The sequence below is a fragment of the Ostrinia furnacalis genome, unplaced genomic scaffold (assembly GCF_004193835.3).
Source record: "Ostrinia furnacalis isolate ACB-3 unplaced genomic scaffold, ASM419383v2 OfSCF3002, whole genome shotgun sequence".
Classification (NCBI taxonomy): domain Eukaryota; kingdom Metazoa; phylum Arthropoda; class Insecta; order Lepidoptera; family Crambidae; genus Ostrinia; species Ostrinia furnacalis.
In genome coordinates this window covers 23,258-153,741 of record NW_021133241.1, presented here as the reverse complement: position 1 = coordinate 153,741, position 130,484 = coordinate 23,258, and the positions used below count along the sequence as shown (strand labels likewise).

Here is a 130,484-nt window from a genome sequence, read left to right as displayed (position 1 = left end):
TTAATGTATTAAAAAAAATAGAAAAGAATTATGATGGGTTAATGTTTTTGGGCGGTTTTTTAGGCGGTTTCTGACAATGTCCTTTGGTGTAGGTACACTCTCTACGCTGGCCAGACGGGTTGGTGAGGCTTGATGTTCGCGTATTTGTCTCGATGCCCGTTTTCACCATCAATCCCTAATTTTTAAGTGACCCCTATAGCTATGGTAACACATAACAGGCATTTTATTTCCATAGGGGTCACTTATTAATTAGGGATTGATGGTGAAGACGGGCTTTAGTCACCTTCACATCTACGGGAAGAATGGGGGTGGTTCTATTCTACTCTACGTTTACTGAGGTTCAGTTGGAAGAAAGTAGTGCCCGTTTTCACCATCAAACTCTAATTTTTAAGTGACTCCTATGGTTACATATAACAGGAATTTTGTTCACTTAAAAATAGGGATTGATGGTGAAAACGGGCGTAAGACTTCTACAGAGATTCTGGGTTTGTTTTTCAAATTGGGACCATAAAGTGTTGAAACTCTTTGTGAAGTTTTTCGTGATACAGAAAAATATGTAGTATGTTGTAGGTGAGAACCTGCTATTTAAATGTTTAGTTGTATATCGTTCATTTTATGGAAATCAATATAACTGACACTTATCTGTTTTATTGGACTGGGCGTGGTTACTCTAATGAATTATTTGTTTAACTGGATCCATACATTCGGCTGTCAATTTACAAATATCTTCGCCGCCGGCGCATGGTTAGTGGCAAAAAAAGATTTTGTAGCACATCAAGCTGTACATTTAGTTGGAAAATAGCCCTTATCACAACTACATAAGAAACCACAGTGTCAAGCTTGATGTGCTATATCTGTACAACAATGATTAATGTTAACATAAGGGAAAATTAATTGGTTGGAATGCTACGTTGTGCAGTTAAAGGTTTTTTTAATAATACAAATTGACGTTTAGTTGGGTATGACCGTATATGGATAAGTTGGGGAATGTGAAGTATTTGTTCTTAAAAGTAAATGTAGTGATTGAGCGAAATAAAGTTTTATTCAGTTGTGGATTTAATGTAACATGTTAACTGGTAAGTTTTTTGTTATACCTACTTACAATGTAAAAGCAAAAGTAACTATGAAATTGTCTGTGTGCTTTTTAACGCTCTAAATCGCTGAACTACCATATTTCAACAAATTATTATGAATCCGTGCCGTGACCGTGTGGTGACGGCAGAGTAGAATACATTTTTCACCAACCCCTACTCTTCCCGCGGGTGTCGTAAGAGGCGACTTAGGGACTACACATCAAACAGAGAACGGGCAGCAGCGCTCTCTGAAAAACATCAATCTTTTAAACTGCGATCTCCAACCCGCCTGCCAAGCGTGGAGATTATGGCAAAACCCTCCACTATAGTGGAGTAAGGCTCATAGTCCAGCAGTGGACTGTAAAGGGCTGATGATGATGATGATGATGATTATGAATCATATGAAATTATTATGGGGTTAAAAGTTGACTAAAACCAAAGTTACATTATGCATGTATGTATTACTATGCAAAAGTTACAAAAGGTTACTGTGAGTTGCCAAGTGTAGGTGCGTGAATTTAGAGCTGGAACAAAAAGGATTTTTTTTAATGTGACGTCGCAGGCTAAAGCTAGTTACATAATCAATGCTAGAGTTCAAAACTAAATAAAAACTAAAATAAGGATGTTTCCTGGGTAAAAAAGCAAAAGTTTTAATTATATTTTATATATTTTTCAATTTTTAAAAGTAATGAAAATGTAAAGAGATAAAGCGTGCCAAAGTTCTCCCAAACGACATCAACGCGTTAGCTACTACGAGTAGTAGTACCATTTATTTTTTTTGTTGTTTGAATCTTTTACATTATGTAATTCTCTCAATTCTTGTATAGGTAGATGGAAAGTGTCCTTCGCGGATTATTGCGTATACATTTTCATTCATTTCCCGACGTAAAAATGGTACAGTCAGGAGCAATTAACCCACTTGTTACGGAATTCACTTTTTCTATCACTTACATTAAAATCAGTCATGATAAATGTATCTCAAAACAATCGCTCCAAAACTTTATAGTTATTTACGTCAGTGTACTTATAAGACTTGGACAGTACTGCGACACACCTCATCTTTCAAATGTTGCATATGAAAATTGTTTAAACTACCCACATTAGTAAAAATATTTATGTAAAAACTAGCGTTCTTTTAAAAGAACGCTAGTAACAAGTGGGTACGTACTAAAAAGTACAATTTTCCCCAATCAGTTTTCACTTTTTTATCTTTGGATAAAGGTTCCAAATTAATATGATATTCCATATATTTTAGTAGGTTGATTTAGACTACAAATTTCACCAGTGACCTTGATTCACTGGAATTTGATCAGCGTGATCAATCACCGCAAGATAGCGCGCGCGCAATTAATATTGTGTTTCTGATAATTTTGTTTACCAACATCCATTATAACTTCCGCGCAAACCTGTTTCAACGAGCGTGTTTGTTTTAAATTGTTTAATGTTGGTTTTATTAATTTAAATGTGCGTGTTAGTACTTTATACTGAGGAATTGTTGAGAGTTAAGAAAAAAGAACTACTAAGGCTGAGTTGCACTATCTAACTTTTACCGTAACTATAACGATAACCGTTGTTTTTTGTATGGAGTTTGACAGATTTTTGACGTTTGTCAAAGTTAAAGTAAGATGGTGCTACTACATTAAATTTTATTCAAACTTAAATTAACATCTAAGAAGTAAAACTTGTATATGACTTATTTTGGAGGTACACATTATCTTGCAATTATGGGATGAAATTCCTTAACTCAATTTGTTGTTTCTCGGTCTCTACATCTTCAAACAAACAACTGAAATTCCAGTTTAAAAAGTACTCCAAATAAATAAATATTAAGCACTGTCAATATTTTCTTGCAACATTATCATTCCATAAAAATGACAGTAATTCGCTCTCAAACAATTTGAGACTCGTTCTTTTTGTTATATTTTTGGCATACCCTTTGATTGAAAAATAACGTCAAGCGTGAATCGGACTCGTCTACTTCAGATCCGTATTAGTCATGGTTACTCATCTTTGTATAATTAAAAATGTCAATGACAGTTGTGCACTCTTTGCATATTATACAAGTTTTGTATTGAAAAAATCCAGATTGTCTCTACAAATTAATGAATTACTTACCTATATTCTATTAAATGCTTAATCTTTTAAATTGTATTCTCTTTTAACCACTTATGTGTATCAAAACCTGACAATAGAAACTATATTTTACTCACTATCATCATCATCATCTCAGGCATAGGACGTCCACTGCTGAACATAGGCCTCCCCCAATGATTTCCATGTTGCCCGGTTGGTAGCAGCCTGCGTCCAGCGCCTTCCTACACTACTACATTATTTTATGATATGACGGGTCACGACGTGTTTTCCGGTACGCGGCCTCCACTCCAGAACCTTGCTGCCCCATTGGCCGTCAGTTCTGCGTACTATGTGCCCTGCCCATTGCCACTTCAGCTTGCTAATCCGTCGGGCTATGTGTAATATTTATGTGTGTTAAAAAATCAAAAACTGTCGGTAAAGACTAAACTCGATGTATTTGGTACCCTTCGTGCAAAAACCTTAAAATGTATAACGAGCACGTGAATGGGCAATAAAAATAATTGGTCGGCTTTGACGCGGAACCCTCTTTAATCCGCCTCGAAAAGGCGTTTTTATTCGAAGAATCGCATACTTAAATGTCATCGCAATTGTCATATAATTTTACGATTAAATTGAACTTTAAATGGCGACTTTCCCCGATTACATTATTGTATGTAATGAGGCGAACAGATTAACAAGACAGTAAAAAGTCGAACTGAGCAATTGCGGTTTTTTATTGTTTTTAATGTTTGAATAATGGTGATTTTTAATTTAAGAGTACTTGCCATTCTAGGTGTTTAAACCGTGTCTGCAAAAGTTTCAGTCTCTTGAAGTTTGTGATAATATAGGTATTTGTATCATCAATGACATGATGATATTAGAAAAAAATTCAAATAGTAGTATCTCAAAAAATCTCGTACCATAGCAAATATATTTTTTTTTTATTTTTTTTATGCATAACAAGGCAGATATTTGACCACAATCGCACCTGATGTTAAGTGGGATGCGGTCTAGGATGGTACATATCTGCCCTGTAAGTGCCTATTCACTCTCGCCTTGAAAAGGCCCGGATTATAGTTTTCGGGAAAGACAGCAGCAGGCAACGAATTCCAGTCCCTAGCTGTTCGCATTATAAAAGAGTCATCGAAACGCTTAGTGCGAGCTGGTGGAATGTCATCAATGTCAATTATGGCAATTAAGCTATTTTTACGCCATTTTGTACTTCATGCCAAACTTGTCTTTCATTTTTTACATTAACTCTACCTGTGTACTTTAAACATATCACTTCGTTATTAGTCTTTACATTCATTATTACCAATCAAGTATATTGAACTAAATGTGAATGTAAACAGTACGTTTATGAATGCTGTTTTAAATTCTTCGAAGCAACGACATTAACATGTCCAGAAGCTAGTTTTAGCATAACTATCAGATCTAGCACCCATAATTGACAAGCGATTTATTATAGTTTTTTTCTTTAAAACCAGTCACCTATGTGTGAGGTCTACTGCGAAAACTAATGTCGGCTGTATCTGTCTCTCTCTTTGAATTATTTTGATTTAGAAATTGGACTATTACTACTTTTTATTCCTGTTATTGCAACTCCTGTGTGGCCAAGCACTTTAGTATAGTTAACCATAATAATTTGGTCGCAGTTGCTGGGAAAAGCAAGAGAAGAAAGAAGTTTTTTCATAACATAACCATTGCCCATATTTGTATGTATAGTAGCAGAAATAGACCTTACGTTGGATTGATATTTTTTTTACCAAGATTCTAGCTAATAACTGGAAACATTTGGAGGAGTCATTTACCCGATCTCTGGTTTACGATAGCTACAAAAAAGAAAAAAAATAAGCTTGTCCCCTTCATGTTGGAGAGAGTCACAAATAGATCGAAACCGTTTTCAGAGTAGACCCCTTAACCTCAGATGGCTGCTAGTGATGTACCCAAAGATATACTTAAATATACAAGCCCAATCCAAAAAAGGCAGTTTCCACGTGCCAAATAAGTGTTATAGCGAACGAGAAGCAGTTACTTATCTGATTTCGAATACTCGTTCCGCATCTTCAAATTGAATTAGCTTTAAAAGGTAATACGCTTTTTACACGATCCTAATGGGTTAATAAATAAGAGTTAACAAATATACAAATCGAAGTTACTTTTATTTAAAAATACAGAAATCTTATAAAATCTGCCATGGCCATTTACATAACTATCTACTTGCAATTTGTATATTAGATTTCTATACAATTTATTTCAGCGCAAGATGGGGAAATACATAGTTTCTTCAATGTAACTTACTTGTGAGATGTGGATATACATACATACATATATAAAATCTTATACATATTTTGGCTTAGATAGAAGATAAAATAATATATTAAGATTAGCTGGAATCTTTCTGAATCTGAATAAGCTGGAATCTGAATCAGATCGAAATCTATCCGGGCAAAACCGCAGAACAGTAGCTAGCTAGTCTATGCATAAATGATTATATTTAGCCATTCAATCTCATGTCCAGGTGGACATAATAATAATATGAATATGTAAATAAAAGCAGGAAATAAAAAACATTCAATTCAAATCATTAATTAGTTTTATAATGCCCATTACAACTGTGAACTGCTCTGCTATTTTATTGATAATCCTGACATAATCAACGTGATTACGTGTAAACACAGAACTGGTTCGGTCTTAATTAGTCGTAAAGATTAATACAAATACTATACAGTGACAGACAGACAGATAGGCCGGTGTGCAAAAAATATTGTTATTACACTCATTACGAGGTCTTGCGAAAATATCATACGAATGCAAATCCAGTTATTTTTAAAAGATAATTAAAGTAAAATATTTAATGAGGTGCCCTTAATTTGTTTATACAGAGAAATACGACAGCCTGATTTAACGCGTTCGTTCAGATACATGGTTCTTTGCAAGTATAAAAAATAATTGTTCTTTACATATACGTCATGATAAGTGTTATAAAACCATTCCAAATAAAATAAAATAAAATAAAAACCTAGTGGGAGGCCTGCCCACAGACGTCTTTCGGCTGAAACGAACGAAAATAAAAACACTTAATTACTTGATTTATGCCCCAGTTTATACAATGACAGACGATTTGTTTCTATTAAAAATGTTAGTTCTTTTACTAATCCGCCCGGGGAAGACAATTAAAATAGTAGGCTATAATTAGTACTCTTAAACTAAAATTTGCAACAAATTCACAAACTTAAATAGAAACAGAATATTTCTTTACTTCAGCTTGTCAGTATGATCTAATGTAGAGACTTGGGGTAGATTACGAAATAGGTAAATACGAACTGTACAAACTTAAATGCGTCGGAAATTAACTGACGAATTTTCTTCCTGACTGTACCAAAACGATCTTGCGCCTCAAGCGACAATTTATTTCGATTTATTTGTGAAACTCGACGCGTTTTGAATTTTATTGCTACTTTATTAATTCATTCGCTTTTAGTTTAAAAACAGTTAATCAGGGGTTCTTTGAAGTTCTGTCAATTAGGTTACCAGTCATTGCCGAAAAATGTCATTGCCTTTAACTTTTATGTTTTGCAAGTTGGCGGGGTAATAAGAGGTACTCCAGTTTATTGCCTGATGCAAAAGCCAATTAAAAGATAAGTGTAATTGGTACTCGTGAGTGAAAAGTTTAAGTTCAGAATCATTTTAGCGTATTAAATACGACGCGACAGACCCTTGACCAATGGATCAGCAAAAATAATTTAGTTGATGTGGTTTTCTTTTCTGCAAATAGGCTTTAAAAAAGCACTTTTACACGTCCCAGTTTAATACTGGGACGTGTAAAAGTCCCTACCACTGTATCAGGACAATAAATGGGCCAATGCTGAGAAGAAGCAGCGCCAGAAACTCAAGTCACTATTATTTCAATTTATATTTATGCATATAGGCTGGCGTAGAGCGTAGGGCCTTCTAGGGTAGAGCATACATAAATGAGTCTAATGTCCATACGACATAGGGTTCAAAATGGGCTGTACAGGGTTCCTGAAAAATTTCTAAACGTAAAAGAAATTAATTCACACTATGAGTAAATATACTGTCGAATACATCGTCTGTGTTATGTAGTTTTTCAGTACTATTTAGAAAAGTAAAACAAATCTCAATAGCTACAGTTACTTGATAAAAGCTCGTGCATAAACTACTCGTGTATTTTTTGTTTCATGAATTATATCTAAAGAAATTGATTTAAACGTGTATTTTGCCGAATGGTTATTTAATAACCGTGTCTTTCGGGCAATAACAATAAAAGTCGGTTTAATATAATGAACGATAACGCCATAAAAACTTTATGACGTCTAAATTATGGTAATAATAACTTTGGACTGGTGTCCGCCTTCACACTAACAACTTGTTTTTGGAGATCATTGGAGTGGAAAGAAACCCAAATAAGTATTTTGTACAATAACAGCACACCACATTCACAAGATCTGTTATTCATAGCATGACTTGCAGTCTGTAAGTGCATTAAAAACAAGTACAGCATAAAATTTTGTCACAAATGTACCTAATTAAATCGTCAACAATGTCCTTAAAAAATGTTTATAATTATGTATGTAGAATTAAAAAATAAGCCTAATTAAATATTGACAGTATGACGCCATACATTTTTAACAGAACAGTTAGATATTTTCTAGGCTGACTCTGTCTTGTATAAGATCGTAATATCAAATTATTGATTTTACCATCTTACTAAAAATAAAAGAATAAGTAGAGCAAAAAATTAATGACACATTTCACATTAAATTAACATTGAAGTGTGTTAAATTCGAATTTTGTCGAATACGCAAACGATTCGAAGACGAAAGTTGTTCATGCTAGAGGTACAGGTGGGTAACATGCATTATATTCGTTAAAAGCACCTAATTAAAATTCGATTCGCACTTGACATGTTTTGATACATAATAATTTAATAATAGATTCTCATTGTATAGATAATTAGTTTGAATGCTTAGTTATTAATTAGCAGTTAATTTTCGTTCTAAATAGAATGTGACAGGCTTCGTTATACATTTGATGTGTTTATTGGCTGAGAACGAGACCTGACAAGCGGTGAAAGATGTGGATATAGTCAACTACAAAATACAACGTACAATTATCTCAAAAAGTTAGTTAGAATGCTATTTGAACTTTTTTGTACGGTTTATAATGTGAGTAGTGAAAAAAATCTACTACAATTGACATAAGGTAGGTACTTAGCTTGATTTGAAGATCTATCTGGACGAAAGTGTCTATTATGAATGCAGTATTACTTGAGTTACCTCTATGACTCTACATAAAGTTCGATTGTACAATAATAGCAAATCATTGTTGTTACTATTTACTAATTTAATGATGAACAAGGAAGGAAAACAGTACAAATAAAGCCGAAATAGAAATAAATGATTTTCTAGAAAACTATCTAACGTTGAATCGCCAATAAAAGCTCGGCGTGTGTCCAATCCATCTCAATTAGTGTTAACGCGATGGCCACACGTTGGTTATTGCCACCAATGGGTGTTGGAGCCAATACACCAATGTCTCAGTCACCGATGCCTTGTCAAAACAAGGGTGGATTTTAAGTCAATTATGAAACTGACTTTTGCCAGTTGCAAAGAGGGCTATCGTTTAGCGCTCACTAGATGGCGCCACTGTAGAGTAAGGTCATTGTCGAAGACAGTGGCGCCAACTACTTAGTTAGCGCTAAAGCAGTAAGAGGACTATCGCATTTGCACTCAACAGTAGGCCTAAGATGCGCACCGTGATAACTTTTATCGACGTCGATTTGTATGGGCAAAATCGATAAAATGGCGTGATAACCGCCTATCACGGCGCGCATCTTAGGCCTACAGGATGGCGCCACTGTAGACTAGAGTCATGTTAATCCCCATTAGCCAGTGTTTCCAACTGTTAAGTATAAAAACAATAGCCCTCGATTTCCCTTGGGAGTATCAGGCTCCAAATCCTGTTTGGTTATCACCCTCTGTATGCTTAGATCTCCAGAACTACGCAACGGATTTTGATGCGGTTTTTTTAAATACATAGAGTGACACAAGAGGAAGGTTTTAGGTATAAAACATGCATATAGAAGAGAAAAGCCGGGAAATTCCATTGCAACCATGCGAAGCCGGGGCGGGCCGCTAGTAGAGCTATAAAGTTGTCATGTACTTGGGTTCATCATTGGCTAGTGGGTCCAAGCTTGGAACCAAAGTTAATCAAACGTATGGTCACGACGTTGGGTAATTAGTGTTACTTAACCGGCGCGAGTTGAACGATTAACATTCTTACATTAACCGCTCGAGCAGATGTTTATTCATTGCTGCTTAGCTTTACTTGGAACATCGAGATTTAGTAGAAGAGAAATCGCAAAAATCTCAGTGTAAGATGATGTAAGTTATGCTTTTCAAATTTTTAAGCTTTTTCCAGATAATTTTTGAGTTATTTTTTTGTACAATGCTTTCAAATAAATACTTTGACTTTGACTAAAAGAAGATAATATCGCATATGTATATTATTTTAGGCATCAAAATGGATTTTCAATTATTGTCCAGTCAATGTAGGCTTCTTATTATTAGTACATGAGATTGCGTCTATTAGAAGTCTACATTGATTCTTTAGCGTAAATTTTTATTTATGATAAAAATCGGAATAAAATTTGCCAGACAGGATTAAAATTCTAAACATAGATTACACGTAAGCATGTAGTCAATCGAGGGAATAAAATAAAAACGACGTAACTTCCAATTCCCCATCATTGGTAATTTTCTTAATTCCACGAAAATAATATAATACACAATATTAATAACTACTTACCTACAGCACCAAGTTAAATGGAAATAGAACAGCCTTCCAATAAATTCGTTAGTAAGTATGTTTGTGGGTACCATATTATTTATCTCCGCTCTACGTCTGATATGATTGTGCTAATAAATATATGATTGCGTTATAATATTCGCAGCTGTTTAACTAACACGTGATGTGACCTAAATACGGCTTGTAATTTGAATATAACTGCCATAATGTTTTGCTGCAATACTGCATAGCAGTGCAGTGCCGTATCGAGGGACACATATGGAACAGGCTACCTACTCAAAATATAAATTCATTTTAAGTCTTTTAACCTTAATTAAAATAAACTACTATGCATACATTACATAACAGCAACGGTTAAAAGCATTTTAGGTCGATTTCGTCGAATATTTTTAAAACCTGATTTGTAAGAGCAAGGGTTGTATTGAGACATTTTGTTTCTTTTTGTTTTCCCTAATGCAAATTTAAGTTGAAGTGTTAATTATTATTGAAATATTAAGCATTAGTTATTTTAGTAACCTTTCTGTCAAATAAAAGTAGTTATTCTATTCTATTCAGTAAAACAGTGATCTCCCGGTTTTTAGGATAAGTAAAACTAACGTAAATAGGGGACACAGGCGTTTTTTATTTTATGAGGTTTCTCTTTTACGAGCTTTAACAAGTTTAACTGAAATAAGGAAACTTAAATCTGCAATAATTAGCTGGAAGTGGCTTAATTAATGGAATATTGTGGGCATTCTCTGAGCTCGGCTAATTGAGCCTAAACGCTCGGCGTATGTGGGATATTTCCCATATGTTTTTGTGAGCATTCTAGTTTTCCAGTTTGTTATGCTTTCTAAAATTGTGAAATATTTAATTTGTAAAACATTAAATTGTTTTTATAAAGAGAGACAATCAATAATTTAGTCTTCTTCAGATTATTACGGTTCTTAGATTAGGTAAGTATAACCAAAGGAAAGAAAAGTAGGTAGATAATAATTGGTCGATTTTATTACATGGGTTGAGTGAATGATATTCACAAAATCTGTGGTATAATCAGAAATCAAATTTGAATACAAATCTGCACAAATTGTATGGAACTGGTAATACGATTTGTGTGATTCAGTATGCAAATCAATATGATGGTCCAAAAAGTTCAAAATTACTAAACTACTTACTACATATAAATTCACAGGCCTAACCCAAAACTGCGAATTCGAAAGAGAACCCAATAGGTTTGCAAAATGTACTAAGTACCTATTTATTATTTCATGCTTTTACTTTTTAAACATCATGATAATATATGAGAAATATTCATTCCTGCACCAACGAATAAACAGCACTGGGATTGAATTCACGTAGGTACTCAGGTAAGAGTTCTCACACTTCGGTAAATTGGTCGTCAATACATTAAGTACATACCTAGGCACGAGTATAATGTAAAATCGACAAGGACCGTCATAACATAAAATTTATTCTACACATGATTAGAATCTAGGTTTAGGTACTAGCAACAAGATAAAATCTCCTCATACTTTACAACAGCTCTGAAGCAATACACCAATTTAACACCCAACATTGTATTCTAATTTACGCGCTTGTATAGACAAACTCTCCTTACAGAGCCGAATACAAATGTTTTATTAAGGAGACAAAGGCACTGTCAGGGGCTTAAATATGTATGTTTCCAAGTTGGGAAAACGTGAATTAGCACTTTAGTTTAACTAGTTGTTAAGGTACTAGAAACAAATTTAACTAAAGGATTTTACTCGTAAGATGCAATTCTCCTAAAGATTTTTGTTGAGCAATCCTCATCAGGTCATTTAGTCTCAACTGCAAAAGGACAACCCTAGATAATTTTAGTACTGTGATAATTTAGTACTCTAGATAATTTAGTAAATGCAACTGTAGGAACTGGCTACACTTACCCCGCTGGCCAGACGGGTTGGCGTGATGATCCCTTTTCACCTCTTCAGATAGTCATGAGAGGCAGGTGTTTCTATTCTATTCTATTGTACCTACAGCTATACTTACCTATAATGTTCCTATAGCTTGTAGCAGGGCCGTATTTAGAAAATACGCACCTAAAGATCTGGGGAATATCAAAAATATCTTTAATTTATGAGATGTTTCGATCAGTGTGCTCACCACCATGAGTTTACGTTAGGTGTGCTCGCTAGCGACTGCGTAAAAAAATGACATTTAAATGTATGACATATTGTGCAGCGCCTCTGGCGGCTACTTTCAATAAATAGAATTTTCATAGATTTTTTGACGTACTCGCTAGCGAACACACCTAACGTAAACTCATGGTAAGCACACAGGTTGCATCGTGAACGTTTTAAAGTAATAATTAATTACTTACCTACCTTCGTTGTAGATTTCCCTTCGCCTACTTTACTCTTAAACGTACACGACAATTTAGTAACGATTGTCACATTATTTAGAGCCGTTACTTTTAGGAGTGTTGAAAGCGTTATAATTAATTAGTTTCAATTAAGCAGAATGCAATTAATAAACCGATCAACGCCATGGGTGGGCGACCACCTCGTGAGTCGACGCATGGCAATGAGGTGAAAATTTACGAGGTTTTTAATTGCACAACCATTGATTTTTCTATGAGAAGGCATTGATGTTTAATCTTGTTGTGAAGCTAAATATTATAAATCGATAAATAAAATACAGTAGCGAGTAGCGACTACGAATCTACTATCATCATCATCATTTGCTTCAAGAACTTTCATGCCTTGAATTAAGGTTAAGTTCTTTTTAGTGTATTTCCCGAGAATTTTACACCACCTTAAAGATTTTTCTATACTATGTAACTAGTTTTTTCTCTTTCAGACCTAGTCTTTCTTATTATTCTTTCGTATGAGACTGGAAACATAAAAACAAGATAGTTACGTTTGAATTTTGTCACACAAAATACCTATAAGTTATACAACAGGAAAGTAGCTTTATTATACGATTCACAAAACAATTCAGTTGTTCTACGAAACGTCATTTAAGAAGACAAAAAGTTTTTAAAATAAACATTAACGTTAACGACTGCCATCGATTGCTAAAATTGGCAGAGGCAGTTCGTGAATTTACATAAAAAATAAGTTGCTTCATTAATGTGTAGTTGACAGCACATAAAACTGTACAATTTTGTTAAAAAATAGTTCCTATTACGACTATATAAGATGTCATAGTGTTTAACATGATGTCCCGTCGTCTGTGCATCAGAATATCGACTCCTGCGCATGATTGACAAGACAACACGTAATTTGACTGATACCAACATTACCAACATGGGACTCGACGTAAACAATTTAAGCAAGGTCTTATTATTTGTAAGGCTCATTAAAACAATTATATAGTTGGTTATAGTTTATATTTATTCGAGAATAAATTTTATAATAATACATTAACTTAAAATGACTTAAAAACTAAAATTTAAAAATTACTAATTATAAAAACTATTTACAAAATAAAAAATACTTCACCCCCAGCGCCGCAGTCAGGAATGGTGCCCAAAAGGCTGGCAGCATTGCCACGTTGAATGGCCAGGCTAATTCTCTGACCAAAATAGCTGCCAGCCTTTTGATCACCGGTCACCTCGGTGAGCCTCTTTGCTAGTTCCTTATAAAAGGAACGAGCGCTTGGACCCCATGGTCCCATAGTCTCAACCCCAAACGGCTAATTACTTATTTACAACTACCTTCAGACAGCGGCTACTTAAAAGAACTTATTTAGTAGACTTTATTTTAAATCATAGTTAACATTATTGCAACTGCTACTAATGATTAAATATTAACAAAATGTAAAGTAATAGTTTAAAAAAAATCTAAAAGTCAAGCTAACCATTGTTCGGAAAACATTTTTTTGTGATAATTAACCACTTGTCATTTGACATCTGTCAAATTTGACTATTGGTTATTTTAACTACGAATCAAAAAACTGGGCCTTACTCTAAATTGTAGACAATTTTTTTCATTGAAACTCGCTGCCTGCTGATATCTATCCCAAACTCTATGATCTGGGCTTCCTCAGGGCAAGAGTAGAGGCACTTTCAAACACCTATTTTGTCAAATAAATTGAACATTGATGTATTAAATTCAATTTATAAACATTTATTTAAATAAACATCTATTTAGTGCATGCTGCTAACGCAGGTGTGGTCGCGTACAGTCCGCGTGAGTTACAGCCTCCGGCTGAAAACTTACAACGGCGTTTTCTGAGAACTACTTATGTCTCTATATTATGCTAGAACATGTTAATTATTGCGCCATAAACAAGCAACGCGACAGAGAACTCGGTACAGTCAGTCGAGAAAATATGTACCTACTTGAAAGTTTAAATATTTTTACAATATTCGGTCGCTTTCATGATTACTCGTGAACATTCTAACATTGCATTAGGTAGGTATATGCTTTCTATCCCCCTTACTAATAAAACTTACATGCTCGTTGAACAGTGTTTTAAAGTGACGTTTTGTATGGATATGACATTTTAAAACAGTGTTCAACAACTGTGTAACTTTTTATTAGTAAGGGGGTATGTAATTTGCCTCTAACAGCTCTCATTCAATAGATACTCGTAGGTCATCCGCTAACAGCAGTACAAACTAGAATCGATGCGATGAGTGAACTAAACGTGCCTATAAATTATTTTCATTTAACTTTTATCTTTTCCCGCGACCTTTACGAGATCGTCGGTCCACCTAGTAGGAGGCCTGCCCACGCTACGTCTTCCAGCCCGTGGTCGCCACTCGAGAACTTTTCTGCCCCAACGGCCAACGGGCAGCGCAGGACCGTGCATTGTGGAAAACCTTGGAGGAGGCCTTTGTCCAGCAGTGGACGTCATTTGGCTGAAACGAACGAACGAACGAACTTTTATCTTTACTACTGTATGAAGGTTTTCTAATCAGCTTATACACAAAACAAATTCTTTACAAATCACACAAAAGCCTAATTAGAATTGTAATTTATTCCATAGTGGACGCTAACCAAGTTACCCATTGAGCGAAACAAAACACTGTCAACAGACTAATGCTGGTTTAAGTGTGAACGATTTCCAAATGCGGGCTACGAAAATGACGTCGTCGCACTGTCGTAGTGTGACGCCGCCGTTATCTCGCGCGTCGTCGACCGAGCTCGTCGGCTGTCAAACTCCCGTCTCTCCTGACGTGTCGAGACGCGCGCTGTCTCCCGATGTCTCGCGACGCGCGTTGTCCCCTGACGTCATCGACTTCGCGCGCCACCGGACTCTGTCTCCCGTCGACCGCTACCGACCTCTTTCTCCTGACCTTGCGAGACGGTCGCGCTCTCCTGGGAGACCTCGGTCGCTGATGGAATCGCTGCTGGTTGCCAAAATGGAAGCTCTAAGCACGGGGAAGCTGGTCAGGACCGACTCTATGGATAGCTGCAGCAGTTTCGGGTCGATGTCTTCGCTGCCAAGTGATGTGTGCCGCTGTGACGACTGTCTGCTTGGCATCGTGGACTTTTATATGCCAAGTCCTGATTCTAGTAAAGGATTGAAAAAGGTACGTTCATATGATATTAATTTGCAGCTGAATTTCTAAAAATATTTTTTGGATTTTTAGGTAATATTTTATTTTTTTATGCATAGGTTCATGTAATTAATAAGAAAATATTTAAAAATGGCCATAAATTTTTCTACACTGTACCTACTACTCACAACAATCATCTTAGTACCTAAACAAAGAGTCAGCTGATTCTACGCTCGTCATATTAATTTGTAAATGTAGAGTCACTTCAGAATATTTATTATCTTTTATGAATATTGTTATCATTTCTAATGACATACTTTTGTATGAGTTATGCACAAAATCTTCCTACTCAGATAAGGCAATTCCATTGTTTGTATTTTCATTTACGTAGCTTTAGGAAAATCTATTCTATAGTAGCGCCATCTAGAGACACAACTGGGAACTTTGTGTTAGCGTTCGGTCTGAAAGATCTATGAATCATAAGGCTTGAAGGCTTCGCGATGAAACTTAATTCGATGAGTGGCAAACAGATGGCGCTTGCGTCAATGTTATAAAATTGAACTATAGAAAATATAATGTGTATAAAACGCAAATATTTTAATCCAATGAATTTATTAGACGTTGTTTGATATGATGAACACGAGTATCTTTTTTTAAGAGCAAATTAATTTTTATTTAAAAATTACTAATAGTCCCGTTAGCCCCTAGTATTCAGCTAAATATGCTTGTGTCACGAGTGGGCTCACCACTATAGTCGAGCGACGGCGGGATTCGAACCCGTTCCCCGGGATCACGAGTCGCGACGGTCGACAAGTCCGACCCCTTCACCGTTCGGCTATCGAGGCTTCAAATCCTCATTTTGGAGATATGGACGTTTGTGTTTATGTATGTACCATGTACCTATGTATTACTTATATTATATTTTAAGTCAGAGCTCTTTTTTACCTACTTTGGTAGGTTAGTCATTATAGAAAATGAAAAATAGGTACCACTTTAAATTCCCGACCAATCTTTTTTATTTAACTACTAAATACTTATGTTTTATGTTCACATAGCAACAAACTTTTTGTTAATTCCCATGGGGCAAATGACAATGATTTATTGCTGTGACGTCAAACGTGCAAAACGAATTTAGTTTGTCCAAACTGAACGCGATAAATTACATGAAACTATTGTATGTAGATTTTCACGGAACGTACAGGGTGTCCTAAATTAAGTTTAGTAGAAATATAGACATTTATGGAGTCTTCTTCTATTTTGTAAGTAAATAAAAACAACGAGGTCACAGTTCTGGTGTCAGTCCGTGTCAGACTCTATTTGAAGAGCCGCTATAGGTTTCTGTCATAATAAACTTGACTGACAGGGCATCATTGGATTAATTAATCAAACTTGCAATACTCGTAATCTAACTACACTTTGAGTAATAGTTAAGTAACACTCCAGAAAAAAAAATGTTTTATAACATTAACTTAATAGAAAAATCTGAAAACAATTAGATATTAGCTTTTTAGAAAAGGTTTATTTAACTTGAAACCTTAATAGTTTTTACCTATTATGAAAATAGCTTTAAAATTAAATAATTGAACAAGTTTTCCTTCTACCCATTTTGTGAACATTAGTCTAAGACATCCTGTATACAAAATTCGTTTGGATTTTAAGAATTCCGAGTCAATGCGGGCTAATTATAATTCTAAATGTACGTAAAATAAATTATGTTGCATTGTGAGGTAGCCGGCATCCGCTCGTGACGTCAATCCGAGCAGGATGCGCACGCGCTGCCTACTCCAAATCTAATTACAACTATGGATCATAAAATAAAATTGGATAGATGGTCGTTATTACCTAGTAAAACTGTATAGAAAACGTAGGATATTGTCGTTATAGTATTGATAGAAAGTATTTTTTTTCGCTTCAGTGCAAACATTTTTGCAACAATAATAGTGAGAAAGCTATTCACAATGACAATGGACAACATACGCAATGTTTGTACCCATGTTTTAAGAATTTTAGTATAATATAATCAGATCGACCTCCTTATAACGATCTACCTACCATCAGTTCGATCGATCTTACTATTATTTCTGTTTACAAGGTAAATCATTAAGCTATTTTAAAAAATCAAGCATGAATCACATCATTCTTTTTTCTTTGGGATCTTTCCTAAATCATAGTTTGACCAAAATACCAAGAAAAATGCTATCAATCGGACACCGTAACAGTTTAAGTCATTTTATGAGTCCAACAGTTACAAAACTATGACTCTACCACAATTTGAATGTAAATGTGTCTCTAGATAGACCGATTGCATTCATTTACGTAATGGGAACTTTTATTAAGTTGTTAAAATGCGTTTCCTATAACTTAGGGCTGCCACATCTTGTCATACTTGTGTTATAACGTTTTGTATCTTGGGATTGTTTTGTGTCTTTTATATCTTTCTAAGTTTCTAATAAAGGGCCAAGAGACTTTTTATTTAATATGACTACGTTTTTTGATAATGAACTTGCAATAAAAGAAGAATGATTGAAGCCGTGGTGTGACGGCAGAAAAGAATACATTTGTCACTCTTCCCGCGGGTGTAGTAAAAGGCGACTTAGGGACTACATATCAAACAGAGAACGGGCAGCAGCGCTCTCTGAAAAACATTAATCTTTTAAACTGCGATCTCCAACCCGCCTGCCAAGCGTGGGGATTATGGCAAAACCCTCCACTATAGTAGAGGAGGCTCATAGTCCAGCAGTGGACTGTAAAGGGCTGTTGATGATGATGATTGAAACAGTAAAAGTGAGGGTTTAGGTTTTTTGAGTGAGAAATAGGGTTGCCAACTCTTGAAAGGACCAACCCGGGAGAATTGTGGGGGGGGGGGGGGCTTGCTCCATAGTTGCTCCATCACGCTGAATGGAAAGAACAAACGTGACCATTTTTTTTTTATCCAGGACAGGGATTTCTGTTTTTCGATTTCGTANGGGGGGGGGGGGGCTTGCTCCATAGTTGCTCCATCACGCTGAATGGAAAGAACAAACGTGACCATTTTTTTTTTATCCAGGACAGGGATTTCTGTTTTTCGATTTCGTAAAGAAGTCAACCCAGCGTAAACCCACTCGACTTTCTTCAATAAGATGTGGTTGCACCTCACACAAAAGTCCAACCTCATCGTACAATTTGTCACTATCTATGTCAATATTTAATAATTCCTGGAGTTTAGTAATGCTGGTCCATGTGATTGGTTCTTTTAAAGATAAAATTTATAAACAAGTACGAGCAGCAATGGATGCATTTAATTTTTAGAAATACCGGAGAAAATATTGCTCTCCGGGAGGTCGGGAGGTTAACCATTATTTCCGGAGTCTCCCGGGCAATCCGGGAGGGTTGGGAACCCTAGTGAGAAACCATATTACCCGACGATTTTGCATAATTACCCTCTTTGCCAGAGGCAAATAGACAATTTGGGCTAAACTCTACGCTGATCAGACGGGTTGGAGAGAGATTTATGAATATTCACTAAGCCCATTTTTTACTTACCACTGTGATGAATATTCGAAGCAAATAAATTCAATGAAAATATTTTTTTGACATGAATGAAAATTCATAAGGTATTACTTAACTTATTCTGAAAAGAGCAACTTATCAGCAAAATTAAATTTTATCTTGTTCGAAATTTTTTGCTAGTTAGATCACTAGCCCTAGACGATATGGTTCGGTGATCTGACGCATTGACGTCACATAGATCCAACGGAGCCCACCTATTCCCCTAACCCATGCAAAAGTCGCCCTTTATACTCATCCACAAGGACCACATTGCTTTGGTGTGGCTCAAAACTGTCGCAGACGACCGCAGTGACGTCAGATCGCTGGAGCGGCGCGCGAGTGCGTCATTGGATGATACGTAATGCATTTCCTTTTAGGCCTTTCTCGCGCCATTTTTGGGATTCTTCAGTTTTGGCGTGATGTATCTGGATGTTATGGATTTAAAGTTTGTTGAACTTGCTGTGCGTGTTTGTTCTGCAAGGTCGATGTAGAGACGTCAATATAATATTTTACTTTGGTCTGTTGGATTTAGTTTTTTGGTTCTTCTTCTTGGTTTTTGTGTTCAATATTTTGAAATGACTTAAAAATCCCCTGTTGATTTCTTAGAAGCATAGAGATAAACTCAAGCTTCTAGATTTTTAAATTGTTATGATCTATGTATTTCATTCATGAGAAACTGACTAGTTAACAAGTCCCTTTTATTAGTTTTCCCACTTTTGGTGTACTTTAATGGTGTGTGACCTTTATGAAGTTGTTGAAGATTTCCATGAAGGAAAACCATAGTAAGAGTAACGTGGAAACCACTGCCCGATGGAAAAACTAAGTACATTGGATTGTAACATTCTGTAATATGTTATAGAACTTTGATACGGAACCTTTTTAACCTTCAAAGAACATGCTTCTCTAAACTTATACTCAAAATGTATGAAAGTCAATGTTTTGCCCACTTTGCATAATCGTCATGGATATCTGTTTCGTCTGAATGTTGATTTTTGTGCGGAGAAATGATATAAGAAGTCGTAGATAGAGTTTATCTTTGGGGTGTTCAAGCAAACTGATAGGAATTGTGAGAGTAAGCACATAGTTACTGTGATAATATTATTATGTACTTGTAGTAGAATATTTATGACTAGCGGCCGCCCGCGACTTCGTACGCGTGGATCCCGTTTTACCCCCTACATTTATCTTATGCGGTTTAGATTTTTCATACAAAAGGATTTTCCCGGTAATTCCCGTGCCCGTGGGAATTTCGGGAATTCCTTTCTTAATGCAAATCTACGGTACCTAAGCTACGTCCCTTCCAAATTTCAAGTGCCTACGTTTAGCCGTTTAGGCTGTGTGTTGATATGTCAGTGAGTCAGTCATACAAAAGGATTTTCCCGCTAATTCCAGTTCCCGTGGGAATTTTGCAATATCCTGTTGTAACTAAGTTTTAAGTTTACTAAGGTACCTGCATGCCAAATTTCAAGCGTCTAACTTACGCGGTTTAGATTTTTTCATACAAATGTTTTTTCCCGCTTACTCCCGTTCCCGTGAGAATTTTACAATATCCTGTTGTAACTAAGCTTTAAATTTACTAAGCTACCTGCATGCCAAATTTCAAGCGTCTATCTTACTTGGCTAAGATTTTTCCATACAAATGTTTTTTCCCGCTAACTCCCTTTCCAGTAGAAATTTTGCAATTTCTTGTTATAACTAAGCTTTAAGTTTACTAAGGTACCTGCATGCTAAATTTCAAGCGTCTAACTTAAGCGGTTTAGATTTTTCATACAAAAGGATTTTCCCTCTTATTCCCGTTTCCGTGGGAATTTCGGGAATTCCTTGTTTTAACTAAGCTCTAAGTTTACTAAGGTACCTACATGCCAAATTTCAAGCGTCTAACTTAAGCGGTTTAGATTTTTCATACAAAAGGATTTTCCCGCTAATTCCCGTTACCGTGGGAATTCCTAAGTATCCTATAACCTGCCCAGGAGTATGAAGAATAATTGTACCAAGTTTCGTTAAAATCCGTCGAGTAGTTTTTGTTTCTATAAGGAACATACAGACAGACAGACAGACAGACAGACAGACAGACAGACAGACAGACAGAGTTACTTTCGCATTTATAATATTAGTTGGGATAGATAACCTTGTAGAGGGTGAAATTTGAATCATTGGCCTCATATTTTGGGAACGTATCATTCATGAGTAGTAGTCTTATATTAAAACGATGCTAAAGTTTTTAAAGACCTTGTATCGTGGCGTATTTCTATCAGAATTCTTGTTAAGTAATTCAGAGTTCTAGATTTCTTTATAAACATTTGGAGCACAATAAGTTAGCGTAGTCATGGTACTAGTAGGTACATACAATAGTGCTATGGGAAATGATTACTTCTTTCTTCTGTGCACATCTTTTTTTAAACCTGTATTCAGCGTTTATCTGCGATGGTATAGGAATGAATACTTATATCTTTAACGATCCTCAAATACTTTAACATTGTTACGTTGATTTAAAGATAAAATTATCTCCAATTAGGCATTCAGCAATTCGTGATTTCTCGTATCCTGCGGTCGCAAAGGGCGCGGTAATAAGTGAAAATTGGCGCCTGTCTTTAAACTGGCGATGAAATGCCAATAAAATTCCAACCAAAAAAGAACTAAAGTCTCAAATTATAGTTCGTCGGTTTGTTATCCGTTTATGTTGGTTCATTCGACACTTTTGAGACACGGGAAGTCGAAACTTAACTTTGAACTCCTCCTATGTTCTTTTATTAATTTCTTTGCGGGTAAAATGACAGTTTCACTTTCCCTTGGGACAAACTTGACCTTCACTGGTTGGGTTTTTATTGGCGGTCAAGCTGTAGATCCTGGCTACACAGGAGTTGTAGAGGTGGGAACGAGAGGTGGGAATAGTCCCGTTTTGAGACACGTGGGTAGCGCTTATTTGTTAAAAAAAGAGAGTTAAAAAATCATAAGACTTAAAGCATGATTTGGATAAAACTACAGCCTAAGATGATGCTATTAATCAATTTGTTTAAGAAACTAATTGAGAAATAAATAGGTAACTAACACTTATTTATACTTATTCAGATATTAGAGGCAATAATATGTAGTTGACGCATGAGTTAGTTTGCGTGAAGTTCAAAAACCTTCATTTCATTAACCTCCCCAGTAGTTTTTGCGTGAAAGAGTAACATACCTACTACCAGCGGCAACCACAGCCATCCATGCACGTCCGTGTTCAATTATGATACTGAATATCTCATTAGTAACTTACATAAGTATTATTATGTTGGTAAAACGTCATCAGCTGTCATGGGTATTATGAGTAGAGTTATTTTATTTAGACATAAGTTTTTTAGGTACCTAAGTATAAAAATATTACAGTCTCTTGTTTATTTTTCTAACCAATGAGTTGATATTGTCATGTGACCGCTCTACTGTAATCGGGAGCATACCCGACTGCGCCAGAAGGAGGGTTAATGGTTTTAGCTATGTACTTATAGAAATTCATCATCATCATTATCATTTCAGCCATAGGACGTCCACTGCTGAACATAGGCCTCCCCTAATGCTTTCCACGTTGATCGATTGGTAGCGGCCTGCGTCCAGCGCTTCCGCGCGCTTATAGAAATTAAATTAGTCGAATTAATAAAGGAGCATCGAATACACCTACCATACCGAGAGTTGAGAAATAGTAGGGAATTTAGTGCAATGATTTGTATGGAGACCCCTCCACTTTGGTATAGAAGGCTCATTTTTGCAACAGTGGTTCTTTGGGTGCTCCTGAGTGGATTTCCGTCGGTAGACATCGGGAGCCCCCCCTGTGGTAGCAGGGGGAGGGGGGGCAAGTTTCCTTCCGCCGCGCTTCACTTTAAGGCCCATATCTTCAAAACTATGGGTATTATGGCAAGTGTGGTATCATTTTCGGATAATTAAAGGATGGCGAATTCATTTCTAGAACAAACTTTTTGCCTTTTCATACAAAAAAATAGAAATATTGAGTAAAATTCACAAAAACCAAAAAGTATTTTTTTAAATAAACGTCGTTTACTTTTAAACCACTGGAGATAATCTAATAAAAAAAATATGACCTAAAAGCTACATTTATCAGGATTATAAAAATATAACATTGTATGGTACTTTTTTCGCAAAAAGTGGGTGAAAAAAATTTTTTCTTCAGGATACAGCGGGCGAATTTTATTGCGCATCGAAAAAAAATATTTATTTTATCCATGAATTCATACTATTTGGTTCATAAGCAAGCAAGGATTATTATTTTAGAATTTATTTAGAGTTGCTGGCAAGCCTCGGCAGCTACGGGCAAACCGGTCCATGTAGGCTCCATCTTGCTATCGACTCTGGTCCACCCCCAAACAGTCGGGTAAAGGGAAGACTAGAGTCGGTTGCTTGCACCTGACCCTATACGCGAATCCCTTGATATACTGTCAGTAGCCAAGGCTGATACAAAGCTGCTGCTGCTGTCTGGGTTATCTTATGTAGGGCCTAAGCTAAGCTAAGCTAAGCTAGGTCTAAGCGTAGTCCACAGCGACCCATTAGGATCCATATGCTCCATTTTTTTATTCCCTATCATCCAAAAAAATCCTATCCATTAGGTGAATTAAGCGTCTGAGTGAAAGCCTTCTGATGCCGGTTATGCTGCCCCAAGCAGACCCATCCTTACAGTATTGATTAATGGTCCCCACATGTATTCCACATGCTCGAGAGCTGTCTTCTGTTGTTAGGCCCATTTTGTGGGACATGAGTGGTTCGTTCCATAATGCCCAGTTTGCGTACCAGTAATTGCTTGGGCTTAGGTACCTTTTATTTCCGCTTAATGAGTTTTCTCCATGACCCTGTGTTTCCCTTTAGAAATGATTTGGAAAGGCTTATCTTATATCGTTGGAGATTTCCCATTCAGCACTGTGCTTCTTGGAATATGGCCATGAGGTATGTCGTTAGATAAAGGTAAGTATCAGTTCTGACCCAATAGGTATCGCATCTGACCCTAGTTTCGCTAGACTGTCGGCTCTCCCATTGCATTTGATCCGTGTATGTCCAGGTATCCCACATCAGGGACACTTTTATGCCTTCCGAGTTTGTTCATCTTTAAGATTGCATCTAGACTAATTCTAGACTCAACCTTCACCTTGGCGATGGCTTTTTGTTTGAGTGCTGCCTGGCTGTGGATCAGGATGTAAATGTTGCGTTTTTTACACCCCTGTTCTTTAGTGCACACATATTATAGCGTAGAATTCAGCTTGAAACACTGTAGCAAACCTCTTTAAGCGTTCACTATGTTCGAAGTGTTTACAGTAGACGCCCGTTCCCGTTCCCAAGGCCATCTTTGCAGTGGCGGTGTAAGTCCTAAGGCACCCCCTGGTAACCCCCACGATTTTGGGGTTACCTACCGATTCCAAGATTGAAAGACAATGACATAGACCGCAGACTTGCTATGCAGATGCGCCAGTGAGTACTAATCTGTGCGACATGTGTCACCCTCTGATGCTTGGCACCCGGGGCGGCCCGCCCCCCCCTACGCCGCTACTGCATCTTTAAGCTGTCAGTAAACCAGATTAGGCTGTTCTGTTGGGATTTTGGTCCTCTTTTCTAGTTGTCCCTTGTTCAAGATCTATCCACTTACTTATTAGATCAATCCAAGGGGTTCGCGTATAGGATTAGTTGCAAGCAACCGACTCAGTCTTCCCTTTACCCGACTGGTTGGGGGTGGACCAGAGCCGATAGCAAGATGGAGCCTACATGGACCGGTTTGCCCGTAGCTGCCGAGGCTTGCCTGGAAATGGTGAGATGTAAGTGCAAGAAGTAGTGCAGAAGCTGGTGCTGTCTGAAAAAAACAACTAAAACGGTCACAGCCGTAACCTTTGTGCTAAAAATATCTCCCGTACTATGATTGTGAAACCTCATTTTCCTCACACTTACCTTTCCGTTAAATCACTGGTACAATAGTATGTAGAAATAAAAGTGTTAATTAAAATAATAATAATCATTAAGACGTTTAGACAAATTAAAGTTCTTTATTTAGTGCTTTCTTCTTATGATATTTTCAATATTAAAATGTATTTAAGCTATTTTCAACCTTATGTCTCACACATAGAGTTCAAAATCAATTGACGAAAAAATACAAATTATGGTAGATTGATGTGCCAGCAACTCTAAATAAATTCTAAAATAATAATCCTTGCTTGCTTATGAACCAAATAGTATGAATTCATGGATAAAATAAATATTTTTTTCCGATGCGCAATAAAATTCGCCCGCTGTGTCCTGAAGAAAAAATTTTTTTCACCTACTTTTTGCGAAAAAAGTACCATACAATGTTATATTTTTATAATCCTGATAAATGTAGCTTTCAGGTCATATTTTTTTTATTAGATTATCTCCAGTGGTTTAAAAGTAAACGACGTTTATTTAAAAAAATACTTTTTGGTTTTTGTGAATTTTACTCAATATTTCTATTTTTTTGTATGAAAAGGCAAAAAGTTTGTTCTAGAAATGAATTCGCCATCCTTTAATTATCCGAAAATGATACCACACTTGCCCTAATACCCATAGTTTTGAAGATATGGGCCTTAAAGTGAAGCGCGGCGGAAGGAAACTTGCCCCCCCTCCCCCTGCTACCACAGGGGGGGCTCCCGATGTCTACCGACGGAAATCCACTCAGGAGCACCCAAAGAACCACTGTTGCAAAAATGAGCCTTCTATACCAAAGTGGAGGGGTTCTTGCACTAAATTCCCTACTAAAATAGCAAACAATCCGCCAGCGGCTTTTCATCGGGCGAGAGATAATTTAGCGCGAATTAAGCGAAGACTCGCTATTATCGGCCAATCTCGGAAATTACACTAAATTACAGCTATATTACTCGTATAAATTACTGTGACATCTTTGATCACGGATTTTGTAAATAATCACGGTATTTAACCTATCTGTGAAGTTTGGACTGCGCCTGTCAAGGGGTTAAATTAATTAATTATAATTCTAAGGTATTAATTAGATTGAAGTCCAAACAGTCCAATATTGATTTGAGTAAATATTGCTGTAAGAAATATGTCGAGTCATGCTGTTTACAGATCACTGGATTATTATTTCATCATCATAATTATCATTTTAGCCACAGGACGTCCACTGCTGAACATAGGCCTCCCCCAACGACTTCCACATCGCACGGTTGGTAGCAGCCTGCATCCATCGCCTTCCTGTTACCTTTATCAGGTCGTCAGTCAATTATTACTTCATCATCATCATCATCATCATCATTTCAGCCATAGGACTTTATTACTTATTCGTAATATTTAGACAGAAGCTCAGAAATTAGAACACATCGCAAACCTACCAGTTTACACATCTTTGCGTTGTTTGCGTCTATTGCTCACACGAGTTTAACTAAAACAATTTACACGAGTTTGTCATTCTACAGTTCGCGTTAATAAAAAGTGTAAATATCCAACTTTGGACAAATTACTAACTAAATTGTTTTTTCTTCATCAGCATCATACAAGTCTATCTATGGCATATTGTTGTTATTCTTGAAGCTTTTTTATATTATTTGTCTTTTTTTAGTCATGGGTCCATCGTACAAATAAGTTTTGTGTCCTATATTACGTTGTTCTCAATTACATCCTCTAGGTTATCTGGAAGATATCGCTCATATCGATAAGACCGCCTAAATTGTGCTGTTTCTTTTGTGTATTACTGTCTTTTTTATTCTTATCTTGGATAGCGTACAATAAAGTGTTTTATCTATTTATCTACGTTTGGGGAGACGTGGTCTCCATCTCCATTCAAGAAACTTAGAACTCTACTTTTCATCGGTTCTGCGTTAGGTTCCTTCTGCTCGTTTCCTTGATCTTGCTACGTTTTTTGGACTGTGTCCATTACTTTGGTCTTCGGCCAAATAATTATAATAATTCAACATTTTCCCCTTTCACTTGCTGGAAAATTTTGTGCTTAACTTTTTGTGTCTTAACTATTATTTGAAAGAAAATGAAGTATAATCATTTGGAAGAAGGAAGTCAATAACCAAAACAGTACCCACATACTAAGTAACAACGAATTGTTTTTCCTAATTTAATGATTTATTGATAGCAAGATACCTACATAAAATAAGTAATTTGCGAACGGGCCGTGCGTCATTCGTTTCACTTAGCACAGCGTCGCTGCGTCTTTCCGTTCTATACATGGCCAGAACGCACCCATAGGAAACTGCTCGTGTATATTTCGGAGTGCCTGTTTGTAAATCTGTGACTCCAAACTATACACGAATTTTGCGTACTGATCGTGTATAGTTTGGAGGAGCTTAGTAAAAAAAGTCATCTCCAAACTATACTCGATTAGTTTCTACTACACCACTTACACTTGACTAGAGTGTGTTTAGTTGATATTGATTTAGTAAAATTCAGTAAAATATGGAACTATATTTAAAATTACATTTATTTGATATTATTACATAAAATATTATTATTTTACTGAATCTATAATAAATCTAGATTTTTAAAACTATTGTAAGTGGTTTTTGAAATTAAATTGATTAGGTAGATTTCAAATTAAGGCCGGGTAACAGAGAAAATGGCGAAAATGAGGTTTTCATTTTTCATTTTTGAGGTACTAAACAGTAAAATAAAAGGCTAAGATTTTTTTTGGGCATAGTTGAGGATATTTTCTAGGGCTATTAACGGATGGAAACACGATTTGATGAAGTTGACTCGATAGAATAAATTCCCAAAGTTACCTCTATTCGTTTTCTAATAATGGTTTTATTTTTAAAATAAGCGATTTGAGATTCTGAATCTTTTACTAAACTAAAGTTCAGAAATAACTTGAGGGCTTTTAACGGATGAAATTTTTATATTGCGTCTTATTTAGTTACTATGTTAAAAAATGTGGAAAAAATCGCCCATGACGGCTTGGACAATCTCAATCAGTCGCGCGGTGGCGCTTACGGAGGACGGACGCGTGCCAGTTTTTTGGCCGTGACAGTTCTCGATATGTCAATATTTTTGACAATGATGACTTTGATGAGTCACAGTATAATAATACCAGTGTTACTGGAGAAAGCTAAAATTTTTGATAATTAAGAATTCTGAATTTTGTCTACCTATTGAAATTTAAATCGTTGGCATCCTTTTAAACTAAGACTCTACTCATGATACATTCCTCAAATATGAGACAAAACCAATGAGTTAAAATTACATTTTAATAGTACCTACATACAATCGTCTTCACTCTTTAGAAGAGCACACTGACACAAATAAATAAGAGCGAAGCCGCGGGCGGAAAGCTAGTATGTAATAGAAAGAGAGGTCAATAAGTCAAAATGACTAGCATGCAACTACTCGCGTATAAATTGTAATCACGCACTTATTACAATACATAGGTACATGATTAGTCCGTATGCGTACTGGCGATGTATATTTTGGAGGAAGATAATTGACCTAAGTCACTACAAAGTATACGCGAGCAGTACGCAGCGTATGCGTACTGGTCGTGTATAGTTTGGAGGAGCTTAGTAAAAAAAGTCATATCCAAACTATACTCGATTAGTTTCACACCCTTGCGTTCTGGCTATGTATAGAATGGAAAGACGCAGCGTCGCTAAGCAGGCAAAAAATGAAAACAGACTCGATATACGTTTGAGCATGTTCTTATGCTGACGGACCTTGAAACCGATTGGCTTCAGGTTTTGTACTTCTGAACGGACGAATGACACAACTGTGTTAGATAAAATAGATAGAGAAAGACAAGTAAGTATACCTACTTACTTGGCTGATCTCCGCTGGGGCAGAAAAGTTCTCGAGTGGCGACCACGAGCCGGAAAACGTAGTGTGGGCAAGGCTCCTATTAGGTGGACCGACGATCTGGTGAAGGTCGAGAGAGGCCTGGATACGGGCGGCGCAGGACCGGTCTTTATGGAAAACCTTGGGGGAGGCCTTGGTCTAGCAGTGGACGTCTTTCGGCTGAAACCAATGAACGAACGATTTAAGTGCTCTAGAAAAACCAAGAATGTTTAGGATGTCCCATGAGGGGGGTGAAACGATATTACGTATCCTCGCAGACTGTGGACCTATGAAGCGCAAGCGTAGCTTAAACGTAAGCAAACATATCCTAAGCCCTCAGGATACAACATATCGCTCCCAAAAGATACTGCACTACCTAATAGATGCAGGGCTCGGATTCGAACTGTGCTATAGTGGCGATCACAACAAAATGAACTAAAATAGCCGCTCAGCAAAAAAACGTACACTAAGGGTTAGTTGCACCATCTTACTTTAACTTTGACAAACGTCAAAAATCTGTCAAACCATACAAAAAGCACCGGTCAGTGTAATTGTAACGGTTAAAATAAGGTGGTGCAACTCAGCCTTAGAGGAATACGTGAGACGTTTTCATTTCATAGGTTACCAAATAATGATCAGACAATTTAATTAAAGATCGACATGATGGCATTTATGTAATTAATACCGACACTTGTTTCATAAATCATTCCTAGTATCCATCACAGTATAATTAATTACAATAAAATCTTCATGATATTATTTTAAGGTTACATCAGATTTTGAATATCATACCTACACCAGAGCTAGAGATTTTTCTTTTTCTTTCTTCTCAGTCACGCCAGTTTTTTTCCAAGTGAAATGCATTTATAGAGCAAAATCTTTATGACTTGATTTACCAACATGATCTAGTAAGTATTTTATGTTTTCGCATTGAAAAACAAGAATGTCAGGTCAGCAGAATGTTACATTTTGTATTCTCAGCATGCGCAGGCGCCCGTTGGTCTCATTCCGAATGCAACGAAAGCAATGCACCCGGAATTTGCTGAATTAACGAGAAAGTTCAATTTATTGCGAGCACTCGTACTTACGTTAAGCATTTATTGACTTCTTAGTTTGGAAAATTCCAGCGAATTTAGTGCACAAAAAGGCAAGTTGTTTGTGTGGTGTTTTCGCGTGGGCCATAATGTTTTGCCTCAGGATTCCCAAGGCCATTCCTTCTTGAAATGGTGAACGTGATCTTATTTAGGAACAATAAATATTCTATTTCTATCATTTTCAATTTTCCCTTCACTTCTAGTGAAGCACACTGGTGGTGCTTTTCAAACACTTATCTATTTCTGTTTACCATAACGTCCTCCTTTTATTTATTATCATTTTAGTCTACTATCGCGCATACTTATCTGCTTCTAAACCGGTTTTCGCTATTTAGTTACTTCAAGAAAGTTTGTGAATTCATAATGGCATATAATCCATGCGACTTTCGTTATTTGTAGTTTTATCAACTTTGTTAAATAATCTAAAATAAATAAGATATAGCCTGACCAGGAACATAAAAACCCTGGCATAGAGCATTGAGTTATAATGTACTACGTAGTAATATTACTTCAATGGCATAGAGGCGCTTCAATTGCATTTGATAGTGCAACACTGAGTACAGTCGTACATGTGTTAAATTAATAGGCTAAATAAAATGTATCAGGATTCAGGATTACGGGCTAATTTGATATTTTCATAAATGAACGAAAAATATTATTAAAGGTAACCTGGTTTAAATAAATTAAATGAAACGATCAATCGAGCTAGTAGGATTTATTTTATTATTCATCAATAATCAAATTCAGAACTTGAATATTCAACTGCAATGTCTGCTCATGAACGCTTCAAACTCGGTACTCGGCTTCTTTCCCAATTCCATAAAATTCAAAACTTAGAAAGTGACAAAAAACTTTAAAATAGGTAGTTGAAACAGACTACAGCTAATTTTCATAGTGGACTGTACTATACGATAAACATGTCAGTAAATTTGACAACCTTTGTCGGAAACATTATTCAATGAAAATATTGTCCGAACCCTTAGTATTTCTCTTCGACAAATACATTAACACATCGTGAACCACTTTTCTTTCACGACTATAAAAATATTTTAGCAATTTAATTCACAAAATCAATTGCACCATTTAAAATAAAGTTTGTTTACACTTTGACAACAATAGACTGACATGCAAGGTGACATGTCAATGAAGTTTTCAGTTACTGTTGCCATTAAAAGAAATTAGTACCATTAGTTTTCCGCAACATGGCGAGGGTTTTTATGTTCCTGGTCAGGCTATAAAACATAAAAACCTTCAAGGGTCAGGTAGATTGTAAAACAATTAAAGGAAAAAAATAAATTAGAAAACAATTGAGTTCAAAACAAAAGGAAAACTTCGCAGCCGGTGACGGTTGATAGATTGACGTCATCGCATCGGCTGCATAGGTCAGTGCAACGCGCAGCAGTTCTTCATTAGGGCATGTAATTATAAATTAGGTGTACCTACTTAGGTAGGTACCTACTTAATTTGAAGAGTCATTACAATTTGATTCTAAAGTAGTAAATGAGGGAGAAGCAATTCAATAATTATTTATTTTGCAATAAAAAAAATAAAACACACTTTTTAATTAATTGGTAGGTAGGACAACGAAATATTAAGTAATTGGTATTTATGCTAGAACATTATTTACAGCTGAAATCACTTTGCGTTTTACTTTACGAATGATTTCAATGAAGAAGCAGGGGTACTTTTAAGAGTATAATTAGTAGTTCAAAAATATATCAAGACCAAGATTATGAAAATGCTTGATGGACCATTAGTTAGAAGATAGCTGGTGGCAGTAGCTGAATTAAAAAAAAAACAAGAGTTTGTGCTTTCTGGCGCTATTAGACTATACAGTGGACTGCCACTACTTAGCTGGAAAAATGATGAGCCCTTTTCATTAGACAACATTTTTTACAGATATTTTTTTACATTTCTTAATTTAGGGACAGATTCGATATGGTCTACAAAAAACAAATGGGAAAATCAATTTATCGAAATTAATAAAAAAGTTCGGCATCATGGTCATGTACTCATGTCATAGGTACCATCATTTATCAGAAGCCCACTGTCATCTCAATTAAAATGCTCAATTAATTTCAACAAATAAGGCCTGATCATAGCAACCGCATCTCAATCAAAATATTATTCTTACGCCATTTTCAAGGCTACAAACAAACAATAAATCACAATTAACAATCCCATTGTAAGATTTTAATTAACTGTGTGTCATGTTTCTTTTTATTAGAGACTTAGCGTTCGGACGAGTTCTGCTGAATATTAAACTGCTATCAAAAATAGCATCATCGCAAACCGTTTTCACAAATGAGTGTATTTTAGTGTTTAATGGCTCGCAGATATGAGGACTTGGATGTTCTTATCTCGTTATGTATAAAGGTCAAAATGAAACGCGAAGGCGCCATGCGCCATTCGAACGTACAACGCTTCTAAATCACCAATTAATGATCCCTATTACGATACGCGTAAAGCACATTATTTAACGATGTTGTTGTAACTGTGCAACACGCGCGCAAGGCATCGCATGCGCAGTCTTCTCGGCGCTCGCTTGCGTTGCGCCCGCGTCGCTCTGTCGGAAAAACGGTGCGTGTTTTGCGAAAACTAGTAATAATCTTATATAAAATGATGTTATACCTCCTAACGTTACGGAGGCAGTTCCACGGGAAGTGATAAACGCTCATAATGCCAGAGTGGACGGATCAGTTTACCTTCACCATACCGATCATCCGCTACACGATGGAGCCCGAAGACCAATCGGAGAGCGAGAGGCAGCAGCCCATGACGAAGAAGATGTCTCTGCTGACCCCTGTAAAGATAGAGACTCCTGACAGCGGCAGGAGGAATTCGGAGCCCACCAGATATTACATTCCTCCTCAGTGCAATAACAGACTATCTCCCCGGAGTGCGAGGAAGCGTGATAACAGGAGAAATTCTAAGACTGATTTGAAAGATGATTCCCCTCCCAAGGATACTTTAGGCCCCAAGCCGTGTAATTGTGAGGACTGTAGAGCGTCGAGTCCTCTGCCGCCAGGGTATGGGCCTCAGACGCTGTCTCCTGGTTACGACCAAATGAAGAGTTCGTTGTTAGAAGTGCCGTGGACAGAGGATTACACCGAAGCTTCGAGTGATGATCTGAGCTCCGAGTGGGATTCCGACGTGCCGGAGCCCCCGCGTCCTGTTCAAAAGGTAATTTATTTTGATAGAATTTCCGTAACTACAACGTGTTGTTTTAAGTTATCTATAGCTACGCCGTAATGATTGTATCCTGCTATTACAAGACCTTCAGTTTTAAAAGCTATTGCGTTATCCTTGTGAATTACTATTTATAAACCTACTAATTAGATTTGGGTCATTGGAATTCCACTTTTTGCGACATCACGTTTATTCGAGCCGGCGATCTTCAGTTGTGATTATTTCGACATTCTTACTTTTATTCCAAACCACTGTAGTTTTGAAAACAAGCATAAAATCATTACGTTATTTAGCTCTCTTATTCATAAAAAAAATAGTCTTAGGACACCGTTTTACCTAATACAATACTGTCACTCTTTCTTGTTAAATATTGATGATGTTAAGAAACAAAACAGTTTTTATTTTAAAACTGTGTTTACAAAAGTTTATGAATTATGTGGTAAGCCTAAAACTCTCTCTCAAATATGTAAGGTAAAAAAAGCGGTTAGTGAAATTAATAAAAATGGAGGAAACAGAATATATTTAAACCCCTACCAAGAGCGGAAAGCGAAATAATTGAAATAAATAACATTTCTTATTGAAAACACCGTTACAAAAGGCTCATGTTGGTACTCGTGACTTTGACGTCAGAACAGAAATTAATGTAATCAGGCTTAGGATATACAATTTACACAAATTCGTGTGAAACCTACCTACCTACTGTAGATATTAACATTTCTTTGAATATTGAGATCCATCCTTGGAAGTGTTTGAATGAATAATATAATCAGCGTCAGAGGTTATTTGCTTGGATAGTGTGTAAAACAAATTATATACACACTGAATGTAAATAATTTAAACATATCATACACATGGAAGACTTGAGGCAAACATAATATCATTGAAAAAGTTACGTCAAAAATGTAGAGCATTTTTCTAAAATGGCAAAAACAAAATATCAAATTTCAAAACACACACAGCTGTATTGTTTACAAAAGACACGTTTTACGATGTCTAGTAGTTTTCTGCACGTTCTGGAAAATAATAAGTAATGTTATGAACCTTTTAAATCATTCAAACCAGTTTGCAGTTAATTTGAATACCAAAATATCTGTTTGAATAAACTAGTTTAATGGGAATGACGTATTTGATGATAGTATCAATAAAAAAGGTGAAGAATATTTGCCATGCGTTAGATAATGTCACCTAAATATTTAAATTTATTGAGATGGTTTTTACGGTTAGGTATTCTACGAGTACATACAAGTAAAATATACTGTACTTACCGTCAATAAAGCGGTAAGGTAGCTGCTGATCCATCTAAAAGAACAGTAGGTACTATTTGTCAAAAGACATATTTAATTAGAAGTCTAATAATTCAAAAATGCTTCTTTAATCATTTTATTTATCTCGCAGAAAACCTTTTCCGTATAAATTTAGTTTGTGTATCATTTGATGTCTCCAAACAAGTTATCGCCTTTGACACTCAGCTTTATAAGTCTATGCAATTAAATATTGTAATCCAATTCTGCATATCTTTTTCGAAAGAAGATGAATAATAATGATTTATTTTACAACTCTCTAGGTATCGTTTTTGATTAGGAGAATTGATTCAATAAAAATTTACTTCAGAACATACTCGTTTGTCATTTCTTTTAAAAACATACGTAATAATTATGCATTTATTGATTAATTTCGCTGAAGTTTTCTTATGGCGCTGTGTTTTTCGCACTGGTGTAGCAAAACAAAGATTTTGTATACCTTGTAGCAAGCCACAAACTTTCCAAGAAACAATTTAGAGATGCTGTAGATTTTGTCGGCTGCTTTAAGTACAGATCTACAGTACAAGTCGACTCGTTAAAATACTTATCAACCGGTCCAAGCAATATTAATACCTGCTGAGCCACGATCGGACGAGTGGACGACATAATCTATCGATCATTTATAGCAGTGATAAGTACAGCTTTCACTGCTATGGGTGCGTCAAAATCGGGGGCGCCACCATCAACGCGCAAGACAAGTTCCAGTACGGACAAATGTTAGTTCCCTGTTTTATCCGCTGCAGATTTCAAATTGTCGTATTATATCGTTACCCGGTTAAGCGTGCTAGTAACCTTATTATGGTCATGCATCTGGCGGCCATTGTTTGGACATGTTGAATGGGTGTATGGTATTCCATTCATATTGCAGATAAGTAGCGTAGCCTACTGCTACGCCAAACAATCGTTCTATTACCCTTTTGTGCTTTGGTTGAATTAGCTGGTTCATTTGAAAGTCTATGGCTATTGTTTTGCTTAATCCATCCATAGTTAGCCATCTAGCATCGATTTCTAGTTCTAGATGTAGATCTAGGTTGGTAATTTGGTTTCGTATCTGTTACAATTTGGTCTAATGTAAACTACATTACCTACATGTTGTTTTCTATTTTACGTGGACGCCACTTTAAAGTTTTATTGATTTGTATTCGTTTCATCATTGACATCTTACCATGCACTACCAGTGTTTGCTCATTTTCATTCGGTCGTAAATATCTCTGCGTCGTCGTAACTGTCTATGTCACTAACCAATCTAGTAGCTGCACTTGTCAATCCTGTCGCATTAAGTTCTTATGTGGCTCGCATTTCGAAACGTTGATATACTTTATTTTTTGCGTACGGGCCCCAAACTGTTTCCAATCTGATGTCTAAAATTGGGTCACAACTGTGGAAATAAAGGAATGTGCCATGAATATGTAATTTTATTTGATGAAAATATTTTGAGCGAGAAGAGAAGTAGGTACCTACTTAACTTTTTCCAAAATTCAAAGCAAAGGAAGCCTTCCATTGATTTTTCTTTACAATGTACATTCGTAAGGTTTCGCAAGTTTTATAATAATCTGGCTTAAAATAGCCTCTTCTTCTTTCAGACAGTGGAACTAAAGTTCTAACATTTGAATATCTTACACGTGAAATTATCGATCTTTTGTAACATTTCTAGACCGACTCCATTATCTGTTTGCTATGCGCGTTATATTTAGCGTAGTGTGAATACAAACATACGTTTCGCGAATAACACGTTCATAACATTGTGGTTTTAAATCAAGATATTGTTCTTACATCTGTCATAGATATGAGTGACTCAATTACCTTTAGAACTATTGTTTTAAATACTAAATTAACTCGACAGACATCAAAAATATGATTTGGTAAAAAGTTAAACTCCCGAAAGATTTAAAGATACTCTCCAAATTTTTAGCAACAAATAAATATTTTTTGCTAGCGATTGTTTTGTTACATCACTAACTTTCCTTAAACTTGTAAATTAAGTGCATAAATCATATTCTTCCTATTTCCTTTGTTATAACAATATCATTATCATTATAAAGTACAACATTAACAACGCACATCGTTAAGCAAACTGCATCACCGACGTCAGACACTACAATGTAATCGATTATATATCCATTAATTTCCGATTCGTCTAATTTGACATTCTAATTACATACTTATCGAATTGTCCCCACGTCACTATAGCACGTGATTTAGTTAATTGAATTCGTTTAATGTCATTCCATTAGTGAATGCACTTTTACGTCAGACAAAGCATTATTTTTGGGCGTAATTAAGTTTTTCATTATTGTTACGTTACTTGATGAGTTTTTAGTTTGTAATTAATGAAAAAACTCGTAACTTAATGTCTTTCTTTGCACATACTTAATGGTTTTATGAGCAACAGTGCAGTATTTCAATATTTGGAATGATAGAGTCACTACGTTTATAACGAATTAAATAATTATAAAATACGGATCCTTTTGCCAAACGAAGCATTACAAGAGTAGAATTTCTAAATTAACAAATAGGTAGTAGAGTGCATAACATTTTTTTTAAACAATTACCAACTGCATCTCCAAAAAGACGAGCAGTTATTTGCTCTAAGAAAAAGTGCAAAATGCAAGGAAAAGAAGACACCGAGGTGGACAAAAACAAATTCATCATGATTATAAGATTTTTATCAAAAACTCGTTTTCCCACGCCATTTGCGTAGAGGTCGAGTGCCAAGTCTCAATGTCCCTCAAATGAATTCAAATTGGTCTATTCTTGGTCATCATTGGTGATCTCGAATGTCATGATACGTAATGGACTACATGTGTAACGCAGATAAGTGTTAACAAATGACTGTGCGAAGTCTGTGGACCTATTCTTGAAAACGATTTCGATTTCATAGAGTTCGATTCCAGCAGCCCCTTTCCTTCAAATAATAAGAGAGACAAACATAGACTTTGGAGTAGATGGGCAAGTGTCTGGGCAAAGTCTGGGGGCCTATTCGAGAAAACGATTTTGTTTACATCGAAAAAAAATATATAGATTCCAGCTGTCTTTTTCATTTATGTTGGGTTGCTAGTAATGAGCGTGTAACTTATGGGAATAACATAAAATATCTGTGGAATTATTCTAGAGAACGATTTCAACTATATAGAGTTATCGATTCCAGTCTCTTTTTAGCGTTAGGAGTTGCATTTCAAAGTAATTTAAAAATTATAAATAACTTGAAAAAATCGAACTGCCTAAGGCGGGAATTGAACCCACGACCCTTCGCTTACCGGGTGACTGCTCTTCCAACTGAGCTACTTTGACACTGGATGAACCCTCTTCACTCAAGTTGGGTTGTTAAACGTAATAGAGACAAACGTGGACGTCATATCGACTACGTTTGATAAGTGTGAATGAACTCTTATTTTTCACTTGAAATGAAAACTGCTAGTTAATTTGATAAGACAGTATAGTAGGTATTTTTGCCAGCACCTGACTAAATTTTGTCGAAAAATAGCACCTGTCACAACTAGCGACATAGATGACACTGTGCAGGTTGATGTGACGTCATCTTTAAACATGTGCATTTTGAAGACTATAAAACAGATGTTTTGTTATCGAGTCGAATTAATATTCAATATTTGTTAAAGTAAGGAACAGTATTTTTTTTAAATAAGTACCTACAAGGTACTCTACGTAAAAACATGTTTTTTTATGTATTAAGAGTAAAACATTTTTTATTATCTGCAGATTTGTCCAAATGCCCTTTAAAATCATTTTATCTTTCGTACGTGGGCAGATTGCGGACATGTTTATTACTTTATTACATCTGTAAATTAAAATTTGATAACAAAAATGTTGTTGACTGTCAAAAACTTTATCAATAAACTAGTGGCCTCCCGCGACTTCGTACGCGTGGATCCCGTCTTACGCTTTAGAGGAGGAGTATCGTAAAATCCTTTCTTAGCGGATGCCTACGTCATAACATCTACCTGCATGCCAAATTTCAGCCCGATCTGTCCAGTGGTTTGGGCTGTGCGTTGTATCTAACTAAACACAAAACTTTTCTAGCTATCGGTCGGTCTTTTCTACTCGTATATTAGGGTTGTGGCACAAAAACTGGTAGACAAACCATTATAAAAAGTTTAAGGCTGAGTTGCACCACCGTATTTCAACCGTGACAATAACAATAACCTGTGCTTTTTGTATGAAGTTTGATAGATTTTTGAAGTTTTTTTAAGTTAACATAAACTTTAACTTTGACAAACGTCAAAAGTCTGTCAAACTCTATACAAGAAACACCTCTTATAATAGTTATAGTTACGGTAAAAGTAAGGTGGTGCAACTCGGCCTAAATGATATCGAAGAAAATGTTTAACATTTGCCATATCCTCCCACCGTTACAAAGAGTATTTAATTACTACTTGCTAACAGTGGGAGTAAGATAAAAGAGTTTTTGTACGCCTTATAATTAGCCTCACATCTGATAATTACCTGCAATTAAAATGCGCGTGGGCAGTTTTTTGCGGCAGAAGCGAGAGACGATGCTATCATAAAAAGTTTGAAAAAGAGATTGATTGTGACAACTTTGTTTGCTTTAATTGATATAATACATTCGATTATGGTAATTACACACAAAATGGGTTTGTTTCAGATCTATACTACTAATATTAAAGCTGAAGAGTTTGTTTGCTTGAAGGGGAACAAGTCCGATTTAAAAAAAAATGTGTTGGATAGCCCATTTATCGAGGGAGGCTTTAGGCTATATAACATCACTCTACAGCCGTAAGGGGCGGGGCAGTAGAGAAAACTGTTGCAAGAACGGGAAATGTTATTCAAACTATTTTCACGCGTACGAAGCCGCGGGCACAGGTAGTCTGCTATAGTAGATACTATCGGGTCTAAGTGCACAGTTTGGCAAGGACCAAGCCCTTATACATACATAGGTATTATAACAAAAATGTTAACAGTGTTGTTGTGTTTCGGCAGTTGAAAGTAAGATAGCTCTCTGTACTTGAGGATTGCGAATGAATATCGCTATCATCTTTGGCCTGGTCATTTCTATCTATCATGTTAGATGCTGGTGAAGAGCTTCTAGAAGGTTTCTTACAAAAATAATGAAAACATTGTGTTCAGTTCGTTGATTAAAATTGCAGAGATGAAATCATCAGTGTATTATTATTGACCATAAATAAGCCGTGTTTACAGAGTTGATTGTCTTTGTCAGAACGAGTGCTTTGTCATGATTAACCATGATGCGGTATTGTAGAGATCCTGTGGCGAGACTTGATTGAATTTTAAGATCATTGCAGTGTCATGTTTCTCTAAAACTACGCTACAACAAGAATCTCCTGGAACTGAACTGGAAGAATCTACTATAATCTCCTGGAAGAATCCAGGAGATGATGATGATTGAAGAGAAATAGTTTAGGTGCGCTTCATTAGGTGCGCCTCAAAATGGGTGCGCTTCGAAGAATGCCTCAATTTGATAAGGATATTGCTTATTTCAATTTGTCTCTTTGAGAAGAAAAATAATCGCGTGATTTTGTGGGCATGTTAATCTGTATAGTTCGGTTAAGTCATCATGTCAGCTTACTGTAGGGATTCAAAAAGTTTGACATCAGAGATCTTGGTTTTTACTATCTATATGAACGCTAAAAAGTCTTTTTTTTTCACGTTTCTTTTTGCCATCAAAGGATATATTTCATTCAAAATGACTCTGACATTAACCGACATGAATGAACATGCGAAACCAGTTTGATCGAGCTTGGGCAATCGATTACACCTAGACGAAATCGATACCGGTGTATGACCGCGATTGACAGGCGAAACATAATTTTGGCACTGTCGAGTTGAAATGGCAAAGCTGTTAATTACAATTAATTATAGCAGGCTTCATTTATTCCACTTACGTATAATAATTTGTATGTTTTGTAAACAATTTCGAATAATGCCTTAAATATTCTGATTAAATCTTTGATCTGGCTGGGAATTGAATCCAGGGCAAGGTCCTGATGGACAATAACTAGAACACAGAAGCCGTAATTAGGTATTACTAGTAGTTTAGGTTCTTAAATCGAACTCTAGCACCTTCCTGACAGTTTTCATTTTACATAGAGAAATAAAAAACCAGAGATCTCATTAGTTTTCATGTAAAAGATTTACAGTAAGTGTTAATAATTACAAAGGTTTCTTTTTCAGGGAATCGTATGAAAATTGTGCAAATTCGTATGCGATATAGAATAAAATTCGAACGTTTCCAAAACACGTCCCCCATGTTGTAAAGATTTTCTCGTTAGTCAATTGCTAGTTGGCATGGTAATAAAAACCAAGCCTTTATTTTTAATGACTATTATTATGGATTGTCACGTACCTACTTATACTAAAACATTTTATTAGCTTGCATTTACGGTTGCCTTAAGATCTATCGGTCAAGACAAATTTCTTCACTGGATTTTTACCTTTAAATCTTTAGAATAAGGTTTAAACTCTGTCACAAAAAATGTGTTTTTGTGGTAGGTTGATGTGCTGGTGACTGTACTTTAACATGTACGAGGACGGCACATCAAAGTGAAATCTGTGGCACCTTACTAAAGTCATTTTTAAAAGTGTGATTTTGCAACATTACTTAAGTTTCTATTTTATCTTAGATACAAAATAAATGTACCTATCTAAGCATGTATAATGAGCACAAACATTGAAATCCAAAAATCATAAATACATAAATATCAAACTACTAGCTGCAGTTGTCCGCGGATCCGCCCGCGTCAACCTTCGCCTGTTACCAAAATACCCTCTTTCTTTTTGTCCCATTAAGAGATGATTTTCTGGTTAAAATGTACCCTAAGCCCATTACATGCACATTTTCATGTAAATTGGTCCAGCGGTTTACGTATAAAGAGGGAATAGACAGACGGACAAAACTACACGTATTTATAATTATTAGATTCATCTAAGTGGAGAGCAGTGTAGTTACAACTCCTTCAGAGTAAATATTTTATCTCCGACGCTAAAATAACTCAAGTATCAAAGTGTCACTAGACTACATTGCGCAATGTCGTCTGCAGCTTATCAGTGCTGATAACCCCCGACCCCGTCTGGTCTACATCCAGCTAGCCAGTGCAAAGTCGACCTTATTGCGTCTGCAGTAAGATAGCATTTTTAATTTACCGCAAAGTGATAAGGGAGAGCAAATCTGTGGTTTAATCCAGAACAAAAAATTACTATTAAAATTATAAAGTTTTAACGTAATAAATTAAAAATCAAAAACAATAAGGCTGGGTTGCACTATCTTATTTTAAGTAATTTTATCTTTGACAAACGTCAAAAATCAGTCAAACTCCATAGAAATAGCACTGGATAACGTCAAAGTTACGGTCAAAGTTAGGTGGTGCAACTCAGGCTAAGTAGTGAGCTCTATATTGTTAAGTTAAACCTTGTTTTACAATGTTAAAGTAGTACTTAGTACATATTTGCAAACTAACCCTGCATCATCTTACTATAACAAACTTCAAAAGTCTGTCAAACTTCATACAAAAAGGCTGAGTTGCACCAACTTACTTTAACCGTAACCTTAACAAAATCCAGTGTTTTTGTATGGAGTTTGACAGTCTTTTGACGATTGTTAAAGCTAGAGTAAGATGGTGCAACCCAGCCTGAGTATTAGTATATCAAAGATTTAGCAGGATTATGTTTAATTTCTTGATTTGTAAATGGAAATATATTTAGTTAAGTAGGTAACTATTATTGCAACAAAGTTGTTTCCTTAACAGTGAACATTAATTTTGCCAATGCCAAGTGTTAACTACATAATTACTTAATTAATTTACAACATAATATACCAGTACATTTTCTGGTGATTTTTGGTGATTTAAAAGATAAAATTTCACTGAAACAAGATAATTTTGAGCAATCAATAGTTAAACACACAGACAGTTAAATGTCGAACCGTTACAATGTTTAACTGATCGTTGTCGATCATTATCTTAAATCTTTTGAAATAGGTTTGCATAAGGTCAATTGCCTCCATTTTGGAACAAGCAATCAAGTGCATTTAATAACATTGTTGACATAGCAATTTAATAAAATATGCTTAAAATCCAATTTCGTTAAATTAATTAAATGTCAAAAAAACAATTGAAACAACTTTCAAGCGTCAAAGAATGCGCTTGAAAATGTCAAACAACATTGAAAGTGTCATCAACTGTTATTTTACATCTTTACAAATATAGCTTCTCGTATGATAAGCTTGTATCAAAATGTTAATTATCAAACATTGGGCATGGTACTTTAGCTGATTTTCTTGCGCTACTTCTCATTACTGGCCTATTTATTGTTTTAAAGTTTGATGGACTAAAGTTATACTGGGACACGTGAAAGGGCTTTTTAAAACCTATTTTTGCAGGAAATAAATTTACTTTCATTATTATTAGTGTCTCAAATAAATCGATTAATGGTTTTATAGCCTGACCAGGAACATAAAAACCCTGGCATAGAGGCGCGTCAATTGCATTTGATAGTGCAACACTGAGTACAGTCGTACATGTGTTAAATTAATAGGCTAAATTTATGTATCAGGATTCAGGATTACGGTCTAATTTGATATTTTCATAAATTAACGAAAAAATATTATTAAAGGTAACCTGGTTTAAATAAATTAAATGAAACCATCAATCGAGCTATACTCTGATTTTTAATTCGACGGAATTTTGACATTTCAGAAGTGTTGTCAACATTGAAACATTCCCACTAAGAATGGAGAGCATTTTCACAAATTAAAAAATAATCCTTTCTTGAATTTAAGGTTTCCCTTGAAAAACTAAGGCTTAAAAATGTACTGATCATTTCAAAATGGTTATTTGAATTTTTATTATCATATTTTTGAAGTTACAAAAAAAATTGGGAAATTATTTTTCTATTACTGGACTCCCTGGCCAATAATCCATGGGTTACAAACCTTTTTTATGAAAATCCTTTTGTTAATAAAATCTTAGCTTCATAAAATAATCAATTTAACAAGATGCCAATTTTATAATCCAAGTTGATTATGATGACGACAATGATGATTGATGAACAATACATATTTTCGTTTATGTTAATATGTTGTTTTACTGTGTTAAAAACACGTTTTTTTCTATTTAATCTCTAAAATGTACATAATAATTAGTGTACATTGAATTCACAATACAAACAATAGTTCTTTCTTGTAAGTTGTACTTGATGAAATTTCATTTCATATTATTTATTATTAATTCAAAGCAAAAAAGGCTTATTACATCTGAATTGTCAAAAAATGACAGCTGTCAGAATTCCGTCGAATTAAAAATCGGACTATAGTAGGATTTATTTTATTATTCATCAATAATCAAATTCAGAACTTGAATATTCAACTGCAATGTCTGCTCATGAACGCTTCAAACTCGGTACTTCTTTCCCAATTCCATAAAATTCAACACTTAGAAAGTGACAAATTTTTTTAAAATTGGTAGTTGAAACAAACACAGCTAATTTTCATAGTGGACTGTACTATACGATAAACATGTCAGTCAATTTGACAACCTTAGTCGGAAACATTATTCAATGAAAATATTGTCCGAACCCTTAGTATTTCTCTTCGCCAAATACTTTAACACATTGTTAACCACTTTTCTTTCACGACTATAAAAAGATTTTAGCAATTTAATTCACAAAATCAATTGCGCACATTTAAAATAAAGTTTGTTTACACTTTGACAGCGATAGACTGACATGCAAGGTGACATGTCAATGAAATTTTCTGTTACTGTTGCCATTAAAAGAAATTAGTACCATTAGTTTTCCGCAACATGGCGAGGGTTTTTATGTTCCTGGTCAGGCTATACTGTCGTTCACATAGCAACCCTGATAGCGCGACTAGATTGGTCTTGACCTTTATAAATAAACTAGCGGCCGCCNTTTTTATGTTCCTGGTCAGGCTATAGAGTAGCTAGCATTTCAACTGTGGATGTATGTAACGGCTCCGGAAAAACCTCTATAATGTATGTATAGAAAAAAATTGCCACATTTGAGCCAGAAAAGAAAACTTTTGTTTTATACCGTTGTCATGTCCTTTTGTTAAGTGAGTGCCAAATTGGCCACACGCTTCCAAATATTTGAGTTTTAATCGAAAGCGGTGAAAGCGCATGCCGCGTGCCTAACTGAGGTTATGTGCGTCATGACCTGACTTGCGAGATTGTGCGAGACTACATGCACTTGATACATGTCAAATAATTCGATAATAATAAAAGTAAAGTAAAATCACACAAACCGAAGCCGGGTTCAATTTTCATGGCTTATTTTTCAAGTTATTTCTTCTACTACGTCATTTTACTGCTATTGCTCAGTAATATCACAAAGTGTCGGCATGTGGGTCATTTTCTTACGTTTCATCAAAATAAAATAGGAACTCTCAAATGATTGCATAATATTTAGATTAGTTTAATGGGTGACCAACACATAGGTAGTAACGTATCCAAGGTGCTAACTGTGCGATAATTCATAAGTATATAAAAATGTTAATACAAAAAAATCATTTTGCCGTTGCGCAGCCTTTTCAACATTGTTAAGAGCCTCACTTGACATTGGCAAAATCACTGCGGTTGCAATATCACTCGGATCGAATTTAAAACGTCAAAGATGCACGTCATAACGCCTTTGCCGATTTTGCGAAAAAACGTTTTGCGTCAAACGGCATTTAGGCATAGTATGATACTACCTTAAGAGGTAGCTCTAATTATTGTTAAAATGACTAAGGATTAGGGGTTCAGACAAAGTCATGATGAGAATACGAGTACGTACGCAGTATATGCTTTGACTAAAGGAAACATTTTAGGAAGTCGACCATATTTTTGGCTGCTACCATCAAATAAAACTGGTGCAGGAAAACATGTTCGACCCAAACCATTCCATAGTTGGGGTGAGACCTTTGCTCTGTGGTTTTACTCTACATTAAAAAATATCATGGCAACAAAACCCAATTTCAGACTGTCAGTTGTTTCTTTTTACAGTTAAAGCCGATGACGTTTGCTCTTTATATTTTTGCCTCATACAGCTAAATGACAATTTTTAACGGGACATAACTTAATCCAATGCTCGTTTATATCGCACTCCGAGAGAGTATTTACGCATTTTTCTCATAAAAATATTATCAGAATCACGTCAGAACATCTTATATGGAGGTGTCAGTATTCAGACACGTTTAAATTGAGATTGTGCTCTCAAAATGGTCAGACCACTTCAAAAACATTTACTTGACGTATGTAGGCGTAGGCGATTAAAATACACGGTTTATTCAATGAATACATTCATCAGCCGTCTTGTTTGGAGTTTTTTTTTTACTTTTTTACTTGTTTATGTTACAGTCAAAAGTCATAATCGGTCAAAACCATTTTTGCCTGGAAAAATCAGTCAAAAGTAACATTGACCAAGGGCATTAGTGAAAACCATTTTAAATTGTAATATTATTTTAAAATCAGCCAAAAAACAAAATCAAAATTATCTTCACACCTAACTACCTCAAGTAAACCAGTAAAATTAAATGTTCTTTTTAATTTTTCTCATTTATTTAAAAAAAATCTAAGTATTCATCAGGTGACAGATAAGTAGAATCATTACTTTGTTTGAATTTTGGACCGATTGGTATTAAATCAAGCGAAACCACTTTTGCTGACTGATTTGTGCGGTCAAAGGTGGTTTTGACCGATTATGAGTTTTGAATGTAACAAATACATTCATCAACCGTCTTGTTTGGAGTTTTTTTTTTAACTTTTTACTTAAATATGTACATGGTAAAAGAATTCAAAATCGATTTTAAGTACTCTTGCTGGTATCTGAAACGAGCCTGTTTACCATAGAAATTATCTACAGCAGCATATTTGCATGCACTTAGCTATGAGAACAAGATTAGGAAACATTTAGATTACAGTTGTATTTTAGGAGATAATGTAATGAGCTAATTATACTTGTTATGAATAGTTGCATGCTAAAAACACACATATGTCTTGTTTTCTGTTACTTATATTCTCTATCTCTCATATTCTCTTGTTAAATGCCTACTACATAAGGTTTAAACTAAAGAAAAGTACCTAGTTCTTAACGAAATCGATGTGGACTTTACTTGAGGTAGTATAATATGTATTTTGACAAGAAGAGTTTCTTGTGACCCTTTTTCTCTCACCAGCAGATACAATTACCTACTTATTGTTCTGAAAATATGGTAGTAGGTATTTCAGTTCTATTCGGGATGTGTCAATATCACACTTAATATGAATTTGAATCATACGGCACTATGTATATAATTTCCATTCGTTACATAATACCTACTTATCTAACAGATAACGTTAAAGGAATTCGAAACTATCAATTACTGCTTATTTTCGCAAGCAGTATTAATTACGGTACATAGTTCACTGCAGCATATAAACACAGTCCGAAGTATATCTGTTTATTCGCAATGTAAGAGTAATGATATTCATTTTTGTAGTGATGCTGATTTCACATAAATATCAGGTTGTCCCGATTTTCAGTAGGAGCTGGTAAATTCACAATAGCAACACAAAAATAAGGATATTTTAAAATTGGCTTCATCGAAACTTACAATGATCGGATCGAAGTGATTCGAATCTGTTCGATTGCGAACTATGAAATGATTCTTGAGTTTGATGATGATGCGGGTTTGAATCAATAGCCTGATCAGATAAATGATTCGGTATGTCAGAGGGCACGTCAAGTTGAGAAGTATAGATTGCCTTTTTCTGATAGCTATGTCATATTGCATATTATATTTTTTGGATGATTATAAAATACATGCACAGAGCGTCAGTGAATGAAGATGTATGAAATAAAACTACACCCGCTATTCTTTAATGATGTAATGACTGTAAGTATTGTGACATAGATTAGTCATGAAATAACTGGCTATTTATTAAATAAGCTTAAGACTTATCAGTTGTCCCAATTTTTTAAGTAACCGTCCCGAATTCCGATAAACCGGCCGCACTATTTACAGCGGAAAATTTAGATGTTCTTCTGTTTGTATAGTCTATGTTTAACAGCGTGAATCAGAGTGAACTAGTTAGCTTAATGCTAATTGTTTTAAGTAAACTACTACCTACCCTATTTTTATGAAACATAACGGTCTATTTGAGTGTATTTTAAGACTTGGTAAATTGGAAATGTTAGAGTTGATTGTTTTTTACTGATAAAATCTATCTAATGTAATTCTATATTTACGTTATTTTAGAGCATCTCTACAATTTCCAGGGCTGTCTTTAACCTGCTAGGGGCCCTGGGCACTTAGGATCAAGGGGGGCCCTGTTATCATCTGGAAAAAGTTCTTTTGAGCAGATGGAGGCCCCCTCGGTCGCGGGGCCCTATGCATGTACCCAAAGTGCTCAGTGGGAAAGAGGGGCCTGACAATATCCTATCTCACCACATCGTAACTCTTAACCTTATACTTAACACAAAATGTACTAGAACTAAAAATGAGTTGGTACTTTATTTTATATTAAAGTTCTATAGTAATCGCGTTTTGACAGTTCAAAAAGTACGTCAATTGATTGCTGATATCTCTACGACGTACCAAGTATACAATGCGGTTCGTACGTACTGTCTAGTTATTATTTTTGCCAGCTCCTTACAAGTGCTGTGCGGTCGTTTATGACATATGTCACGTAGTGTTCGGATATGGTGCTCTCCAGGGTGGCCGTTGGGCCCACTTTGTATTGATGTAGCGTCTTTAATGTCATTAATATACTAAAGTTATTAAAGCACGCATTCGGAAAGTTAGCTGACTGTATAAAAATGTAATTTCTAGTTGGGTCATAAACTTTTTTGATTTACAGATATTATGTACGAGTATGTACCAAAACCTAAGCGTACTTCCAAATATTTTCTTAACATTTTATGACTATGTTACCGTGTATCTAGTAGATTGATAAGACAAATAAAATAAAACTATTTGAGTAACAAGGTGGTTAGCGGAATCAACGACCTTGTTTAAAATAGGTTTATTTAAAAGACACATCAAAATATGCATGTCATTGTGGTATTTTATGACGTAGGTTACGTATTAAGACCAAAAACACAGGAGAGGTTATTGCCAGGTTAAAAGATTATCTAAAACGTTGCATAAATGTTTATCATGAGGGACGAAAAAAATGATTTTAAATGTCATAAATAAAGTTAGTGTTCCCATCACTGTCACCTGAAATTTACTAAAAGTCAAGGCTCGTCTACTAATAGGTGGACCGACGATTTGATGAAGGTCGTGGGAGGTGCCTGGATGCAGGCAGCGCAAGACCGGTTGTTTTGGACCAACAATCAACAAATCCTTGAAGGAGGTCTTTGTCCGGCAGTGGACGTCATTTGGCTGAAACGTACGAGGTGACGGTGAACGAGGAGGTGAGATCGCCCCGGGTGCCAACCCATGCTACGCCGCCACTGGGTTCGTCAAACCAAAAAGTTTCGTTAACTTATCTGTGGTGTATTTCCAAAGACAATCTAATTAGGCCCCGCTAATTACTGGCGACACTGACCATATCCAACGATGATTGACTAATGGGTCTTAATGCTCAACAGCATTACCGTGACGACAAAGGAGAAAGCTTGTTTTAATGAATGGCGCAGGATCACCGGATATACACTAACGCCATGATAATGCAACGGAATAATATACAGATTTGACCGACACAAGCTGCACCGACGACCTCATAAAGGAAGGTGCTGGATGCAGGCCGCTGCCAACCGGTCATTGTGGAAGCTATTGGAGGAGGCATATGTTCAGCAGTGGACGTCCTATGACTGAAATGATGATGAGGGTTTGATGACTTTTTTGTAGGTCAGTAAATAGAAAGAAATTGGCGACAGGTCCTTTTAAGGCTTGATTTCCTCCTACGCTGACGTCGGTCGCGTAAGTACATCGGTCGAGCGTACGAATGAACACAATGCTCTATGAAGCACCGCACTGCAACGCTGTCGTCAGTACTAAATTATCTGCCGCTGTATCACCGGAGAAGAAATTATTTGGCGACAGGTCCTTTTAAGTCTTTCGAACAATATAATGATATGACCATATCCTACGTTGATTGACTAATAGGTCTTAATGCGCAAGAGCATTACCGTAACGACAAAGGAGAAAGCTTGTTTTAATGATTGGCTGCCTTTGCGCATCACCGGAAGTACTAGCGCCATGATAATGCAAGAAGATTAGGGTGATAAGGTTTGACCGACACAAGGTGGACGGACGACCTCATAAAGGTGGCGGAAAGGTGCAGGCCGCTGTCATCCAGTCATTGTGGAAGTCGTTGGGGGCCTATGTTCAGCAGTGGACGTCCTATGACTGAAATGATGATGATGAGGGTTTGACGACTTTTTTGTAGGTCAGTAAACAGAAATAATTTCGCGACAGGTCCTTTTAAGTCTTTCGAACAATATAATGATATGACCATATCCTACGTTGATTGACTAATGGGGCTTAATGCTCAAAAGCATTACCGTGACGACAAAAGAGAAAGCTTGTTTTAATGAATGGCTGCCTTTGCGCATCGCCGGAAGTACTAGCGCCATGATAATGCAAGAAGATTAGGGTGATAGGGTTTGATGACTTTTTTGTAGGTCAGTAAATAGAGAGGATTTGGCGGTAGATCTTTCCAACAAATGATACTTGAAGAGACTGACAATATTTTGCGATTAGTTGTTCTATTTTCAGCTATACTGCTAAACAACAAAAAAACAACCTTGCCCAATGATTTCATCAAGGATCAAATTAATATTTCTCTCGTCCTGTCCTAGTACTAGCATTAACGACACGATATCCATTTTATCCTTACATTATATCGACGAGATAGGAAACATTCACCTGTAGGCCTAGGATGCGCCGCGATATCGGTTATCACGCCATTTTATCGATTTTGCCTATACGTTTTGACGTCGATAAAAGTTATCAGGGAGAAAATTTTAAAAGGTGGAAAAATATTAAGAATAAAACATCTAAACATTATCATCATCTAATCAAATCATCAAACATGTAAGTAAATCACCCAAGGATGAAAAGATCGTTTTGTGGTTTTTGTTCCGAGAACTGATTAGCTGCGGGTTTTTATGATCCTTTCATAAAATCGATTAATTTCTATCATTTAGGTATTTCGTGAATCACTGACCAGTAGCAACATCCGGATGTCAGTTTAAGATTGATTAAAGGATTTTGTAAATAACATTTTAGTTGGAATTTTTTAATTGTTTATATCGGAAACTCTACATTGATTTTATTAACAAACACCTATATTTAGTTCAAAGTTATAAACAGGATTTAATTCACAGTTTAGTCGCCGATCGAGGCAGGTGACAATGTGGAAAACTGTATGACAGTATTAGCAATTAACCTAGAATATAAAGTTCTAGACTTATAACTCGAATAGTTATCACCTATTTTTTTAACCACAGCACAAGCAAAGAAAATAGATTGAAGTCCTCTAGTCTTGATACATATAAATCAAAGGTGATTGACTGACTGACTGACATAGTGACCTATCAACGCACAGCCCAAACCACTGGACGGATCGGGCTGTAATTTGGCATGCAGGTAGATGTTATGACGTAGGCATCCGCTAAGAAAGGATTTTACGAAACTCCACCCCTAAGGGGGTAGGTAAAACGGGATCCACGCGTACGAAGTCGCGGGCGGCCGCTAGTCTAGATATTCGCATAGGGGCCGTCCATAAATTACGTCATCGATTTTTTCAGATTTTAGACCCCCCCCCCTACAATCATCCTATCGTCATTTCTTAATGACCCCCCCCCCCCTTCTCCCAAAATTGACGTCATTACAAAATTAAAACACTTGGTTATAGAATCACCTTTTTTTTTTAATAGATAGAGTGATTCTTAAAGAAGGTTTATACAGTGTGAGTCACGTTAAAGTGTACATATGAAATTAGGTGAAACTAGACCTTTTTTTTATCGACAAAAAAGGGGTCAAAATTTTTTTTGTTTTTTTTTTTTAATTTATAGAATTTTTTATTACTTATTGTAAAGAAAACGTAATAACTTTTAAACTAAGAGGTATATCCTGATAAAATAAAAACAGTAATAATGCTAAATAACAAACGATACTAAAAAAATACATAAAATACCCTGAAAATGCCAACAAATAATAAAAAATGAAACTTTTTGAAAAAAATCTGCTTTTAAATTTGTGGTTTTTTGGTTATTTGATAAATTTCTCCAAAAAATGCCCCTAACAGGTAGTTTTTATTACTTTGTATTATTTTCTATCGTATTACCTTTGTAAAGCCAAAAATCGCATGTCTCTATCCCTATCACAACATTTGCTATGATCGTTTGAACAAAGGCCTGCAACAACATTATTATCAGGTAGGGACAATTTTAATTTTAACTAAAATGCTTATTTTACTTCGAAATCTTTTGTTTTTATTTGAAATCTAACTCGTATTTATCAAAATTACAAATCTAGACCCATTTTTAGTTTCGTTGTTAACGAAGCGTTGAATGGCGCGCCCGGAGAGGCTTAGTTCAAACGATCATTGCAAACGTTATGATATCGATAGAGACATGCGATTTTTGGTTTTACAAAGATAATACGATAGAAAATAATACAAAGTAACAAAAACCACCTGTTATAGGGGCATTTTTTGGAGAAATTTATCAAATAACCAAAAAAACACGAATTTAAAAGCAGATTTTTTTCAAAAAGTATAATTTTTTATTATTTGTTGGCATTTTCTGAGTATTTTATGTATTTTTTTAGTATCGCCTATTATTTAGCATTATAACTGTTTTTATTTGATCAGGATATACCTCTTAGTTTAAAAGTTATTCTTTACTTTTTTTTACAATAAATAACTGGAAGAAAAAAATTCTATGTATAAAAAATTAAAAAAAATCTCAAAAAAATTTTGACCTCTTTTTTGTCGATAAAAATAGGTCTAGTTTCACCCACTTTAACGTGACTCACACTGTATGTATAATACATGAAAGTACCACGGGCGAAGCCGGGGCGGGCAGCTAGTATTATGTATATGTAATATTATTGTTAGAGTATTTTATCTGTAGTTATTACTGTATTTGTGTACATCTATGTTGCATTATGTATGTTTATTATGAGTTATTTTAGTATTGTACGCGCCTTAGGCCCGGTTTTTTGATTCGCAGTTAAAATAACCAATAGTCAAATTTGACAGATGTCAAATGACAAGTGGTTAAATATCAGAAAAAAATGTTTTTCGAACAATGGTTAGCTTGACTATTAATACATTTTTAAACTATCAGTTAACATTTTGTTAATATTTAACCATTAGTAGCAAAATTTAACAATTTGTTATTTTAACTACGAATCAAAAAACCGGGCCTTAGCCGCCTCTCACATTTGCAGTCTCACTTACTAGGTGTGCTGGAAGAAATTTCTTTTTAGAAATAATCTTTTTGTACGTGAACAATAAACTATAAATAAATAAATAAGAATGACGTCAATTTCGAAACACCCCCCCCCCCTATCTATCATTTACCGTCATCCGCAGACCAACCCCCCCCCCCTAATTTAGAATGACGTAATATATGGACGGCCCCATATACGCTCGTGCGTACATACAATTCTCATGTAATTATTCTATTTAGATAACATTTAGTGCCTATTTTATATTTCTTTTTATAGTTGCGGAACATTGAAGATGAGTAATAGATAATTTTTCTTTTGTTTATTTTATGTCCGTGAAATGAAGTTTAAATTTTTGTCTGTAGCGGTTAGAACGATTTCTTTTTCATCTAAATCTATGATATAGTTTAAGGCAGTTTCTACACCTTATTTTAACCGTGACTTTAACCATAACCGGTGTTTTTTGTATGGAGTTTGACTGACTTTTGGTAAAGTAAGATGATGCAACCCAGCCTTAATGTAAATTGAATACTTACAAAACTTATTCATAAATATTGAGTAAACTATATTACTTGGGTTCTTTCTTTGAAAACTATTTTACACCTGTCTGAATTTATATGGTTTTAAATACTTAGTACTTAAAGTGTGCAAAAATGTACCTTACAAGTTAAACGATATTATTCAACATAACCGGAATTAAATGCCATAATATGTGGTTGACTGTACTATAACAATTTATTTACTCAGCTTATTGCACTTTTAATTCTTAAAATTTTATTCTACATTCCGATTTGTATGACCCTTATAGCGATTGCAATAGGATTCAAAACTGCACTATTTGTTATTATTTGTCAGCTCTTATGACTCAAAGTGGAACGTTTTAATTAGGCATAACATGTTATGACGTCTATAAGTTTGTAGAAATAAAACAAGCATTGCTGTTTACACTTAAACACATTTATTGTTTACTTACAGCAGTTACTGTTATATAAATTATCTTCAATCAACCAAAACACGTTACAGTAGAGATGTCAAGCTTTATTTGTCTTTAAGACGTACGGACGGAGCCGCCTACAGGCTCCGGCTAGGTGGACAGACGATCTGGTAAAGGTCGCGGGTGGCACCTGGATACGGACAGCGCAAGACCTGTCCTTGTGGACATCCTTAACGGAGATCTCGTCCAGCAATGGACGTCATTTGTCTGAAACGTTGCAAAAATAAGGCAGTATTTCTGTAGATTACGCCCGTATTCACAAACATTACTATGAGGTCTCACAGTGCACGTGGACGCACAGGCTGACACATTAACCAATAGCAGAGCTCTGTTCAACGCTGTGCGTTCCATTTGCTGCTTCACTTATGCAAGCATGGTTTGTGAATACAGACGTTTGTGTTTTCTAGCCGTCAGACAGTCTGTCGGATGCCCGACGGATTAGCAAGCTGAAGTGGCAATGGGCAGGGCACATAGTACGCAGAACTGACGGCCGATGGGGCAGAAAGGTTCTGGAATGGAGGCCGCGTACCGGAAAACGCAGCGTGAGACGTCCACCTACAAGGTGGACGACGACATCGTAAAGGTAGCAGGGAAGCGCTGGACGCAGGCCGCTACCAATCGATCAACATGGAAAGCATTGGGGGAGGCCTATGTTCAGCAGTGGACGTCCTATGGCTGAAATGATGAGACAGTCTGTCCTCTTACAGATGTCCAAAAAATAGTTCAACCTCAATCAAAATTCACTTGTAAGTTAAACAATGTTAATGTTCCGCCGGCGATCGCTTCGTTACGCCACGCTGTCGCTGACGTCATCGGTGACCTAGTTCGTCATTGTCGCCCTAATAATGCGATTTGGTGCTTAAACCGTGAAGGGCTCTGTCAATGCAATGTCAACCATAGTGTTAGAGACGTTAGGTCCTGTGATGAAAAATTGTGTCTGTCCCACCACTTTTTGATTGGTCCACGGGCCAAGTCACTGGCTTGAATTTTGAAATATTTTGGCTTGTGGACCAAGCTAAAAGTGAGCCAAGTCGCAGGAAGACTCCTAGCGCGGGAATAAGAAAAATCGTATAAACACGTTAATAAATTAGAAATACAAAGAACAAAGGTAAAATAAAATACAAAAGGTATAAAAAACAAAAAAAAGAATGAAAAATATCAAGTATGTAGTAGATATAAAAAGGATGGTCTACCTGCCGGTGTCCAACGACCAGTTTAATCTAATTATCGGATTAATCGGATTTTACTGCAGGTATTTATATTGTCATGGAAACAATTTTACACCTCAGAAACAGACAAACGAGACGGAATAGTAATTAATATAATAATATTATTTTTGCTACTAATCCTTTGTATCTATCTCTACACGAAGATAATATGAAAACCAAAAATAAATAAAAACCAGTAATTTTGCATTAATAATAATTAAGTATTTAAATAAATTAAAACATTATACAAATTACCGTATTAATATCATACGGATGAATGAGTATCATAAACTATTCGTTTGTCTCTACTTCCTATAAAATGCAAAGCGAAAAAACAACAGCTGTCAATATATTCACAAAGTTCAACCTTTATTAACCTTTGCCGACTTCACATTATTTAAATAAAATCCTTGAAAAACTGTTATTCAATAAATACGAATACCGCGTGCGATACCAATGTCACTGTTGCATAAAACACGTAATCCTGATGATAATATTTTAACTAAGGTCTTCAACAAATAAATGTATTATTCTTATTTTATGGTTTCCATTTTATATTGCGTTGTTTTGGCCATTCAAGGCTTCTGTTTAAAGTGAAAAACATTATATCGTAGTATCATTATTTCCCATGTAAAACAACGCATTATAAATAAACTTGAATTTAACACAAACAAAACAAGCTTTTGATCTAAAATTATTTTATGTTTGTTATTTGCACTAGGATATTTGTAGCTAGGATTTATTTTTTAAAGCCAATATAAGTAATAGATTCGACTTCTTTTAACCCCTCTACGCAAAGCAACATTAACCATGTTTTTAAAGGGGTAGGTAAATAGTAAAAGATCGCATAATGGACTGGCCTATGCAAGCACAAAGGTGTAGAAATCCATTTTATACAGACAAATCCTTGCCAGGTCTTTCCTAATTAATATACTTAATTTCAAATTGCACAGTGGGCAAAAGTCAAAGCTTTTTTATATACAATCCTCTTTATTTTACCTTTTTACTTTACACGTTATATTTCAAAGTGCACAGTGGCCGTGTCCTTCGCTGACATTTTTTTAATCCGATGCGCATGAGCCGGGATCAATAGGTCGTTTTTTCATTGTAATTTCCGGCATTGCTTTACGTCATTTAGTTAGAAAACTTGCAAAACGATTTGACAAAAATAAGCATTATTTATATTCAAATGTACTTTCTTACATCATTGGTAAGGTATATTTGTTATTTTCATGCGTTAATCGGTAGGTATTTTGGTATTTATATCTACTCAAGTGTGATTCAATGTATTTTTGTTGATAGGTATATTTAATTTAATTTTACGAACAATTTACGTAATTGCATTTACGTCAAAATACTATTTTTATTCGTCGTGCCTACATCCTGCGACGTAATGTGATTGTTTTTAATTTATGTTCTTTTATTTTCAGGTAATTACAACAATACCAAGATGAGTCATTATTCAATCACCTGTTATTAAGGTAAGTGACGTATGGTGTAATTTAATTAATGATTTATAAATAATAATGAAATTAATGATGGATTTATAAAAAAAAAATATGCCAATCCCATAGACAACTGTACCACATGACACAGCAAATTATCTCTTATCCATAGACTAGCCGAGCTAGTAATTTAAGCATCGGCTTAATTTAAATTCAAATGTATCAACAGGAGACCACATTTACATGATCTATAAAAAGCGGCGATGCCCATATAAGGGCAATCGGTACGACGACCTGTTAAGACGTGGTTCGTGATTGGAAAATGTGTTTTCGCCATATCCATCGAAATATGCTGTTCATGTTGGTTCAGAATGTCTAACAAAACTAGGAAAATAATATGTTAAACGTTAGTAAAAACTTCAGATGCATATTAAAAAACACTAAGGCCGAGTTGCACCACCTAACTTGGATCGTAACTTTGACGATAACCGGTGTTTTTGTATGGAGTTTGACAGATTTTTGACGATTTTTAAAGTTAAAGTACGATTGTGCAACCCAGCCTACTAGGTTGCACCATCTAACTTTAACCGTAACTGTAAGTTTGACAGATTTTTGACGTTTGTTAAAGTAAGATAGTACAATCTAGCCTCAACTTTTGCTTGTGATTATACCAAATCTCTGATATCATCGCACAACAGTTTTCCCACCGTTAAACGATGTAATCCAAGTCAGTTATTTAGTTATCATCATCGTCATCAAGCCATTAAGTCTCCACTACAGGACCTTCTCCAATTTTGGGCTACACTTCCCACGCTGGCCAGACGGGCCGGCGAGGCATTACAATCGTTATTATACTGGACATTAAATGACTAAGCAAGCGTGGGTCTTAACCAGGTCTTTTTACCTGTGGGGCTAGCTTTAGACCACATTTTTTTTAATATTTAAAAGATTATTAGTAATTTGTTATTACACAAATTACTAATAGTCCCGTTAGCCTCTCGTACTAAGCTACTGCTTGTATCACGAGTGAGCTCACCACAATAGTCGAGTGGCGGCGGGGACCGAACCCGTGTTCCCCGGATCACGAGTCGGCCAGTCCTTCACCGTTCGGCTATCGTGTCTTCAATATCATCCGAAGTTTAGAGATATGAAGCCTTAAAGTTGTATGAATCTAGGAAATTCATCATCAGAGAATTCTGCTCCTTGACTATAATAAGAAAATATAAAATATCGGGAATAACGAGTATTCATCGCCTTCTACATTTTTTTATCCTCAATCGAGTTGTGCATGCGATGTATGATGGAGATTGTCCAGACGATATTTCTTCACTCATATCATAAAGGTCTTAGCAATTAATATTTCTATGGCCATTTATCCGACTCCACTATGACTCTACTCCCCTATAAGCGGTTATCTTGACGTCTATCTATATTTACGAAAAGCGGCAGTCCTCTATCCAGTAGTTCCCAAAAGGTACCAGTTAATAGTACTGTAACTACACAGATATCAATTTAAATAAGTTGTTTGACTGATGGGCGTCTGATAGGCCTTTGTGCGTGTAATTAAGTGTAGGAATACTTTGAGGAATTTGAAGTTAAATGCAGTTAGGGCCCAGGGCCACAAGCGTAGTTATTTCAAAAACAATGAGACACGCACGATTTTTCACAGCAATTTTTATTTCAATCGCAAACAAATAATGAACTTTGAGACACTTGGGCTTAGTGATATTATACGAATTCATAGGAAAGTTACATTCTAAATAATAACAAAAGCAGTTTAATTTCAAAGCAATCAACCAATACACAAATACTTTTCTTTTTACGTTCTACAAAATTAAGTAACTTTGTAATACTTGTGGATATTTATAGTAAATCATTTTAATGAAATTAGAAATTTAATAACTGTCACAAATTATTTTGATATACTTACTCGCTTTAGCCTTTACAACATGTTATTAGCGTAATAAAAATAGATCAACACAAAACCGACCATAAACTCGTTTGTGGACTGGTTCAACATTATGTAATAAATTCAGCGGCAAACGACGCAAATATAACAAAAAATAATGCAACTATTTTTAGTCTTATACATACACTTTGTACCATTTTTTTACCATAAAAAATAAGTAAGTAAGTACATAATTAATTGAAAGCACCATGTATTGTTAAATTAAAATTATAGTTTTCAAGTTCTTCAACCATGATAAGAAGTTTATAGTAATTGGATGAATTCTGAAGTATATCTACATAATATGAATATTCAACTGTACTATGACATTCAAGATGACACAAGCCGTTGAAATATTTGGACTGAAGGAAAATTCATGAGATTTACATTTAAAGTTACATGACATTTTACTTACTCATAATTATTATGAATTACTACTCATTAGTATTTCCTTTGACTATTTTGCAAACATGGGTGTTTCTTAGAAGTTTCAAACAAGATGTTTCCCATTTCCCAACACAGCCTTGAGATTCAAATTTTACAAATCGGACATGTACCGTCCTTTGGAAATGTGTCAAGTGTGCACGTGACGCAAACTGCAACACTGACAATTCGCGTAAAGGTGCACGTGCATTTGGGTGGGCGAACGAATCCCACGCGATGCGACGAATGCTCAAAAGAGACTTTTTCTGTAATAAATAAGAGGATAAGGTAATAAGTTCACAACTAAAATAATAGAAATTATAAATATTTTCTTTTAAATTGGGACAAACATAAGTTAATAGTTAACGACAAACTAACTGACCTATCATTTTCTAGATGTAGAGATGTATACTTATAAAATGAAATAAGTATCCGTACTTAGGTAGTGGAAAACCCAAAAAATAATGATTGAAGCTTAAGAAAACATGGAATAGTAAAACCCGTACTTCACAATAATTGAGTTCTCATTATCTTCATTGTATTGAATATCTATGAAAGACTAATTCAGAATTGATGCTGCTCCATCGGTCGTCACCCTACCAAGGCCGTTTTTTTATTTAATTCGAATTGGATGTGACTCAGGCCCGCCTAATTTTAAATCATACTTGTCTGTTCATACACATAAAAGAAACAAAAAATAAGTACTTAATCTATGAGTACAGTCATGAGTAATTACTAACTTTACAACTGTAACTTTTTTTTTTCATTTATTAATAGGATTTGCGATAGTTATTTCTATTTATAATAATTACATACTTAGATCAACAAGAGGAACTTTTATTTTTACATTTTAACAGGGTTTTTGGGGAATCATTGTCAAGTGTTTATTATGAACTTGTGACTTTCTGTGTATCTTGGCCATTGTCCTAAGAAAATGTTGTATTTCTGTATTAATTACCACTGCAACATGACAAGAGCCATTATTACATGGACATGACACTGATTTGTTTATACTATTGTAACCTGTGATACAGGTATCAAAATACAAATCGTGAATTCAGATACCTAGATGGATGCGCAAGCGATTATAAAAAAAATACAAGGACATAAATAACATATTATGTATAAATAGTAATAAAGTAGGTAAGTACTTAGTAGTTTCTATAAAAAGAACTAACAATAACGCATTTTTGTCGTCACGCAATATTATGTAGGTACATAATCGTGTTTACATTATTTTGTCACACCACCACATTTTTTAAAAATTATAACGATAACCTGTGATTTTTGTGTGGAGTTTGTCAAAGTAAGATGGTGCAACCCAGCCTAAATATTCCGTTAACCCCTCGTGGTAAGCTAAATATGCTTGTGTTACAAGTGGGTCCACAATAGTCGAGCAGCGGCGGGCCAATCCGACCCCTTTACCGTTAGGCTATCGTGGCTTCAATAATGTTACATTTCTGTTGTAAAATCATGCCCATTGAAACTGTAGTACAGGATATGTTTAGCTTTTTGTGTCGTCGCCTGTCATAGGTGAATGACTTAAGCTGTCATTTTACGACAGTACTAATAATAGACTTTTTGCGCAATTAAGTAAGTAGAAAACATATAAACTTTAACCCCATATCGATAAACGTTACACGCGCGTTGAACACAAGTTTTATTTGACGTTTAGGGAAATGTCATTTTGAAGTTACACGTGTAACTTTTTATTAGTAAGAGGGCACAGAGGGTAAGTTTCCGTGATTTCGTCACTCATTTATCCCAATGCTGGAATTGATGGTAATTAAAATTATCTTTTATAATACTTATGTCCTTTAAATACACATAAATTTAAGTAGGTATTTTGGTATTAATTAACTCTATCATCCAGAATCCGGACTCCATATTTAGAACCTGTGGCCCCGTCTGGCTCTAGTTTAGTTGTATGATAATTTCACAGATATCCAGTGTCATTTTAAGTGACTGACATAATAAAATAATGACTCCAAATATAGACTGAAGGATGTTAACAAACGCTCATTAAAATTGTGTGCGTAAAATTAACTTCCTGCGATTCAATTAGGCTGAGTCCTATCTTTCATCTGTTGCTATACAGGATGTCTGGAAAATTGAGAACCTTTAAGGACTTTATGTACATAATAAATAAACGAATTGTAATTGAAATTGTCGTGAATTTTAGATAATTTTACTTTTAATTTTGTAAATTTTATGGCTATGTCATTGACAGTGATCTGTTTGTGTACCTATTTTAAATAAATACATTAATTAGAGAGTAACAATAATTCGAAATTGACGCAAATAGTGACAAGTATTTTAGATATAGGTAATCGTATTTATGTAATTCAAACTAACTTAATGTTTTGGGCTGCAAATATGTGGGGTTTGGCTTGTTGAAGTTTTTTTTTGATACGATAAAACAGCTTGTTATTAAAGTTACGAGAAAAATAATTAAGCCAAATCAGTCAAACCGTACTCAAGTGATGATCCGTCATAAACGTGACAGATAATTTTTATTTGTTTCTTTGCACATATTTGTTGTAAAAAGTATGTAAAACACAATGGTGTTTTATGTGCTTGTAATAGGTGCTATATTTCAACAAAAATATAGTCTAATGAGCTGAATTAATTAAGAATTAATTTAAACAACTGTTAAATTAATTTATTCTTTTTTTGTTATTAAAATTATGTCGATATGTAAAGTGGTACAAAATATCGCCATTTATTCATTCCTCACAGCACAACCTGTATGTGATATTCCAGAAATGATCAAGATGCCACATTTATGAATTTAACAAGCAAACAATATGTGTGCGCACGCGCACTGAAAGGTTTCGCTTGTTAACGTGTTCAAAGACGGCGTGTGCGTCATTTTCGTACTTGACACAGTAGACATAGCAGAAGTTGTGAAATCATAGGCTTTCTTTGTTGGGCAACCAAAAGTTATTTTTGCATTTAAATCATTAGGTAACTATGCTGGTTATCGCTGAAAACAATAGTACAGAGACTCTCATAAATATACAAAAAAAAACTTTTTTTTGTCCTGCAAATCAACAGAATTTGTCATGAAAGTTTTACAAATCTGTCCTAAACAGAATCTGTCCTTAACCGAATAAAGGCAAATAATAACATTCACTTTTCTAGGAAACTTTCCCCACAACGGGAAGGAAAACGGAAAATCATACATCAAGTTTTGACGTGACATGTTGGTATAGATTTTTCGGGTTAATGGCGATGATTGCTGCAGGTTTTTGGTGTTATGAGCCGGAAAAGTTATGATGGTGACGACGGTTAAATCAGTAATTATGAATGTGTAAACTAATTATGAATGTGAAAGCTTATGAGGATGCATGGATGCTGTGGATTTGTTTACGCTTAAACCACAACGATCCGGGAAGAATCTGGATGCGGGCAGCGCTAGATCGGTCGTTATGGAAATCCTACAGCCTTTGTCCAGCAGTGGACGTCATTTAGCTGAAACGAACGAACGAAACCACTGAACCGTTTCAGATAATTTCGTTGGCATAGAGATGTTTGAAACTGTGTTTAAGAGCGAGAGATCGAAACACACGCTGGTGAAGTCGCGATCAAAAGCTAATTAGAAACTATGTTCTAAATTTGCCATGAACCAGCATATTAAGGGAATCTAACCGATGACGAATCAAAATTCCAAGTTATTAATATTACTAAGCATTAAAGGAAATATGTAATAGGAGTACCATACACGTAGATATTATTATCGTTTCTCGTTAATACTGAAGCGAAATAGGGTAATTACTGTTATGGTTTCTTGAGATTGATATTAAATTCATATGACCATTTATGGAATTTTCATAAGATTGATAATAGCAATTTAATCATCACGATAAAGACTTAATGATTTGGGTTTATTGGAAAGATAAAAGGTGGTGTGTAAAGGTAAATCAGGGCGATACGATATCTCTAAGTGTGGCATCCCTCTTACTTTAATCGCTGGTATGAGCGACAAAGACAGCTTTACCTGAAAATGTTTAACGGTAAACGGACTACGTGTAAGGTGTAAGTTCATTGGAATTTAATGCCTTACTCCCCATTAGTCTGGTGCGGTCTTAGCCAGCGTAAGGGAGAAGGCTAAATCCATCAATTGCCTCTAGTGAATGAGAGGGTGTTCTCCTGCAGTGGACTAAATGACCTGATGATGACCCTAAAAACTCGATATACATACAGGGTGAAATTGCAAAGTGTTGCCAAATTTTTAGGAGCGACTCAGGATCAGTAAAATAATCGATTTTACGTAATGAAAACAACTTTTTTTTTTCATATTTTATTATAATTATCCGCTGCGTGCGGTTTCAAAATTGACTTACGTGGATAATTTAATTCGTTCTAAGAAAAATACGCATTGGTAGTTAAATGCAAAGCTTAATAGACAATAATTTATGGTGCGCGAAAAGAAGCCTTAGCCTTTAAAACTTACGATAGGCACCGCAAATTAAATTTTATATTTTTTTTCTCGAAAAATACAACGATTCAAAATAATTACGATAAAGTTATATTGCTATATTGTTCTATAGAGCTTATCAAAGAAATTTGACAACACTTTGCAATTTCATCCTGTATACATAAAGTTTTTCGGTAACAATGTGTAGTGATCTCAGCCATAAATGTAATTTAACCCTAATTGCTATAATAGACAACAGCACATGGCGAGCGCTTAAAAGCAATTTAATGATTAAAATCTTATCAACCCACTCAATTGAGGCTCACGTGAGCGGCAGATTACTTATAACAACAGTTCCCACAACATTGATTAACAAAATTGATTGTGAACATCCCACGAGTTTTTTTCGTCTATTTTTATCATCAGGAAAATACATGATATACCTACCAGCCACAGGGACAGCTAAAGGGTTATGTGGGGCTCTCCCTGCCTAGGCTAGGCTTTTGGTCTAATCATCACTTTCCATCAGGTGAGATACAGGCCAAGATTTTAAGATAGATAGCTAAAAAGTTTATTCGCAAAACATATTGACACACAATTAGCAAAAAGTAAGAGTAATAAACACAGAAGTAACAGAAAAACTATTTTTACCTACAAAGCAATAAAAAAAGAACACCCTGCGTTAAGGTGTTTGCCGCAGCGACGCAAACAAGCAAAGAGCTCAGTGTAGACACTGCTCTAAAAAGAAGCAGAACACTAAGTTTCAGCTCTTGCTGAAAAAAAAGAAGGAAGACGCACGAGAATGGTAGAGAATAAGGTGGTGTAAAGACTATTTTCTCGCTAACGAAAAGAACAATATTTAGGTATGTATCAGCCTCTCTTAGTTGGAATAAGCTTTTAAAAGATTATAAGGATAATTGCATACTTACGTGAAAGCGAAGGGAAATTTTGAAGACGGTATTTTCCTGACCACAAAAATGTATAACTGAGTAAATTGTTACATGGAACAATAGTATTATACATAAAATATGCTATTTTACCCTGAATTGGTACATACAATAGCTTTAAATATACAGGAAAGAAGCAAAAACCGATCTACTTTCAATGTTTCCTATAATGTTAACTTGACCACTTCCCTAGTCAATATTACCTATAACCCGCGCATAGTTTACCAGCGGATATCAATAATCTGTATAATGTCTTTCCCCTAAAATCTTTCAATTCCAAACATTGTTTTGCAAAGCCAAATAGCACGATTCTCCGTTTTTCTACTACCCAATGAGTGCTGCGTACTATCTTCGTCTGGCTCGACTATCTTTCGAGCTAGGGGCGTCCTTCACTCTTTGTTTTATTGGTTGACTAGCTTTTGCCCGCGGCTTCACCCGCGTGAAATTTAGTTTGTCACACATCGTCATAAATTATAACCTATATGTTATTCTGGGTTATAAACATTAATACTGTAAAGTTTCGTTAAAATCCGTTCAGTAGTATTTGCGTGAAAGAGTAACAAACATTCAGACATCGAGACATCCAAACTTTCGCATTTATAATATTAGTAGGAAGGATTCTGACAGATTGCAGAAGAAAGTTCTCTGTTGACGTTCTTGTAAACTATGAGCAACACTGACGATGTCTTGTCCGGTTACGCTATGCCCTTAATAAGGATAGTACGTCACGACTGTGGATCTGAGGCATTGTGAGTCAGGATTCTTGATGACAGCTTAGTAAATGATGTAAGGGAATATTAATTTGATGAAAATTTAAGGCTTAACTTTAAAACTACACTTTTCTTTACATAATTATTATTACTGACGGGATTGCTGCCATGTACCTTAATTTTGAGTTCCCGATATTTCGGCACTGTTGCAAGCGCCATGTTAAAACAATTACACTTTTCGTTGACTTTAAAAATACACGTCATTACATAACGTTAGGCATTAAAATTTCTACGAGTAATATTAACTGCGTTGTAACCTACACGATAATGCAATTAAGAATCTTTTTGCATTGCAACATACTCGTAGTAGAAACGGATTAATAATAAAAAATAATAATGAAAAGAAAATGAAATTATGTAGATCTTTAGTGAACTGGAAACTGCAAATTTAGGTTCTAAGTAGTAAGTAACCCTGTCATCAAGTAAGATGACGTTGTGATAAATATCGGTGTAATGAACATTCTTACTTTACACTATGACGGTTTTCCTGTTCTTTGATTACTTAATAACTCCAATCATACCTACTAGAAAATATTACCGCATCATATTTCTACTCGGGTTATTTTTAATGGACAACTAGCACTGGATCGTAATGATCAGTGGTCTCATAAAATGAAGTATGAAAGCATCATCATAGTGACGAGGTGACTATGATTCATCTGTGAAACCGGTAAAGTTTTTGTTAAACTTGTGTTATTTTTATAGAGCATAAAAAGTAGTGACTAGTTATCCAAACATTCAGAATACCTACGTAAAGTTAACTGTCACTCTCCTTCCTATTTTCTTTGAAATAATTAACGTTGATAACCATTAACGAAAGTAATGGTATAAGTTTCTCGCAGTTCTAACTTGGCGTTCTTTGGTAGGTTAAGTTGACATTCAAGCAGTAGATCCTGGATTATAAATGATGAAATCTAGAGGAAGGAATATCCTGTATTCCTGTTTAACTGACTGCTTTTTGACGAGTTCTCGGAAACGTCACATCATTTCCATAAACTCATTCCAAAATCGAAACTAATCATGTACAAAATTACCCATTAAAATTATCTGTACATTAAAATACACGGTCTATCCCATACATAAATATTATCTCAAATACGCCATTCATTTACCTCTACAAAATTCCTGTTCGTTTACCCAAAGCTTCTGCGAATTGTCTAACTCAGAACCATTGTGCGTAATAAAGTAACGACAACGGCACTAACCGGTGAAGTAGACTTTGTAATTAAACGATGTTGGTGACGACTTCAGTAATTGGTTGATAATTTGCGGTTTGGTTAAACAGTAAACTAGTACTTGTATGACGATGATATGCCATTATCTTGGGTTTAAAGAACGAAAAAACGTGTGTGGTTTTAAGTAGTTAGGTACTCGAGTTTATGCTCTATATCCAGTGGACGTCATTCGGCTGAAACGAGGTAGGATTTTTAGCTTGTTTTGGAAAAAAAATATTTACCCCGTTTTCCACTGCAAAAGAGGACCGAACTAGAGACGTCTAGCGGAGCGGTCTTCGTGTACATAAAATAGGATTGGATTCCACTGAGAAAATGTTCGGGATTACTGATTTGATGAGCGCACTCATTTTTACTCTTTTTGTCCTCTTTGTTATTTTAGCTCGACTCTTTGTTGATGGAAATAGACATTATGCGTTTTTGTATTGCGAGGTAAACAGAGTCATTATTGGGCTCGCTCTGCTTGCGGTGGATAATACACTTTTGTATACTCCTGATCTTTTAAAATTCACTCGTTCGTTCGTTCGTTTCAGCCAAAATACGTCCACTGCTGGACAAAGGCCTCCCCCAAGGTTTTCCATAATGAACGGTCCTGCGCTGCCCGCATCCAGGCTCTTCCCGCGACCTTTACCAGATCGTCGGTCCACCTAGTAGGAGGCCTACCCACGCTACGTCTTCCAGCCCGTGGTCGCCACTCGAGAACTTTCCTGCCCCAACGGCCATCGCATCGTCTCTACGAGCTATGTGCCCCGCCCACTGCCACTTGATTTCAAATTCACTCACTGTACTGTATTTTTGTCTTAATACTTATTAAGTGTGGGTAGATAAGTGCATAATTCGATCATTATTATACCTACTCGTACCTGATAAAAATAAAGACTGACTTACACATGTATTTGAACATTTGGAATGGGTATAATGCTTTTTTGTATTAAAAAGAACATAGCATTGTAGTATGCAAAATACAAATGTAATGACGTTAAAAATGAGGAAAATGGGGTTTTCCAACAGTCTTTTTTGGAAAACATTATTGTTATGACCACTTCATGTAATACTTTGCATTGAAGCATAGATCAACTGATCAAAATACCTACTTACATACTCAGTAACTACAGTAACTAGGCAATACTCATGTACGAGTATGTTTGATTTTACATTTAACAAAAAGATAGCGTCTTGCCTTGAAATTAAAACTTTGGTAAATGTATGATTTTCTTTCTTTCGGTTTGAACGAAATATTTAAATTTATCTCTCCATCTCTCTTCCTGATTTCCAATTTTTACATAAGGTGATTAAGAGCCTAGAATATAAGTACAAGCAGATATAATATCCCAATTTTACTCTCAGCTCAAAAGAATTGAGAAAGCGGGAAGAGCCTGGATGCGGGCAGCGCAGGACCGTTCATTGTGGAAAACCTTGGAGGCCTTTGTCCAGCAGTGGACGTCATTTGGCTGAAACGAACGAACGAACTCTCAGCTTATGTAATCGGCAAAAACATCAGTCAAATATGAATATTCGCACTTCCTTTAGCGTGCTGTATATCACATTCAAGATGCAGTTGATTTAGTATTCATAAATCTCAAAAACAAACCCATTTTAAATTTTAACACTTAATAAACCTTGAAAATCGTACAAGGCGGATCTTCCAAAATAAGTTAGGATATAAAGAATTTTCGCCAAAGGTGCCTGGATGCGGGCGGCGCAGGACCGATCGTTATGAAAATCCTTGGGGGAGGCCTTTGTCCAGCAGTGGACGTCAATTAGCTGAAACGAACGATAAAGAATTTTCATTATTTCTTTTATATTCAAATGCTTTGATTTATCCCAGACATGATTACCGAATCCGATGAGTCTTGATATTTCAAGAAACCTTTGAACCTTCGATTTCAAAATTCTGTTCCTGAAATCATCTCACTTATTTATGAGATGAGTAAGTACCTTTTTCAATAACCTCAGGGAGTTTTTCGCTGAAATCTCGATCCGAATTTTCAAACTAAGGAAATCCTGCCCAAGGCAGTACAGTTCAAACAGATAACGGTTGTTTTTCACGAACATATTTGATGATAACGTAAATATTTTGGACTTTAACACTTATTAAGCGTAATTCTCTAATCGCTGACGCTTGCTATTGACTTTGGATCCACATGTGACGTTGTTGTTACGTATACAGTACCACAGCTACTAATATTATCTCGAACAAACAAAATTGCGCCAAATTTTCTTAAAAGCTGACTCTAGATTATTAATTTATTAGAGATGCCTTAGGAATCAGTAGATCCCAGGTTCGATTCCCAATATTTTCTTAATTAACTTGGCTTTATCCGTTGATTTATACCTCTTATTATACGGACATACTTCTTTACTTGTAGACCGTGAAAATCTAATTTATATAGGACGAGTTTGGTGAAAAATTTGTTACAGTAAATTATAATAGACTTGTCTACTTATTTTCGCGCGGCATTTTAAAATTGATGACTTCACAATAAAACATTTTATTACTAACGTTACCCACTACTCAGAAACGGTAATTCTAACGCTCCAATGAATTTTGTATCTAAAATATTTCCACTTGTTTTCCTATAACTGTAGTAATCGTGTAAGCAGTTTAATTCGGATAAATTTTAGTATCATAATATTGTAAAATTAAAGGAAAATAATTTAACCATAACGAAAATAAACAATAATAATAGCAATTAACAGTAGACTAGGTACAGTAACATTCTTGGTGCTTTTAGCCCTAGGGGCTAGGAAAAGATAACAATAACCTAAGTAAATTATTTTTTTAGTGATAAAAGGTAGAAGGGTTTCTCAAAGGACAAATTGAAAATCGCTTTTCAAAATACTGAAAAATTAGGTTTAGAGCTACTTTTGAATTTACTCATATACTAATTTAAGTAAGATATACTTACTGCACTCCAATTGAAATTGAAAACTGTATAGTTTGTGTAAACCTTGTTAATAGTAATTAAAACATTTCCTTTTCCCGTTTTTAAAATATAGCCGGGTAATTTTTTGCATCAAAATCACACCTATTACAACTTTATTATTACTAGTATTAGCTTGATGTGCAGTCGTCCGTATGTATTGTACCGTAACGGCACTATTAATAATAGGAAACGGTAATCGTAATAAAGAACAGTTATGTAGTATCTGCTACATGTATTAATTACCAATTAGTTAAAGCTTATAAGGTTGTTTTATGAGGAATTTTGTACACACATGTGCACAAGTCTTCAGAAAATATTGAGATAAAGTTTATTCAACAATTTAAGGAACCATTCTTACTAGTTCTTATCGCATCGTCTCTACAATTCAACTTGGATAGGATAATTCAGGCATGTAGGTATCTTTCTGAGTATCTGAAAAAGAAACAAGATTCTGTAAGCTTCAGTCAGAGCCTTTGGAGAGTACGATAAATCATCAATCGGTAATTAATCTTTTGTATTATGTAGGTACCTTTATTATTATTCCAAAACTTTTATATTTTTTCCGATTAGGTAAAGTGGCAAAATTACTCGATTTAAAATCATTTCATCGTGATCCTAAAGTCATATATAAATCTCTACAAGATATCATTAGTCGCTGTCGGTCATTGGGGGTATCCCCCGAATTCCATTCGCCTTATGTTTTTAATACTGATATACTTTGGCATATTTTTTTGTATAAAATATTCTCTAGAGATATTTGGTAATATTGTTCCCACGAGCTACGAATTAGGTTCAAAACAAAGTCCAAACCGATAAGTTACTGTACCGTGAATCACGCTCAAATTTTGTGAAACCGTCTGCGTATAGAAACTGCGTTTTCCATTAGTTCACGCCTGCAGACGTAGCATCCGCCAATGGGGTTGCATTGACTTAAAGTACAACGTTTGATTTACGTCACACTTGTGTTGTGGTCGTTGAGTCACCGATACCGTGGCTTATATTGGCGAATGTTACGTGACTCCACTCAGTGCTTACCCAAACACCACGCAGTTCGAACCGTTGATATTCAAACTTTTGAATTTGGAAACACGTGTTTTTGTTTTTAAAAAGTTCGTGAAGGTTTTGTGTTTTGTTTTTTAAACTAAAGAGGTTGCAGCAGTGTTTTGTTTTAATTCGTGAAGTTTAGTGGGATCATTCTTGAATTGGGTATTGAAGATGCATTCAAAAAGCTGCAATTTTACGATCGAGGATTTTGTGGATGTGGTCTTCTGTGCCTATGTGTGCAATACTAAGAAGGTATATAATAATTTTATTTGCTACAGTTAATGATTTGCTAAAAATAACTTTTACCATTAGGAAACTTTACTGTCTCCAAATGACATGGGTTTTTGTTTCCTGTAACAGTAAAATTATTCTTTTGTTTCCAAAAAAACTATTAAGCGTGACGTATATTGCTAAAGTTAGCTGTTCATCATCATCATTTACTTACAGTAATGTTGGGTTTGGGCTGTTTTGATGCATAAGTAGGTTTCTTAAAGAGCTAAAAATAGTATTTGCTATCCTATGATGACAAGTTATTCTTGCAACTGATAGCTATTAAAAATCAATTTGGCGGAAACTGCAACACCTGACGTGACGTCAATAAGTATATTATATTAATAAATGTCACGTAATCAGCACCTATAAAGGTGCGCTGTGGATTTATTAATAGCGGTTTCCCCGTTTCGCTTACGAAGAAGTGCAATTCCAAATGTATTTTCCCTTGGGCAAATTTCGATAAAATTACATAGAGTTTCATCAACATCATCATTCTCAGCTATAGGACGTCCACTGCTGAACATAGGACTCCCCCAATGCTTTCCATGCTGCCCGGTTGGTAGCGGTCTGCGTCCAGAGCCTTCCTGCTATTTTTACGATGTCGTCGGTCCACCTTGTGTGAGGACGTCCCACGCTGCGTTTCCGGTACGCGGCCTCCACTCCAGAACCATGCTACCCCATCGGCCGCCAGTTCTGCGTACTATGTGCCCTGCTCATTGCCTCTTAATTCCCCTTCCCAAATTCATCGTTTTAATTGCATAGTTACCTACTGTTTTTTGGAAGGAAACCTTTGCTTGAGTTTACCAGGAACAAAAACATGGCCGATTTCGGCGTCAGTGACGCAATTTATTTTAAAAGACTTAGTATGTGTATGTGTGATATGCCCTATTTTGGCTAATTGTTTTGATGACAATGCTACTATCAACGTAGTCACGTAGACATTGGCATGACGAGTTAGGAAGGTTCATTGTCACTTCACGTAAAGTATTAAGATCTGTCATCATTTGATTTTACAAAACGCCACCACTAACGCACCATGTTACTTTAACAAACGTCAAAAATCCGTCAAACTTCATACAAAAAACACCGGTTATCGTTATAGTTGCGGTTAAAGTTAGATAATACAACTCTGCCTAAGTAGTTGAATTTTTTTATGAGCTGTCATAACGGAACTCTCCCATAGAGTTTGATGACAAACTTATGTCACTTGTTCGCGAAAAAATGGACTATTTTCTTCTATGAAAAATCTAATTTTACAGTAAATTGAAAACTTGGTTAATTTATTTTTCAGCGCTTGTTTTATTCCTTAAATATATCTGATGATCCGTAGCCATTTTGAAGGGAAATCATGTTTAATACTAACATAATCTCAATAATTATTGCACTCTATCAGTAATGTTAATTTGTGACGTCAGTTTATGATTACTTTAATTACCTGTTTACTATAGTTGTAATTAGGGTTCATATCTTCAGTTTGTACGCAGTTCATTTGTTTTTCAGTTTGTATTGACATAATTAATGTAGTATTAGGAACACATTAGGAATGTTGTTTTGATAAAATAATTATTAATATCCCTTTGCAGGATAATGAAAGTTTATTTGTTGTGAATTTTCGGGTAGTTAATTAGTGTTAAATATTAATTTTAATTACTAAATTACACGGTTAAAAAGAGTTTTAAATAATGTTGTATTACAGAAGACGCATAGAGTTTTCTATAACACGAACGATAGATGGATACTAGATTTTTGTTTTTAATTTAGGTGTCATTAAATAATGTGATCTAAGTCTGTACATAAGCAGGTATAAAGTAACCCCTATTATAGATATTTATATACTTCCTTAGATAAGCTTGGGATGTCGCTATTGCGATATTGTGATATATAATAATGTGTTTAATGTTCGGTTTAATTATTTATTATATATATTATCATTATATTATTATTACATTATTATCACAATATTATTACCGCGATTATTTGCTCTGTTTATGTGTGGGAAAATCGTTAATCAACTCATAATTAGTTTGGCGTCATCATAGTAAAAATATTGTTTTATTATGGCCACGCAAAGACTTTGAACAATGCTTATAAGTACATAACAGGGTCACGATAATCGACAAGTATGAAACTGTTAAATATTGAGTTTCTACCTACACAAGATAATGTCGCATAATTACTAATTTGATAGGCACAATCGGCGACAATAAAAAACTTTTCCTTAATTCCCGCTAACCCCTCGTACTAAGCTAAAATTATCATGCTTGTGTTACGATTGGGTTGACCACAATAGTCAAGCGGCGGTACCTAGTACTAGCTGAGAACATAATATATTGCAAGAACGTGATGTAAGATGAGTATCACTGTCAAATAATAGAATTTAAACTGCCTATTAATGGTTTTATTGGAAGAGCATTCCTGTAGTATTCCACTTTCGCATAAAGACACTATAAAGCTCATAGCAGACTTTTAAACTCGGAAAGGGATCAACACCGTATCGCCTTTCGCGAACTGTCATCGCCTTTCGTGCGCTGTCAATGAGGGTTTTCGCGAATGAAAAATCCGCCATATGGCAATACGTAGACGCGAGGTCCAAATGCTGCATGATTGGTTATTTTTGACATGACATTGACAGATATGTCAAAATCCACCAATCACGCAGCAGTCAGACCCCACATCCACGTCCCGCCATCTAGCGGATCTTTTTCATTCGCGAAAACCCTCATTGCGAGGCGAGGCATTGGAGCGTATGGAGTTTCATACAAAGAATACTGACCGCCTTGAGTTGATATGATTACGAACCCTTTCCGGGTTGATAAATGTGCGACGTCCTTAAAAATTATAATCTGTCTCTGGTCACTGCCTTCAATGTCAAGTGTTTAAAGATAGTCGACCTTAATGATAAGAAAATCATAAATAAAAACAGGGTGGCTAGTCAGATAACCTAAGCTAATTATAGCAATAACCAATGACGTTTAGGCTTTTATATTTGCGTAAAATTATATTAACGGGATATCCCGAAATAATGATTGACACTAAAATCCGACGCTTTGTTAATTTTAACCCGGAAAATGCGTTAGAAATATGTGGGAATTACTTCATTATAAACCAATAAAATCCAACGGACGATCGAGTGGGTAAAAAACCTCATACCTACTATCTTAGAACTGTATTTTTTGTAGGCCACATCAAAAGTAAAAATAACTTTTGTGAACTGAACCTCTTAGGCTGAGTTGCATCGACTTTGACCGTAATAACGATAACCGTAGTTTTTTGTATGGGGTTTGACAGATTTTTGACGTTTGTTAAAGTTAAAGTAAGATGATGCAACTCAACCTTAGTCATCACTCTCTTGTGTGTAACTGTGAAGTTCCTTAAAGACTGACAATTCTGCAGTGATCAGGGATTCTAATTCTGTAAAGAGCAGAACTACTTTGCAACCAAAAGAGCAATGTAGAGTCGGTATTTATGATGACCGGCATTACTTTATCGGCATGATGCTGAGTGGATACCGTTTCGGTGACAAGCACATTACCTACTCTATTTAAATTTACTTTTGTAGGTATCATATTTTTGATGCTGTTTTGTGTCGCTGAATAAAATATTTCATTTTCATTTAGCTGTACGACTGTCTAACAAAATTATTCTCTCTCTTTCCAGCAATCAGAAAGATGGCGTAAACTCCGCAACATAGTGCAGTGGACGCCGTTCTTCCAGACCTATAAGAAGCAGAGGTACCCGTGGATACAGCTAGCAGGGCACCAGGGCAACTTCAAGGCGGGACCCGACCAGGGCACGATCCTGAAGAAGCTGTGCCCGCAAGAGGAGATGTGTTTTAAGGTGAGGCTTTGGTATTTTCGTAAAAACCTGCTTTTGTAAGTAATCAAACAACGCTGCAGCGCTGGCTGTACAAACATTCCATATTAGTATTGTAGCTATATTTGAATGTGACTTTTATACACTGTTTATCTGTCACTCTACCAAAAATACATGATCGTGGTCGTTCCCTCATCTCTCTCTTCTTTTTCTTATAAAATCTTAGTTCCATCAGCACTCTGCACATCTACGTTTTTAGTGTTCCTAGTTCCTAGAATTTTTTCAGTCTTAAATTACAAGTTGAAAGCCGACTATATTCTAATTCGAAGAAGCTACAAGTTCGAAGTCGAAGTCTACATGCAGCAGTAGGCGATGCGTTACCTCAATACTGCTGGTTTATTTATATTCCATGAAGTACCTTCCATTACTAACAAGCGACAAATTATCTGAAGTTATTTAATAGTGGAGACACCTCGTCTACTGCTCGTCAAACTTGTACCTTTAATTTTTACTACGATATCTCCTCGCACTCTCATTTCAAGAACCCCCTGCTCAAAAAATACATAGTTTAAGGACTGCTAATGTGTTACCTAAAATGAATCCTTCACGAGACAAGGTACCATACAATTTAGACTGTACAGTCTTGGCTTATGGTAGATAGATGATCCTTATTGGACACCATTTAAGGTAGAAAAGCAATATAAAATTCGATCGCTAGTCATAAAGACTCCATCGCCCGTATTCACAATCATTACTATGGGTCTCACAGTGCGCGTGGACGCACAGAGCTTTATTCAACACTGTGCGTTCGATTTGCTGCTTCACATAAGCAAGCATGGTTTGTGAATACGGGCGTATATTTATTTATCTCTGATTGATGATCAGACAATATTGTATCTACGTGATCATTTGCTTGAAAGTCATCCAATATAACAGTGACTGCTCACATAATTGACTGATTATATTAATTCGCGAACGTCATTACACGCTTTGATATGATAATGTATGTGAAACACACATGTCTACAAAATACACAGTAAATATTATGTCCAATAGTTATTAATATAATGAATCGGAAGCTGTAATTATCTAGTAATTTCTAGAGTTATTACTGACTATCTTTTGGGTTTTGATCTTTTATAAAATCGCTTGAGTTTTCAAAATAATTGGCACTTTGATCGAGTACAAGATTCGTATGCAAATACTAAAAAAAAAATGTTTCTAAGGTTTAATTTCAAAATCCCATATTTAGCAAAATAATGCAACTAAAAATTACAACTCTCATACTTGAATCGTCTACCTACGTGTCTACTAGACCAAGTTTATTACTAGCTATTTAAATAAATAGATACGCAGAAATAAATCCACTTTAAAAGCCTGTTTGTAAAACAATTGACAACAAACACTACTTTTAATGCATACTCTTCCTTCACCATTTAAAGAAATGTAGTCATTTATAAATAAATGAAGTCATTCACCGTAGTTAGCGAAAGTCAAGTTGACAACAAAATTGTTATTAATTTACATGAAACAGATAATACTCTGACGTCAAGATGCCCGTTAACAATGCGTGACGCCGTCGTTGGTCTTGAGAACTTGCCTTGTTCAAAATATAACATTAACAAGTTAGGCTGGGTTGCACAATATCATTTTAACTTTAACAAACGTCAAAAATATGTCAAACTCCATACAAAAAGCACCGGTTATCGTTATAGTTACGGTTAAAGTTAGGTGGTGCAACTCGGCCTTAATATTTTTTGCAACTGAATTTTGGGCACGCGGCACGGCACGTTCGATTGTTTTTAGAACGGATTTGAAATGTCAAATTTTGTTTTAATTTGTGATTTTTTTTTCTTTTGCGCCAGTGTTATTATTACTACAGGTCGCTATTGTGTTACGTGACTCTTTTTGTGAGATTTTATATAACTTTAGTTAGTCTTTCTGTTGAGTGTAATATTACTAAAATATTTTTATTTAAGAGTGGTCTTTTTTCTTTACAGTTACTGATGAAGGATATTCTGCGACCATTCGTCCCAGAGTACAAAGGCCAAGTCACATGTGAAGATGGAGAACGTATCCTTTTACCAATAATTAGTATACAAAACATCGAATCAATTTATTAAGTGAAAATCTGAACATTTCAAGATTTAATAGAGGTTAATGAGTAGGTAGTGGAATTATTTTCCATGATAAACAAAGGCTTCATAACTTTTCTTAAAGACACTAGACAGAAGTCAATGTAGTCTATGTTATAATACAATACATCATTTATGCTTGTGGTTAATTATTGTGGGATGTTCCAAGTTACTTGACAGATAAATAAGACAATACATTAGACTATTTAGAGAGAATAATTATGCATAGTTAAGTAGCATACATTTCTAAGTTTCTGAATTAATCAGATGATTCGATCTTCTTATTTGTTTATTTGAAAACTCAACAGCTTTGTCGATAATAATTACATGTTACAGAGTAGTTTATTACATAACTCTAGCCAATTTCAGAGTCTTATGCCAGTTTTCACCATCTATCCCTATTTTTTAAGTGACCCCTATGGTAACACATAACAGGAATTTTGATTTCATGGGGTCACTTAAAAATTAGGGATTGATGGTGAAAACGGGCATTAGCACTTTAAATCTGCGTATCATTCGTACAAAGCAAAAGTAAGTATTTCGAATTTCATTCGCCACAAAAATTCCTTAACTCAGCATCACACAGTATACTTACAACTACAAGACTTGCTGAGCGACTTCGACTGTCCGTGCGTCATGGACTGCAAGATCGGCGTGCGGACATACCTCGAGGAGGAGCTGGCCAAGGCCAAGGAGAAGACCAAGCTGAGGAAAGTGAGTATCTTTGAAAACAGAATCATCATCATTATCGAGAGGAGGGATTTTAGTCATCCCTTTTGAACAGATAGACTCGAGTCTATCTAGAAAAGTAATGGTTCGTTCGTTTCAGCCGAAAGACGTCCACTGCTGGACAAAGGCCACCCCCAAAGATTTCCACAAAGACCCGCCCTGCGTCGCTCGCAAAGATTCGTTGTTATTATAATTAAAACCTGTAAAGATAGTGATAATGTGTGTGGAAAATAAATAAATAAAAACCAACAATAGGAACCAAAGTGCATTTTTTTAAATTACAAGCTGTTCTTATCTACATATATCTTGGGTTACAACAGTTTCTTATCAGCATTTCCAGCTCCTTCAGAACTTCGATTCAATATGTTTATTTTTTTTATTACTAATTTGAACTTCTCTCAATTTCAGGATATGTACGAAAAGATGATCCAGATAGACCCAAAGGCACCTTCCGATGAGGAGCACCGGAGCAAAGGAGTCACCAAGCCTCGATACATGATCTGGAGAGAGACCATCAGTTCCACGTCGACTCTTGGCTTCAGGATCGACGGGGTGAAGAAGGCTGACGGCACCAGCTCCAAAGACTTCAAGACCACGAAGACTAGGGAGCAGATAGTGGAGGCGTTCAAAGATTTCACCAGCAGCTTCCCAAATTCTGTGGTGAGTTTTGCCTTTTAATATTTTTGGATACCTAGGATTATTTTCTGAGGCGGTTTCTGGTTGTCGATAAAACAACTGCTCGTACAAAGTGTTTACCAAAAACGCCAGTTTTAGTAATGAATGCAAATTATTTAATCGCAATATAAATCTGATTTAATAGATAGACTCTTAGAGGATTGCTGTAAAATGCCCTTTATACCTACTCTTATATTTCCTTTTTGGCTATTTATAGTCTAACTACCTGGTTGGTGGTAGGGCTTGTTCCAAGTCCGCCTGGCTAGCTACCACCATCTTACCTAAGTCTGTCGCCATAACAACAATGTTAACAGCATTGTTGTGTTCCGGCAGTTAGAGGTAAGAAAGCCAGTACCTCCGTAATTGAGGATTCCGGATGAAGCTCGCTTCCACCTTCGGCCTGACCATCTCTTACCATCAGGTGAGATACAGGCCAAGAGTTTCCTCGTTGTGGATAAAAAAAAACCCTCAACTAGGAGTAAGGCTCTTATAAAAGCGTGTAAATAAGGATGCGCCATCCTACTCGTGTATTCAATTGGTCGCATTATTTCAGTTCGTAAACAATTTTTTCTGGTCTTTAAGTGCCTAATAAAAGCGCGGGAATCTCAAAACAGGACAAAAATAGACGTACAATAATACTCGTATAAAAGTCACACGAGATGTGTAATTATATGATGCATCAAACTACGTTGTTACGATGACGTTACACCTGCTATTGTCATTATTAGGCTATTTCTCATCGCCACGGTTCTCATCGTCACCTTCGTGGCGAATTTTATTTCTAACTTATTTCAACTTTTTGTAAACAAAAATTGTAGCGCTTGATGTGAAGATTGTATTCTCAGTAAATCAGTCAAATAGTGAGTCTGGTTTGGAAGCTTTAACGTTTTGAATTTTTTGATGCCACGAAAGTGATTCTGTACTTCACAGCAATATTTTTTTCAAACTTTACTACTGTAAGTGACTCTTAAGTGTTTATAAAACATATATTTTGTCTTATTTTCATAGATAAATAGCAATAACATAATATAAATAGCTACATAATAGTACCTACTTAAATACAAGATAAAATTTTACCGATTACGTCACCTACTAAGTTACAAGATTCTAAGCAATTGGTTTTAAGGGTGACACTGGTGGCATTCTGAAATGCTAAAGAAGCAAAAAACGGATTATCAGTACCTCAATAAAAAAGAACTCTAACTGATTATCAGTCCCTCAACAAAAATATATTTTTTATTTAGGCCAGAGGGCCTCGTATTTTTGTTGTACAACTTTTAACTCAAACTTCAGATTAAATTTATCTTACAAACAGATACACACACAGTCACATATACAGACATACATACAGTCACACAGACAGACAGATAACAAAAATACGAGGCCCTTATTTATTTATTGATGTACTGATCTCTACTTACCACGTATAATTTATTAGTTATTAAAATATTGTAAAAACATAAACACCAGTCACTATATTTTAAAATAAACCAAAGCAAGAAATCACTTTCGTGGCCTTAAATCACCTTCGTGTATAAAACACCACGAAGGTGATGCCACGAAGGTGACGAAAATTTTAGTTTTTTATGAATTATCCTTAAATTTGAATTTAACGGTTCAAGTTGAATACTACACAAATAAGTCTAACATGTTAAGTGTTCAATGGCAAAGTTTCAATTAAATTGTTTAAATTTTAGAGGTAGAAAATATTGTTCAAGCAAGCGACGGTATTTCTATGGATAATCACAAAAAGTTACGTATTTTTTTCGCGGAGCGACGATCAACCTATCTCGCCTCCCCAATGGTCGAAGCGCGACTGACGTTAACCGAATAGAACGCTGTGATTGGTTGTTGGTGTTCGGTTTAACGGCAATCTTGTATTATTACTCAAAATTTTAGGTACCTAAAATCGTGTGACCAACGTATTTCGCTTTCTCAATTCAAAATAATTATAAGAAGATATTTTTTTGACTATTGTGTGGAAAGTATATTTAATTACGATGATTTTAGTATATGCTACACACAAATTGAATGAAAATTGTGAATGTAGTAACCAAATGTTTCATTGCAACCGAAGGTGTGACACGATGAGAACGCGAAAAATGACCCCGTTTTTTATGGTTTCATGTGATTTTTTCGTATTATTTTTGCTTCTATTACGATAAAACTTATTTTGTATGTAGCTAAATAGATATTTAATCATCTGATTTCAAAGTTATTGTTCTATCTTATACCGTTTATGAACTATTATTGTGTGACCATCAAATTTGAGTGTAAATGAGAAATACCCATTAATTAGACGATTGTTTCCCAGTAATCTGAGACAATTATGTTGTTACAGAGTAGCAACAAGTACTAATTTAGATGGTAGATAGACAGATGGAATATAGTCATAGATAGGTATGATAGTAAACGGCTTGAAACTGTGTTAAGCGAACGCCTGCGCGGTTTCAAACGAATGTATTCCTTCGTGGGGCGCTGGGCAGTTTTTCCCTTCTATGATCTGCCACAGCAGTTTACTATGAAACCGCCCGGGTGTCCGCTTACGTAGTTTCAAGCCTAAAGGTATTTGAAGATCTTAAAAGCAGTTAAGCCACAGTCAAAAATATTGAGATTTATCCTCTTCTTGAAGCTACTTTTATTTTGGTAAATTAAACTATTACATTTTAACCTTGTTTGTAAATTTATAATAGAAGTAGGTAAGCAAAAGACAGGTTAAAGGAACGCAGTTTAAGACGTAAATGACCAATGATCTCTTGAATTACGTAATCACATTTTATTCACAATAAATATGTATAATATGTATGTATTTAATAAAATAAAAATAAAAAAGTATAAGTAGTATATCCGTTAAAGCTAGCACCCATAACACAAGCATTGAGTTGCTTACTTTGGGGCTAGCTGGCGCTGTGTGAAATTGTCCAAAGATTTATTATTATTATTTATTATTATTATAATAAGAAACTTCTAGGCAACATAAACTTCAATGTTACCTATTAATAACAATTTGTGCATCTAAATAAAAAAAAACCTATTGTTCACTGCACGAAATGTTTACAAAATAATTACTGATTCTTGTACCTCTATGAGTGGTTTATTATTTAGAATAGTATAAATGGCATAATCGCGGTCAATTGTACCACACAGCGGGGTTCAAGACCTGTGAAATAATTTTCTTTATTTATCAGAGTTTAGTTTCTTCTAAGCTACTTATCAGAGACAGTATCAACATAATAATTGTGATGAAATCAGTGTGTATTCAAAGCAGATTTACTCATAGACAATTTCTTGTTCCAGCCACGATACCTAGAGCGCTTAAAGAGCATCCGCGCCACCGTCCAGGAATCTCACTTCTTCCGCACCCACGAGCTCATCGGCAGCTCCCTTCTCTTCGTCCACGATCAGCGGCGAGCCTCCATCTGGATGATAGACTTCGCCAAGACCGTCCCCGTCCCAGAAAACGTCAACATCGACCACAACTCCGCCTGGAAGGTCGGCAACCACGAGGATGGCTACCTCATCGGACTCAATAACCTCATCTCCATCTTCGAAACCCTCGCCAAAGACGGAATCGACCTGCCCAGAGATAGCTACACCAACATCAAACTAGATCTCGATAACGTCCGACAAGACCGCTTAGCGACTTGATTGATAGCATCTCTCAATTGAAAGAGACTTGACATAATCTCCATACGTCTGTATGGACTGAATTTAATTCTACGTTTCGATCACGTACGACGATATTGTATATTGATTTGTAAATAGCGTTAGTATTATAAACCGTACTGTATTATTAAGTTTTGAATACTCAAACTAGTTTGTACGTAATTCACCACCAATAAATATAGTTTGTTTTGGAATTAATGTAGAGTATATTTTTTGTAAATAAGCTAGACTCATGGACTGCCATAGAAATGTAATTCAGTTCTGTATCGATCAACTTGACTGTGTTAAATTAAAGTTTCACAAATACATAAAAGTTATTGATTTAAAAATTGAAGTTAATTGTATTTAAATATACGAATGTAATTGAGAATTGTCAAATAAATCTTATTTATTTTGTTGTAAATACACTATATTAGTGTAACGCCTAGAATTAGTTTGTATGGTGTATGTGTGTCCTTTTTACGAAAGAAGGGATGCGGATTGCGGAATTTTATAGAACTAAATATTCATAAGGAAATTGACACTATGCCTAATTATTGCATAGACGCTAGCGCCACCGCTTTGGAACTTCTTTCTTGAAAAGAACATTACGCACATGTAAGGCTAAACTAAATACACCTGGTGGTACTAATTAAATAATATCACATAACACACGCTGTATTTCTGAATACCTAAATACTTTACTTTAAGTATTGAAACTTCAACATGGAACAAGAGAAATGCTAATTTTCGATTCGAAGACTGAGATTGCAGTTTTGTAAGTGGTAATAAAAGACTCATTATGGTTGGACGGCTTATAATTCGATTTAACTTAATTGATTTCTTTTAAATTAATATTAATAATAATTTAATTAAATACCTACTTATACTACAATTGAACTAGAAAGGCACTAGATTACGTGTTGTCTTTATTATTGTCTATCACAATGTCTGTAAGACTATTTCGTCTGGAGCTCCCTTCTTCAGGAGTACCGCTTTCTTTGCGCATGCGTGAAAAGAGTCTGGGTACCGGCCCAGTGCTGGGACGAGATGGGTCACCAGGTGCTGGGGAGTACCTTCTTACTCGGGGTTTCTGTGCTTCTTCTCCGCTATTGGTATCAGTTTCGGAGTAAGGAGGAGGAGCAATCATGGTCATCCGATTCTCTCTGGCAGCTGCTGCAGTTATTTGCAATTCAGCCCCAGCAACCACGGTTTGTAAGGTTGGCGCGAAGTGAGGGGCCGCAGCCCTGGCCGAAACTCTTCTGCGTCGAGGACCAACCACTTCTTCTGTCTCCTCCCTAGGCACAATAGGCAATACGAAGTCGGGTCTCAGTGAACCACGTCTTCTCGTATTTGATGGAGCTGGCTCAGTTATGAAATCTAACAACCCCGCAGGCTCAGTGCTTCCTGAGGCAGTTTCCAAAACAGCTAGTGCACGTATAAGATCTGCAACACTTGTTTGTTCAAGCACTTTAACCTGTTCCTTTTCAGGGAGCTCTGCCATGTTGACATCGGGATCGAAAAGACTTCCGCGGCCTCGTTTAGTTTTGTTCTTATATCTTTCCAGCTCGTCATCGAATAAACTTCCACGACCACCAGCTGTGGACGTTCTATACTTGTCGATATCACCAGCAAATAGGCTATTGCGACCGCGTTTTGTCTGGTTTTGATATTCTCTAATACTTGCTTCTAAATCACTGGGACCGTCTTCAGCTGCGCTTGATTTACGATCTTTACCAAATGATGGAAACAAACTTTTGCGTCCTCGTTTCGTCTGTTCCTGATATTGTTTGATACTTGCTTCTAAATCACTACTAGGTCCGGCCTCAGCTGCGCTGGTTTTGCGGTCTTTGCCAAAGGTCGGGAACAAACTAGTTCGGCCATGACTAGTTTTCTTTTTGTATTCTACTAGTTCATCAGAACTTTCAGGCATGGCTTCATCGTCACTCTTTTTAGACCTTCCAAACGTAGGGAATAAACTGAGTCTACCTTTCTTTGTTCGGTTGTGATATTTCTGGACTTCATCCTCGTCAATTATGTCATCGTCTTCGTCATCATCAGCGCTGAAGTCGAAAGTAGGGAAAATACTATGTCTACCTCGTTTAGTTTTTTCTTTGTAACGTGTCGCTGAATCTGAGTCTTCGAGGTCACTGAAATCGAATTTTGGGAATATGCTATGTCTACCTGATCTTGTTTTTTCTTTATAAGATTTAGCAGCACTTTCTTCGTCGTCCTCACTGAAATCAAAAGTAGGGAAAATACTGTGCCTTTTCGTTTTTTGTTGATACGCTTTAACTGCTGCTGTATCTTCGTCTTCTGAAAAATCGAATGATGGGAAAATGCTGTGTCGGCCTCGTTTAGTTTTCTCTAAATAAGAATGCTCTTCATTCTTTTCTCCACCTCCCAGATTGAAAGTCGGAAATATACTGCCACGTCTGGGCTTTGATTTAGGTTCCTCTTGTGCTCCACTAGATCTACCTTTCATAGTATTTTTAATATATTCCGCTGGACTTTCCGTTGAACTTGATTTCCTAAATAGTCTAGAAAGTAAATTTCTCGGTTGCTCTTCAGTTAACTCCGGCGCCACATGTGTGGGTAAAGATAGTTTACCACTCCTATAATTAGCTTCTCTTCTAAACTTCTCCGCTGTATCTCCATTTGTCCAAGTAAAATCGTGGTCCATATTTACAGGTGACGTTACAGATTCTTTTCTGTAATTTGGAACAGCCACGCTCAAGGCTCGAGTTCTCTTTGGTGAGTTGCTGATAATATTTTTCTCTCCAATACTAAACATTGGTGGTCTTTCACTAGCGAGTATGTGGTCATCATCAAACATATGAACTCCTTTTTCTTGCTGCGGCTCTAAGCCTCCAAGAACATTCACAACTCTTGCCAGTAACTCAGCTGGCTTAACGATTGCTGAGGCGGTGAATGTTTTTTCCTTATCAATTCCTAGTAAATCTGTATCGGATTGTATTCGAAGCATATCCTTGGCAGAAAGTTGTATATTTTCTGAATTTGCTCGTTTTCTTTTGAATGTAGGCACTCGGGGCTCAACATCAAATGTGAAGTTTGGACAGCTCGCACTTCTGTAAAGGTATGGAGCGGCTTCCACGTAGACAGGCTGAAAAAGAGAAAATTATAATAAATTATTACAATGTTTACAATAAACATACATAGTCTACATAACCAACGAAATAACTTCGATCGACGGTGACAATAATTATAGAAATCTGGTCAGTTAAAAAAATATTTTAGTCCTGCGTTACTTTTGAGATCAGTAAGTTGGAGATTAATCGAGCATAATATTTTCAAAATTATTAATTAGCAGATTCTTATTGCGTCAATTTATTTCATAATAATATTTTTTCATTGTATTGTGCGAAGTAACTAAACTAATTTATAGCAATCTCAATTTTATTAACTTAAGAGGATGCAGTTATATTTCCATAACTCGCTATTTTACGATTTGCAAAGTTACTTTTACGGAAAACAAGGTGAACTTAGCGACTCATAAAAACTGACCTTTAATTTTATCAGATTTGCTTCGTTAATGATTTTTCTGATGGTTGCGATGTCTCGGGTGAATCCTTGCAAGATTCTGTTCTGTGTGGATTTGAACTGGTTGGAGAGTTTTTGCTCAAGGCGGTGCACTCGCTCGGACCTCATACCGCTGGTGATGAAGCCGAGAAGCATCACGATGTAGCCGAGGCCGAAGGTGATCCAGACTATCAGGAAGATCTGGTATGTGAAGAAGTAGCCGTATTTGAACCCGTTGTTGACTGTGCCTGGAATATTAATAAAAAGTAATTAGGGAAAGAACTTTTGCTTTTAAAGATCCATAAAAATGGGAACATAATATTAATTCCACGCACAACTTATAAAAAAAATTAGTAATTTCTACGAAAGAAAATCGAAAGAGTCGCGTTTTGAATCATAAAAGTCAATTCAATTTATACAAATGTTTGCTGATACATAATGTGTGGTAGTAACAGGATATGAGCCCAGTACAAAAAGCATTACCTAATCATAAAACATGGCGTAGATCTGATTCTTTTTCAAATTACCTGCAACCAAGTCTCCAAAACCAATCGTAGTGAGCGTGACGAAGGCGTAGTATATCGACGCGACATAGTCCCAGCCCTCGAAGACGACGAAAATGCAAGCGGGCAGGAAGATGAAGAACAGGAACCCTGGCACCAGGTACAGGAAGATCTGGCCCAGCATGCCAAGGTTGTTGAAGAAGTAGTCCAGGTTGTCTGCACGTTTCTCGTTGCGTTTCTTGTATTTGCGATAAACGGATATGAGCTGGAAAAGGAAAGATTTGTTTGAGTGAGAGCATGAAAAAAAATTGATTCTACTTTTGTATTATCTTTATAATGACAGACTATGACCAAGAGCTATGGTGCCGGGAGAAATATTATAATTTCAGTGTGGTGGTGGTGCCTGCCGTTAACTTTTGTGCAATATTATAATAAACTACTCATATTGCCATTACCATCGTCATTGTTGCATAGTTTTTATTTTGTTAGTTTATAGATTGTAATTTTTTTTATGTGACAGGAGGCAAACGAGCAGACGGATCACCTGATGGTGAATATGCTGCAATTACAAAATATCTATTGATATTTTTATAAAGATCTGGAAAAAGTTACCTAATAATCATTGCCAGTAATTTAGGTAATGATTTCCATATAGCGCCACCTGGAGCCTATTTTGTTCTTAGTTTTAAAAAATGTAACGCGGATGTTACTTATTAACTGAGGAAAGCAACTTTAACAAAAGAAAGTTAGAGTTATTTAGGCGTGTATTGTTATTGAAACATTTTTAATCAAAAAGTTAATTAAAACAGAGTGAGTGCATTGTAAAGAAAGTGACCGCAAGAGTTAAGAAAAAAATTTAAATACCTAGGTAAAAAAGTTACCTGCATCCCAAAGTATTCACCGAGGTTTGCGAGTAGGATACCGTTGATGGGTATCCCGAACAGGCCGTAGAAGATCATCAGGATTCGGGACAGGTGAGTGGTTGGGGCCAGATTACCATAACCTGAAAGACGAAGAAGAATCTTGATTATTATAACCATTTCCAACTCATTTTGAAAGTGATTTAATTTTGTTGTCTCTACGAATCCTTAATTTTAACCTATTGTGTAGAGTAAGTTAAGAATCTGATAACAAGATTACTGATTAGTGTATAAATAAAGGGGGTGTTTCTTTTCAAAATAATTTGTCTTGATACTTGGCTGCGGTTTTTTCATCATAATCAGCTTTAGTTTTCATCGACATAGCCTTCAAAAATAATTCTACAACGGGCGCACCGGAGCAGCTAGTCAAAAAAGTTATCACTTCAATATTGCAAAATTGTTTTTGGGGTGATTCAATTCCATACCTAGATTCTTATGATTAGTTTGCCTAGTTAGTATCGTAAACTTTGGTCTAAAATAAATAACTATAATTTACCGCCACTCACCGATAGTACTGACAACAGTATACGAGAAGAAAAAGGAGTGATAGAAATCCCACTTGAAGGGCGGCTCGGCGTCTTCCGTGGTGTAGTTGAACATGGACTTGCCGCAGTAGTCCGATAGCTTGCGCAGGATGCTGTCCTGCTTCTCCGGGTCGTCGGGGATGTAGTTCTCATAGAGGAGATCTGGAACAGGATTTTTTATGTTATTTAGAAAAGTAGCCACGATAGCCAAACGGTGAAGGGGTCGGACTGGCCGACTCTTGATCCGGGGAACGCGGGTTCGGTCCCCGCAACCGCTCGACTATTGTGGTGAGCTCACTCGTGACACAAGCATTTTTAGCTTAGTACGAGGGGCTAACGGGACTATTAGTAATTTGTGAAGAAACTTAATTTGTTAACTAAATTTTAACTTACTACTTAATACGTGAAAGTCAGCCTTTACTAAATGCCTTTGTGCGGGTTGCAAGATAGTTCGCTCAATTTCAATACTTTTTTCGCTAAATTGGGGAGACGAAAGGCGTTTTCTATAATTTTGTATGCCACTAAGGGTCAATGAAGCGGTTAAGCATCCCAATTAAACAAACAATACTAGGGCATTCATTAGGAATCGCTCGCTTTTTGTACCCTAGGGCAATTTTACGGGCCAATCAACACAAATTACTTGAGTTTTTGCCGACAATTATGTGACAGAAGAAAACTGATCGTTGTCCCATTGGTATCACAAAAACATTGATTTCTTTCGGAGCTTTTTCATTCATTGTGCGTAAGTAATTTAAAAGAGGTGAGCATTGACATTTTGACTAAAAAGTCGTATTGTAATCTCGTTTTTCTTTTGTTCTTAAATTATTTTGTTATTATTCTACACAAATTCAAGTGAAATTGCGTGAATGTTTTTTTATCAAAATCAATAAATTACAATGAAAAATTATTTCACTATTTCGACAACTACCTACCAAGAAACTGAAATAAATCGATTTCATATTCATCATCCATACAATTTCAGAATTCGTTTTGTAATAAAATTCAATTTTAACGGTCTACTTCAATCACAATCGAGTTTGCGGTTTGCGGAAGTCATTAGTGGTATTTAATTCAAAACTGCCCATTGATTGGTTTTATGTAATCCCTCAAAGGAGGAGCGGCCCATTGTGGTCTGATTACCATGGGACGACATAAAAAGAGTGCACCGTCAATTGAACTCTGCCCAAGGCCGAGCATTGCCAAGATCACGGACTAGCGATTAGTAAATTGATAGTTTGATGTTTGGTAAACATTGCATGCTACATTTTTGAACCGTGAATAATTCCAAAACCTTTATTAAACTGAAAAGACACTTTAATTCAGTTTGAATTACTATAAATGGTCTCAAAACTATAAATAAATCATTATAATCATGAAGGGTAACAATTTCTAAGGCTGAGTTGCACCAACTTATTTTAACCGTAGCTATGACAATAGCCGGTGTTTTTTGTATGGATGTTGACAGAAGTTTAACGTTTATTAAAGTTAAAGTAAAATGGTGCAACTCAGCCTAAGTAATGAGTAAGTTCCAAAAATATGGGTTACCTAAGTACAATTATTATGGTATGATACTCAGGGGTTAATCTTATATTTTGTGTTGCTACTTACCGTTCTATTTCTAAACTATGAGAAAGATTTTGTTAATGATATTGATAATTGTGTAAATAAATAAACGAGTTAATTACGCGATTGTAAATCTTCTAAAACAAACTAAACATTAATTATGTTTTGATAAGTGATCTGCAGCCCGTAATTCCATCACTTAACCAATTAACTCCTGATTTAACGAGCCACAAAGTTGCATTATTAACGCGGCGACTGCCATATTTGGCCGGCTCATGAGCCAGTCACGATCGGCGACCAAACATACAAGCGCTTACGGCAAATAGGCTCAATTCATATAACGATTAGCGGATTAGCAGCAATCACGGTGAATTAGTTATTGGTTTAGTGATTCGATTGAACGTTAAGTGCTTGCTGATACCGGATTCTCGTATTGAAAGTGCGGAAATTGTCGAGGAATTAAAGAAATTCATATTTTGATTGTAACCTGCTTTGTACGTCATAAATAAATAAATATTGACCTGATTATTACTCATTGTAGGGCATAGGTTGTCAGAAGGCGCTTACAATCAATAAAAGCCAGTAATATTGAAGTATGTGTGATATTGGATTCTATGAGTGATTTCCACACCAAAAGAACCTTCGTAATCAGGGTAAATTTACTTACATACGACCTGATTAATAAGTAAGATTGTCCCCACTGGGAATTAAACTTCAGACCACTGAATCTTAGTCAGGTGGTCATACCTACCACAAGAAAAGTGAAATTGATTGTTGTTATCTTAAATATTGACCATGTATCTTAATACCTGCCTGAGTGCAGTTAAGCTGTTTAAGATCATAATTTACAGCGAGTAAATCAATACCACGATTTGGCTTTTCGAAATATTTGACACTTCTTTCAGCTTATGTTAGGTATTAAACACCAAAGCTGAATTTATTGCGCCGTATTTCAAAATATTTGACTGCAAGTAAAAGGTCAAGAATACACATATTTATAATCTTAATATTATTATTATATTAAAATTTATTTACTTTGTTAAGGGTTTAACTGCCCTGCAAGATATAGGTAAAGTAACAATAAAAAATATAATATTGTTATCATGAAGTAAGGTTAAATATTTGTTTATTCCCAAAAATAACAGCAATTCGTGACTTAAGTTTTATGTCCAATTAATTAGATTCAGTTTTACGATTTTTGTCGTGAAAACAAGCGGCTCGTCCTCCAAACTTAGGAAGCGGTAGGTGTCACTTACGACATGTGACAGTTCTAATTGCGCCTAATTTCTGGATCACGACGCGTGCGCCGTGTTTGCGCCGGCCGTGATGTCGCCTGTCAATTTTCTGAGTCAATACCTACTTGTGTGACGCGAAAAGGAAAATTAGTTTTAGTTAGAATAAGAAATTCTACCAAAAACATATTCATGTAAAATCCCGATACTAAGTTTAAATAAATCGCACTGAAAATGTTATTAAATCTCATGTAGAGACAAGCTGTTGTCGTATATGCAGCATCAAGCTGAGAGTTAGATGGGCAGGTATGCAAATTTGGGGCGCACGGGGTTAATTCATGTGTCGTTTCCCTAATGTCGTCCACTGCTGGACTAAGGCTTTTCCAGGAGCTTTTATTGTGGAACATTGAAATATTATGGTACCATGAGCTGGTCTGATGATGGAGTCAGGAGGTGGCCATAGAAACTCCTAAACGAATCGACGGAATCGCACCGAATTTGGGTTCGTTGGATTTGTCTTTTTGAGCACTTTATTGCTAGATGATGTTCAGGATCCTGAGATTGAGAAACAACTAAAAAGTGTAAAATAAAAAAAATCTTTTTTAAAACCATTTTTTTTTCATACATCTAAATTAGTCTTCTTTTCTCGGATCCATTATTTGTTTTGTAAAAGGATTCGTAGGATCGTAGGTAAGCCAAATATCTGTTTACCTCTAACAAGGTAAAGGCATTAAACACCTAACAGAATGTGACAATAAACATCTATTTACGACATTCGGTTACATGTTATAAATTTATTTACTCAAGTATTTTAAATCAGTTACCTTCGTAGGTTACGTGTTGGGTTTTATTACTAACATTCCATAGGTTGGTTGACACGTTATAAATAGATCTGTGGGTACGAATGGTGACAGAAAAATGTTGAAAGGTACGTAGAGTATTTTTATAAAAGTTAACCGATACTTTTATAATAACTTGAATGGTTATTTCGTTCAGGGTACATTCAATCGTCAAAAGTTATCCGTGGGTTGATAAAACTTTAGTATCGAGAGTACACTTAATACCTACACGAAAGTGTATGTGTCTTTCGCCCGTATTCACAAGCGATGCTTGCTTAAGTGAAGCAGCAAATCCAACACAGAGCGTTGAATAGAGCTCTGAGATTGGTTCGCGTGTCATCCTGTGCGTCCACGCGCACTGTGAGACCTCATAGTAATGTTTGTGAATACGGGCGTTTATGACTTTTACTTATTTCTGATTGACTGATCAAGCTTTTATTATGTTTTTAATTTCAACAGTGGGCTGGGCAGTTTCAATTAGGAGCTACTTATGGATCTCTCATAGTTTTAAGATCACAAACGTATAGTCAACAGCACATTGAGGTTATCACTGTGGCCTTATCCAGTTGTATTAAGAACAATTTTGCAACAAAAATGTACATTCTCTCATCATGATCACACGTTATACATATCTAAGAAGGATGGAGTAAACGTACTTGCACTTACAGGAGGAAAATTATAATTTTCCGGCGATATATCTTTTAGATTCAGAGAGCAAACCCTGGTGATGAGGACGTTAGCGTTCCATCCTCGTAGTGGGTTTTTTTCCTTATGGCTTCCTCGGATGACCGCATGGTATTCTAGGGGCGTCCAAGTGAGGTGGCGCCGGGGCTTTTTAATATTTATGGGAAACGTGAGAAGTTGCATGTTTTTGGTGGTAGGCCTAAAATGTATAATAGAAGATTATAGTTACTTCAAGATGTTCCGAATGATGATACAGATATCTTAGCCAGGGCCCAGGACGAACCAGTAGCGTAGGGTACCTACCTATTGTTTAATGAATAATTGAGTATCTATTGTTCGCGTCAAAGATGCAAATGAATTCACTGTGTAAAAATTATTTTATTTTGACAAATACAAGAATTCTCTAAAAATGAATGGTAATGGTTAAAAAAGATCATACCTTTTCAGAGCGTTAGGTATTTATGACCATAATATTGTCTATTCTTTGAAAACTTTTAAACAAAATGTCACTAAGGCTGGATTGCACCATCTTACTTTAACTCCATACAAAAAACACCGGTTATCATTATAGTTACCGTTAAAGTTAGGTGGTGCAACTCAGCCTAAAGGATGATGGGCACAAATGTATGGAAAGTGGTACCCGCTCCAATAGCCATAACCAATATATATTTTAAAAGGCCTTTAGATGTAGGAAAATGTCTGCTATGGGGCCAGATCTAATTCACGTTTTGAAAGCAGTAATTCCACTAAGTATTATAATGATAGTATAACACAATCATCCATGTATACGAGTATGTATTATGACTACAATCTATTAATATAACTAAAAGAAGCATTGAAAAGGAAAGGATTATACCTACGATGAACTACCCAAGCTATTAGACCTTTATTCGCTTTCATCATCATCATCGTGATCATTTTAGCCATAGGACGTCCATTTGAACATAGGCCTCCCCCAATGATTTCCACAATGGTCGGTTGGTGGCGGGCTGCATCCAGCGCCTTCCCGCTACCTTTGTGAGGTCGTCGGTCCATCTTGTGGGTGGACTTGTTGGGTCTTGTGGGTTTATTCGCTTAAGCAACCCATAATAAAACCCTTAAGAAGTAATAAAACTTTAACCCCTTTATTAATAAAAGTTACACCCTAGTTGAACTCTGGCTTAAATTGTCATTTGGTATGGAAATGTCATTTTAATCCAAGGTTCTTCCTAGGTGTAACTTTTTATTAATAAAGGGGTAGTACTTCTTTAAATAAAAATATTTATTTCACAATCATCGACATCAATAAAATTATAGAGTTAAGGAAGGATGCTGGAACAGTAAACCCTTCCTGACTCGCATAACCTAAGTACCATACGATGGACACGTATGATATTTCTTCTTTTTCTTCCTCCCTCACTGATGAGGATCGCGACCACAGATAGTGTTCCTCCACAGACTGCGGTCATAAGCTGTGTGGACCGCACGATGCAAACTCCCGCCCACCGTCTTCCTCACCGCGTCCGACCATCTCGTCGGTGCCCTGTCCCGAGCGCGTCCCCCTTCATACTGTATGATACTTAGGTTACACAAAAAGTAACTTTATCTTCGAACGCAACCAGATCTGAGGCTGGTGGCCATAGTAAATGTTGTTCGTCTTGGTAAGACCTTTCAAATGACACTACAAACATTACTATTGGAGCCGGGTACCATTCTGCAAAAAAGTATGTATATCTTCGTACACAACCAGATCTGAGGCTGGTGGTCATAGTAAAAGTTGTTCATCTTGGTAAGACCTTTCAAACGATACTAGACTCATATCTATTGGAGCCGGGTACCATTTTGCCCATTGTCCTTTATTTTAGCTGCTACTGCCATATGTGCCAATGAAAGCCTACTTAATTTATTATTACCCTACAATTTATATTAGTTACCACCTTGAATAGTGCAACCACTACGACCGACTTTAGAACAGTAATAACGGACAATGTTTTTTAAGGAAAGTAAGGTGATAACCATATGCCTTATTTTGGGTAATTTTAATGTTGTATAATATTATGTAGAGCACGTTTTATAAACAAAGTTTACCGTTTATCTAAACTTTAATCTAAAATTAAGGTTGTAAGACACAGTTAACTTACCTTAATCCTACTAATATTATAAATGCGAATGTTTGGATGTCTGGATGGATTTGTTATTATTTCACGCAAAAACTAGTGAACGGATTTTGATAAAACTTTACAGTATTATTCTTTATAACCTAGAATAACATATAGGCTATAATTTATGACAATCTGTGACAAACTAAATTTCACGCGGGTGAAGCCGCGGGCAAAAGCTAGTTTAAAATAAAGGTGTGAGCGCCTACGTAGCATCATGTTACCTAAGTAAAATTTTGACAATAATTTCGCAGATAAGTAATTTATTTACCAACTTTGTTTTTTATAAAAATAAAATAATCTCGAAAACTTTCCAGGTTCTCTTAACCTTCATTAAAAATAATTAACTTAGTTCTCATGTGTAGGTAAAGGTTGTCCAGGTAATTTCTAAACGTCGTAAAATATCCATGCTACCACGTAAGTAGGTTTAAGTATTAACAAGTAATTATTAAGTGGTTAAAATCGTCGTTTAATTAATTATATTAGGAAAAACACGTGTCAATCTTTTAATCAAGCATCCGTTAGGTATACTTATCCGTTTTCTAGGGAACAAATAAATATCCAAGTACAAACACAGTAGGTATTAATTAAATATGATTTTAACAATCGATCGAAGGCATTCCATTTAAATTTAACACTCGGAAACAAATTGTTGTAATTTTAAAATTACTAAAAAAATATTATTCGTTCAATCAAATGTAATAAAAATACAAAATCATCAAAAAAGTATCTTTATTCGGGTTGCAATAATATTTACTTTTATGTAGAAATCGCTAAAAATAGAATTGCGTCAATAGTAATTTCCAGTCATTTCAATACCAAATAATTTACATGGACGTGATTTGAATGAAACCAGTAATTGTTATTTTTGCGTAATATGTACGTAATTTTATGACGTTATAAGAGATACGTGACAATCACGTACTTAGTTGAAACGGAACATTCGGGGGGACAGGAAAATAGATGAATCATGAAGTAACACCACGGTTAAATCCCAAATAGTCACTGACAGACTATTTCGGGCATATAAAGTGTTATGAGACGTCATAAAAAATTATAAAGTACCTAAACATATATAGTTACTACATGTTCTCTGTGAGGAACAGAAATGTGTGTGAAGCAGCGCGCGCACCCTATGCATCCACGCGCACTGTGAGACTTCATAGCAATGTTTGTGAATACGGGTGATAAAAGATTAATGCGCCCTGTATTTTTCAATCTTAATTGTGTCTAAGAATTACTTAATAAAGTGTTGTTTATGCACACATAATATTTAGATAACCTTCCCATTCCCAGATAGATAGTATTATTACAACTCTAAATAAATAGATTATAAAATCTTATACAGCACATTATCCGTAATCTAGTTGCTGTATAATTTCTGCATGTGGATAGATAAGACATGATACACACTTTACATACAGTCGTCAAACTGAAGTCGGGTCGGTGACTTGTGTAGACTTTGTTTAGATGTAGTTTGGCTTTGCAAAAAACATTTTCATCGGTAAAGTTTTGTTGGAAAAGTAACGACAAACGATAGACGACAACAACCGTCATATTTCAACAGCAGTTATAACTCGACTGTTAGACCATCTCTTTTAGCCTAGGCGCAGACCATTGACTTTTAGTCGGCCGATAGTTGGGCCCGATTCTAATTTGTATGAAGAATCGGCCGATATCAGATCGGTGTAATGTGCGCACTTTCATCACTCCATACTGACAGCCCGACCCAACTATCGGCCAACTAAAAGTTGGTGGTCTGTGCCCGCCTAAGCTTAATTTCATAGCTTTGTAAATCTATCTAAAATTCTCTATGGCAATGGGGATGTTGCCTGGGTCAAAAAGCAAGAGTTTTAATTAGTCCGTCATTTAACTTATCAAAAAATACTCTACACGTATTTTTCACTTTTTCAAACTAATGAAAATTTAAAGAGATAAAGCGCCCCAAAGTTCATAAGAAGAGGCCCGTGACGTCAACGCTTGCTTAAAAATGCCGCACGTTGTGACGTCGTGCGCAACTTCAACGCACCATAACTATGTAATTATTTGTTAGATTGACAAATAAAAATATATGTGTCCAATATTTTTTGATATTAAACATTACGGACTAAAAAAATTTTTTTAGGCAACTAGCCTATTGTAGAAATCGAGTAACGTGGTTTCGCCTTGAGAACCTCTCTACCTCAATTGTTACCATTTAATTATGGCATTTCTTAATAGTAATTTTAAAAAAATTAAAAGAAATCAAAAACTTTTAAAGAGCTTTTTGCTACCAAGTTGCTGTTACTTATCACCTTGCAGTTTTACCCTGTATTTAAATGTAAAATGATAATTTATGCGTGAATCTACAAGGAAAGGTTAATGAAGTTAATTATTATCATTTTCCCCATTAGTTGCACTAATCTCTGGAAAGAACACTAAAGCCCGTTTTCACAAACATTACTATAAGGTCTCACAGTGCGCGTGGACGCACAGGGTGACACACGAACCAATCACAGAGCTTTGTTCAATGCTGTGCGTTCGATTTGCGGCTTCATTTAAGCAAGCATAGTTTGTGAATACCGCGGTGAATAAGATCAATGCAATCTTCAAAAAAGGTCTTCTTCTTCTCCTCTATGGCTATTGTGTTTCCACGTTTGCCAATGTCACGTGAGCATAGCCATTACACGGTATAAAAAGTTATAAACCTTGGGGTTGAGTGCTATTAGGTATAGTCTAGCGTGCACACCTAAAACCTAAAAAAAGGTGCAATCTTACTTTAACTTTGACATACGTCAATAATCTGTCAAACTCCATACAAATTAAACCACCGGTTAATGTTATTGTTACGGTTAAAATATGGTGATGGAACTCGGCCTAAAATCATAAACGTAATCTCCTCAGATTGGGTTTCGGCTTTCTGGTTTTAAAGTTGTAATTATGTAGAGTTATCTACGTACAGTAGACAACAGATAATTTTTGGTGCAAAATAGCGTCTATCACAACTGTATAAGATACTACCAAGTTTACCCTTAACTTATGTGCAGTCGACTGTACTGAAAACATAGCGTAATTTTAGATGAGATTATTTGATTTTAAACATTTACCAAGACGCGACATCCCCGTCAAAATTTCCACTTATAAAACGTTATTGTGTGTACTATAAATTCCTCTTTTTGTATACCTTTTCCTAGTCTCTTTGATGGTTAAGTTAAGTAACCATTTAACTAACTATTGTATTTACCTACGCACCACTGAAAAGTTTAGTACCTACATAATTGCTTTTTAGTTGCTGGGTTCCAAAATAAATAAACTTACTTGTAAGCTTAAACCGAAAGCTAATAAAACTATGCCTTGGAGGGGGCACAATATTGCATGTTTATATTGAAATCAATCAATGGCAAGTTTAAAAGATGTATCTACTTAGAAACAAAACTAAAACCCGCCACTGTCATTGCATTACATTTGAGCATATGACTGACTTAAGTCAGCTGATTTTAGCATCAATGATGCGCTCCTTAATATTGTTGCAATCCCGATAATGACGTTACATTTGTACAAATGATCGCTTTCATACGTTCGGCGACGATGTTCAAACAAAATGACGGTTCTAACGAACTCTACATATATTAGTCTTAATTGACCATTTGAGAACGTATTTCTTCCTTCTGTGATGTGAAGACTATAATTAAACAAATGATTGAACGTTTTTCAGCTCGTGTTTAAGCATTCAGAAGTGTTTAATGAGATCATATTATAAAATTATAAATAGGTATACTCTTTAATAATTTTATTCTTTGTAGGCTAATTTGCTGATTCAACTTGATTTCCAAAAATAATTACCTTCACAGTTTAGATTCGGTCAATTCAGTATATGTTTTAGGGTGAATAAAAGACACTAAAGTATCGCCTGAAGTTCACTTTGATTATTTTGGAATAGACCGTTAGAGCACGATAATAGAAATTAGAAATAAATCGATTCATTAAAAAAGTAGTAATTTGAGTCAACAATAACAGACACCTCAGTAAGTCTGAAAGAAAGGTGACGATATTTATTGTTACAATAGAAGCGTTAGAATCTTATTTAGGTTGAAACAATCTGTGTCGGTATCTGAAACACCCTGTATAAGTAAAACATTCTTAAGCGGAAATCAGTCTAATAATCTCGTGATGGTTTGTATTATTTATTGCTTAAAACCACCAGGAAGCCGTTTCAGTCAGGATAATTTATGCATAACTGAGATTCATTGTTTTAACTGAAGCAAAAACTATGTTTCAGACTTTGTTACTACTTGAATGTCAAAACATAATTAATTTGTACTTTGTGATTTGCGTGTAAACTTAAAAAAACTAATTGGAAAAATCTTTCCTAGTCAAAACTGACATAATTTTATTAGTGACTATATTTAGTGAGGTTGTTCCGGCGTTTCTTCTCAACACTTGCTATAGTTATTAATTTATAGGTAATGTTGGCGCTCGAAATGTTGGTAGGATCCAAAAAATAAGGAGACATGTTTTATAGAGCCCCTTATGTAAGCTTGACTCTCTACTTAAAAGTAACTGAGATGTTTTAGTACAACGGACTTTGCAACGCGACTTACGCAGCATTTTTTCATAGTTTCAAAAATAAACGTCACGTTTTTACTTGCCATTATAATAGATTTGTAACTCCGAAGTTATTTCAATAGTCGTTTAGTTTCGACAGCCAGTAAATAATGCTATTGGTGACGTAGGTACTTAGTTGGCGCTATATAAGCTGCCTATAATGCCTGATAATTACGGCGTTGTAATACCTATTGTTTTCTTAGTTGGGTTAAATTGTTAGTAGAAATATGTCTGGTATTGGTTTCATAAGAGGTTCCTTTATAGCAATCTTGTGGTTAGCCAGTTGGACTCTTGACTTTGGCTCTAGGTATAATTGATAGCGTAAATGGGGAGGGTAACCATTTTGAGGTATTTCCCATAGATGAAACCACCATTTAAAAAAACGGTAAACGGTTTCGTGGAAAGAATATTAATTTGATTAAAGGTAGCCAATTACGGCACTATAGCTTCCCACCGCTGCAACTCCTGTGTAGCTAGGATCTACAGCTTGACCGCCAATAAACCCAACCAGTGAAGGCCAAGGTTGTCCCGGTAGGTAGCCAAGTAATTAGGAGAAAGGTAGCTAATTCCCCGCTCTATGACTATCAGTACCTACCAAAATACACAGTCAGAGTGAATTCTACATCATCTCTCCCACTCTCTTCTCGTGGACGTCGTCGTCTAATGTGACTAAGGGATAAACGTAAATATCAGAGTTTCCCAACTAGTCTGTACCTCTAGTAGGAAAAACTTTCGAGTTCGTTTCGTTGCGTATTCAAAGTGTCATCGCATACGCAATAAATACGCAACGAAACGAACTCGAAAGTTTTTCCTACTAGAGGTACTGGTAGCGTGTGGGATGTAGGCCTAATTTCCCAGTTTACCAGATAACAGTCTAATTTACCAGAGGCAAATGTATCTTACATTTGGTAAATTAGAGAAGGCTGCTAGTGCTACTAACCGTGCAACATGGAAAGAATTGGGGGCGGTCTATTTTCAGCAGTGGATGTCTTATGGCTGAGATGACGATGATTATGATGATGATATTAGAGAAGGTCCTTCAATCGAGGCTAAATGACTTGATGATGGTAATGAAGATGGTGACTTTTACATAAAACATTATTCAGGTTTGAAATACGAAACAGTCATTTACGAGTACATGAATGAAATCACGTAGATTACACGTATGAGTATTTCATAGATTGATCCTGGTTTTACCTCATACCTCATTACAGGTGGGTTGTAAAATCCCTCAAGTGTGAGGTTGTAATGTTGCTATCAGTTGAGGTAATTGTTTGCGAGACGCATCGCTATCTGCGATTGGCAATCGAAGGTATGGATAGTGATAGTGATGACGGTTTACCGATAGTTTGTATTTGTAGAGTAAGTAAGTATTGAATAGTTCAATCGGTATGATTTTAAAATCAATCAGATTTGGAAAACGTAGAGTGCAAGACAATGATTGAAATTTAATCGCAGGCAGAATTAGATTCATACTTGCGGGATACTGACATTTATCCTATACATATTATGTACAACAATACAATTTGGATATTTAGAATAGGTACTGGGAGAGTAGAGAGACCGCGCGTTATTTAATATTTTTTGCTGTAGACATACATTGATGATTTATTGAGCTTATCCGAGATATAATTTTTACGAGACAAAAAAACAACAAATATTTAATAAAATTAGCAAAGGAGAAAATAAATACAGACCTACTTAGTTTAGTTGTTGCATTTGAGTTCATAATATCCTCAGACATAATGGATGCCAATGTAATCACTATCGATAGCGATAAAAGTGTTTCCCCAACACTAGACTTTAAGAATGCGTAGAATGAGGTCTTGCCTCATTGGATTGAGGTCCTGTGGACATAGCTATTAAGATATAATGATTTATCCTTGCTGGGCGCGCCTTCTTGAAAGCCTATCACGTCAAATCAGTGTCAATCAGCAAAGATGTATCGCATTTCTGATGACTTGATGAACTGGGATTAAATTCTATAATATTAGTAACATTTAATTACTTAGACGTAAATTAAGTAAATAGAGCTTGTACGACATGCTTAAAAATAGAGATAAAGAATTTTAAGTTTAATTAACTTCAAAAAATCTATTTGCCTAGGGCGGGAAAAGAAAAGAAAGGGAACTGAACTCTCGGCTTTTCGCGTGCCAGGTGACTGATACCTTAAAGCTCTTTCTGAGATGCGACTAGGCGCTATAAACTATGATTCCAGATGTAAAACCTCTATCTGTAACATTTATTTGACTCCAACAGAATTCAAACCAGCACCAGAAGCTGGCGTTTTATCCTCCCAAACCACCAGGCCAGACTTTCTCTACTGACTGTTGCATTAATTCAATTTAATAAAGAACTGTTTTTCATCTTGATCAATTTTGGGAATTTAATCCATACCCCCTACCTTTAACCCTTAACGATTTAGATTAATTATAAATGTTACATTTATTATGACTGAAGATCTGTTACATTCATTATCACAAGCTCACGTGCACAGGAAAAGTAGAAAACGGATCGATTCCATAAAATACGCGTGATAATGTAAAATGGCCCGCAGATGCGGTTAAACGGTCGTCTGTCGATTGTGCAGTTTTTTACCGGCTCTCATGGTAAACAATAGGATGACACACTAGAGCAAGGTGAGCGCACATTGACTTGCTGTGCATCCGCTACAGAAAGTGCAGCATTCTAAAAGGGCACGCGCTCGACAAAACTTTTTGTCACTACACTTAACGGCACGGAATTTAGCCCAAACATAAACTAACAATATGGGCCCAGATATGGGTTACATAATCTAAGTTTCGTGTGACATGTTAATAGAAATCTTGATATTCTTATTAAAGTGGTCTTATCACGTAAAATCGTGAAATGTTTATCATTCATCCCATGCCGACAGGTCTATACAGTGAAGGGGAGTTTTTTCCGTCTTACAATTAGATAACAAATGAATGTCTTCTAACTGTAGCTACTGATGTTGAAACAGCAAGGCTTGTATATTTTAGTTATTTTCATAGTATTATGTCTTATTGCTAAATTGTGACTGAATCCTGTTGATAGAGGAGAAATGACCCAGATTTGTCCTAAAACCATTTGCTTTAAACGGCAGATACCTGGACAACCGAGCTAGTTTGAAGGGAACATTGAATTTAATCTGTTTAACGAGATCAGGACAATCTATGTAACCATTAATTATTTTATATAGGAATAGACAATCCAATATTTTCCTGCGGTCTTCCAAGCTATTCAGTTTAAAATAATTTAGGCGTGTATTGTAGCTTGGGAGCTGTTTAGCTAATTTATGTTGATATGACAAATGCCAAAGAAATCTCTTTTGTATTGATTCAACTCTGCGTTTATGTATTTCATAAAAAGGAGTCCAAACGACACTACCATACTCTAATCCCGACCGAACCAGTGAGTTGAAAACAGCAATTTTGCTAGATGCCTTTCTGAAATCCCGACAGTTTCTAAGTATGAAACCCAGCAATCTAAAGCCTCTTGTGACTAATATTTTATTAAATTAAATTAAATATTTTTGATTTTGATTTTTTGATTTTTAACTTATATTATTAAGAACTCTACTTTTCTATGAGTATTAGTGAGAACTTCACTAAATGTAGAGCTGCGAATAAAATGTAATAATAAAATTATGAAAATTCTGACATGATAATTTAAAAAGGTACATAGTTTTTATATAGATCGATTCGTACCTGTATCGATTTGACTTTCTGCAATAGAATCTGGACAGTATTTACCTAGTTTTAAATCTTGCACTATTAAATGCAATCGTGTAACAATTCAGTACTAGCACCAAATTGGTAAATACTTAGACATTGTTGTTTTTATGCACAGCAACAAGATTTAAATGGGACTTCTTCGGCGCCTGAATTGTTAAGTGTCCTCCGTAACACGGAATTTGCTTTCTTGTCGGACAATCAATTTTACTGAATTAAACCTACAATTTCCTAACTAAATCAGTGAAACCTTTTTAAATTTAGCTTAACTAACTAGGATATTATTATTTCAGGATTTCGAGTCATCTCCGAACTTTTTATCTTATGAAGCTACAAAATTGTCGAAGAAAAACTCTTTTTTTTTAATTGGACATTATTTTCTTTTATTTCCGTTGATTAAATGAGTTTAAGAGATGTAGTAACGTTTTTGGTTTTTTCGATTCGAGGTAGGTATGGGTGTTAGTTTGTGCTTGCATAGATTATTTACTATTCTTTAGAAAGAAAAATAGTCTTAGATACTTTCAGTTTTCAAACAGATGAATAAGAAGGTTTAATAAAATAGAATAGAATAATTGTTTATTTGCATAAAACATGGTATACAGTTGTTACAGCTATAAAATAAGTCCACATGTTTACTTATTGATGATTTCATTGCTCTGATTGTGGTTGAATAACCACTACTGTATCACTATCGGAAAATGTACGAACGATAGCTCTTAAAGCTTTACATAGTGGCATCTAATACAGTTGCCATAGAAGCTAGTTTGCAACAAAATTGTCCTACATTCTGCTATAAAATATACACCATTATTAAATGTGGTTAAAACTAACATTTTCCCCCCAATGACTGACTAAAGTATGGCGTAAACCCAACTGTAGGTAGTTTAATATTCATGAACCATTATTTCCTATTCATCATCAATGCATTTTCCCTTTATCGCGAGTTATCATTGGAGAAAATTGCTTTTAATTATTTATTTATGTCATTATACAATATTGTTGACTCAAACGAAGTTACGCCTTGTTTAGGCAATATAATAATGAGTAGATGTAAGCAAATGTATGCCAAACATCGAAGAAGTAATTTTTTCATTGACATAAAAGGCAATAAGTAGGCTCTACTATTTATCTACATAGTTAAATAAGAAAAGCTGGGAGTTCGTTTTGGGCAGCCTTCGGGAGTGGACGTGCGCAACACGTGCGCTCCAGACGGTCCGACCCTAAAAGGCACTTACAAAGCCCTATGCCGTTTGACGCCGACGCGACGGTGAAACCCAAATGTTCTAACAGTGAGAATTACCCGAAATCATAGTCGCGATTAACTATTTAACATAGTCAGATGTGTAAAAAATAGTGGTTATAGATCAATTTTTTGTGTGAGAAAAAAGCATCGAGTAGGTGACAGTGACCAGCACAGCGCCTAAGCTAAAAGCCTAGAAAACTAATCCGACGAAACCCGGTGAGATCTTTCCTTATTATCTTTCTTTGTTTATAAATATTTGGTGTCAATTATCTTGCCAAAAAGCACCAAAGCGAACGCATAATTATGTTATGATCTAGTACATATTTTCACTTAAAAATATGTAACATAGATCGTATAGTTTGTCAAATGAAAAGCTCTAACTTTTGGTTCATAAATTTTACTTTTTTATTAATAATTTTGATACATACAGATTCTACATGCACTCTACAGATTATTATCTACATGTATTCTGCTTCTTGCATGTCATCATAGTAGGTTTGAATAATAATCGATAACAAAGAAAGATCCCTACAAAACTTTCACCAAACACATTCTATAAAAGACATCTATTGCACAAAATTTCAAAGCGAAGACCAAGAAAGGTCAACATCTGGTCGCCATAAAAATTTTCCAAAAGCAATAAAATTTAACTTCACTATTGCACTAACATTAGTAGATGGACACTTTAAACACATTTGCCAAAATACACAAAAAAAAATTGAAACAACAGAGATCCTTTGCTTTGCAAAAAAAACTAATAGTCACATGTGCATGTCGTAAACCATTCAAAAGTACAACCCATACAAAAAAGAGGTGGCCCGACTAACATTTTTTTGAAAGCATGTTAAAAACAAAAGACTTGACGCTTTGACAATACAAAATACAATAACACTTTAGTCATAATTCACTAACCCTCTAGTTATAAGCCCCTTTCTACAGCTAAAAAACGAAGGCATACACTTTCAAACTACCTGGCGATGGAAAATATCTACTTTGAGAAAGAGCTTACCACATCAACGAACCTATGTATCCCAGACTTGATCAAAAAGCGACCAGACAAGATCTTGTACATTGTAACGAGTGATATAAACCTAGCGGTGAAATAAGTGAATCAGCAATCAAAGAGCAGACTAGGTACCTGGCAAATCATCAAAGAAATCTTGAGCCTAAAAGAATCAGGATTACTGCCATATTTACACATGCGTAGACAAATACTATCAACAGAACATCAGCTTACCGGAATCGGAAAATTGAAAGAGTAACCGAACATAGTACAGTTTTAAGAGACTTAAATGCACAGAGAACTTCAAGGAATTTTGGAAAAGGTCTTCATCATCTATAGACAGAAGAAAGATACTCCGCCTAAAAAACTTATTTGATAGCAAGAAAACTCAAAAACTGGAACCAAAACCTTGCCATTGACTATTTAATGAAGAAATTCTATAGGAACCACAAAATATTCAAATCGATTGCAGAAACTACGTATTCCAATAAGAAACTGCAGATTGCAAGCAATTTAAGGTGAACCTACAGTGTACACATATAGCTCAACAAGCTCTGCTCTATAACCTCGTCGGAAAACGGATTTCAACCAGAAAATTTGAATCTAATAAGATCTTTTCAATAAGAATACATTCTTTCACCAAGAGCATAAAAACCTAATCCAACGAGGCAGTTAGCACTGTCTTTTGCCTGGAGAAGATAATTCATGGATATCTTGAAGACATCGGAAAATAACTTAAGTGCTAAAAGAAATCAAAAATATCCACGAAACAGTGAAGAAATAAAAACCTGATGGAAAGGATGGAAGAAAGAAACTCAATGTAACAATCACCCTGCATAAAGATCATTGAACTAAAAAGAAATCATACTAGATTACACCAAGGCGAACCGTTAATGTTAGGAAAATATGAACGCGCTCCTAAAATGCCGTTTTTAGTGGCCCGCCGTCCGCTTACCGCATCAAGCACTATCCAAGAAACGAAAGAGAGAAGACTAAATTAACCCACCATAAAAAGAAATAAGAAAAGCAGCACAAGAAACATTAGATATTGAAAAATAATGTCAAAAGACAGCGAAAAAGACGACAAAAACCCAGAACCGCATATATCGACGGAATAGTCAAAAGTGAAAACAAATCAAAAATAATCGAAGAGTGAAGATTTATTTAGCCCAAGATAAAAAAAATAGATATAAGAAATATTTGACCGAGGGAAAACAGACAACAAAGAAGACGACAAAAACCCAAAACCACAGTTATCGCCGTAGTAAGTTTTTAAGAGGTTGTGGATAAATAGAACTAAAATTTAAACATCTACTATTCAAGAAATAGAAAAGAGTAAACAAACTCAATTATGACACAAAAAAAAAAAAAGAAATGAAGCATAACAAATATCTGACCCGGAACATGTAAAAAAAGAGGACTTCAAAAACTCAGTACCTACCTAACACAGACCTCAGGAGAAAAATGAAGATATTCTAGCAGCAGTACAAGAACCAAGATATCTCACCAAAGGCCAGACCGCCCGTCTCATCACAGCAACGCTCAGTCCTACCAACGATATCAAGAAAAGTAGCATAAAATTGCAAAAAAAATGAAGCCAGTCTTGTAGCAGTAGAACTAAGAAAAACCAAGCCGCCTCACCAAAAGCCAGACCGCCCATCTCATTGCATCAATGCTCAGACCGACCAACGATATGAAGAAAAGAAGCATAAAATCTGAAGAACAATTAAGCTAGTCTTGTAGCAGTTCAAGAACTAAGAATAACCAAGCCGTCTCACTCAAAGCCAGATCAAGCTAAAGAAAAGAAATACAAGAAATATTTGACCTGGAGGAATATATATGCAGAAAATAAGACGATACAATTAGGAGAACAATGAAGCTAGTCCAACAGTAGTACGAGAACCAAGAATAAACAAGCCACCTCCCTCACCAAAGGCTAGACCGCCCATCTCATTGCACCACGCGTTTAGTCCTTCCAACGACATTAAGAAAAGAAGTAGAAGAAATATTTAATCTGGAAGATACACAGACGACAAAAACGTAGTACCTACCGCAGATATCAAGAGAACAACGATTCTAGTCTAGCAGCAGTACATGAACCAAGAACAACCAAAGCCATCTCATCAAAGGCCAGACCGCCCATCTCATCGCATCAACGCTCAGTCCTATCAACGATAACCCGTCTTTACCTATTTTCCTAGACCAGGCTCAGGATGCATATCTACTTGGTTGTGGTCGACCGGTTGCGGTTTAAAGACGCAGCGGCTAGTCGGCCGTCCTCTCCCATCCCAGAGCGTGTCTTTCCTTAAAATCGTGCCTCCTGGTATGCCGGTTTGACCGGAGCAGGCCTCGTCCTGGCTGGGTGAGCACTATCGTATCGTATCGTATCGTACATAGTTAAATAAGAAAAGCTTTATGTGTGACGCTGCATCCTGAATGGCTTGACCAATTTGGTCAGGATAAGAAAATTACTGGGTAATCCAAGGAAATTTGTAATTTAGTATTTCATGTTCGGATTTGGTACAAAAAAAGTTTCAGCGTCAACTAAAATAGAGAAACACGGGTCTCAACGCGACATTTTTTATATGAGTGTACATAATTATTTACTTACGGCAGTGTCAGTATTTAAGTACCGGAGTATAGACACGATTGAACTCATTATCTCTTAAAATAATAACTTTTTTATGCAGAACAAGGCAAGTATTTGACCGCAATCGCACCTAATGGCAAGTGAGATGCAGTCTAGTAGGATGGTACTGGCCCTGTAAGTGCTGGGGTGCGATGGTGAGGGACCTCCTCGTGGTGCACCCTGGGCAACGTCCGCGTGATCTGTTCACGCGGGCGGCTAACTTCTCACCTGCGCGGCAGGTCTCGTCAACTCGGCGGGCCACGATGCAGGGGACATCTTTAAAAACCCCCACAGGTGGGGGCTGGCGGGGCGTTTGCCCGGGCCCATTCTTTGGAGGGCCGCTCTTGGTACTTCTCTGATCAGCAGAGCTGACCGAGCAGCGGCATAGAGCAGACCGTAACCCGCTACGGCGAGCCGGGGGTTCTGTTTTACCAGGGCCGCGAGGAGAAAACCTCTATAAAAAACTACTGGAGGAGGGGATTGGGGGTTCCCTCGAAGCCAGAGGCTCGCTCGTGAGCGAACCTCTAGCCTGAGGCGGAGCTGCGGACGAATGTCCAAGCAGGACAATAACTCGCGGCTCCGTTTCTTTGGGCTCTGGTGGAAACCGTCGGGTTTTAGTGGGTAGGCCCCGCCTTTAGTGGCTAGGCGGGGAGAGTCCCACATAACCCACTGGTCGTCCCCATAGACCAGTGGGTATGCGCAAAGCATTTCCCGACGGAAAAAAAAAAAAAAAAAAAAAAAATGGCCCTGTAAGTGCTTATTCTCTTTCGCCTTGAAAAGGCCCGGATTACTGTACGGTAGGTACTTTAATGAAACAGGATTATTTTTAAATACCTTCTTTACAAAGGGTAAACTCTATAGCTCTGAAAAACCTTTTACTTCTAGAAATAATATTTTATCAAGTGACTTATACGACAAAGTTATATTAGTACTATTCCTTGCGTACTTACCTACACATGCATTAGGAATTTCACAACTGGCCGAATGATCACTGACATAGTCGCAAATGATTGAATGATTGGCCTCTTGTAGAGGTAGTACCTAAACAACAAAGTCGAATCCTTTAATTACTTTACGGAAATGATATTAACTTTCTTTTATTACGGATTGTGGTAAGCTGTCACGAATGAAAAATTCTTGAATACATACGAGTACCTGATTAACGAGTACTCTTAATCGCATCCATGGAGGGACAAGACAGATGTAGTAACCACTTATTACTACGAAGTAGTAAGCCTTAACCAGGGATTAGACTTCAAATGAACCTGAACTTAGAGGTATTATTGACTTCTAAGTTGAGGTCAGGTCCGCAGTTATGGGTATTAATCGCCGAAAATCAGTGTCGGGGCCCGCATGAGTCTCAACTTAATATTGTTTAAGATTTTTTTGTAGTGTAACTTAAAAACATTTTTATTTTAAAAGTTGAGCTGATAACAAAATAGGTATTGCAAAAAAGTGTATTTCATTAAAAGGATTTGCAGCCTAGTTTGTTTGTGACTATCTGGAGTGCATAAAGTGGCGCTAAGTGTATCGATGTTGCACACTACTTGCATTACTTATTATCAGATTATCAGGTTGATAGGCTACCGGTCACATGGTCCTTTTTCCATAGAACTGTATTAGCTGATCAATGAAAGTTTTAAGTGGTTGATAAAGGAAACAAACAAGACAGTGTCAAGTGTAGAGACGCACAAGGATTTATTGGGAAAGGTATTTGAGAGAGGCTTTCTAAGAATGTATTTAAGAATAGTCTAAAAAATATTTAGTAAGTTTGATGTTGATATTTCGCGAAGAAATAAAGTGATTGGTTAATTATGATTTGACTCAAATATGTAATCTTTTAGGTTTACAACCAGTTAATATTAAACTTATGGTAGACGTTGTAAACAATTCCTTTGACAATTATGCTTGTTTCATTTATAAAAATAATTAATTTAATTAAATAGTGATAAACGTAAAATTATCACTTGGATAATTTGAAATGAGTTGCTTTAGTTGAAAGGTGATTTTATTTCATTACTACAAATATTTTTTGTTCAGAAATAAAGTTATTTCAAAACGCCGGCTGATCGGAGGCTCGCCTACATATCGCATATTGTAATATATGCTCAATGCATAGATATATCATTTAAACTAGCCAGTTTGAGGTCAAATCGCCTTGCGTATAGGAATACCTAGGCATTGGTAATGACTTACTTTGGATTTCAAGTCTTTCCAGTTTTTCTTCGGCCCTTTGAGCCAGCTCCAGCGGACTCTCTATATGGTAAAATATGCTGGCTCCCACCAGAAGGTATACTATGTGGAGGGCCAGCATACAAGCGAGCTGCTTTTTCGACATCATCTTGACTAGCTATTCGAATCACTTATCACAGTCAAAAGTCAAAAATCACTGGTGAAAAAATCACAGAATCCTTAACGTCCAATTTAAAAAAAGAAATTCGAGGAACGCGATCCTCGGATCGGTTGTTCTGCTTTTAAAACACATGTCGATACATCGATAACACGAGCACTGGCCGGTGAGAAAATTGCAAATAAAAAAACAAGGTTACACCATGATGACACTTCCCGATAGGTGGACGTTCGTCTTGAACGGTTGGTTCGATCGAATGATTTTCCTAGATGCGCGGGCGCACGCGAATCGTACGCGGCGGGCGATGTCGTCCTTTTTTTATACGGAGAGCTCTAAATATTTGAGTGACAACGAGACGCATTAAGTCGTCGTAAAGGATAATATGTAAGGTTATTGCCGACATAGTATATGCTTGAGTCTGACGCACATAATGCTAACACTGGGGAAAGATTCGTTTTACGACTAGGGATTACCTCGGATTCAGTTTTTGATAAAACTATAGTCGCGGTGAGAGTTACATCACTGGCTGATAATTTTCAGCAACAGTTCAATCTAATGTTGTGGTGTTTAACTGCTTTAGATAATTGCGAAGTGCGTAACATTAATTACTTTTAGTCATTATTTGCTATGTTTAGAAGAAAATGGATTTTAAAAATAGTAGAATGATTTTGTATTTTTAAATCCAATGGACTTTAAGTTAATTTAAAAGTTTTCATTCATCGGATCTAGGTATGACTTTGTTGAAAAAGGAAAATTGTTACAGATATCTATTATTGTTTTTTTTTCAGGAACCGTTGAACCTGTGCAAAGTAGGTATACAAAAGCAACTGTTGCCTTTGTATACTATACTGCTACTGAGCAGTAATCAACGTTTAGCCGGCTCTTACAAAAACATCTGTCTCTTACAAAATCACACCCTGTGACAGTGTAGAGAAAAAACTTTACCAAGGAGTTCAGATCAAGCGTGGTCTCCAAATCAGCCAAAGAAATCACTTTCAGGAGATGTATCTTTTTCTGACTTTTTTTTTTTGAGTTAAACAATTTTTTTTCTGTCAATTCCTAAAATACAGACAGGGACAGGTTTCAAACTCTCCCTTAATTTTCTTCACCTACGCCTTACACCCTGTATTTAAGAACTAAGCCGTGTTTTATTATTTATCTTATGATATTCAGAAAGTTGCAAATTCTAGAAATTGCATTACAAAACAGAATCTTTATTATGAACTAAGATCCTGATCATAAAAGCAATAAATAAAACTGTTCCTATTGTATTATTTTAATGATCATTGTTTTTAGCTCATTAGTATACTTTTACAATTGATGTTGTTGTACCTATTGTTTTTAATATTTATGTTAATAGTCAGATACTCGATAAGTAGTCATTTTACATGGTTTTATATCACCTCAGTCTTGAGACCGATTGCGAAACAAAAGTTCCCAGCGATTTTGAACGGGAAATATCCGCGTACTTGAGTACCTACGACATAACTATACGTAGCCATGTTGTTCCTGTCAATTACAGTATCAGAATCTAGAAAAAATATGTCATTTCTTTATTAAATGGTTAAATTAAAAAAATGCATTTTAATAAAATAGGTTACAGTTGTTACGGTGTTCAAAGTCCCTTTTAATTACGAGTAGATTTGTTTAATAACTCTACTATCATCAAATTCAATTCATAACATTATGTAGGTACTCGTACTACAATTATCTACATATGTTCTTAAGAGGCTTTGTCCCTTCTCTATAAACATCGAATTATGTCCTCTGACTCTCTTACTTACTTGGTGAGAGTGAGGACAAATATTTTCAACAAAGCATAATCTGCTGCCTGACCTGGTGGTTAATGAATAAAATAAGTTGCGATCTTGCAACAAAAAATCGTCTGATAAGTACTGCCACTATACTCAAACAACAATCGATTTAGCAAAAACCATAAATACATATTCTGAAATTCAGTTTGTAGTATGGTTACTTTACCTACGTCACTGTATTTCTTCACTTAAAAATCCTACTGATGTCTTTGTTATACATTTTTTGTTGCATAGTTTTTATTGTTCTTACGTTGGGTGACAATGTTTAAAATTAATAAGTCACCCTTACGATAGTATTATACTTATTTAAAGTACACCTTAATGACCTTTATAAAAGGTGTTCTCCTTTCAAGATCCCTTTTATTTTCTTTTTTGCTCTAACTTTCATCGATCCTGCGATGAAATGGATCAATTCCCGTGTTAATCATCATCGTTCAGCCCGTAGTAGTCCACAGCTGGACGTACGCCTCTCAAGGAACGCCTCAAAGTGTGATAGCCCACTTTTTCAAGTAGACTCTACCTAATAGCATTTATGCCAGGTATCTAATAGCTAAGATAGGTCCCGATAATAAATTGATACTTACTGTCTGTGGTGCATAAATCTTTTCTTGTTTTGTCCCCTGTCATCCGCTTTGCATTGGAGAGAAACCAAACCATAACTTCGAACTCCTCCTATGTTCCTCTGTTTAATTTTGTTGCGGGTCCAATGACAGTTTCACTTTCCCTCGGGACAAACTTGACCTTCATTGGTTGGGTTTTTATTGACAGTCAAGCTATAGATCCTGGCTACACAGAGTTGCAGCGGTGGGAAAGAGAGATGGGTCCCGTAGCGTACCTACGAACTTCTAGAGGTCGTGGGCGCCCTATGTTACGTTCCCATGCTAATTGTATCTGACAGCAAAAACTATAATCCGGGCCTTTTCAAGGCGAGAGTGAATAGGCACTTACAGGGCAGATATCCTAGACTGCATTCCACATAACATCAGGTGTGATTGTGGTCATATATAACTGATTTGTTATGCATAAAAAAAAACATTATTTAAAAGCAATTTGTTCTTAAATAAAGACCCTGCGTCACAGTTTAATATTCTCACCGCATTTCCTCGGCTAAATAGCGATGTTGCACTTCGAAGAGCTCATTAGTTACTCAGGCGGAATGCTAAGCAGATTCGGAAGTAGGCAATAATTTTAGTGGGACGTCTGTAGGCCTTTAGTGCTAGAATGTTCTGAGTTCGATAGGAATGTTTTTATAATAGTAAGCTATTTTAGAGATAGCTCAAAAATCTACCTCAATATCTTTTCTTTCTCTTTCAAACTGTTCAGAAATATGGAAATCGACTGAAGTTAAAACTTTTAAACCTGATAGAAAGTTGAACGTTTGAATTATATTGTATTATTTTTGAGGAGCAACGTTAGATGCTATGTCAAAATGCTTTCCTCGTGAAATCAGAAATGATAATTGACCGCAACTTTTCTAATTAAAATTATTGAAATAACAATAATTATGTAGAGTTAATCAGAATCTTAATTTTAGCGTGAAGCCTAATGGTTTATGTAGGTAGGTACTAGAATTGTCATGCACCATACAAAAGGTCATATTCAAAAGCGCTTGCCAATTTCCTTAAAATTCAGCTAATGTCACAGCTTCCCGAAAATTATACATGAGGCCTTAATCCCCAAGTGTCAGATTACCTGTCATTGTTTTTGATTTTCAACTGTTTATATTGTCCTTTCCAAAGATGATGGCAAGCAACGGCCAGAATGTTAATTTGTCAATCGGAAGTGCTGAGGGCAATTGGCAATGTCTGTAGTCTTAGGAATAGTATGATCTGACTACTAATACTGTTCGAATGTATGGCAATTTTATTCCAATGTTTCTCAATCAATGATAGGTAGGTACATACTTGGATTAAATTATCGACTAATGATGAAGTTAGATGGTGACACAATTTTTTTGCGTCAAAACTGCATTCTTTCGTTCGTTTGTTTCAGCCAAATGACGTCCAATGCTGGACAAAGGAAGGCCTCCCCCAAGGCTTTCCATTTAACGGTCGTGCGCTGCCCGCATCCAGGTTCTTCCCGCGACCTAGTAGAAAGCCTACCTACTCTACGTCTTCCAGCTCGTGGTCAAAACTGCGTTACGTGTGAAGAATCACAATTTTTAAATAGGTAGGTATTCATTATGAAAATAAAAGGCTAGGCTTTTTTCAACGAAAATATTTTGAAGTATTTGCAGCCCAAAATTGTAGTTATCATTTATAACAAAAGGTAAGTAATAAAAATATAAATCTGGGTTAAATTCTTGCAAATTAGTCATGTGCTTCAAATAATAAAAATAAAACTAGGTTTAGGTATTCCTTGCAAATTAACCATGTGCGTTGTCACCGTAGCTTGTGAAAAAACTTGTAAATACCCTCTGTTTATGGGCCCTCAGTTTATGTCTCGAAAGAATTGTACCTACAGAATTATCTTTGGAGTAATTTAGGTTAACTAGGTTTAAAGACGACAATAAGACAAGTGCTTGGATTAACGATACTGCGCTGTACTTCCACGATAAGATTGTTATTGTTTTGTTTTTGCGAACCAAAAATTATTGTTGAGAAATAAAAATGACAATTACTTTTGTGAGCCAGAATTTTATATGCTAGTTGAGAAAAAAACCTACTTTACACGTTAAACTTCCCGCCTCCTTATTTCAAAAAGTTAAACTCTAGTTAAAATTGACATTATGGCTGAGTTGCACCACCTTATTTTAACCGTAACATGACAATAACAGGTGCTTTTTGTATGGATTTTGACAGTTTTTTGACGTTTGTCAAAGTAAAAGTAAGATGTTGCAACGCAACCCAACCTCAGTATCTATGGAAACTTATTTGTAACTAGCGGCCGCCCGCGACTTCGTACGCGTGGATCCCGTTTTACCCCCTTCATCTATCTTACGCGGTTTAGATTTTTTCATTTAAATATTTTTTCCCACTAACTCCCGTTCCCGTGGGAATTTTGCAATATCCTGTTGTATCTAAGCTTTAAGTTTACTAAGGTACCTGCATGCCAAATTTCAAGCGTCTAACTTAAGCGGTTTAGATTTTTCATACAAATGTTTTTTCCCGCTAACTTCCGTTCCCGTGGGAATTTAGCAATATCCTGTTGTAACTAAGCTCTAAGCTTACTAACTTAAGCGGTTTAGATTTTGCATACAAAAGGATTTTCCCGCTAATTCCCGTTCCCGTGGGAATTTTTAAGTATCCTATAACCTGCCCAGGAGTATGAAGAATAATTGTACCAAGTTTCGTCAAAATCCGTCGAGTAGTTTTTGTTTCTATAAGGAACATACAGACAGACAGACAGACAGACAGACAGACAGAAAGACAGACAGACAAAAATTTTACTAATTGCATTTTTGGCATCAGCATCGATCACTAATCACCCCCTGATAGTTATTTTGAAAATATATTTCATGTACAGAATTGACCTCTCTACAGATTTATTATAAGTATAGACAAGGCCCCCGGGTGTTTGAATTTGATTTTTAGCTTGAGCGTGAAAATTACTAAGCTAGTTACTTAAGCCTATCTATAAAGGCATAAGTTCATATAAGTTGAAAATTGGCGCGCTCGAGCTAAATACCTCAATTCAGAAAACGGGGGAAAGAATGCATTTCAGTCAACATAATTAAACGTCTTGCCCGCATATTTTATTATTGCGAAAAGGTTTTTATTTAAGTCAACCACATTTAATTCCTAATAATGAAAAAAATAATTGCAAACAATTCAATGCATTCAGCTGAACATAAGTAATCAGTCCAACCAAAACTGTGAAGTAGAGTCAGCGTCAAATAAGTAGTTAGTGACACCCAGAGTAGCCAATAAGATCGCAACACGTCTTTCTTACTACTGAAATAAGGTTGTATTACATATCAACTTTTTGGCCACTTTGGGTGTCAAGAACTATTTGACGCTGACTGTACGACAATAGTGCGAACCTGACTCTTAGCATGCCTGTGACATTTCTATTTAAGTTACTTGATAGTTAGTTTAGTGACGAACTGGCAAGACCAATGACTCGTCGTTGTCATAGTCATAGTTAGTAGTTACCCATTAAAAGTTAATCGCCTGTGTGTTCTAGTGGTAAGACCACCTGCTTCAGACCAAGAGTTTCCAGGTTCGATTCCCAGTGGGGTCAAATTGTTCTCTTCTGTTTAGCTGGAGACATGACTTGTTCTAAGTCCACCTGGCAAGCTATCATCATCTTACTAAGTATGTCGCCATAAAAACAATGTTAATAGCATTGCGGCGTTACTGCAAGGTAGCCAGTTCCTCTGTGCTTGAGGATTCCAGGTGAAGCTCGTTTCCATCAGCCTTGACCTTCACTGGTTGGGTTTTAGGCGATCAAGCTGTTGATCTACACAGGAGTTGCAGCGGTAGGAACGAGAGGTGGGAATAGTCCCGTTTCCATCAGGCAAGATGCACGCAAAAAGCTTCTTCGTTGTGGATAAAAAAAGGTCTACAGAGAGTAGGTACAGGTAATTTTTCTGACATCAAACAGTCCGATTGTCGTCAAACATTCTCGCTAAAGCCCTGATGAGACAATAAATAGCCTTCGGATTGTAGCGGCTTTCTTACTAATCTAGCATTAAGTGTGGATTAGTCGCAGTGTTAGCTGGCAAATATTTGACACGTCATGACGTCCGGTGAAGAAGGGAACTGTCAGCGAATGACACATGAAGGTCAGCCTGAAACTGGTCGCTAGGAAAATGAAAAATCCAAGTCGAGAAAGTGAGCATCATATTAGTCATAATTTTCACAAAGCACGAAATCATCATAAATTATTTGGGAAATTCAGTGTGACTATAAAATGTACCGACTTACACTATATTATGGTTATGATTTACAGCTTAGCTGAAAACACGAGTAGATTTGAGCTTCGATTATCCCTAGGAAAAAGTTAAACTACCCACAATAAATATAAATACTACAAACTACAACTGCATATGGGCAGCGCAGGACCATTCATTATGGAAAAGTTTGGGGGAGGCCTTTGTCCAGCAGTCACTTGACGACGACAAACTACATCTTTGAAAATAACTATGTTTGAGCTAATTTAACTAGAAAGGATACATAAACACGCCTGACACGGAAATATTTTCTAAATATTCAACAAAAAGACAAGACTGACGTTAAAATCAGATGATTTTGGCGTCTCTACTTATTTGTTTAAGTTACAAGGCGTTATCTTTAAATGCTTTCTGTCTGTCTTCTCTGAAAAGCTATCGTACCTATGTATAACCGTACATTATGTATAATTTAACTCACAGACGTCAATAGAGGAAGGCACAAGTATTTCGCTTTTTTGCCGCATGTTTCCCATTATAGGGGCATTTGAAACGATGCCCATATTGATGTTATGTTAATTTGGTGTAATTACTTAAATGTTGCCATATTTCTTTTGTTTGTCTGAAGCAGAAATATGTATTGTGTGACTATAAAGTCTAAACATTATGTTCCTTTGAAAGAATAAAAAGAGACACTTGAAGTAACGTCAAATCTAACCAAGCTCTATCTAGTCGCGCGCACCAAATAACAGATAAGGAAGGACCATTCAAAGATTGAAACAAAATAATGTTCAGTCTTAACTTAAATAATAAAAAAAGTTTCAGGCAATTGCTGAAGAGCGCCAAAAATGAATGGCAACAATTTGTAGGTAACTAAGTTACTACTATATTTCCAAAGAAAATTAAAATAGTTACCTAACTAATCCCAAACAATACTTATACTTCGTCGCTGCATCCTCGAGATTTTCATATTTACCAGGTAGTCCACTTCTCATTGTACTAGGCATCGAACATTTTAGAGCATACAATACAAAAAAGTACTTGTTATGACTCGACATCCGGCGGTAGTGGGGCACGCTTTNGTGTTTAATGTTTGTTGTATACGTATTACGGATAATATTTGCTTTTCAAAGCTTGATTTATTACAACAGAAAGGATATATGTATATTATTCCCTTACCTGAACATTGTATGAAAAAATATATACATTTATTATAGCATTTAATATGTCAGACAGGTTTATAGGTTTAATTAAGTGAAGGCAAAAATCTTATGCTAGCTGAATCAGAAGTTTTCGAGTAATTCGTCATGGTGATTGATATATTTGAAAAAATTATCTCCATTTCCTGTTCGTTTTCCTATCTTATAGACCTAGTATTCTGTATTTAAGCCACATAGGCGTCTAATATCGCTCAATCGCAACATAGTACTCCACTAATAAAAATAAATAACTACTTGTTAACCCACTACAGAGCAAAGGGAGGCGAAACTAATCCGTGTAGCGAGGGCGCAAAGCCTCGGTAATCTGATGGAGACGAGTGAATCGAATTGAAATTAAGGGACGTGTGGAAAGAACCCTTTGAACAAAGCACATTTAAACGTGGTCGCACGCATCTTTACTATAATGGAGTACTTCTAATTAAGTCACTTAAAAAATTCAATTGATGCAAAATACCTACACGAAAGCAAAACTACGGGACGACGATTTTACTAAATGAAATAAATGACAAATTTATATAATATCAACTGCATTTATAACAAACTTAAACCCACAAGATGGACCGACGACCTTATAGAGGTAGCAGAAAGGCGCTGGATGCAAGTCGCTACCAACCGGTTAATATGGAAATTATTGGGAGAGGCCTATGTTCAGAAGTGGGACGACCTATGGCTGAAATAATAATGATAGCAAACCTAAATGCCTACTTGACTAAATAAAAACACAAAGTTGTTAAGGATGACAATGTAATAAAGTCGCAAGAAGGTACAAGCCTTTACGAAACCACTAAGGAATCACTATTAGGTAATAGGGTTGGGTATTTACAACTTGCGCGAAGATGTAGCGCAGCTCGCTACTTTAGATTGAGTCAACTTTGTTAGAGGAAATTTAGCAACGAAGGTAAAGCTGAGCAGATAAGTGCGTGCTATTTTGTCATTTCATTGGTCGTATTTGATGCTGTAACTAATTAATTGAGCTTATTCCTAACAAGTTGTTTATTTATTTGCTTCAGTGCAAGAAAATAAAATAAATACTGCAGTAGAATAAGGGTGTGGTTATCATGTGTAACCTATTATCCATTGTTTCAGTTGGCCGAGCCCCTAACTCACATCGCGTAGACAAATGAGTGTTATTTATCCAAACAAAGTCCCGCTCACTCCATGTGATGCATTCCTATCGGATGTAAGGGAAAACCAATTTCCTTACGCTGCCATCGTCCATCCTTATCCAACACAATGGCCGCCTGTAAGCGTGTCCCTGTCTCGCACACTTTGCATATAAAAGGGAATTGTATCGCATCGCATACGATTGAAGATGTTTGTAGTATTATGTAAATAGGTATTACTATCGCGCCCTCAGTATAATGCGACCCTAAAGGTCCACAATTTTGATTTCATATTGTTAGTTCATATGGAAAATTGCAAAAGAAATCCAACGGAGACCGGGAAATGCTCATCACCATAGTACGAGTAGGTTTGTACCTACTTTCTATTTACATTTCTGAATCCGAGTAAATTAAGGAGTATCCATTTTCTTCAAATTTAAATTGACCATTTTCCTATTAATCTTACAAGAATGGGGATGTTGCCTGGGTCAAAAAGCAAGAGTTTTAATTAGTCCGTCAGTTAACTTATCAAAAAATAGTCTACACGTATTTTTCACTTTTTCAAACTAATGAAAATTTAAAGAGATAAAGCGCCCCAAAGTTCATAAGAAGAGGCCCGTGACGTCAACGCTTGCTTAAAAATGCCGCACGTTGTGACGTCGTGCGCAACTTTAACACACCATAACTATGTAATTATTTGTTAGATTGACAAATAAAAATATATGTGTCCAATATTTTTTGATATTAAACATTACGGACTAAAAAAATTTTTTGAGGCAACTAGCCTATTTAGTTGTTTCAAAATTTGAATGGAACCCTAAAAAAACTCGTATATTTTTGGTGCAAGCAAGGTACGAGTTATAGACAACGAATTTCAGCGGGCCTTTCCCAACGCACCCATTTTGCAAACTTTATCATAGCGACGTGCCCGAGCTCAGTCGCTCCCGCAAAATATTTTCAATTTTCACCACACAACAGTCAAAAGAAAAACAATAAACCAACTCGGTTTTACTGGAAGAAGTAATGTTTCAGCCAAATGGTAATTTACAAAAACGAGTTCCACTGCAGTCCGGCGTCCGGCCGGACAGTTGCGACTCCCCACAGACGAACTTGCCCGGACAAATCATAACAACTTGCTATTGCATTTTCGCTTGTTAAGTCCCGCGAGTTCGTTGTGCCAGGAGATTTATCTAATGCAGTCCAGAGCCATAGCCGAGTGTGTACAGCCTCTAAACTGTGAAATACATAGACATAGCACTATGTAAACTTGTTATAAATAGGTATGAAATCGAACTTGTTACCTAATAATGACAAAATATTACGTCAGCGATTGGTCACAAATATAACTAAGGTACCTATTTACAAATAATTTTACTAACGTCGAGAGCTTATAATCTATTAATTTATTATTCATCGATTTTCTTGAATAGAAATAACTTTGATGGCAGACCAATGAACTGACATTCAAAGACCTTTTCCAAAGCAAAATTATTCTAGTCATAAATAATTAATTTTAGACTTTGATTTACGAAAAATATTCCGATTACAAATCCTCTAACTTATTATTACCATTTGGCATGAAAATAGACATCATTTATTTATTCAGACAATTAAGTTAAGTCTTTTATTTGGAACCTATATCTCAGAATTCTTGACTTCTTGAGTGGCGACCACGAGCCGGAAGACGTAGCGTGGGCAGGCCTCCCACTAGGTGGACCGACGATTTGGTGACGGTCGCGGGAGGTGCCTGGATGCGAGCGGCGCGCGGGACCGGTCTTTGTGGAAATCCATGGGGGAGGCATTTGTCCAGCAGTGGAGTTCTATCGATATAGTCGTAAACTATGATATACATATTAATAAACTTGGCTGACTTCTCTGTGCTGTCCCAGGGTGGTGATTTTAATGTGGAATTTGTAATGAAGATTTATTTAAGCACTTTAGTACACCAGCAAATTTCGGAACTGAATATAGCAACGAATATTGTATTCTCAACGTAGTGTTTCCATATTAGGGCTAATTTAACCACTGAAAATGTAAGTGCCTATTCGTAGTTGGGTGATAAATAAATGCAAATCTTCTGCTCAGAATTTTAACCTATTTCATTTGAAAAAAATCGAACCGCCTAAGACCGGAATCGACCCCATTCTCGCCTTCATAATTTAATTTTAGTAACTACGAGTATCTATATTGATTTTCAGGTAGCTACTCAAGAAAGTTTAACATATAATGTGTAGTCCAATTTCAGCAAAATGTCGTAGGCTTAAGATCTCCTGCTAAACTTGAAGAATGATGTGACAAAATTCGTCGTTAAAAACACATTTCAAAAGCGTGACATTATTCATAAGTCATCCTGTCTTATGAAATGTCCAAAAAATTTCTTGCGAATTAGTTTTCCTGTCTCGACAGCAAATTCGTGTTTAACAGTCGACTATTAAACGCAAAAAGTGAACATCAATTATTTTAATATTGCGGGCTGAGTTCGCTGAAGGAATCTTCACCTTGGGTCAAGTTAATGGCGTTGTAATCACCTTTAATTACGAGCCATTTCTGAAAATAACCGCAAAATACGATTTTCGTTTCAGTCAGTAACTATCTACTCGATTAAGTGAAGGGAATTTAATAACTTAACTACTTAATTGTGTGGGCTGTCATAGCCGAGGGGCCCGATTCACGAAACTATTTTCAACTTTCCAATCCTTGCTGATTAAAAATTTTGTATAGCAAAGTTTGAAAGTTATTGTTTTTCGAAAATAGCTTACAACAAAAATACAAAGTTTAAAATTGCTACAAAAAGTCCAATGACTCCAAACCAAGACCTTATTTTTAACGGGGGCACTTGATTGAAATCCTAGGAGGCAGTTGTGATCTATGATGATGGAGCGAGCTTGCCCCGAAAGTTCTATTGGAAGAAAGGATTTGGGACCGTATGAATCGTATTCTAGGAAACGAAAACAAAAGTGGTAGGTACAAGGCGTTCAGTAGGTACAATAGAGCACTCACAAAGCAAGTGTGACTGAGGCACACCATCTCAAACTATTACGGTGCGAATGGCCGCTTGCCCTTTGTGTTCATCAGCTACAAAGGAATATTGTGCCGACTATAGTACCGATTGGAACTAGCACCAGACATTCGCTAGCTCCTTGATATTGGGAATGGGAGCAAGTATTTACGTTTTAGATATCAAGTAAAAGTGCCTTTTTTAAACCTATTTACAGAAATAAATGAGTTTTATGAGTTTTTAGTTTTTTAAATTTCTGACGCTTTCCAACAGAATAATATTTCAGGTACAGTAATGTGAATCGAAGTTACAATAACTCGCATTACAAGGATTCATAATCGTACTTTAACTGAGTAGGTGCAAGCTGCCGACTACGATAAATGAAGTTCACTCTTGGTTAGTGATTTTGATATATTATTTGTATAGTCAAACTCAAAGTTTAGTATCAAACACGTCACGAAATAGTCTAACATACTACAGTTTCGATAACTTTCGACCGATGTAACCTCCCAAAAATTATTTTCATAGGCATTTTCATACAACATATTCCTGAAAGCGTAAATCTTTGCCACGTTTTGCGTCGACAATGGCGCGTCCTGAATCAGTCCGTTTATCTCGGGTTTCAATTTCCGATCTCCCTCTTTCTCCACGTTAATCACATTCGCGACCACAATTATACCCACTCACATAAAGACCGATTCGTTATAATATCTAGTAACAGGGAAACCGGAGTGGAGTTGCCACAAAGTTGCGATGAAGACGTTTTAAACGTAATAAATAACACTGACTTTTATGACGCGGGTCTATGAATTGTACACTCGAACACATCAGACTATTTGTCATAACTACACATTTTTGTGACTAAATCATTTATTACAATGGAGATGCCCTTTAGTACTTGATGGACTGTCGAATAAATCTCGCTATTGGCCATGCAACTTGTTGTTAACTTTATAATATTCTTTCAGGCTGAAGCTTGGACAGATCACTTATGTAATGAAGTCCATTCAAAATATTGTCTTGGAAATAAAAACTAAATAAATGCGTGATTTTAGTATTATGTTACAATCGCATCTCTGTGGTAACATCCGGGATAATGCGGCCGAGATCAATTCCGCTCGCCTTTGTCCCGGGCACACCTGCCTTGCGACGAATTATAAAACTGTTTGCCGATATTGTTCCGATATATTATGTACTGCCAACATCACATTGGACGTCACATTTTTATGTAAAATCACATTGATTACAAAGGCGCCCCGACAAAATGTTTTAATGAGATAAAAAATGTTTTGATTGGTAAATATTTTGTCTAAAACCAATATGAGTTTAAGAACCAAATATTGTAGAACTTAGCAGACGTGCTGTTGTTAGGTCAAATACCTACATTAAAATCTATATATATAAAAGAAAGTCGTGTTAGTTACTCCACTTATAACTCAAGAACGGCTGAACCGATTTAGCTGTAAATTGTCAGGGAGGTAGTTTAGAGCCAGGAAAAGGACATAGGATACTTTTTATCCCGTTCGAAATAAAAAAGTCTGCTTATTTATTGCCATTAAGGCGGAACAAAGTTCGCCGGGTCAGCTAGTATGGTTTATAAAAGTACTGAATTACGTCAGTAGCTCTAAGATGTTTAATTAAATTGAATACAATTTTTGTAGTGCTATCAAACTCATAAAACTTAAAAGGGCTTCAGAGAGAAACCACTAAATCAAAAATACATTTTCTATCTATTTTCTTTGTGTCAGACACAGAAACATCTTTTCATAGAAATCTAATTTATTTTCTTGAAAAGCATTTTATTCAAAAAATATGATGCTAAGATCTAAGATTTTAGTACTGAGTTGCTCACTAAAATCTTCTGTGTAGTTTTTTGTCTGTAATATTTAAAACTTATTTCGTCTTTTGTGAACTCTTACTTTATTTTTCAGACTCCTGTTCTAGCCTGAAGCCTGAAAACATGTCCATTTATTTTTAATTTAATGCTTTTCAGTCTGTTTACTAATGGATTCTTATGTTGATATCGCACACACGGTGGTAGAGTGACACATTTTCAAAAACACGAAATTGCCTTTTGATGGTCAGAATGTTAGGTATTCATCATAGATGTATAAAATACCATCAAAGTCCTTCTTACTATGCTGGCGACAATGTCAAATAGTTCACTGCTTTTCAATAGTAAACTTTTATACATTTGATATCAGGTAAACACGTCCTACAATTATACTCTCCTCTAATACGATTCCTCATAATCAGTTTTCATCTAGTAGGTACTATGAACACGCAATTTCATTTCCCAGGTCGTGCACAATGTACCACATTATACTCTTTCTTCACGACCATATTATTTCCAACGAAACTGGAACATTTCGCTTTATTCTTTATATAACTGACACACTACGACATAATCTAAAATACATGGAAACTAACACACCTGGACGGTCTTATTTCGTGGACCATAAGGTCGGGAATGGGGCTGGGGAATTTAAGGTGAGCAAGACACGAAGCTCGGTTACGAGGACAAATGTCTCAATTTTTCCGGTGATAAGATTGTGATGGTGGAATCGGACTGGACGCGTTATAAGTGTACGAATGGCTTTGAGAATTCGCCGAAAAACGCGTGATTGTTTTACACGGATCCCGAAAAATAACATTTCATTGGTCGAGAGGAAACGGATATTGAAATAGATTTTATCCTTGTGATATCTCGTTTAGGCTATTGAATTCAGAAATAAGAAAATATATTGGTGCTTAGCTAACAAAGGTTATTTGCGAGAAAGTATAAAAATACCTATAGGGGCAACACGTGAAGCTCTGAACTCTAGTATGGCTAGCTTAAATTATGGAAGAAGAATAAGTCATCAAATTGGGATATAACTTTTATAGGTGCTTTTTCAACAGATTTGTATAACTAGAAATATTGTTCCACCATCAGGCCTAATGAATAAGGCGCCATTGGCGTCGTTCCAGCGGTAATGAGAGCGGACGGAGCAAACTCGAGCAGTTAGCAGCGTGTGCGCACGGTACTTCAAACTTTGACAACGGCCGGTGTTAATGCCACGGAAGTGAGGAATGTTATCTTTTTCTTAATTTTACTCAATTTGGAGTTTGAAAGAAGCTAGTTTAGAAGGACCCTGTATAAAGTGGGTATTATTAAATAAAAAATGCGTCTCGCAGTTTGGCGCCTGATTTAAAGTTTCATTAAAAAATGTATAGATTCTAAACCAACAAAGCACTAAAGGTCTGCGAGAATCCTAAACGTTTCTAATGAAACAATTACTATTGTCGATCCATTATCGAAATCTAAATACGGCCAGCAACCCTAAACTAACCAAGCAGTCCGATATGAATAGGATATTAATGAATTAGGAGCGAGTGACGTTCATTAGCGCTCAAAAGCCTCGGCTGAATGAACGATCTACTTTAATAACCGCACAAATCTAATATTCAAGACGGCTGCCCATGCCACAGGCGACTAAAACAGCCACCTCAATCACTTTAGTAATTGATTGAGCTCTTACGGTGTCATTTGTTTTTTACTTGTCATCTACTTTGCACAGAAAAAAAAAAGATAAATAACTTTGAACTCTTCCTATTTTCATCTGATTAATTTTGTTTGTTCTATCCACAAAAAAACTCAGGTTTGAAACCAATGCTAGTATATGGAGTGATGCAAAGTGCAAACTAGATATTATGGAAATAGTTACCTAAGAGAAGCCAATTTGTCTAATTCAATGTAGCAATTGGCTATGCCGTGTATGATCCGATAAAATGGCTGTATCAAAACAGCGTTTAAAATAATTATTACATATAGATACGAAAGCTGTGAATAACCGAAAAATTCCGCCTAGAGGTGAACGTAGCATCATCGACAGAAATAATGAAATATGTGATAAGGAGAAATGAAACGTGCGTCTGTCGTGACAAAAATATTGAAGAGTCCGCCTTTTCCCTTACAACGTAGACAGTTCAAAGAAACAGACAAATATTACTCTTAAGTCTCTAAAAGTTCATAGCAAATAATGTCTGTGTTGTCTGTATTTAAGTATCTACACCCAAAGTGCCATTGATTATAATAACGTAAAGTTCTTAGACTAAAGACAAAGGCACAGAGGGGTCATTAGGCATTCAATTATGTGCTCGCTCCGCGAACACGGCGCCTTCGATCTCTGACACAATGAAAACTTTCCGACAAACGCTGTTAAAAATCTCAGTTTGCAGTTTCAATTGTATCACTTACAAAATGAGTCTGGAGTCAGGTAAGTGATCCCGGATGGTTTTTGTTGGTTTATGTAATAGATATGACGTTATCTCAAAGTTTTCTTGGCATTTCTAGTGAAAAGACACAGTTTGCATCCCGCTGGGGACCGATATTAATAATGATAAACACAAAACTTTTAACATGATTGTGTTTTCATCATCATCATCTCAGCCATAGGACGTCCACTGCTGAACATCTAGGCCTCCCCCAATGCTTTTCATGTTGCCCGGTTGGTAGCGGCCTGCGTCCAGCGCATTCCTGCTACCGTTACATGCGTTTTATGCTGCTCTGATTTTCATAGATTAAAAATTGGTATGATAGAACAAATTCAATATTTCTTTGTATGATTTCAGGATTAATTTATATTAAAAACAATAAAGGTTGCTATCACAAGTTAATCTAACATTTTCATAGGAATAAAGATAAAAAATAAAACACGTGTTCCGAGTGGGTGGATATTCTGTCGGTGTGCCAAAGATGGGGCGTCGACCTCTGCTAGGCAGAAACACGTCTTCCTTTATTTATTTTTCAAGTTTGACGTATTCGAAGTGCGTGTATGCCTTAACAAAGACATGGATTGCGTACGAAAATCATATACAGACTGTTGCTACGTAAGATGATAATATAATCTATGAAAGGAACATTGTAATCTGAAATATGATACTTATAAAAGTTCAAGCTCATAATGAGTTACTGTAAAATGTAGAGTATACATCAACAGCACTCCAGCAAACAGTTTGTTATGAACAAATGATTGAAAATTACAGAAAACAGTAATGAAAAAGTATAAGTATTTAATAGATAGCATTTTATTATATCATGATATTTTAATCTTGAGCGGAACTCAACCCTTGGTATGTGAATCGAACTCACAGTTTGCCATTTATTGTAATTAAAGAAGCACTTTACACTTACACGCATTTACATAAGCGTTAGAAACAGGCGATTCAGTAGCTCTACCAATTCAATAAAAACGCCTCTACATTTGCTCAGTTTGATTAAATGTACATCTCCATTTGATTAAACGTGCGAATCGCAGTCTTTTTACAGTCGCGAGACATATCTGAGCCAATCGATCTAAACGAGCGGGTCGCGATAAATACGACTCTATCCCCCGGGAATAAACGATAGCACTAACACGAGTACACTTACAGAATAAAAGGACTTGGATCCGTTACTTAATAATATAAACACACTTTTTTTTTTAATTTCGTTTATCTGGTGGTAATGGTAACAGAAGTTCGTATGGAACTCCAAAATCATCATCATTATTATGACGCAATCATACCCCTACTACCAGTGTACCTACTATTAATTTACTTAAAGTAAAAATAAAGTTTTTATTTTTATTATGTTACAAAATATCGATCTGGTGAGGTCGCGGGAGGTGCCTGGATGCGAGCGGCGGCGTAGGACCGATCTTTGTGAAAATCCTTGGGTGAGCCCTTTGTCCAGCAGTGGACGTCTTTCGAACGAACGATACCTAATTGGTGTGATGTTGAAACAAATTGTTTGAATCATTAAGTAAAGTCAAAGTCAAAGCTTTATTATTTAGTACTTAGGCCCTTAATTTCCCACTTCTTCCGGAAAACATAATTGGGCTGGTACCGAGAAGAAGTGTCGGAAGAAACTCAGTCATCTTTGTCAGAAATTACTGACATAGTTAATTAATAACTATGTTACTAAATAATTAATTTCAGTGGATGTCCTTTGGTCGAAACTGATAAGTTATTTGGTCCATTAATTAATTCATCCAGTCACTTCTTCGAAACGATATTATGTCATTAATAAAATGTTATTTGGTTGCTAGTTTTCCGTGAATAGTAAATACCATGGAATTAATCAATTGGAAAATCTACGTCCGACTTGGAAGATTCGAAAGATTTAAAATGACCCGCAAAAACTAATCAAAGTGAAGGCGGTCCGCCGGGACCATTGAATGGCTAATCCGGGGCAGAGCAGGCCGGAGAAAAACAAACACGAGCCGTGACAACTGCACTGAACAAGAGGACTATTCTGGTGATCAGCGAGAATCAATTTTCGTCCTTAAAATATTTAACATTCTTATTCTATCGTGCAGGCTATCACTATACCTACTGAGGTCAAAAGACTTTATCGATTCGAAGGTTTATCGTGTGAAATCAGGGAAAGTTATTTCTATTTTAGAAAATGATACCGACTCAAACCGGCAACATCCTTAAAATTATCTATTGTTGGACAATGCAGTCTACATTTTGATTAATCAGAACATCGTAGTTGAAAGAGTCTCTCTCTTTAGCACTGAATAAGCACAAGAGCGGGGGCTAAATTCTATCATTACCACCTTATTTTTAATTAACCTTTTGTGTATTTGTATTATAATCTGAGATAATACAAAAGACGCTTAGCAAAAAAGTTCAACCAGTCTTGTAGTTGATTTTAAAAAACTGCTTCTTGCAATGGCTTTTCTTGCTCTTAATGAGCTGTGCTCGACTCTACGACTAAAAGGTACTAATTACAATAACTTTTAAAATAAACGTTAAAATTGAGGTAAAATCCAATCTACACCATGTTTTCTTACTTAAATTCTATCCTAGCATCAAAATTTTCAGAATAACCACCTCAGGAGCAAATTATAAAGAAGTCTCAAACACTTCAGCTCCATTGGATTCATTCATTGATTCGCGTCAATGGAGCTTGAAGCCTGGCGCCCGCGGGCCCTAGTTGTACTGCTCTCGGACTTGCAATCAAGTTACTTACTAAAGAAGACTTTACTTGGGAAACTTATTTGACAACTACGACTCGGAGAAACCCAATATTTACTGTAACAGAAATGTTTGTTGTAAAATATGAAAAGGGTCGTGGTTGGTTGAAATATGTAGGTCATACTTAGGTTAATTGGAATGGAAAAAATATATTAGGTATATCTTTTTATTAGGTAAGTATGTTTTTTCCGACGTTTTAGTATTTTTTATACTGAATGCAGAAGCAGTAACAATGCAGTTTAAAATAACATCCGTTTCCGCAATCGATTACGTTATGTAAAATGTATGGCATAATTTAAAGTAGCATTGAATTAAGGTCACCAAATATTTTGCCCTCGCTGTATTTTTGTAGGCCCATCTATCTATAGTCATAAATGTTTATTGCATTATGTTGAAACATTTGATAGATGGGCCTACAAAAATAGTAAAAAACCTGTCCACGACTCAACAATAACCCTGCCCACTTTGCACAACAACGAAGAAACTAAATCTTCGTCCTTTCTAAACTTCATAACAACACAACTCTTATTTACGACAACAAAGACTCTCCTAAAGTTTAAAGGGTCACACCTGAACTTATATTACTACCTTTATAAATCTGATTTGTCGCCGGCCATTATTTTCGGGGTAAAGGGTCGAAATAATTTTATTGGAAACCTGTTTGGCCTGAACTTTTGATTGCTTATTTTTATTTTTGAAGGTTACATAAGCAAACATTAACGGAGGGGAATGACCTAAAGCTTTGTATTTTTGGCTACATGCCTATTTTTTAATTGATGTTTGATCTTTTTATGAGGTACTTCACTTCATGTATGAACTAGGTTAGGTATGGTAATAAGATCTCGTATTTCATTTTGACATCCTGAGTACCAACTACGAGTAAATTCAAATTCTCAAAAATTTTTTTGAAAAATCAAATTCAGGCACATTTTTTGAGTTGATACCATAAATATCAAACTATAATAAAAAACTAAAATACCTAAGTATGTACTTCTTAAAAATACAGAAACAAAGATAAAACGACTGCTTTCACACCTACTCTTTTAATTAAAGTCAGCACAATGTGTTTTCAACGTCTTGTTTCAATACAAGTCGAATAGCAGCTTAAGCCGATACTTTTAATGCTTCGAGTGTTTTGTACTTTTTCTTTAGCACCTTTATCATGGAGATAGCTTCCCTGAGGAACTATTAGCCGCGTGTTTAGTGTCGGGTATCGTGTAACGCGATCGGAACTAAAGGTTTCTAAAGTAAATTTATTTGGTGCTGTACCTAAACGGCTTTTGATAACCTTTGGTAGTTTATTTGATGTAACTAATGACATTTTTAGAACAGTGTGCCTACCATGAGTTTACGTTAGGTGTGCTCGCTAGCGACTGCGTAAAAAAATGACATTTAAATGTATGACATATTGTGCAGCGCCCCTAGCGGCTACTTTCAAGAAATAAAATCTTCATAGAATTTTTTGACGTATTCGCTAGCGAGCTCACCTAACGTAAACTCATGGTAGGCACACAGTTATAGTCCAGTCAATGAATGCTTTAACAACGGTGTAGAGAGAAATCCCTGGAACACAATTTCTGATCTCGGGACTTTATTAAGACTAGTTAGGAGGTGAACATAGCAAAAGTCCCCGCCCTTAGCCCTTGAGCCGGCGGGGAGAGGGGGGTTTAAAGGTACCACTTTTCGGTTTTTTGCTTAATTCTCGGAAACTATGAGTCCTAGTGACATGACTACTATGAACCAAAAAAAGCTTATTCAATTTGCTACAGGTGAGACAGTCAAGTTTTTCTATATCTTGTATAGTTTTCGCAGCATCTGCTCTAGAAGGTCTGTAATATTGGAAATTTTAATTTTGTCTTACATGTTCCCATTAGGAGAAAATCGACTATATCAACATTAAGCAAACATTATAGACATGCGGAAGCATGTTAAGCCTAATTCCAGGGAGGGGACTGCATCGTGTGTATATTTAGACGAACTAATTGGAGTCACTTTTGACTTCTCATCACTCAAAAAGCACTGTGCATTAACACTTCAAATTAGGCTCATGTGTTGAGACTTGCAAGATAAACATCAGCTTCAAATTTCATAAATATACCTCAAACGGTTATTTAGGTATTGACGTTCAAAAATCGACATTTAGGACACTAAAATCTATCTATCACATGTGAAATGTTAAAATTTACTGGTTTTTTATTTGTTCCTTTGTATTTACACAACTACCTATTTGGATGCCAAATTTAAACCTTCAAGGTCATCTGGAAGTGGTTAGAATTTGGTCTTATAGGTCAGCCATGTAGATTTTTAGACGTCAATACCTAAAGAACCGTTTGAGGTATATTTATGAAATTTGAAGCTGATGTTTATCTTGCAAGTCTCAACACATGAGCCAAATTTGAAGTGTTAATGCACAGTACTTTTTGAGTGATGAGGAGTCAAAAGTGGCTTCAATTGGTTCGTCTAAATATACGCACGGTGCAGTCCCCTCCCTGGAACTAGGCTTAACATGCTCCCGCATGTCTAGAATATTAGCCCAATGTTGATTTAGTCGATTTTCTTCTAATGGAAACATGTAAGACAAAAATAAAATTTCCAATATTACAGACCTTCTAGAGCAGATGCCGCGAAAACTATACAAGATATAGAAAAACTTGACTATCACACCTGTAGCAAATTGAATAAGCTTTTTTTGGTTC

The 130,484-nt window shown here is 35.9% G+C and overlaps 2 protein-coding genes across 3 annotated transcripts; one reads left to right on the top strand and one right to left on the bottom strand.

The window, feature by feature from the left end:
- Positions 1 to 14,985: 14,985 nt before the first annotated feature.
- Positions 14,986 to 81,858, top strand: IP3K2 (Inositol 1,4,5-triphosphate kinase 2). 2 transcript variants are annotated; one of them, XM_028310319.1, is made up of 6 exons: positions 14,986 to 15,480; positions 73,992 to 74,171; positions 76,148 to 76,220; positions 76,869 to 76,996; positions 77,420 to 77,671; positions 80,984 to 81,858. In XM_028310319.1, exons 1-6 carry the CDS (start codon positions 15,016 to 15,018, stop codon positions 81,332 to 81,334), a joined length of 1,449 nt encoding a protein of 482 aa, XP_028166120.1. In that variant the 5' UTR covers positions 14,986 to 15,015; the 3' UTR covers positions 81,335 to 81,858. The 2 variants fall into 2 exon arrangements, with proteins under 2 accessions (XP_028166120.1, XP_028166119.1); XM_028310318.1 differs by lacking the exon at positions 14,986 to 15,480 and adding an exon at positions 32,352 to 33,023.
- Positions 81,859 to 82,188: 330 nt separating this feature from the next.
- Ork1 (open rectifier K[+] channel 1) lies at positions 82,189 to 109,175 on the bottom strand. Its single transcript, XM_028310317.1, has 6 exons — positions 108,664 to 109,175; positions 86,801 to 86,980; positions 86,256 to 86,377; positions 85,399 to 85,639; positions 84,857 to 85,119; positions 82,189 to 84,455 (listed from the first exon to the last, which is right to left on the bottom strand). The coding sequence occupies exons 1-6, from the start codon at positions 108,806 to 108,808 to the stop codon at positions 82,248 to 82,250; spliced, it is 3,159 nt and encodes a 1,052-aa protein (XP_028166118.1). The 5' UTR covers positions 108,809 to 109,175; the 3' UTR covers positions 82,189 to 82,247.
- Between the last annotated feature and the right edge of the window lie 21,309 nt (positions 109,176 to 130,484).

Bases quoted from the DNA above. Each gene is read 5' to 3' on its own strand.
- IP3K2 (XM_028310318.1), top strand. From the start codon at position 32,520: ATGCCAGAGTGGACGGATCAGTTTACCTTCACCATACCGATCATCCGC. The intron at 33,024-73,991 runs GTAATTTATTTT...CTCTCTTTCCAG, and splicing joins CCCCGCGTCCTGTTCAAAAG to CAATCAGAAAGATGGCGTAA. The intron at 74,172-76,147 runs GTGAGGCTTTGG...TTTTCTTTACAG, and splicing joins AAGAGGAGATGTGTTTTAAG to TTACTGATGAAGGATATTCT.
- Ork1 (XM_028310317.1), bottom strand. From the start codon at position 108,808: ATGATGTCGAAAAAGCAGCTCGCTTGTATGCTGGCCCTCCACATAGTA. The intron at 86,981-108,663 runs GTAAGTCATTAC...ATCCTGTTCCAG, and splicing joins GGAAAGACTTGAAATCCAAA to ATCTCCTCTATGAGAACTAC. The intron at 85,120-85,398 runs GTAATTTGAAAA...TTAATATTCCAG, and splicing joins TTTTGGAGACTTGGTTGCAG to GCACAGTCAACAACGGGTTC.